We start from the raw sequence: 144,179 nt of genomic DNA on the forward strand, positions 1-144,179 counted from the left end.
TCATTCCCACCCCTTCCCCCGACTAGACAGAGAGATGGTTTGATCAGAACATGTGATTCAAGCTTCGGAGACAGTCTTTCATCTTCTCTACAGGACTTTCTCAATCCAATTGATTATTCAAATAGTTTTTTTTTGCCATGTCTAAAGTTGCTTCCTCGAGATCTCGACAACCATAATGCTTGAGAGACGTGACATTTCTTTTCCTTTCCTCCTCTTCCTCCTCCTCCCTCTTCTTCTCTTTCTCCTCCTCCTTCTTCTCCTTCTTCCTTTTCTTCTTTGTCGTCGTTGTTTACTTCTTTCTTTCTTTCACAGCTAGTGTACTTTAAAGGCTAACTCCACTCCAAAAACAATTTAATTACATTTAATAAATGCAGGAAAACATGGGAAACAGAGCCAAAAAAAAAAAAAAAAAAATGAGTAAAATCGGGTAACTAATAAAGAAGTGTTTTTTTTTTAAATCTATGAAAAACTATGGAACTTAGAAAATAACTACACAAATTGCAATTTGGTTATCAGTTTGTTGCTTTATATAGTTTTTATCCCATTAATTTCCCATTTTATCTCCAAAAATTTGAAAATTTAAAACTTACCTCTCCTGTCTGCACATTCGTTACACGATTGTTTGATAGATTGCAGCTGGATTCCATCTTGACCAATCTGTCCGTCAATATCCTATCATCTAGCTCTATTTAATATAAATGATTTATCAGTCCACCTTACAGCATCTCCACCCATCGACTATTTATCAGTCCACCTTGCAGCATCTCCACCCATCGACTATTTATCAGTCCACCTTGCAGCATCTCCACTCAGCGATTGAATAAACTGCGAAGACCATCCCCCAATTCAGTATCCATAGCAGCGTGCACGTTGATGCGAAATTAATTAACGAGATTTCGTAACCCCCATAATTATGTTAAAAGATAATCAATCCGTTGACAGTGTTACTAGATATATTTCGACAATGATTGTGGATGTGTTCACATCGAGACAAATACAGAGATGTTTCTAATGCATTTCCATTGACTTGTCAGAGTGGTAGCCTTGTAGGTAATTAATCGGCCTATACCAAAGTACAGACATTAAACAGATGCTCCTAATTTCGCTATCTCTTGTAAATACAGCTTTATTAGAAATCTTATTTTAGATAATAGATAGATAATAATAGATTAAGTCGTACAATTAATCTATAATGTTTCCCGTCCACCCCTCTCTCGCTCTCTCTCTCTCTCTATCTCTCTCGCTCTCTTGCGCGCTCTCTCTCTCTCTCTCTCTCCCTCTCTCATTCGACTATTTTGTAATGTTTCTGATACATAATTCATACAACGACACTGGTCATAACAAGGGGTCTCTTGATTTTTGTCAGCGTAGTGTATCAACACACTTCATGTGCTTGACATCTCAGATTTATATTCATTTATTATACCACAAAATCTCGAAGATTTGGCAAATAGGAACGCCGCTTATGAAATTTATGTAACTAATTCTTTTCGTGTGTCAATCATTGTTAGAAGCAACCCAGGGGCACTTATGAAAGCAGAATCTACTTTCATTACCTATTAATAAACACATCCCTAGCTCTTAGCGGAAAAAATGCACTAAAAGGACTAAAAGAGTCAATAACAAGAACACCGTTCGTGTAGCTCCGTTGAAGTTTATTCATTATCAGTGGGCATTAGGGTGGCATTCAACAGTGTTCAAGTTGATCGTAGGTCCATGGTTTGATGTGGTCGCCTTCTAACCAATAATTGCTTTGCTTGCCCCTGCCCTGCCCCCTCCCCCTCTCTATCTCTCTCTCTCTTTCTCTCTCCCTCTCTCTCACTCTACATACTTTGCTGAGAGCAACGAAAAGGAATACAAATAATTTCCTCAGTTTAATGAAATAGCTATGAAAGCTTATGCAAATATAGCCATAACATATTAACCACGTACAGCCCTGTAATATTTTCTCCGCCCGACAAGCCTGATTTGTTCGGTATATGATACACGTAATTTGGCAACTAGCTATTCAATGTTTCGCTCGGTCCCAAACTCTCTCTCTCTCTCTCTCTCTCTCTCTTTCCTTATTTATTTCTTTTTCTTTTTTCTTCTATTTTCTTGTCTTTCTTTCTTCCTCCCTACCAGCGTTTCATATCAATTTTCACACTAACATCGCTACACGTAGATCGTAATGTTAATGGACCTATTACGCAATGAAAAGTAATCATTCTTCTGTTTCATAATGGGTTATTAGTATTTAATAAATGCACTAAGTAGCTTTCAATGTCATTCCACCACGAGTCGTGTTCTGCAGTCAAACAACTGGTCCACTGCCTGCCAGTCGATTGTTTCACAGAATAATAAGGGGAGTTTACAGAGATGAATACTGGATATGCGCTCATGAAAGTTATGTAACATTATTCATTTATGCACCAACGGTACATTCTATGATACGCAGGTGGATTCTTTTCAAGAGGGCAAACAAAAGGTATTCATGAAGCACATCTAGGACTTTGGCAGTTATTCAAATATGCTCAAAGTGGAACTTCTCCATGTGTAAAAGATCTGTGGATATTTGGGGTCATTTGAATACAAATTTGTTCGGGTAGGTAAATTCGTGGAGTGTGCGAGCCGCGCGCATAAATTATACTCAAAGGTAAAATAAAAAAAAAAAAAACGACCCGAATCTGGATTATCAAACAACATGACCTTTTGTATTGTAAAATGCAGATGAAAAGTACCCATAATTAAAGCAAAAGTGGGAGGAAATCAGGGTTTGGAGTAAGGACATCAGGGTGACTTGTGCTGAGGAAAGACTAATTTATCATTCATCTAAAAATCTTCCCTTTTGTTTAAACGACCACTAGACTAATTCATTAGAAATTTACACGGGAATGCAATCATTGTGATTTAACATTTATCAAAAAGTGTATAGGACTACAATGAGAAAAAAGATCAAATTCACAAGAAAGAAATTTTGAATAATTTTGAATCATTGTTCAGTATTGGTTGTGGGCAGTGGCGTAGGCAGGATTTTTTTTCAAGGGGGGGGGGGCGGGGGGTTAACAATTTTCAATTTTTCAATCGGGCCGAAAATTTCGAACGCCTCAGCCAGCCGCTGAATAAGCGGGGGGGGGGGCAATTTTTTCTTCAACTTAAACAAAAATTGAAGGGGTTCGACCCCCTTCCCCCTGCGTACGCGCCTGGTTGTGGGCACATGCCTCTCTTTGCAAGAAGAAAGACGACGAGACTGAGAAAGATAAAAGGGAAAGAGCGGCTTTACAACGATGATTAAAATCATACAATTCAATATGAAAATAATGATTAATGTAAGCAGTTTGGTGAAGATTATAACCAAAATAGTATATCTACAGTAATTATACATACATTGTAGGGATACTCACTGAAATTTTGAATCGTAGAAGTTTGTGAGATATTTTAAAGCTTATCTGTCGTAGTTTACAGGAGGGATTAGACTGCCCTGCAAGGTCACTGGACAGGTGGTTATCTCATCAACTCAGCTCTCAGTTAACATAAGAAAAGAGGATCATGGGGGACCAATGGTCACCGATTAGGCATTGTTTGTTACATAGAGGGCGCAAGTAGCCACAAGTAGTGCAGTGGGCCTTTAAAGCAGTTAAGCGTCATGGAGCACCCACCGGAGGCTTATATACCGGTCAGATATACAAGTATCCTTTATCATAATCATCATAGACAAATTCTCATCAGATTTAAACGTCTTATGACGTAATAGGATGCCTTTATTTGTGTAACAATTACGTCACAATGCATACGCGCGCGGGGAGTTCAGGTTGCGCGCGTCACCGTAGTGACCAGCACAGTATAGCACGAGATCGAGAATCAAGGTGGTGAAAATAGAACACGAGATCTAACTCAGAATGACGTGTGTTACACATCCCTTTTGTCCTAAATTTGAGAAACTAATGATTTAATCTACGATCCTAAATATCATCAAAATGAAGAAGGCAAGATCTAAACAGAAAACCACATCAATCTCGAAAAGACAACAGCCAAAGAAAGTATCCAGGAAGCATACAAATCACAAGGCTCAAAATTTGTGCTCTTGCGTCGGTAAGTTGTCGAAGAATGATAATTATTACCAGAACTGTATGAAAATAACCTCCATTTATTTTGTATTGGAGCAAAACTGTGGATTAGCCTTATTGTACTATCCTATATTATTAGATTGACAAACTACCTCTGAATCTATATGATAGATTACATCTTTTTTTTAAAAACTATTGTAGATCTAGTCTGAGATAATTTTCTGAACTTTCATTGAAATCTCCTGTCAGCCCTCATTAGCGTGCTCTTATAAACTAATGATACACGAAACTACAGTGTACAGATGCTTTGGATAGTATGAAGATATTTTTATAACGTAATATAATAATCAGGATATTTATATAATGTTTTTTAATCTCCATCCATTTGTATGATTAAATAGGACTACTTTTATTATGCCATTCCTTTACCATGACAACAACACAATTATAGAAACATTATTATTATTATGCCTATACATTAACATGATTATAGTGTTGTTACCATAGCTATAGAATGGTTACCATTTATTTGTTTTGTTGTATTGTGATTTGCAGTAATATCAGTATGTAGCCTACTTGACTAATACAAAAAAAAATTGAATCTATTCAGGTCAGCAACTGAGTTCTGATTCAAGCTCAGAGAATCTTGCCGTTGGGGGCGAATCACAAAGCAACAAAAGCTTGGGTCGTATCAAATCGTAAGTAAGGTACATTTAAATCAATATCGGAAATATATAATTATGATTCTTTAGACGATGGAATGACGTGCAAATTTAAGTCATTGTATCATGTTTAAGAATTACGTGAAAATGTAACAATAATATAAGTAATACAGGCCTAGTTATCCATCAGGTGAGATAAAGGAATACATTAACTCATCATTCAACAGAGAAGCGCCATTCTTCTGTTCAAGCTATACTCTTCTCTTACTTCATTCATCACAGTAGCGTTCAGGTTGTGTATCCTTTTATTTAGTCTTTGCAACTACGGGTTCTATCACTCATCCATTATGAGAACAATTTTGCTTCAACTTTATACAATTACAACCAGTTGGATAGATTGGGCTTGTTTATGTAGAGGATTTTTGAGTAAAGTCTCTCTCTCTTTCTCTCACTCCCTCCTCTCTCTCTCCCCCCCCCCCCCCCTCTCTCTCTCTCTCTCTCTCTCTCCCCATCTCTCTATCTCTACCCACATCTCTATCTCGCCTTTTCCCTCTTAAATCATACTTTATTTACATAAGCCTATGTTTTTGTCATGTTTTATCAATCATTAGACCTGTACCCGCATATATGAAATTATGGACATCGGAAGAGGAATTGTCGCCAAAAGATGTTACCATGGTTACTGACAGAAATCCCCAAGCCTATCTGAAAAGGTAATTATTAAGTCACTACTAACACATTTGCAGAACTAGTCGGGAGAAAATAAAAAGACGAATGCATTATCATACATTTTTACGCTATGAAGGCGAAACCACAAAGCCTCCTTTTTGAGGAGCAGTTATTATAGAGAGCCAGTTTTTTAGGGGAATTTGGCGCTGGGTCGGGGGAAGGGGGCCTGATGGTCCTTGCATTTATTTACTGCATTTTCCTTATGAACAACCTTTGGGGGTTTAATCTTTTTCTTCTTTGGTGTTTGTGTGTTGGGGGAGGGGGGGGGGGTGGCGAGGGGGCGGTAGGGCGGAGGCTACCTATCAATACATTGGTATAACGGATGTTCCCCATACTCGTACATGCTGTAAGTGTGAAGAACAGTGGCAATATTTTCTCCATATTATAAGAAATAAACTGGTTCTGTCATTGTTCAGTCACTACCTCCTAATTATATTTTCATAATCCTATGATTTCTGCTTCATTTTAACAGTTCAATTGATCTAGGTGGTGAAGGAAGAATCGCACATTCTCAAAACACAACTTCGGTAAGACAGTAATAATATTAACATCTTTAGAGTATTTTAGAAAAATGACTGATTCGAATTGATGTTTGATTTAGAGGAATTTTCATGTTTGTAAGCACTTAGCCAGAGCCAGGGGCGGCGATTTCTTTTCATGACCGGGGAGGGGGAAATTCGAGGGAAAATCTGTATTCTGTGGTATCACGGTAATACCAATTGAATACAGATTTTCTACAATATTTACTTGTACATTTTGAAGGATATTATGCGAGGGAGGTAGCGACCGAGCTAGAAATTTTTTGCATTTTGATAAGTCCAAACACTACACTCTTGGGCCCTCCAGAGCCTAAACGTGTGTTGCAGTCATTAGTCAGTATTTGCTATACATTTTTGTGTGTGCACTCAGTTTTCAAATTTTCCGGGGTGGGGGGGGGGGGGGGGGGGGGGGCGAGCTAGTCGATTCGTCAACTCGCTATGTAATCAGCACATGTCATGCCTGAGTATAATCTTGATCGAAGGTACTTCTTGAAGTTTTATTCAATTATTACCAAATAAAAGGCTTATTGAAAAATAGATAGAAGTGCATTCAAGATAAAATGGAAAAACGTGTGTGCAGACACAAAAAAAAGGGGATTAAAATGATAAAAGGGTATTTACAATTATGTCTATTTATTTGACTGTATTCAATAGGAACCAACTCCTCCGAGTAATCGTCGTCCATCCAAGGCGAAGTCATCGGAACTCATTCGTCTGTTCTACACGATAGTAGCAGATGAGTGCTGTTTATCTGAGCCTAGTGATAGCGAAGATTCCGACATATCTGACGTCAAGCATGAATATGAGGTCGATGTCCACCATGACTCCGGAAGTAAATCACGCGATCATTCCGAAATTTATAATCAGAATCCTGACAGAGATGACTCGGAAACGGACACCTGGTTTGCCACTGAAAATGAACCTTCATCCAGCGTTGATCCACAGGGTGAAGAAGCCTCGAGGCTGACAGAAGTTACGGAAGAAACACCATACTGTGATCAAGACCCTCCTGGGAATGACGGAATTTCTGAAGCCACACTGGGTATTTGCTGCGAAGATAGAACTCAGCTGTTATCCACCGCAGAGCAGTATGCGGACTATCAAGAAGACCATGACAACTTGTTCCAAGATGAAGCATTCTTACATGTGATCGACGAAGAATCTGACGAAGATTGTGACTCTAACAGCAACATCAGCGTGGAAACTGTCAAGGACGCATCCCTTCCTTGCTATTCAGCCACCAGAAAAACACCTCTGCAGGCCCCCGAAACACAACTTACACCATCCTTGGTAGTTTATAAAGACTCGCCGGATGCCACTGTTTCTCCTAGGGAGTATGGCACTGAACTCTGCGATGATGTCACTGTCAACAATACTATGAATCAGAACCCGATCACTCATGAACTGACGACACCTCTGCAGCTCGTGCACACCGCGGCCATCGCTTCACAAGAATCAAGTGTTGTTTTCTCACAAGACCAAGCCGTAACTGAGATCATTGCTAGCGGTAGTAGGATGGTTGACGAGGTCAAGGAACTGATCTCCGAGCTACTAAATGCCTGCGTACAATCCCGAGGTAACGATGGCGTGCCTGTTGCAGGGCATGGTGACTTTGAAGATACTTCTGCAACACCTTCTTCGGCAACACATACATACACGGTTGATTCCACAGAAACAGAACATGGTAACATCACCCAACGAACAGGCATCGGCGAGAGTTGTGATCTAGCTGAAACGGACATCAGCATTTGCAGTTTATCAGATGAATCAGGTGAATGTATTGATCAGCGCAGAGAAAACGAGGAGCCACCTACTCTGGAAACATCATCTCAAATCAATGTTTTCGATAATCAATGCGGAAATAATGAACTTCTGCCCCTTCTCGAGACACCATCTGATGAGCTAGATATTCCAGCTAATCAGTGTGGAGGTAACGACCAGCCAATGCCTTTAGAAACAGTTGTCGATAGAGAAATTTGTGGTAGCAGTAACAGCCAACGCCAAGTAGGCATTTGTAGGTCACCTGACTCCAAGTCAAAACCTGAAACACAGCTGGAGAATGTTATCAGTGATAGCCAACGTAACATAACTGAGGATGATGATGACAGAAACCCCACCGATCAACTACTCATGAGCCATCAAAACATATCAGACACTGTCGAGGAGGATGGAACATCTACATTAATTTCTGACAATATCCAGCATGAGTCTAGCGCCATGCTCTGTTGCACGGAGGTGTGGCCTGTCACTAAAATAGAAGGATACGACCTTGCTGATGTCGAGCTGGTGCAGGAAAGCACCTGTAATAGATTTGATCAGGATTCAACCCAACTCTTAAAGATTATCGGCGTAGACATTAATCCAGAGTCGCAGACAGAAGAGGCACCCCTGAAGATCCTTTCGTCAGAAGAAGTAGAAATTCAGGAAGACATGCAAACATCTTTTCAAAACCATATAATCGACCAGGAGTCAACCCAACTCGTAAAGATTATCGGCGTGGACATTAATCCAGAGTCGCAGACAGAAGAGGCACCCCTTAATAACCTTGCGTCAGAAGAAGTAGATATTCAGGAAGACATGCAAACATCTTATCAAAACCACATAGTGAAGATCGTCGGCTTCGACGTAGAAAACCCAAATTTAGATGTTGATCATACGAACATGTGTGACATTAAGATCATTGGAGTAGACATGGAAAGTCCTCTTCCTGCCGTGGTTGCCCCCGACTGTATATCGAGTGATCTGCGAATTGATGAGGAAGGGGATTCTACAAGATATACAGATTTGAGCCCCCGTGACAATGACGAAAATGAAACCATGGAAATGGAGGTCACAAGCAAAGATGTGCCACTTGGTGACGGGGACACCACCTGTGATGATCTGATCTTCCAGGAAGCAGAAGGAAATGGAATCAAAGAACCTAATCGATTGGATGCAGAGACGTCTGAATTCTGCAAGGCCTCGCATTCGGGTTACAAGGATGCTGCAGAAGATGAATCAGATGAAGCGTCAGGGCACGGTGAAACCAAACCTCGCAAGACTACTCAAAGAACAGCTCGCAATCAAGAAATTGGCAGCCCATCAGACTGCGGTTCTGCGACTAGTGATGGTAGCAATGTGTCCGCTAGCTTATCATCATCTCGTAGCTCATTCGAGATCCTGTATCATCAAGACGTATTGGGGGACGGCTCCGGTAGGGTTCCTTATTCCCCAACAATCAGTGTACCTTCTCCTCAAGAGGAGTACAACGAAGAGTTTATGTCTCCTGAATTCGAAGTCGATGACATCATCGTCAACTTTGCTACCGTATCTGCAATGGGCGACGTAGCTCCTCCATCACGGAGGTCGGGAACCTCCCCAGTGGCACCACCCGATCCTGTTCAGTTTGAAGATGTGAATAGCAGGTCACCTTCACCGCTTCCTCAAAATGATCTGACCCTCCTGGACTGTCTCTTTGATATCTGCGAGGACAGACTTCAAGGGTTTCCTTTTAAAATAGTGTCTCCGGGAGTGGAGAGTTTCATCAACCGAAAGTCATGTCCATTGGAGCTTTCGCCGGACTGCCATGGTGAACATAGAGACAGTATTCAAAATATGGACAACCAACGTTCATCTGGTGTTAGCAAGGAATTATTGTTTGGTAGCATGAGTGGAGATGATGAAGGGTTCTTCTGTTGTGATTCAGGCAGCGGTGAGTCACATGGCCCATTCACGAGCGATGAAACTCTACCTGAAAGACCACTGGTGACCCGCGATTCCTCAGAAATGTATTTTTCATTCGAGGAATTCCTTGATGCCAGAGAAGAATCATTCCCTCAAGAAACCGACTCTAGCCCCGAAATGATTCCAGAACCTGCATTCCAACCAAATCCCGACGATCAAAGAATCCTCTTTGGCTTTGTTTACCCACACCAAGAATTAGAAGAAATACACCCAATGACCGATGTAACTATCACATCGCGGGGGACAAAGAAGCCAACCACTGACAACCAGATAAAGCTGGAGAATACCACCGTGACTCTGGATTCGTCCATGAGAGTTGCTTTAGGCAAGGAGGATGATGACGATGAGAATTTTGTCTTCTTTTTAGCACTCTTTACATTGTCATCGTTTGTATATTGCAAATACGGTGCACGTATACTTCAAACAATAATGCATTGGATCTGGATATGCCAACTGATAATTCAACTCCTTTCAGATTCTTAAGAATACAATTGTAGTCGCAGACGTGTAGAAAGGCTCTCAAGGTGCCGTCTAGGTCAAATCCCTTATTTTGACAAGTCAAATGCGGCTATAAAGGAAAGGGTATAATGATTTAAAGTGATTATCATCAGAATAGAAGTAATCATAGACCGATAAGATGTACACACGACCATGTAACTGAAGGATTTTATCAATTGAATTTGATGAAAATTGTGAGTTACTATGTTTGAATATACGTTATTTAAAGAAGAAAAACATGACCTAAAACCACCATTGACTAAGATCAATGAAGAGCATACTATACATTCCGATTTCAGAAGCCCCTGCATGTGGTTCAACTAAAATATTATACAGATATTGAATAAAAACTAAATGCGGTGACGTACGCAGTAAGAGCACATTATAGACAAACATTCAAAAGTATGCACCTCTTATCCCATGTACATTATGTTATCTGAAGATGTGTTTTCGAAATGAAAATGAAGCATAATAAAAACAAGCAATCAAAAGTATTAGTATTACATGATTGTTCTTCATAGGCTATGACATAATATACATGTACAGTGTATCAAGTTGACTGGGAAAAAAATGGGAGAAGAATTGAGAAGATTGTTTTAATGGTTGTATTGGGGAAAATCAAGCAACAATAGGGGTGAAGAGAGAGAGAGAGAGAGAGAGAGAGAGAAAGAGGCGGAGGGAGGAAGAGAGAGGGAGAGAGATACACATCACCGACTCTTTGATATACGAGCGACTTCAAAATGAGGCAAAAGAACACTGGGGGAGGGGCCGGGGAGGAGGGGGGGGGGGCGGATATAAAGATTTTAGGGTATAGATTTGGTGAATAATCGAGTAAAATTTACATCATCTGCACCACATGCGTTCATATTGGAAAAAGTTTGTTTTCAGCCGACTCCCCCAAATCCTTTTCGACCCCCTCCTATATAAAGTCGTTGGCTGTTCAGCGTGGTAAATCTACCAGATTTCTCGACGTCTATGGCTATTTTTTTTATGGAATAAATGAAGAAAAAGATGACATTTCACTTAAAAACAGGCAGATTTAGTTTACACTGTATACATTTTGGCCGAATGTCGGTATAAACATTCACACAACTTGAACATGTACATATTAATCAAATATTCAAACAAAAATTTGTGGGCGATTAGAATAATCATACCCGTTTCTCTATTGTTCGTGCTTTATGTTTCCATTTACTCTTACATTTTGTTTTTCTTCTTCCCCCCCCCCCCCCTCCTCCTCCTCCTCGAACACTATCATCCAAATACCTGTCACACCAACGAGACTGACACCAGATGAAACAAACATTACATTGGACCCTCAATCGGTATGTGTGTCGATATTAATATTGAGGTTTATCACTGATATTAAGTTACAAGTTAAAGACCCGAGAGAATTACCAATTGTAGAACAGACAACACACACAGACAAAGGATTAAGTATTAATTCCTATCACAAATTAATTTATTTTCATTATATGCATCAAGTTATAAACCAACACACCATCAATGCACTACTCAGATTTACTTCCAATGTAATCAGTTAGACATTTTGTTTTTAAGTATTCTAGATTCGAGACAGAAAATAACACATTGACAATATGAAGACAACTCAAGTAAAACAACAATTTCAGAAAAAACTTGAAGAAAGAAACATTACCATGAAAGTACTTTAAAAATATTCCTTTAACCAGGTAAGAAGGAAACAAGTAAAAATATAAAAACAACAAAAGGAAAATAAAGCGAAGTGTTAATAGAGTTTAAAATACTGATAAACAAATTCATTACAATTTTTTGTCAAAGATTTTTTTTCTCCATAAAATTGACATAAAATGTAGCCAACCATGAGCCTACAAACATTTCATGCATTTGTTTATGGTATGAACATATAGCGTACATAATGCATGCCGATGAAAAGTGAAATTATTGAAAATAAAGTGATAGTCCGGCAGCCATCTCGATATACCTTGTTTTAGGGTCTATAGTTTTTTTTCTTCGGATTATAGTTCCTTAGACCATCAATTTGAAGAATTCGATTGCTGACACTCTGTCAGCATTGAGCAATTTGAGATATGTGACGTCATACAAAATGGCCGCCAAAATCCCCTTTTTAACCAAAATTAATGATATAAAAAGTTTTAACAGCATTTTACTACATTAAATGGCAGTCAAATATCTTAATTTTTTTCTAGAATCATCACTAAATAAAAATTGCGATGCTGTATGATCACAAATGATATGCAAATTTGCATAATTCGGAATGGCGCCCTCTATAGACACATTAACTTGAATAGTTCAAAATGATGGCCAAATACCAATTTCTAACATGAGATTATCATATGTCATGAGTCAGATGCACTGGATACAGTGAGTAAAAATTGTGCTGCACATTTATTTTTATTTTGTAATTTTATACTCGAAGAAAACATGGTTGAATTTTATGCTCTCTGTCCCATAGATATGAGGTGGCATATGGTGATAAATGCCCATTTTCAGTGACAGCGTTAAGAAACTAGATTTGTATTCTAAGGTACTAGATTCTTTTAAATTAACCTACAAATTACGAACTACCGATACGATACAGGACTATATCCGTTTATAAGTTTGCTTCAAAATCTTGAAATTTGTTTAAAAGCCCTCTAAAGTGTTGGGAGCCCTAAAATATTCCATGCGGAAGAGGGTGTCATTTAACACTTAATTCTGCAAAGCGAGGTCGTGACTGTAATGCGTGCTTCCACACGCATGTTTGCAAATGAGCTCTATTTTAATAACATTTTCTACAAACGCTTGAGGTAGTTTGAGGTAGTGAGGCAAGGTTTGGGGGTATTTGGAGCTCCTAGTCTTCGGGCCCTTGATAGCCACACGTTGATACGAGCCTCTGACATTCAGTTGGTTGTTGACTGTCCATAACATGAAGCAAAGCATTGAGTAGGTTGAGTGATGACATATGACCATGCTGCATCAACATTGCCAACTGAGTCCTAAGGGAGTCGAATCTTCTGCTTCATCACTTTCAGCATTGTACCCTATCCAATGCCAAAGTATGCCCCAAGAGTGTCGCATCCCGTCAACGCATGTCCTGCCAACATCGATGGAATGATATCTCCTAACTTGTCTACATTAGCAGGAACATCAATAACAGTTCAATTTGTGAAGGGGCGTCTCCATGGTCATTGGCGTTTTATAAGTCCGTCATGTAGATAATGATCGATGCAAAAGTAGTACGTAGACGTCTGTGTCATCCACTAGGACCCTAACATACATCTTCTCATTAGCATCAATTCAAATCGCTTGCTGTACTTCGATGTTGCCTGCTTCATCATAACTATGTTGTGGACAGACCTTTCCTTGCCATGACATCACTGCCTGGAATCACTTCAACAGGAACCTCATCTTGACGGTAAAGGCCTGCTTGTGCTTTTGCCTATTTCTGAGCACCCAATCATCCTGCAGACTCGCGCATATAATTACGATGTCGATCAACTGTAGTTTGTTGTCATGAAAAGATAGTGAAGTTAGCAACACTAGAGACACGTTTCAACAACTTCTCTCCCTAGCTTTATTGATCTTTCCAAAGCTTTTGACTGCGTACAACATAAACGCCTATGGAAGATTATGAGCTGGATGGGCTTTCCAGCATATATAATTCAACTCATCCAGTCGCTCTACCAATACCTAGAAGCAACAGTAAGAACAGAGAATGGCTACACCGAAAGGTTCACTATTGGTCAAGTTGTCCGTCAAGGCTGCATCCTATCACCATCTATGCTGTATTCATTATGAGAAAGGCATTTTATGGTCAAGTTTCTGTTGGTGGACGAACGATCACCAACCTAAGATACGCCGACAATACAACACTCTCTGGCGTATTGATGGGGAAGGGTTGGGGGGGGGGGTGGGGGGGGGGGGGGGGGTTGGGGACAGTTAAACCCCAAAACAAAATTCAAACTGTTTTTTCTATATATTCGATACCAGTGATTTACAAATGTTGCTGAAATGACATGATTTTCCTGGGTTTTTCTCACTTTTTAGTAAATTATTATTTGTTAAGCGTATGTTGGAAAATGACAAATCCTAAATTCACAGTCAAGCAAAAAATATGCTTATTTAAAAGCCTACATGTCAGGGTCCTCAGAACAGCGGGGCTCAGGGGACTCGAGCCCCCTCACTTTTTGTATAAAGTATGTTGAAGAGAACTAGAAAGAAAGAAAGAAAGTGACCCGAGGTGAAATGAGGTATCAAAATATGTTCATCTTACAGTTAATAAATGCCTGAAACCCTTGAGCTTCCAGGGGCTGTGCCCCTTGAACACCACGCCAATTTGCGCTCCTCTCTTCCTGATCGTAAATACTTCACCCCCCCCCCCCCACCCCCGATTTTAAAAAAGTTCTGCGGGGCCTGCATGTAACATGTATGAGTGGTGGTGATGCAGATTGTTTTTCTGCCCCTCTAAGTGTTTTGCTCAGTATGCCACTGACAACACTTATAACAAGAACATCAGAAGAACTACTAGAACTCTTTAAAAAAGAGTGAAGGATGCAAGTGAATAATTTGGACCCTACCTCAATGGGAAAAAGACCTAGATCATGATTGGTGGAAATTAACTACATGCAACAGAGCATGGTGGTTGATGGAGAAGAAGTTGATCAAGTGGAGAAGTTTATATAATGTTCTTGGGTCAATGATTGTCAAGGAGGGTGGAAGCTCGGCAATATCTGCCTTTGAAATGTGGTGTTGGAGGAAGCTACTTGGGATATCATGAAGAGATTACAACACCAATGGACACAATTAATGTCCATCATCGGAGATCAACCGCCACTTGCTACCAGGATTGACGGTACAAGCTACAATAGTTTGGTCACGTTAGCAGAAGATCAGGAGACAACCTTGACAAATTATCATTCAAGGTACCTTTGAAGGAACACGTAACACAGGAAGACTCAAGCTCAGATGGACTGACGACCTTCGGGAAATCACTAGCCACCCTCTAAATACTAAAGACACTCTACCGGATTGCAGGAGACAGATGCCGATCAAAAGGTCTCATCAAACGGGTCACAATGGTGAGCCATGATCTATATGACAACGACGACGACGACGAATAGTAAGAGATAGTTTCTTGGAGGGCAGCAGTGACGCGGGACTCAGTTTGAAGACTCTCGACCCGTTATGACCTCTAGATACTCTCGGATCTGTCAAACACCAAGCAAAAATCATCAGATTTTCATCCACAGCAGAGCACAACCATCAATGACTGTACAAGGTTGTTCCAGTGTCTCATGCCTGGCTGACATCTCAACTTTTGTCAAATTCTATAAGTCCGTCTTTGACATGGGAGTGCTCGTTTCCAGAATCATCAAAAAGTGCTGTTGGGACTGGTGAAAGCTCTTATGAAAAAATGTCCTTGATATTGACCTCTCTTGAACTTGTCTGCAGTCCTATTACTCTGGAGTAGATCAACTTTTCATAGATTTTCGTATCCAAACATTGACTTCTTCATGGCAGCCATGGTTTGAACTTTCTTGGAAATTGTGTCATAGAATCCACCAGGTAATATCTTTTGAAATTCATGCATCTGTCTAGTATAGATGTCAACTGCTTTATCCACATTCACTGACGTCGGAGCAATGCTGGTCTAAATAAAGCCTATCAATTGAATAATAATGTGTGCCGTAAAACCACTTCTCACCGATTTGATGAAAAATGAATTCTTTCATAGCCATTTTTTTTTCTTGACATATGTAGGGTAGGTGTAGGGAATTGGAGACCACCAAGCTTGAACCCATCACTGTCTGTCCGTGTTGGCTCCAATATTGATATAGCGACATATGTGGCCTTAAACAACACTTCTGCATATATCCAATTCATTTCGAAGACTACAATGCGTTCTCTCTCCGAGAAAATTGGCAAAATTGACCAAGATATTAGCAATTTTGATCGTAAAAATATGCTCTGATATAAAAACACAATTTTCACTGAATGTTGTGGTGTATGCAGATATTTAGGGGTGGCTCTTAAAAATTAGTTTTAAAAGGAAGTTTATGAAATGTGCCAACCATCACATAAAGCTTATGGCCATTGTATGTTGTGAATGGGTGTTGCAATTCACATTATGAATGGTGTCTGATCAGAAATGTGTGTAGGTAATTGGGGACACCAGGTCCAAGATGGGGGCCTACTTCTCCCCAGTTGTCCATTTCATGTTGAAAGGCACTATCATGAAACATATTTGGTCGTACGTGTCACCATTCTATTTTGAATGCATTCAATTTTAAGAAGTTGTTTCTATGCTGTGAGTTTGATCAATGTAAAAGTCATATTGCCAGAACATTATTCTGAAAGTATTTTAACATAATTGAGAACACCTTTATTACTGTAAACAAAAACTACAGAAATATTTTAGGCCACATTGTTTTAAAATCGTTTCAAAATTTCAGTAAGTTCATTGGCTCCAGATATCTCTTTCAAAAAATGTTTGAACTAACTATAACAATCCCATTTTCATTCAAATTGTATTTAAAATGTCTTGATTTGTAACTGTCCCTTATTACCTACACATGTAGGTAATGAGAGACCTTTGGTGATGACGTCATTAATCATTGTTATCTTATTAATCAGTTACATCATGACCACAATTTCGTTACAAAATAAAGAGAAAAAATACTAAAGGGAATACAAAAATGTCTGTATGTGTAACATTGTTCATGTTTATGTAAATTATGCAAATGTGCTTAAATTCCATTCCCCACACCTACCCTATCTAAATTTGTACCAAACACGATGAAAGATTATGCAGCACAACTGCAATTGTTGCCCCCAAAAAGCATTTAATATGATTTCAACGTGACATAGATTTAAGAAATTGGCATTTGGCTGGCACATATATTTTATTCAAATTAATATGTTTATAGAGGGCGCTATTTCAAAATATGCAAATAAGCTGGTCATCTATGGCCATGCAACATCACAAAACATTTTGTTAGTGATGGTCCTAGAGAGATACAGACATTTGGCTGCCAAAAATTGTAGAAAAAAATCCTTATTATATATTTATTATTCATTTTTAAAGGAAAATCATGTACTTTGGCGGCCATTTTGTATGACGTCATATATCTTAAATTGCTCAAGGCTGACAGAGTGTCAGCAATCGCATTCTTGAAAAAGAAGGTCTAGGCAATCAAAATCCATTGAAAAAAAAACTATAGACCCTAAAACAAGGTTAGGCCAATAATCTGCATTTGGCTGCCGGACTATGAGTACAATGGATACAACTAATTCATCATTAAATAAGATTGTTATCTATATAAGGCTTCTGAGTGGTACAATAAATCAGTGTATTTAAGATCTTAAGCGCAAAAGATCAATATTGTTTTCATATTTTGAACATATTTGTGGCTTAAACCCAGTAAATAAGATCGATTGATCGATCTGTAATTGAAAAAAATACAGATCGATCAATCGATCTTATTTACAGGGTGTAAGCCACAAATATGTTCAAACTATTGAAATTTCTCCCAGGAAGAATTAAATTTATTAAAAAAAATGTTTTCATATTGTTCTGTAATCCAGGAACTTCAACTGTCCATACAATATTGCTTGATTATTATTACACTTGTATTGTTATTTCCCTAGTCAGCCCAATATAGATAATAATAATAATAATAATAAGATTGTATGGCTTTGTTTTTGTGTGATAAAAGAATATATTGCTTTTGCTGTGACAATATATTCTTGTATCACACTCAAAGCCATCCAATATCATACAAGTCTTTCATACAATTCCATGTGTCATATAATATATATATATATATATATATATATATATATCTCATTGGTCTCAGTTTTGTAACAAAGTCACTATGAAAAAGCCTAAATAGGCAAATCATTAAATCTTTGATATAGCATCCCCTAAATAGGGTGTTAAAAAGTATGTCTCCTGGATTCCTTCAAAGTAATATGGGTTTGATTAGCAACTTTGATTTAAAAAACAAACAACAAAACATCAATATATATTCAAATTGAAAGGATCTGTCTAAATTTAAAAGTAAAAATCAAAATAATTCAAACATTCATTTAAAGACTTTGTGAATGAAGAAGGCATTACCTTGCAACTAAATATCAGTAGATATCTGATATATTACATTCAATACAATGACATGAAGGCAAATAGAAGTGGAAAAAAATAAGTAAGGTGAAAATCAAAGTGATAAATATTAATAATTACCAATAAAACTGTTATTTCTTAAAAATTCAGAACAATTCAAAACATAGCAAGTCCTACGCATACAAGACGAACCGTGACAGTGCATTTATGGAAAGATTACAGTCAAGATCTTCAAATTGGCAACACATGGTCAACACAAACACACAAATATATATTTCTCCTAACCAGTTAGCAGTTAGTTTCACTCTTGATGGGGAAAATATGTCAAGACAAGTACACAATAAACCCACTATTGCCAATTTGAGGATGAAATGCTGGTCGTTCCGCCCTAAAGAAATATTTCTTTTCCTTTTAAAAATCTGATGGCTCTTGCAAGATGCCCTACATAATGTATTGATGAAATTCAACACTAAACCACATTTACATATTAAAGGGTGCCAGCCCTTAAAACTTGATGAACTGTATTTATACAATCAATATGCGATCTTTAAATGTATCTTTTTAATAATACATACACAAAATCATTCACAGGCATGGTGCTCTCAAGAAGAAAGCAACAAAAGAAAAAAAAACTTAAAATAAATACAAGCATAAAAGCATAACTTATTAGATAACACACCTCTTAACAAATCAAGAAATTTTTTACAAAATAATTATTTGCTCAAGGTTAATTACTATACAGCTATTCATTTGGTACTGATCAATAGTTCACTACTAGTCTCTTCTTTCACTCTTACATAGTACTTAAGAAATATGATCTTGTGACAATACTAAAAACAAACAATTTCTGAAACTCTCAGCCAAGTGACTTTATGATCAAGGACCTAATTATTTGATTAACACAATTTCAATTTCAGGGGAATTCAAACTTCAGTAAAGGAGGAAAATCTAAATCGGCTGGGAGTTGTAGTTACGTCAGACCAGTAGTACCATTCTCTATGATTAAAAGCTGATTCAGCATTTCTTATGCCCAGAAGACTTGACACTAAAGGTTTTTATTTACAATCTAAACCAGCAAAGTGTTCTTTATTTAGATTTCCATAACTCATATAATTGCCAATTTGTCAGGATTTGGATCGCAGTCGGACCTCGTAGTGTGCCCAAGGCTTAAATGTAAAGACCAGTTTTGAAAACGCCCCCCCCCCCCTTCCCTTCTCAAAAAATGAAATGAAAGCTCTTATTACCAACCATGTGAAAGAATATGTTTTGACTAATACGTGATGATACAAATTTGCAGAGACTCGACCTTGCCAAATAGTGGGATATTTTGCAAACTATCCCAAAATATCTTGGGATGACAATCCCGACCAAATATCCTGCTACTTGCAACTACGGCAGAGATCCCAACCTCTTGACACAAGAAAACAGACTGAGTATCATAAAAAAAAAATCAGATTTTGGAGAGAAAAATCAGATTTTCACAAAAACTTGACACTACCAATGGCCGGTTGGCCCCGGGCCAGTAAAATTTCAGAAAAATGTGATACTGGTACGTACGGTCAAGTAAAATGTTTGCTCTTTCATTAAAATTTTAAAAGAAAATTGTAAAGCAAAGTTTTTGTTGGGGCTGTGGAGGTTTACTTGTTCATGTTTTAATGCGAAAAAAAAAAAAAAAAAATGTTTTTGTTTGTTGAAAAATCATATTTTAAGAGGTGATATCGTATTATCGTATTCCACTCTTATTATCGTACTAAATACGATTAAATCGTACTGGTTGGCACGTCTGCTACGGGCTGATGAAGATGCAGATTAGCTGGATAGTATGCGATCGGAATAGTTCAAATAGGGGGATATTTGGCAATCTCGAGCTAGTGAAGACAGTCCTATTGACTGCAACAGGGCTTACTAATCTTGTGACAAATAGCATTAGTGCTGGGCTAGGACATGAACTCCCAACCCCCGGATAAGGGTCAAATTTTTGTTATTACAACATTTCAACAAAGTATTGTGTCTTTGGCAATGAGTTATGTTGTCATATTCAAATCTTCCTAATGCGAAAGATTTATAAATAGATTTCTACACAATTTGGTGAACAATTTTCTTTGTTTGGTTTCATTTGCTATTTCATTGATTGGAATTCTCGCTGTCCATGATACTTTGGACTGACTTTGATTTGTTTTACATCAAATGTAGAAATAATGAAAATAGTAAAAACAAAGTAGCAGTAAACTTATGACTTTAAAAAAACAGTCAAGCATCCACGATGGCAAAAAACAAATTATCTGAAAAGTACAAGCTTATTATATTTGTCTTATGATTTGCAATTAAGAGTTGATAGGTAACTGTTTGTCATAGAACCAGAAAAATCACCTGTTTTGTCAGACCAACCAAGAATAGCATAAAACATCTAATAATTCTAGCCATAAATCAAAATAAAATTACACAAATATGACCACAAGGTCGACAATACCTATTACCAAACAATTACAAATATTATTTTCCCCTATGTTTCTAAAAGTTAAAAAAATATCATGTTATGTTTTATTTATGTGAATTAAGGCTTACATAGTAATTCTAAATGATCAGTGCCTACTACACACACATCATGGTAGAGGTACACAACTGTATTTGCTAGAATCAAATCATACACGTTAAAAGTAGAATAAAGATATCAGGCTTTAATTGTGAAAGAACTGTAATAAAATTCAAATTAAAAAACAAAATTTTTCAATATCAATTTCACCAAGATTACAATTTTAATAACAGAAGAATATCATTGATAAAACTTATTAGTACTAGTTTCATTAGACTAAATTTGTATCTCTTCCTACTTGGGGATTTGATTTACTCATAGACAGTAGTGAAGTGTTTTTTCTCTCTCAACAAAAATTTTCAAACCGATGCACTCTTAACCTACTGAGCTGAGCTATTAATTAATTGCAATTGTATGCTGTGTCTGCAGCGACTTATAAACATGCAGGTTTTTAGCATAATATATGCATGTGTTAGAAGCCTGAAAATCTTAGTTAATTTGAGTACAGTACCACTGTGTGTCTCGCTACGTCCCAATATTAAAGCTACATTACAAGGCGGTTCCAGATCAGAGATCATCTACATTCACAGAAACCAATCGAGCTGTAGTCTTCTGTTTATTAGTACATCCAAATAAGCTACGTTACAAGGCTGTTTCGAAACACCTGGTTCTCGGTTTACACAGTTTAAAGGCATCGTTTAACAATGTTAAATCTGAAATGCACGGCCCTACATGTTATCAGTGTCTGTGATATGGTGTAATATTGAATCCCTAAAAAAATTGTGCTTCAAAATGATTAAGAAGTGCCTCAAAAAAGTAAAAATCTTTGAGTGACTGGTTTTACCATACCCGTTTTCCCCAATAGACTGTAGAGTTATGAAAACCATTTGGCAAACAGTTTTCAAAATTTGTAATTCCAATCATAAATATCTTGATAATCAGACAGGCGATCGGCTTGTAAAAGTCAAGGGGTTCCTGACTGTCCTAAAGGTTTATAATTATGATTGCAGCTTGAGCTATATCCAGGTTTTTTTCTTCAGAATCTGAGACAAAGTTACCAGATCCCTTTAAGGGAGATGTTGCAGAGAATAAAGTCCTGTTTTCTAACTCTCTGGTATTTCATCTATGTCATCACACATGTTGCCCCATTTACTCTTACAGCATAGGATGCATGGGGCTACAAGGAGAAGGAACGGTGACGCGATGAGAAGCAGGAATCCAAAACCAGCAAACACACATACAATCTGTAGGGAGATAAAGAAAATATTACTGTTGCAAGGCAATATATTTTACTCACTCAGTAAGGAACAAGCATAAACAAATTCCAGTTGAGGAGCCTACACAGGTTCTGCAATGACATCATTCTGTTTAAATGTATATTCATAGATCAATCTTTACTCAAATGGCACTCCAACAGCTTTGAATAAACAAACCTGCCAGCTTTTCACAATTTGCAGAATATTTTTCTACAAGGTTTCATGAAGCACATCTTCCATTTGAAGCGGGACTGCTCTACTTGTGCCCTCTTTATAGCCGACAATGCCTAATGGGTATCCGTTGATCCCCCATGGTCCCCTTTTTCTTATGTTAATTGTGAGCTGATTTGATGAGATAACCATCTGCCAGGGAGGTCTAATCCCTCCTGGCCAAACTAGTGCAGATAGGCTTTAAAGTCTTTCATATTCTACTTTGCATGAGACTTTGTAATCACCCCCGTAAAAACTAGGGGTTTGCGCCAACCCCCCCCCCCCCCCCATTTCAAAATATAAGTATATATATTTATTAATTTTTTGCTCAAGGGGTGGGGTGTTAATTAAGAAAAAGTGGTGCTCCATACCCCCCCCCCCCCCCCCCCCCCCCCCCCTGATTCGCCGCTAAATATTATAAGTGCTCATTTTCCCTTTCAATGTCTCACCCTCACCTCTGGCTAAAAGTTGGTTACCCTAAGAATCCCCCCCCCCCCCCCCCCCTTAAAAAAAACATGGTCTCATGCAGAAGGTGAATGCTAACAAAACTTTACACAAAAATTCAAATATACACAGATCCAAATCATTCTAACAATTAAACTGCCTTGAGTGAAAGAACTGTACCTGAGCTCGATGAAAGATAACCGTTGTCCTGGAATGTCCAAGCTTATTCTTGCAGGGTCCCTTGTCATAATGACGCAGCAGAAAGTCATTCTGTATCGGAGGAAACATAACGTGTGACTTGATATTACATAAAAGACATTGCAGGGCTCCAAGATATGAACACATCACCTTTTCATTGTCAGCAATCATTTACAGATTCCAGAAAGAATTCTCTCCCTTTTTTACCACTATGCCTGACTACTGTTATTGCTACAAATTCCTCAAATTGTTTCTTACTTATTTCTTTATTTCGTTTACTACTACTTTACAGATTTCTGCACTTCTTCTGGAAAAGTTATTCTTTCTTCAGCTCACTTTTTACTTTATTTCATAATCTCTTTGTTCTACTCCTTTTTCCCTTTTTTTCCCTCCTTTCTTTTTTCTTTTTCATCTTTCTCTTAATTGACTTTACTACACTCATTATCCTTCCTCTTCTCACTTTCTTCTTCTTGAACTTCTTTCATTTTTCCTACATTTTTTAAAATTCACTCTTCTTTTCCTCCTCTTTTACATTTTTTATAGTGCACATGTTTCACAAGGTGCTCAAGGTGGTCCAATATTACCCCTGGCCAGCTTTGCTAGGATTCCGTTTAGAGGCTCACAGCATCTCACTTAATTTTCCTCCCTCTTCATTCACTGTTCTACTTCTTCCCTATTAAAGACTATCTATACTCACATCTAAGTTTGCCAGACAGTACCAGCAGAAGACATGTTGACAGTTCTTACACATCATCTGAGCGCACCCAGCATCCCTTTCAATGGGTATATGACAGAACGGACAGCGCTTGATTGATACCTCATCTGAATCATCTTTCTGGATACTGAAAAGAATTGAAATAAACAAGAGAAATGACAAAACTGCTCCTTGTATACACAGACCACAGACATAGAAGTACATGCACATGTCACATACCCTGATTCTCTTCTAACAAGCGATTGTCGATTTTTTTTTTTGTTGTCTTACATTCCACACAAATGTGCAAGCTACATGCGGCAGTTCTTTCTGTACACGTATGAAAAAAGAACAAGTACTCTCCGGAGCACTGACACACCAGATGATTCTGCAAACAATATTTTTGGTTTAGTAAATGGTTCTTCATTCTTGAAGCAAAGATTGTGGAGTATGTTGTGTTAGATATGTAACTCATTTGGTTAGACATTTTTATATTGATATTAAGTTCTCCACAAAAGTATGTTCTCCTTTTCAGCAAAAAACTAACTCAAACAAATGAATAATTACACAACTGCACATATCTTCTCCTGATGAATTTTGTTCCCCTTTAAGTACAAAATAATCTTCAGAATTACAGAGAAACATGTAGATAAAGACCACTCAGGGGAAACAGAAATTATATTGCTAAGTACAAGTTTATGTAAATTAATTTCAATGAGAAGCAATGTTCTTGAGGAACATACCAATTTGGTTGTAGAAGCTTGGTCTTTCTATACAGGTTTAACTGTGACAGGAAAAGATATGACTGAATACTATCCATATCAAACATCTGGGCAGTGGATTTACAAAATCATATTACACTTGTTTGTAATCCTGAAAAGGCTTATCAGTCAGTATAAGACCATATTTACCGCTGTCTTATGCTAAGGTCACAAAGATTTGTAAAACGATAATTTCGTACGAATCTCCATTTCGTACGGCGTTCGTAATGGCATTTGTGACCACGGCTTTACATCCAGGAATTTGGCAATCGAGTTGGGCAAACATTTGTTCTAGTTCAGGCAATAAATGTTGTATCCCCCTCAAGCCCAGTCAATATAATATAAATACTAACCCTAACATATCAAGGATATGAGATGTTCCTCTAGACTTCCCTGAAGTGCTGCCTGTTCCTCCTCTAGATAGTTTACTACAAGGTCTTCCACCGTGCCATGGAGCTTTGCAGATTGAACAGAATGTAAGACCACACTGTACAAGCAATTAAAAAAAAAACATGACAAATATTAACAGATTACATAAAACTATGGATTTCTTAACCCCTACATTAAATGTAATATTAGAGTGTCCAAGAGGTTCAGTGTCATTAGAATACTAATCTCATTTTACCAAAATTTCAAGAAAGTAGGTACATTTTATTTACCGGGTATATATGTATGTTAATAAATTCCAGTATAAATATACAGTTTATACCCTGTCCAAAGCCCCGAGCTCCCAACAACTTTTGTAAATGGGCAATTCAATGTACATGTATACAGATATGAACTGCATGAAAGACCTTAGCCAGCTATTCAATTTGACTGCTTTCTGCTTTCAAAACAGCTTGCAATCAGGGTCGGATTATACACTACAAACCTAAAGTAACTTAGTAACAGGTTGTTTTTTGTTCTCAATGCATTGTCACTGACAGTTCATGAACATTTTAGCAAGAGTACACCTTTCATTGGCTCGTTGGAGAAATAATGAGAAAAGCAGGACGCTTTACCTTGGAACAGTTGAATTTTTTCCCGTTGATACGGATGAGTTTCTTTCCTTTAACCTTCCGTCGTTCCTCTTCTTGTTTCTCTTTTTCTTTTTCTGTCTGTCTGCAGACTGTATTACACCCTACCCTAGGGCACCATGCACGGCCTGGGTCTAACTCCACTTCTATAGAAACAAAGATGATCAAATACATCATTAACCCTGTCCATTAAGGCCAAGGAAGGGAATAGGTGAAAAGAGACCATTTTAGTAGTAGTAGTAGACTTTATTGGATAACTTGTTTAGCACAGGGCTAATCTTCCACAAGGTCCATCTGGGTATACTGGTATACTGGGGTGTGTGCAGGTGAACCACTACACCGGGGGTTTCCCCCTACTCTTATACAAATAGTGCAGTGGGTTCTTAACGTGCAAAGGTAATGACTCTCCTCTACACGGATCCTCCATTTAACGTCCTATCCAAGGGACCTTTCTAATCAGGCTCTACAACACGTATTTCTTCATCAAGGGAGATAACATATCATTTGTCCACTTTTGACATATTTCCTATATAGAGAGGTTGCTATTAAATAAGATATTCATGACAAAGAATTAAAATGTAAAAGGCCAATCACAATGTTCTTATCAAAATGCTATGAGAGATCTAACAGTAACCATTTTGTCACTTTCCTAAAGACTTGATGCAGAAAATCACAACCAAAACAGTTTTAGTGTAAATGAATAGCGAATAGGGGTAAAGAGAAAAATAGGTCCATGGAACCACGGCCTGCCACTATGCATACTGTATGATCATGTGTGTGATCATGTGAGCTATATCTCCATGCCCTTCTTACAGTTTACCTTCACATTGTTTAAGATGGATACAATGTCATGCTTGACACAATCGTGCATTGTACATTTTATCATGAAACAGTTGTTCTTTCATAACTTTGAATATAAGTCTTACCTTTCATGAACTTGACTTTCTTGAACCTTTCAAAGAGAGCATCATCTACCAACAATTGAATCTTCAGAAGAAGATAAAAAAGGAAAAATCAATTGTTAATCAATGCTTTACATGCACAGATAAATGATTTATGTGATACACTGATAAAGGTACACCTACTTTCTTATCAATCTCAACCCCCCCCCCCCCCTTTCAAACCTCTCTAAACAACATCCAAGTAGTGGGAAGGAAGCCCTTAACATGAATATAAACGTCTTACTTATCTTTTCTTTGATGAAGAAAGTTATTTTCATACTGAAACCGAAACATGGACATACAACCTGTAGATGAACACCGTACATACTGTACATGTACTGGTAAAAGTTTTTCCTCAAGATGATATCTTTAATCAAATTCAACAATAAAACAAAGACTACAAACCCAAACATCTCAGGCATGGAAATTCATTTAGGATAAATGGCAGAGAAGATGATACATTTCCTAAATCTCTTTAAAAGCTTGACTTATGATCATGTAGTTTAATACTGACCTTCAATTTAGAAATGTCAAATTGGGAAACACTACTAACAGCTGAAAATTTGGGAAGTAAAGAGTTTTGTATTGCAACCAAAAGGTGAAGTCTTAAACATTTACTTACATGTTCATGTACATGAACCCTCAGGATAGAAAGAAAAAAAAAAAAAAAAACTGTTGCATAACTCTACCTACTCATACAATCCTGCTTACGTTTGCTTCTTGTATGGGCTTTTTATCCACACTATCAAAATTGGATTCATGAAGTAATAATATGATTCATCCAGTTAACTTTTTATTATATGTGACCTATTAGCTTGTACAAACAGTACTTCAGAAGAGCTATCTGATATTTCAACAAGCTGTGTTCTTGCTAAGCTACATGTAAGCCTACCTCTTCATCTGCTATCCTGCCGTGCTCCTTGCACGCAGCGTCCGGACAGGTTACAATAGAAACAGCGCCCTCTTCTGTCAAGACCACCAAGTACTGTTCAAGACACTGATAATGGAAAGATGCAAAACACAATAATAAATGAGACACTGGTCAACGGCGAGGCACGGAGGAAACCAGGACAACAAGTAAACTAGTGGGGGTAAAGGGGTGATCACAAAATGTAAACAAATATGCCAATATGAATTCATAGTTGTTGGTGTCTTTGCACGATCCAGGCTATTCTGTCCTCTATGTTAACTATTACATCTTGGATTTCAGTACACATGTATCTGATGACTGCATCACCCTGATAGCTGCAAATTCCTGCAATAAAGCTTTGATCAGACAAAAACATCCAACAAAATAATCTTTTTATGTCAATTATAGTTATAATTCCTTAAATTCAATGTCGTGTAAATACTTATTAGCATACACAATGGAAATACCTTTAACTTTCCTATAAATCAACAAAACAGTATGGATTAAGATAATATATACAGCTGTACTATTATTTGTAGATCTGGGCCAAGATACATGTAATAAACATCTTGAACTTGCAAAACTTGAATTTCAACATCTGAAAGCACGACATATTTTCTTCAACATAATGAAGAAAGATAAAGGCTTTGTGATAGAGGATAATTTGATTATTATGCAGCATGAAACTTGAACTTGAACCAGAGTTTTTGCTTGAATGTAAATTTAGGTTGCTAGGCAGAGACCTAAGCAATTGCCTTGGTTGTCAAATTCAACTTTGGTTTTGTTTTCTGCGGTTATTTCCGGTGAACTGAACAAAATTCACATACAATTATGATGAAGATTACTGTTTGAAAGTTAAAGAGAAGGTTGAGTTCTGGGAAGAGGTGAAAAATAATTTGTGAGCATTATCATTGTTATTATGCAACAGATTTGTATACCAGATATTTGTGTATTCCATATTTATGTGTACAGTGCTTGTAGCTTTACCAAGACTGGGCAAAATTTCTTATCATTTTTATGATTCCAGAACCTTGCAGTACACACCAATACTTATATGCTAGATGATCAACCTTTTCTGATCGATTCTTTCACAATGCAATCGCATGACCAGAACTCAACTTTATCTTTAAATCTTTGATCCCAATACAAAATCTTTACCACATCATTTTTCTCTCCAGCTGTTCAGTTACAGCCTTTCGTCAGTGATGTGACCCAACTTTGAAAGTTGAATATCAAACATGCATACCGTATATACATGTATATTACCAATACAGACAACATTTCATGATCATAAATATTTCTTTTTAGTCACCAAAAGAGGAAGAAGGGTAGGAATTTGAAGTGCCTAACAGGCCTTAAATTTCAATATTTTTAGGGCAAGGCCACTTTTCTGTAGGACACATTCTTATGTATTACAGCACAAATAGGAAGTTTTGGAAAGGGCACAAAAAATCTCTAAGGCCAATGAGAGGGGCATTGAGGCCAATCAAAAGGGCATCCGTGGCCATGGCCTTGGTGGGCGGCCTTGGATTAATTTAAGCCCTGGCCTAAGCAGGAGTGGACCACATGCTAAATTCACAACAGTTCCAAGCACACAAGACTTTCTGGTTTGACAGTAATCATATCATAATCTGGTTTAATACCTTTTTGCAGTAAATACAGGAACACCTATGCATTTGATGCATCTCGTGAAGCTTGCATTCACACAGACATAGTTTACAGGTGATCATGGGGTCCAGCGCAAGATTGCCGCTGATGGTTTGACACGACGATACCCTACGACAGCAATGTTCATGATAGGGGGGGCGCTGGGAGGAGGACCCCCTTCCTCGCCCCCTGAGAAGCTGCTCATCCAATGACAGGGTCCGCCATGATGACGAGGGAAGAGAGACGTCTGGGAAGGAGTTCTCGTCTGATGTGGTGCTGGTGCTGCAGCAGCCTTGATCAGACAGTGATTTGGTCTCGTCGTTAAGAGATAAGGTCCGTAGGGACGTTGAGGTACGGATGGCATCTGGACTATTCTCCGGCTGTAATGGATTGGACATGCAAAATGCTTCCTTTCCAGCCATCTCTTCACTCTTTAATGTTTCCTCAAAGTGCCATGAATAATGTTATAAAAATACCATTGTTGTCATGGGATGTTCAGTATGTTTGTAGTCTCCAGTTCTGGTTATGAAACAGAAGAAAAAAATATGATTTCAATCAAAAGAGAAAGTTGCATGTATTACATTTCATATAAAAAAAAAACTACTATTTTGTATAGCATACCCAAAATCAACTACATCTTCAACAATTGTTCAAATAAAGGTCATGATTTCTAAACAGATGATGCATGCGCATGGGTTCACTATATATATACTGCACTCGGGTTGAGGCTGTGTGTACATGTATCTATCGCACAAAGCCGATCTTAGCAAATTGCAGACTCATTTTACTAAATTGGCGCCAACAAGGGCCCTTCTTATTGGCTATCGCTGACTCCCCTTCACTCAATGTTATAAGATATTTGTGCGAGGAGAAAGCTTGCGATTTTCTGTTTCACCCAATACCAAAATTATGATAATTCAGTCAAACCCTCTATTTGTTACGATTTGTTCAGCATCCTTAAAAGGTGAAGTAACATCACTAAAGTTTAAGTCTTAGGTAACTACTTTTTAAGTTCGAACAATTGTCATTTTCGTCATTCTACAAACTGGAAAGTTCATTGATTTTTCTATTTGATGTGTGTGCAATTTTGTGTGTTTGTCAGTTATGTGTGAAGTGCGTCACCTGTTTAAATCATGACATGTCAAAATCTCTATGGTGTGACATAATATTACGTATTGATTGACTTTGCCATTGAACTTAAGTTGCGCTTAAAGATAAACTCCAGTACTGGTAAAAAAAATAAAAATAATTCTCACAGAATCAAACGAAACTTATACTGAATGTTCAAGATTACAAATAAATGACATGTGCCAAACAATTTTGGAAGAAAATGTATACTGGCTGAGTAATGAGCATCTAGAAAGACACGGAAATCAAGGTAGTACTAGCCCCGACACCATGTGTGTTGTCCCATATATAGCTTTCTATGTTAGTGCTTGTTACTTTACCAAGACTCGGTCAAATTTATTATGATTTTGATGACTCCAGAACCTTGCAGTGCACACCAATACTTACATGCTACATGATCAACTGTTTCTGATCCTTTCCACACCTTTTCTTTCACAATGCAATCGCATAATACCAGTACTAAAGTTTATCTTTAACTTAGGTTAAGTAAGTCCTCTCACATTTGAATTCGAGAATCAAAGCAACTCAAACGGATCGGCCAATGAGAGGGCGTAAACTCACTGTACCCGTGTACAGCGCTCAATGCGCAAAATTCTTCGTGCTCGTGCAGATTGCTCGTGTGCATGTTCACACTCACAAGGCGGTGTCTGTCAGACAGAGACCAATCATCTGCATTGTAGTTATCCTTTGAATTGGCTGTCTGTCATCAATTATCTCTTAAAAAATCCCTTAAAAAATCCTTTAACAAAGGAAGAATATTCTCCCTTGAAAGGATTTTTTAAGGGATTTTTCTGTCTGACACTAATATTGAAATAATCCCCTTAAGGTCAGTGTATTGAGTGTAAGGTCAACGACTTAATTAATGATTGGCTGGCATATGGTTTTTAACGCGCTATCATAACCTGCGCACAATTATAACCGCTCGTATTTAACGAGACGCGTTAATTGCGCATTACTTTTGATTGAACGTGTGATGTCACAATGCAAATCTACCTAAACTATAGACCGGTAGACAGACCAGCTCTGGACAATAGTGCTGATTTCTAGCGATGTCCGGATATTCCATTCAGAAGATTAAACTGCTCGTGCGCAATGCCAATGCCAAAATCAGGATTTTAGTTATCCAGATTAAAATTGTAGCCTGTCTGTCACCAGTCTGTCACCGACTCAAATGAAAAAAATAGATTTCTAAAATCTGGTTTATTCAAGATGGGGGTCCAAGATGGGTCAGGATTTATCTGTGTGACACCGCCTACAGTCTCTCTATTGACCTTGCTCAGTCTCGACGTCTCCAGCGCCAGCGCCAGTCACGCATAGACCTCTAGTCGCAACTCAACATGCTCAAGCACAGATGAATCAACACATAATGAGGACCGACTACCGACGGTAATAATCGCCGGTATGTAACTTAAGAATACAGATTCAACGGCACATTCAATACTGCATCATCATGAACCCAACATAATATAATAAATTCTTCTACAAAAAAGAAAATTATAATTGTTATTCAATCTTACATTGGGTCCAACAAGCCAGACATTCCCGATGTTATTATTGTTATGACTTGTCTCGTCGCATACTTCATACACGTATTCTATTGTTCGTAATCCTGTAAAATTACAAGAAACAATCGACAAGCTCACCCGCTGTATGTAGCACCTTCTTTTGAAGCCAATATACAGTTGAGCGTAGCGGTGTAAATATTCAATGAATAATGGCAGGCTTCGAGTTCTATGGGTGCTAAAAAGACGAAATCAACCAGGAAATACGTTATATTATTAAACCATATAGTCCTAATGTACCTTAGGATTCAAATGTATAAATTCTTTCCACAGGACTTACCTCAACAGACTTTTACTTTGAATCGGTTTATCTAAATTCATGTATTACTCCCCCACCCCCCCCTCCCCTAAAAAAAGAGACATACAAACCTATAGGCATTTTCCATTGAAGCAGAATCTTATCATTTCGGGACTTACTTTTAACTCCATAATACTTATACTGTATGTATACTGATTTCAAAATTTTATAATCCCCCTCTTTTTCTCATTAAAAAATAAATGTATATAACTTTAGTGGCATATAGAGTTGGTTCTGCCATTGATGGGGGCACTGTTACAGGGGGAATAAAAATGTATATGAATAAAATGTCTTGCTGTGAGGTGGGGGAAGGGTGGGGGATGGGTTATCACCTTTAATTTTTATGTTGCCTTCTCTCTTTCCTTTTATGTTTCTGTTTTTCCATTTGATTTGGGAAGGGGTGAGGACGGCGGCATGTGCCTTAATTGTGGCTCTTTGTTGGATATCTCTCATTCATAACACTCTTGATTATAGACTTTGTTTCATAACTTTCACAAGTATTTAAGTACCTTCAATACACTTCCATAACTGACATGCATAAATAATACTGCTTACAAAAATATTTTTCTTTACAGTTTGGATTTATTTACAACTTAAACGAAGCATAATAATATTCATATACCGAATTAATAATCAAAACGATGTCCACAGAGGTTTCTGCAGTATGATGATTTCCAAATCACCTATCTGATTTTTAGTGCTACTAATAAACTAAAACTATTAGGAGTGTACGAATATTAAACATAACAATAAGTAAATCTGAACATATTAAAGAAATATGAAATATTAAATATAGGGAACTTCAAAGCTTGTCAGGATTTTTACACAAATGACATGGTTTAAATAAGCATATACAATCAGTGCAGATATATAACTAAGAGAAATAACAAAGCTAAAATTAAAGACAGACATATTACAAACTTCATTTGATTTAGCGAGATAGATCGAGTGGTCAAGGGCAACAAGAGTTCTTTGGTCAGAGTATCATGTGAAATCATAATCCAGTATTTCTCAATAAATGCATACATTCCCAAATTCCCTGTCGTAAAAGATTTGAAGATTAACTTGTTGCAATGATTGATATGGTAAGCTACTCAGTGAAATCATTGCATGTGATTGGCTATGAGCTCAATTCTAACAGAATTATGGAAGTTGTTATTGAAAATCAGGTTATTTGGAACGGGCCCCTATCATACCTGGGGGGCGTTTCACAAAACTTGTCATCAGTGACCAATTTTTGTTATAAGCCACTGAAATCCTTGCTTCTGATTGGTTATCAGCAGATTTGTCATTGATTTTTGTCATTTGTCATTGAAAAAAGGCTTTGTGAAACGGGTCCCTAAAGTATTGGTCACAACCTTGTGAAGAAAATAGGATATTTAAGGGCCTTGTTTTATAAAACTTGTGAACAATAACAAGTTAAATGATCCGTATAAGCTCCTTGCATCTGATAGGCTGTGAGCAAGTCTTTTTAATAGAAGAGTCACCAATGTTATTTATAACAAGTTTTTGTGAAACAGGGCCAAAGATGAGTAAAATCAGCTGAATAAAATAGCAGCTCAGAGAGACGGAAGGAAGAAAAAGTAGCAGAAAGACTTCGGTGATGAAGAAATTTGTCGCAAATAATAATTTCACAAATTATAATAACCCTGGCAAAGTAAAGAGTCTAAAAAATGAACACAAAAGACTTTTTAAAAATAGCCTGAGGTAATGTCAATAGTCTCGTGGGTCACCTTTTGAAATGTATGAAATGACAATGACACGTTACATAATCTAAACAAGAGTTCAATAGGCAATGTTGAAATTTGCCTAAAATTGGTTTCTTGAAAGTCTCTGCGATCTTGTGAGTTTCATATCAAATTCTGTGGTAACATAAATTCAAAAACTGGTCTTAATTTGTTTCACAAACATATTAAACTCACAACTAGCTCCTTTAAACAGTTATTATTACATTGATTTGTGACCATGAAACATTCAATTTGGTGCGCATTTGCTATGATGTATTACTATTTCTGCTGGTTTACAATTGCCGACTCATTTCTAAGTATACCGCTAGAAAAATATCCTTACTATATGACTTTTCTAATTCATGTACAGTCAAAAAACACCTTTGCTTGTATAAAGCAGATCAAATGTACACGCAACACAATGACAACTGCTTTTATAAATTAATCCAAGGCAATTTCACTGTAGCCTTGTATATCATCTATTGAAATGATGTGAGAACATAAAAATGAAATATAACGTAATCCAAACATGATTTCCATGGGACATTCAAAAGGTGTTCACATTGGCCTTCATGAGTTGTTTCTTCAAAAACAGTTGTACTTGTGTTATACATCAGTACAGACAGAGGGGTGATAAAATGTACACACAACAAAATGACATGTACATGTATATTGCAAAGAAACATTTTGTCAAGATCCAAGGTACCTGTGTACACATTCTGTGACATTCTAATAGCTTCTAACAAAATACAGACAAACCTGTCTTTAATAGCATCCATATAAAAGCAATCCGTCTATAATGGTCACCTATATTGTCTAACTCTAGGAATAATGTGTTGTACAACCTGTCTAGAATGACCATATGTTTTTTTAATACAGTGTTCAGTAAGTGGCCTTATAATGGACATGTTCGACTGTAAACTGGTTTATTCAGGAATAGGGCATAGGCCTATTAAGTTCCACAATGTCTTTCTGGGGAAAAACTTGATTTTCTTCTATAATAATCATATGATAATACTAATTTTGTTTACCCAGGGGAGTTTCATCAGCATCAATGCTGTTCTTCCAGAGGGTCCTGCAATTTGCATTCCCTCAGCAACTGCCAGGTACCCATTAACACCTGGGTGGAGAGTGGCAACTGTGGATTAAATGTCTTATAATCACACATCCTTTATTGAAACCGAAATTCAAACAAAAATTATGTATTAACTCTGAAGCCTATGATGACTGCCAGAAAAACAAAACGGGACAATATGATATCTTCTTCTCCTTCTGTATTTCGAGGTCTGGTTTAATTATATTACAACAACACTGCTGTTATACCAATAAGTGAACTCTTTGAATACTAAAAAGCTAAAGGGGTATTCCCCCATTATTGAAACATGTACAATCATTCTGGTGGTGTGTTTAGTATGCTAGTATTATAACGTTGATAATAAGCAGGAGAAAGAATTTAAAAAAAAAAATAATAAAACCCAAGAAATGTCATCGTTTTAACCAATGCTAGCACATATCCAATTGTACAAGGACTAGGAGAACCTCATCTCTCATTAAAAAAATATGCTTTAGGGAGAATTGGCATACAAGGCAGATACCTGCATTTACATTATATATGAATATATTAAATCTCTAACATACGTATATACACATAACCTGTTTATTACTCATGAAAACATTATAACTGGTCTCATATTTTCTTTTCTTTAATGAAGAAGAAGAAATTTAGAAAAAAAATATGTGTATAAACCTTTATATAATTGTTTTTATAGTTAGTAACGTACGTAAATGATTGACCGATCCCCTGTTCTAGGACAAATTGATTTGTTAATACCAGTAAAACCATTACGGTACTTCTCTGAACCTTGGGCACATAACAAATCAACTTTTGATACATACACAAATTAATGCAAACCAATTTTAGCTAGTTTCATGAGAACAATTTGGATTTCAGCATAATGCCTGTGCCATTCATACATTGAAACATAAAGAATTTTATTTGGCTGCGTTTGCTTAGATTTAAAACAAAAACATGTTGTGTAGACTAGAGCTCAGAATTCACACAAAACTTATCTTAATATCATGAGATGGTAGCGATGATTGGTATTAAAGATATCAAGCAATAATAATAACAATAATAATAACTTTGATAATGATAATTATAATGATAATTATAATGATAATTAGACAACAAACTATTGTGCAGTTTTACATTATACTGAAAACAACCCCTCATTAAAAATTGACCCACCACCAATATACTGGTACCTGATGTGAACAGGGTCTATAGACCAACATAGACCCAACCTGGAATGCAACAAGGACATATAGCCTGGTTCACACATGCTATGATAAATCACCTAACAAGTATGCATCAGCAAAACATTATATATTATCTTCTTACATCTTACTTCTCCCTGTGCCACATTGTTACTATCATGCGAGAGATATACCAAAGGCTTCAAGATTATTGACTGTTTTCAGAACCAGATTAATTTATACCAGTGTTAAAAGGGTTGCCATGGAGTTAATCAAGACCCAGAAATGAAGGAATATTACAAAGACATTTTTTCGCCAAAAAATAATCCTTCCGTCAATGAGTGCATTTTGATTTGTGTGAAAATTGCATGTTCGGCAAACAAGCTACTGTAGAGAGAGAGATGAAGGAAGCAAGAATAATGCACTTTACATTTCTATTATATAACAGATCAGTCAGCAAACTTAACTAACAGGAACTTCTGTTGCTCACAGCTTATATTTTCCTACTCCAAACTTGCCATTCATTTACAGGCAAAATGTTTTTATTTTGTTGTAGCAATTTTTGGAGGACGTGTACCGAGTCAAGAGCTCACAAGAATGTATTTCATGGACTTTCATGCCACATGAATTGTGGAAATGGCCTTATCTCCCTGCACATACAGTGTATGAGTACCACTCTAAAAGGGGCAGAATCTGTGAATCAGGTAAACATTAAACATGCACAGTGATTAAAGGTTGTTGATCAACGTACAATAGCATGTACTCTACGGAATATGTCTAGATTATGTCATGAACAGTTCTATGAACAAAATCATTGTCTGCCGGGAGACAAGGGGGTGATACAACTTTCTAGATCATAGTAGACACTTTATTGTATTTAGAATCATGCTACATAGATGTACATGTACATGTATGTTTAGTCCATGTTTCATACATGTACATGAAGTCCAAGCTGACTCTATACCAATTCATAAAGTACATAATGTAGTATAATGGAATGTCATTTAAATTGGTATTGAAAGCATAATTTCACTATATATTTGGGAACATCAATTCTCTAGTAGAGCTAGAAACTTAGAAAACTCATGAGGAAAACTAAAGTTTCTTTGATTTGATATGCTACTCATGTATCCTCTCTCCAGCATCTTCACGCAGCCAAGCACATGTACATTTGTATCCAAGGAATATAAATTATGATTGGTATACCTCAACCATCAGCTACTCCATCAACACTTAAACCTACGCCTCAGCAGCAACATATTGCATTTTTATTTTGTTTCTATTCTATAAATCATTATATATATATAACACCATCACTCTATTGAAGCACAGGGATGGATCATTATAACACCATCACTCTATTGGAGCACAGGGATGGATCATTAGTATTCTCTCTGAGCAATGATTCAAAGGGTATACAAGGTCATCTCTTATTAAATATACATGTACTATAAAAAGGGAAAGTACTTTAACTACTGTATTTTGTTTAAATAGTTTTTACAAAATGATTTTAAACTAAAGAATCACATGTGGGTTTATAAGGGCAGAAATAACTACACTTTATGGTAGGTCTTCATGTACATATACAAGACGGCCCTTTCAAGCCCAACTGTACTAGAAGCACTACCACAAAATCTACTCTAAGGCTGTCTCAGGTCAGCTTTAGCAGTATGGTCCCATAACTCGCTGCACTGTTGGTTTTCGCATCAAGTCCTCTGTGAAGTGGAAATGAGGTATTGGGTTATGCACTGTTGGCAAGTTGACCATGAGATGGCGCTATGCAATACAAGGTACGCTAAGGCAGAAAGTACATGTTTCCTTCCACCATATTCTGGAACATTTTTTTCCAATTACACAATAAATCGTTTCTAATGTACCTACATACGACAGTGTATCTTTTGTACATTCTACATACATGAACATACTTGGAAATGAGTTATCTATACAAGCACATTATATATAAGATATTGCCTATTCACAGAGAGAGAGAACAACATTAACCGGTCAGCTTTGTGCTCTATCATTTGTATAAACATACATTTCTATACACACACTGTCTCCCAGTCTTACACATGTACACTGCTGTCATTAGATATGCTGTACAATCTATAATAGACTCTCATCATATATGTGGGGGTAGAGGTGGAGGAAGGCTATACACTTTTGGATGACATCATAGACCTAGGTTTGCAGCAAAGAGAGAGTCAATGTTTTAGGCCAGCCTTCTAAGGACTTGGTGCTTTTAACTCTTTGTTGCCAGGAACTGAACCAGTGTGCTGCCAAATTTATCTGTGTACAAGATTATATAGACACTGTATGTATCTGTGGCAAAAGTCAACACAAGCAGTCTGTTTCATGTTCTATAAATCAGCAGAAGTAGCAAAGGAGTTGACATATCTTTCTTTCCTCCTTGCTAGAGGTATGTCTGCTCTAGCACCATCACTGTGCAATAGTATAGGATATCTTCCATAAGCTTCATGTATCAACATCACTATGCTTTTTATGGAAAGCAGTCGAATCATGAAGCATTCTTGAAAAGGCCTTGCAGGAAATTCAGCTTATAAGCCAATGATGGTGGAGGATGATCGATCTAGAGGGGTGCAAGATGCGTTCTATGTCTAAGGCTCTATGTCCTACCTGCATGTAAGACTCCAATATGCTACTACAGTGTCAGGTTTACATCCAAAAGTGCACAGCTTACACCTTATTCATACATGGCAAGGTAAACTGCTTTAAAATATAATCATGCCAAGCCGTGATGCAAGCTATTAACCTTCATATAGCTGTACCTTGTATCACACAAATACAAGTACGCATACAAGTTCAAGTTTTATTTGTCCACAGCTGCTTCACAATCATTTACATGTATAAAGATGTTTATATTTTATTTTGGCGTTTGTTTTGTTTTTTCTTTAAGCAGTTTACCAAGTAATGTGTGAACAAACTTTTTCCACCCAATCACAGTCAAACCTGTCAAAGACTACCTGCCTATAAAGACCTTTGATGCTCTTCAATGGTCTTTCTACCCAGGTTTGACTGTATTAATCATTCAAGTACAACAGAGCAGAGGGGGTGAGTCCCTGCCCTATCGTACGCCTACATACACACACACTGCACCGTCCACTCAGCGCACACCCTGCCCTATCATCATTTCCATAAGTTAGTGCTGAGCGTCTGTCCTGATGACATGCCCGTTGCTCCCCATCCTGCTCCTCCTGCACCTGCAGCTCCAGCTATGGGTTGCTGTGCCCCGAAGCCTCCATGCATCCCTGTGGCAGGCTGAGGAGGGTTACTGGGCATACCCCATCCACCAGGCTGCTGCTGTGGCTGCTGCTGGGGCATCACTCCTGGAGCCCCTCCGACTCTCATGTTCTGCATTTGTGCTTGGACCTACAGCAAAGTTAAGAAGACAGTGGGAACTTATTAGATCTCTTGATCATGAATGTTACAAATATTATCTATTCATGAAAAATCAGGTTATTGATGAATAATCATTTGATTCTTGGATACCATGAATATCCATGAATCCATGAGAATCCATGAATATCCATGATTCCATGAATAACCATAAATATCCATGAATACCCCTATTATATTTCATTATATTTCATGAATATTCCATGAATATTACATGAATAATATATCATGAAAATCCCATTTTGAATATCTATGAATATCCTAAGAACTTCCTATGAAAATTTCATGAATTTTCATTAATATTATGAGTATGATATTTCAAATACTTTACAAAAAGTGTGCATTGCTGCTACAGACACATGCAGATGCAAGGAGAATCAAACTTGTATGTTAAGACTTCTTACGAGAGAAAAGAAAAGTGGTCTTTATTTGCAATTGGTCCTTAAATACAGGCTCGTTAATAGTCAAAATGAAAAACCTATTCCGGGTAAAAGACAGTGATCACTAAAGAAAATTCAAAATCTCTTTTTTCAAGAAGAAGTCTCATGGAAATGATAATGTGGGATGAAAAAATAGTTCTTCAAAAGATCAAATTATTGCCCTTTGAAGTTTTGTATCAAATCACTTCATGTAATAAGCAAGTTTGAAGTACAAAATGAGAAGAAAAAAACAACAAATCACCCCTCTATCAACCCACAGGCCACACATTCAGCTATGGTACAGTGGTACTTTCCAGAGAAAGTGATTGAAATGAAACTGTTTGTGAAAACATTAACAAAAACATTCAAACATTACATGCAGATTAAGACATACATTTATACATTCTACATTCAGTTACAGCAACAAGAACAATATACTGTAGAAATAGGGAACATCTACATTGTACAAGAAATTGGTGGGAAGCACTGAAGAAAGTTTGACAACATAGAAACATAAAACTTTCACAAAACTACGTTGTACAAGAAATTGGTGGGAAGAACTCATGAAAGTATGACAACATAGAAACATGAAACTTTCACAAATACATGTAGGGGTAATTTTCCTGACGATCCTCACTTGATTTAGCAATCTAAGATAATATTTGATTTCTCTTTCTTTCAACAACCCAACCAAAATCCACTCTTATAATAATATACGCCTGTATAATTTTTTCTTTTTAAAGAATATAAACTGTTTTTCTATGTAAAATGTGGAATAAATAAATTAAAAACTTCAAACTTCAAACTTCAAAGTGATATCATATATCAAATATCAATACCAAAATATCAAAAAATGCATTTGGTTGCATGAACATTATATTTCAATTTCAAGGGTCCCCTGTGATTACAGTTTGATAACTGAAAAAGCAACCGCAGATAAAATTAATCTATAAATATATAATAAATTAATAAGTCAATAAACAGTACTACAGTGCAATTAGATTTGTTCTTATAATCCCAAATATAAATTCATAGTCACATTATTCTTAAATAAAACAAAATAAATTAATAAAACTGTTAGTGCTAAATTAAAGTTGTATACCAAGTTATTCAGGTATGTTCAAAATGCTTGTTCACATGCACATGCTGGATATCATAGAACCCATAAAACCCCAATACTACTTCTTCCCCCCCCCCCCATACATGTATATATATATTTATTCCTTCATACAATATATTACAAATCTGAATAAAGAAGGAGAAACTGAGAAAACTACAGATGCCCAACTTCACAAAGAATTTCATAAGAACCTTAGCTCCCTCAATCAAAGAAAAAAATATGCATACATACATTTCAAAACTTTAATATTTTCTTTCAGTGATTAAAGTATTGAAATAGCGAACATACGGCTTCTCTTTCATCGCAGAAAATAATGAGTTTTTACAATTGATGGATGTAAGAGTTTGGCAAATAACATATGTGATACTCATTCTATTAAACTTCAACTTCAATGAGCAATGCCTTAGTAGTTTGAAGATAAGAATCAAAATGATTTTTGTCATATTCAATTTTTGAAATAAGCCATGCTAATAAATGAGAAATTAAATATAATGAGAATATACATTCAATTTGTATATGCATATGAGAAATGCATGAAGAAAATATGCAAATGTGAAAGTGCATAGTATGCAGCATGAAAAGCATGAAGGAAGAGCTATGTAAATTAATGTCTTGCATTATTCATAAGCCAACCTGGTGCATTGTATCATACTGCTGTTGCATTTGCATCTGTTGCATATGCCTGAGCTGCATCTGCTCCCATTGATACTGTTGCTGCTGCTGCTGCTGCATTGTGGGTAGGCGGACAGGAAAACCCAGTGCATTTTGGGTATATAGAAGAAGTAGCCATTTAGTGTGTGTGTTGATTATTTGTGTTTTTTGTTTGTTAGGAGGATACGGATACGAATAAGACAGAACAAACATCAAGGGAAACAAAAAGAAAAGATAATAAAAACAATGACGTAACAAAAGTAAGGTTTTTGTTAGTAATCTAACAATATCAAAAAGTATACATAAACAACAATAAAGTTGACGATAAGGCTACCAGTTAAAGAATAATGTGAGTATTTGACAAAGCATTGCAGTGAATGGGCGACATTTCAGGATTAATACAGACATATTGTTCCACTATGTGTTTTTAGTGCACAACGTGCCATACCGGTAGGCAATAATCAACCAATAATATAATGTACCGGTATTCAATACATTTTTTTCTATAATTTTATTTTTCTTTTAACTTTAGTTTGAGCCACTATCTCCATAACACATATTCCATCCAGAAAATTCCATGTCTTTTCAATATAAATGACACAGGCATGAAATATCAATAAAAGCACTTTGGTCTGCCCCTGATTTGAATTATTTGGAAAACAGTTAGTAAATGAATTATTGCACCTGAACATAACATTTAAAATGATGTTAAAAATGACTGATAACTCTCAAAAATATTAATCTTATCTATTCTAACCGCGCTAACTTACAAATAAAACTATTCAACAAAGTATTTTTGCACAGGCCTCTAGATCAATGATTAGGACAGGGCTCTAAGCTTACCCTTTTTTTACATTGAGTCCAAATGAGAATTTCTAAGGTCTGCATACATTGGACTGTTTAACTTTAAAGATTTGGGGCTCTAGTGTGCAAACGTACAGAGCCCATGTTCAGTATACCCTCGTCAAAATGTTATGCCCAAATCATGGAACTTTGAATATAGGAGCACTCCTGCTTGAAAGAATATGTGAAATCATACTAGCAGATTAGCAGTTGTAGTTGAGACACAGACATGTATATATCGAAAGCTCAGCACATATTATCCTAACCTAAATTTAAATTACGGTATGTCTTATTGTTAAAACTAAAGCAGAGTGAGAAAGGCAGAGATGCCAACCTCTTGACACAAAAAAACAGACTAAATATCCTAAAAAATCAGATTTTGGAGAGAAAAAACAGATTTTCACGAAAACTCAACACTACGCCGACGGGCCAGTAAAATTTCAGAAAAATGTTTTACTGGTAAGTACGGTCAAGTAAAATGTTTACTCTTTCATTAAAATTGAATGAGAAAATTGTAAAGCAAAGTGTTTTTTTTTTTTTGGGGGGGGGGGGGGGGGTTGCAGGGGTTAATTTGTATATGTTTCTATGCGATTCAGCTGTTCTTTTGGGTTTAATTTATTTTTTATTTTAAGTATTTAATATCATATTTAACTCTTATTATCATACTAAATACGATTTAATCATATTGGTTGGCATCTCTGGAAAGGGTTAAAGACAGAAAGAGAGAGAGAGCATGAGTGAGATAGAAAGAGAGAGAGGGCAAACCTGTTGTAGGGCTTGGGCCTGTGCTTGTTGCTGTTGTTGCTGCTGTTGCTGCAATAGGTTGTGATAAGTTGCAGTTACAGGTTAGAACACAAGTTATGGTGAATGCACTATGAACATGACGGACAAAGAAAGAGGACAAAATATACAGTTCCTCAATTCTACCATCAACAATTGCTGTGGTAGACAAAGGAACATCCCTTCACTGCTATTATGTACAATTGTGTAGAACAGCTCAATATGCATGTGACACCTGTTTACATAATAACAGTGAAGGGATGTTCCTTTGTCTACCACAGCAATTGTTGAGGGTAGAATGAGGAACTGTATATTTTGTCCTCTTTCTTTGTCCGTCATGTTCATAGTGATGGGATATTGTTAATCATAAAGCAATGGCACTGGTAATACATGAACATGAGTGGAGTGAATATCATCTGACATCTACATGTTCTTAGGCATGTCTTGGGTAAAAAGTGCCTGGGGCATTACATGATGTAGTTTCTCTGCCTATTTTTCTTTTTAATAATATGAATGACTTTACTTAGTGAATGATATTTACTAAAAAAACACTCACAATGCATTCATGGAGCTGATGTCGAATGTTGTAATACTATTATATTTTCAAAAAAAGATATCATGAATATCTTTATGTGTGGAATTAGTGCAGAGCATTATTAGCAAAAAGTAAACACACTTCAATTTTTTCAAAGTTGCATTAATTACACAGCAAACATGTTAGCTTTCAAATGTTTCACACTGTCTCATACTTAAAGGAAACCAAAACCTTCATACTAAGTTACTTTTATTATAAAGTTTAAGATATTTGAAAAATATCAGTGAAAATTTGAACAAAATCGGGCAAGGAATAAGGAAGTAAGAGCTTTTTGAAATGACTAGTCACTAGAGGGCGGTATTCAATTTGATGACATCATCTGTGGACAACTCTCCATGCCTTTTGTACATCAAATTTCATGTTTTTTGTTCTTTCTTGTGATTGAGATAATGTACTACCCTGAAAGCAAGATATAGAATGCAAAATGATATTCTACTTCACATGTTATGAAGTCGGATCAAGAACACAAATAAATACGAAGAAAACAAAAAAATTGTGAAATTTTATGTACAAAAGGCATGGAGAGTTGTTCACAGATGATGTCATCAAATTGAATACCGCCCTCTAGTGACTAGTCATTTCAAAATGCTCTAACTTTCTTATTCCTCGCCCGATTTTGTTCAAATTTTCACTGATTTTATTCAAATCTTTTAAACTTTACAATAAAAGTAACTTAGTATGAAGGTTTTGGTTTCCTTTAAGCTGATGATGGGAGTCTGATGAATGATGTTATCTATCCTTTATCTTCAATGCAAACTAAGTTAATATATATCACTCAAATTAAATTCATGATCAAAATTAACCTTGAATAGTGACAAAGTAATGATATATTTAGTACATTAGAGAGTTCCTTTGGAACTTTCCATGGATTAAGAATGGCCATGAAGTTGTAAATAGATAAATAATGATTCCTTTATGAAATTGAGAATGAATCATTCAAGTGGTAATGTATGCTACAGTGTTCTGACTTACCTGGTGTAAGAACGCTGCTTGTTGCTGCTGTTGTTGCTGCTGCTGTTGCTGTTGTATATGGGCCTGGTTTGGATTGTACATTCCCATCATCCCTCCTTGATTACCCATCATGCCCTGCGCTGCTGGCATCTGCTGTCCGGCACCCATCATTCCCATGTTGTAGTTGTTTTGTTGCGGGAACCCTGCATTGGTTTGTTGCTGTTGTGGTTGCATCTGTGGCATACCACCAGCTTGATGTGGTATACCACCCTGAGTTGCTGGCATACCACCATTCATCATTTGGTTTGGCTGTTGTGCTGGAATGTACATACCCCCTGTAAGGATATTTGTAAGGATTGTTTTGTAAAACAGTTGTGAAGCTGGCATACAGAGAAAGAACAAAGAGAACCAGCTCACGTATATCATGTGAAAGCTTCTCCAACTAATACAGTCAAACCTGCTTTAGTGACCACCTGTCTACAAAGACCACATTTTTGGTTTCCCTTGAAAATGGCTTTGCAATGAAACATTTACTGAAGGAACCTGTTTTTTGTTCTTCCCTTGGGTGGTCGCTGTAGACAGGTTTGACTGAACCATAATTTTATAGAGATGTTGGTACATTGAACATCTTTACTACAAGATATATATGGACATTGCTTCAGGGTTGGCCTGTAATTACCAGGTGGTGAATACTGCCAAGAAAAAAACAAGAGTAAAAGCACACAAGTACTGCAAAACAGGAGAAAATTACTCTATTATGAGTAACTCTATGAAGCATTATATCATTCCCTCAATATACAGATTTAAAATTTTTTAAATTCAGTTTATGAAGTAAACACATCATGTATGCACTTCTTTACTGTATATCAATAGTGACATTGTTATATTTACCATCTTTACTTGAAAAGATTTACTTAAATGTACCTATACACCTATCAGAGAAAATGGAAGTACTACCACTGTATCAATGAGATTGAGGGTGAATCAACATTAGATCAACAAAAACTGATCAACTTCCACTCTGAATGCAATTAATGCATACAAACTGTCCAAAAATAGACCCTGAACGTTCTTCAACAAGGCCCTGACAAATTGCCTGCCTGTGCAGGATCTTCACGAATGTTAGATGAAATCAGACCCTGGAATCGACTTAACTACAAACAGGGTCAAACACTACTAATACACCAACAAGTACTGATAGCAAACAGACATCCGTTTGCAGCCGATGTAACAAAGGAATTTCACTTTACCTGGAACACCGTAGTTCTGCTGGCTCTGACCCGAAGACCCGTACAGCGCCAGGATTGATTCTTTGGATGTCTTGGACGATGCAGACTTTGAGCTGTCTTCCGAGCCGAAGAGAGACTCCTCGATGGCGGGATCTGCTGCCGCTGCTGGGGGCGCATTGGCATTGTGGGCAGGAGAGATCTGACTGGCAATGGGCTTCTGAGGTGTGTGTAATCCAAGGAGATCACCGTTACCCACCGGTAATGAAGGGGTTTCTGATCAGGTGGAGATGAAAAGGAGGGAAAGCCAGGATATACTTAATAGTCTATAATCAGCATTCAGTAATTGTAAGATATATGTATATGGAGGTTCTTTCACATGGCATATGAAAAGTATTTTTGTATTTTTAAAAGCCTTTTGCTCTATTACTTTTTTATATTTTTGTCGAAAGCTATGCTTTAATATCTATGATGTTATGACTTGTGTTTTGTATTAGGGACATACCTAGTCCAAAGAGATCCAATACATTTGAAGACTGGGTGGGTGGAGCAGCTGCGGTAGTGGCTGGGGGTGCAGAGGCTGTGGGGGCGCTCTGTACAGCTGTGACTGTAGCAGCCTGAGCAGCAAGGGTTTGTGCAGGTGGACCTTGTTGCTTCTTGACAACGGGAGCATTCTGGAGGAACAACAGATTAAAGTAACAGGAAAATTAAACAGGGTTTAAACTGTATAAATCATCAAAATATATACTGCTCTGTTTGTTTGTATACTAATATACATGTAATTGGTATATTCAGAATATTAGCTTCAAGAGATTGAATGCACTGTGAATATACTTTGAAATTATCATAAATAAAGTAAATAAGACTTTTTGTGGGCAAAGTTAGTATTTAAAATCAATGAATATCTACTTTAAAGTTTGGCTGGAATCCATCAATCTAATTAATTTAATTTAATTTAATTTACATATTCCAGGGGTGATAGTGAGCACTAAAAAAAAAATAGGTTTTTTGTTTTCCCCTCCACCACGCCTCCCTTGAGTAAAATAAAAAGAAGAGGTTTCGCGGGGAAAAAATGGCATATAACAACCTTCCCCCCTTTTGAGTAAGAAAATTTGGAAAATTTGGGAAAAAATAGGGCATAATAGGGAAGAATAGAGAAAATAAAGGGGAAATCAGGATAAAATAGGGAAGAAAAAAAAAATCTGGTAAAAAAAAAAAAAAAAAAAAAAAAAATCTTGATTTTTTTTTTTTTTTTTTTTTTTTTTTTTTAAATCGGGAAGAAAAAAAAAATCGGGAAAAAATCGGGGAAAATAAAAAAAATCGGGAAACCGATTTAAATCGGGTTTTTATCAGGCCTGATATTCTCCACTCAGGGGATGGACTGCCCTTATCAGCTATAAGCTTGGTTCTTGAGATAAGCTATTTTTGTATACAAAATGAGCCTGTGACCTTTGACCTTGTGACTCCAAAATCTACTTAGTTCATTGGCTTTGCAAAATACATACATGACCAAGGTTTGGCGGAAATCCATCAATAAGTTCTTGCGATAATGCGATCATGAGAACAGACAGACAGACGGACGGACAAACCCAAAACATAATGGCTACTTCATTGTGGAGGCATGAAAATGTGTACAAGTTTTTAAATTTGTTACACTTTCAGTACATTTGCTGAGGAGAAATGTGTCCCTTACAATCACTGCATATGCTTGTAATGCCTTCTTGAATGACCTATATATTCCTAGTCTTTATTTGAATTCCTTCCTCAGGAAAAGGGAAGGAAGCTGAACGTACAGGAAAATAGACTTGCAGTCTTCCATGTATTGCCTGAAATCTTTCGCTGTAAATGCCGTCTTGAAAAAGAGACTTTGTAATCAAGGATTGAGTTCCCTATACAGTGTACATATACCAGAACAAGCAAGTCAGGCATGTGGTGCCAGGTACACTGGGTGGGAGTCTGAGGGCAGTCAAAGGGGTGGGGGTAGTCGAAGGGGTAAGGGTAACTGTCCAGATACAAAACTTAGATATTCTCAAATGGTGGTGTTATTCTCCTCTGGAAGTAAATGGGCACGGTTTTTTGGGAGAGAGGGTTGGGGTAATCTAGGGGGTATGTGTATTTGTCCAGATACAAACTTACATCTGATGGTCTTGGAAGGGCGATGTTATTCTTCTCCTGTTTCTTAGCTCTCCTCTTCTCCTTGTCTGCATCTTGAGTTTCTCTGTTATCTACTTTCTTAACCTAGAACAGATTTAACAATATAACAAATAGGCCACATGGTATTATAAAGGGTTGTTAAAATGAAAGAAGTGATAATGCATAAGAATATATCTTGGAATGAATTATCTATTGATTTTAGCATTAAAAATGCAGCATTAGCCATTTGGTCACTTTAAATGGTAAGTCCAAGGTATTTGGTCACTTTAAATGGTAAGTCCAAGGTATTTGGTCATTCTGCGTTAGCTGCCAATGATCATAGAATGGAATTTGATTAACATCGAAAGTACTTCCATTTGCTTTTTGGCTAATCAAAACTAACAGGAGCAGAAACCATGTTTACAGGAGCTGAAATGGCTGCAGTAAAACTTGCTGCTTGTAGCTTTCAACCAGTTATTAAATGAAATCTTAAAATTTGTCAGCTTGACAAGTTCCAAATTATAAAATAAGTTCATGTCAATGACATACTTCCAGCCTGCTCATCGCATTAAACTGATGTACTGTACATGTTGGAATAGCTCAAGAGGCATTGGGGATATCTTAATATCTGCAAACGGGAAGTTAAGATTTGATGAAGAATGCATCAGGCTTGGAGCAAGTTTGCAACAAAACAACAAATATTAACATTGACAAATCAATTTGCTGATAGCAGGAGAGCCGTTAACTCAACGTACAGTGTAAACCTTTCAACAGACCCTCCACAGACTATACTCACCCTGGATGCTTTTGGTTGTTGCATGGTTTTGTCGATATACTTCTTGTGCTCATACTTGCTCCTGATAAATTGTTCTAATGGACTGGTGATAGATGATGATCGTGGTCAAGGGAAGCATGGTTTGTCAATACTATTACACATGAAATACATCACTGAGGATGTTAGAATTGGGCTTGCTTTTTAGTCTCTTTTTTTGTCAGGCAATGTTGCCTTTTTCTGATGAAAGAGTACACTTACATGAACATATTCTTTGTCTGCTCCATAAATTTCTAATGTCATAAATTCATTTGAGCAGCAGCAAACCTATTTGGGACTCTCTTTAAATGGACTGCTATATAATGTATGACAAGCCATCAACAATGATCCGTTTTTCATTTGTTGATACCTGAAAGTGGCTATTACTCGCTATTGGCCCACATATACAAAATAAAAGTCTACCTTTACAACAGTCCAAAACTCGCAACAATAACCGGATCACTGTTTTCAAGAAAAAAGTGCTACGGATGGATAAATACTCATTCTGAAATGTGTGCTGGGCTAGTTAAGTGCTAATGACTGGTTAGGAGTCAGGAGATATATCTCAAGATATGCCAATCAATTAAAAATCTTGTATACACCAAGAATGGGAATTACATGCCATAACCTTTAATATACAGATTTCAAAGAAATATAATGCCATTTCCGCAAAACATTTGCACACAGAACTTGTGCGCACTCTATAAAGAATCAGGGATTTGCCACTACTGCAAAATAATATTCATTGATGCCATAATTTTATGAATAAACAAAGAATTCAAAGCAATTATTGAGAAAGGATACGAGTCCGTCTGTGGCCGTCTGAAGTTTGGAGGGAGATTACATTCATAATATTTCCTTGCTTGTGTGTTTCCAATGCTCTCCATATGCTGGAAATAAAAAACAAGTAAATAAACAGATGAGATTAAAAGTGAAACAATGAGAAACATGATTTGGTTTCAAAAGCCATATAAGTCTCATTCCCATAGTGTATGCTGTGGTAAGCGCCAAGTCCAAAATATAATTACATGCGTATTCCCTTTACAGTTCTCTATCTTATACTAATGCAGACATACGCATAGGACCTTGATTCTTTTGTTGTGCCCAGCTAGCTACAGGTACATAGTTTTCCGACCCCTGCCATCACTCGTCATGTGTAGAATAATTTGTAAAGTTTGCTGCAGTGGTTTACCACATCAGGGCTCCACATTAACTAGTTTTTGGAAGGGGTCTTGATAGAATTCTGTAGAGTATGTATTAAGCATGAGCCCTAGATGTAGACATTTAGAAATTTAGGGGAGTAATCAGATTGAGTCCTCCCCCCCCCCCCACACCCCCCCCCCCCCCCCCCCCCTCTCAACTCTAATGGATATAGCCACTGAACTATTTTACCAGTATTTGCTCCTCTGTCCAAGAATCCAGATTGACTGATTTGACTTTTGTTATGTGCACACCGAGGTTCCGATGGATTCCAGCGCATCGTATGCAGAGGAAGAGACCCAGGTTCCAAGAAGCCCATCTCGGTCCTGAAAATATATCGAGAAGTGAAAATGGTTGAAATCACGTTTTTACTAAAGAAAATTACGATACAGAAATAAAAGTAAAATCAAAAAGTAAAAAATCCGACAGATAAGTACTAGTTACATCAGGGGAAAAAATACACGGGGGCTCGGGGCAAATTAGCCCCCGAATGTCATTAAAGAGCCCTCCAAAATTGCATAGAGTTCAATGCAAAACAAAATAAAGAGTGTTATGTTCATGCAAGCAAGCTTGAAAGTAGCCCCCCCCCCCCCCCCCCCCCGAGTTAATGTACATAAACAATGGAGAAATTTTCAATAAGTATACCAATTTTAAGGAAAACCAATTACATGTACTACATTGCTGACAAGGAAGAATAAAACAGCATTATTTCTCAATACACGTACTGGCAATATTGTTTTAATAAGCAAACAGGCAACAAAAAATCAAGTACCTAAAAACAATAAGCAAGGGCAAAAACTACCGGTACCAGTACATTGGAGATTTGCCAGTATTATTTGCCAGTATGTAAAAAAAAAAAAAAAGAACATTAATTTTGAGCCTTACTATGTTGCAAATTTAAGGATTTTAATCTAACAATGTACAGAGAACAACATGTCCTGTACATGTACATGACTATGAGCAGCAAATCCAGCAATGCCATCTTTCAACATTTTTTATATACCTCACTTAAGAAATCCAGCCATCTGATTGGTCGAATTGCATTCATAAACTTCAACTGTTCCTGTAAAATTCTCGGTAACCATGCATAAAACATTTCACTATTTTTAATAACCATGGTTATTAAAAATAGTTGGTCAGCGTCCATGGTTACCCCATAGGTTTACATGTTAAAAAATGGTTTGAGCGATGGAGGACCGTATGTGTGCGAAGAATCGGTCGGTAATTTCAATACAATTGAATCTCGATCGATCTTACCGACAATTTTATCTTGCATTGTTGACATGAAGACGAAAATAAACTTCCAAAAACAAAAAAACAACATCTGCCGATAGATCTTGATATAATTTCGTGCCAATATGCATTGCAAAAGTAAAAGAAGGGTCCGTTTAATGAAGCTTTTGCGAAGCATTCATCACGCAGAGCCGGTTTCAATCCATTTTAATGTATATATTGTACAAAACTGCCAAGCATTGTAACATAACGCGATGGCCGAGTGGTATGAGGCGCTGGTTATAGATGCATCACTTATTGGTACGCAAGAGTTCGAGTCCCGTCGTCGAAAAAAATAAAAAAAAATTATTTTTTATTTTTTAGTCTTTTTTTTTTGGCATATAAAAGTATTAATGACTGCTTTAATATTCGAGAAATAGTTGTTTTCATACGCTCTCGGGAAGGTTACAATTGGGCTATTCCCCTCGGCAAGCCTCGGGGAATAGCACAATTCTAACCTTCCCTTGAGCGTAATAAAACAACTATTTCTCTCAAAGCAGTCATTAATACTATAATATTTTTATGGACAATGCCATTTGATGACACACAGCAATAATCTGTTTCATGAAAATCTAATAAAAATGTCTGCCAAGCTTTATTACTTATTTTCAGTCTGACAATGATTGAAACAATGGGAGAATACACTGTAGGTAATGAACTCGGGTGTTCTAACATTGAGAAATATGCGTATGAAGAAACAGACAGATATTAAGGTATTGGAGAGGGATCGACAGAGACGGAGAGAGAGAGAGAAAGAGAGAGAGAAAGAGAGAGATAGAGAGAAGATTTAAAAATAAAGGAGGAAAACACTGTCTTCTAGTACAGCCATACATGTACTTTTGTGTACACGTACAGTACATGTACATATGTATGTACATGCAATGTACACATTACACCATGAAAAAAAGATGAAATGTAATTCTGAATGAAGACTCCTAGATGTCGACACGTCTGAGCATTCAGGAGGTGGAATCTTAATTTGAAAAAAGGCAAATTTACATTGCAGAAAAACTGAAAAAACAATTTGAAAGAAAAAAAACATTGTTTCTTTTTTTAACCATGGAGACTATTGAAAAAAAAACTTAGAAAACGTCTGTGAATTGTAATTTTAAGTTTTTGTGTGCATGCGTCACTAATTGCTGCTACACTGTATGCGAATGTGTGCGGATAGAGTTTCAGCAAGGCGTTTAAAAAAAAATAGTCCAGAGGTTGGGATTTTTAATTCATTTTTGTTCTTTACATACACTGTACATGTACTGTATGGGTAGCTATAGGTACAATGTAGTTGCCTAGCAACTTACGACAAAACTCTGGAATGGGAGAAAAATTACATTTTTTTGCTGGCAGTGTATGTAAAAACCCCTAGCCTTTACTCTTTAAAAAATCAAATGATTTGTTCCATACAGACTTACTAGCTACATCTAGCAACCTTATCGCATTATATTAGCCCATATCAATACTTTGTACAATACATGTGTACAGTATGTACTTATGTAGTGTATTAAACTCAACCTTGCACAGACCAGGGTGAATACAGCTGCATAATACAATACATAATATGCATGTACACGTAATGCTCACTAGATCGCAGTGATAGTCTGTTTTGACTAGTAACAAGCCTTGAGGGAGACACTACATTCTCAACCTCGTCGACAATGAATCAATGGCTTTGTACATGTATATATCTACAGACAAATAATCCCATCAAATTTAACACAGGGACAAAACAATTACTTACATGTAAAAGCAAAACAGACTGTCGTTTTTTAAATATTAAAATCTGTACATGTACTACACAAATCATTCTAAAATTATTTAAATCCTGATTGCACTAATGGCACTACATGTACAGTAGATGAGGTTCACTCAAACATGGGTCTTGTGAAAAAATGGACCTCTAATATTTTGGCACAGGATACAAAATGAATTTGAAAATTCAAAAAATAACTAAATAAAACAATTTAGACAAAATTTCTTTTCTTATTCACACCAGTTGTTCCCAAAAATTCAAAGCATATATTTCCTACATAATTTGTTTTGCCATGAATGTACTATTTGTATTTTGTACTATTTATGACTGCAAGAATGTCAACACGGAGTTGAGCTATGGCAAGGAAAATCCTGAAAAAAGACCCTAAAATGCATCATACAGTTAAGTTGGTATAAAGTGGAACCGATGTACATGTTAGCCTACAGCCTGTAGGCCTAATTTTTGAGTATTAAATGCATCAGATATGAATACGCTAATAAAAGTGACATTTTATGATTTCAGTCCAAAGTTTGGTGGCACTAACATGCCACCAAACCTCGCACAGGAGACCCTATGGCCAGCTTCTGTCTCTGAAGAGAGGAGCCGACCCTACCCCAATAATTAATAAGAGGATGACAAATGAAAGAGACAGAAATTTTCGGTCTTGAATACCTTGAATACCAAAGCTTCTGGAAGAAAGCCGTCTCCAGCTGCCAAGCTTCCAGGTCTTCTACACATGTACTTTGTGTGTCATCAAAAAATTTAGGCAATATTGCATCAAGTAACTGGGGACAAACTTGTGACACATGTACAGTACAGTCCATGTCCTGTACATGTACACATGTACAGTACCTTAATTTCCAGCAATCTTTCTTAAAGGATCAACGTTTGGGAGGTTTTCAAAAGAAATCTATCGTCCACAATGCGAAACAGTGCAAAGCTTCACAACTAACATTTCTACATGGGGGATATTTCTCTCCACCACACATATTCCAACTGATGCAAAAACAAAAAAAAATTTAAGGGGGAAAAGAAAAAGAGAGAGAAACCTATTTTTTGTTTCATTTTTTTTTTTTACTGTTATCCACATTAATATTTATACCGGTATTTAAATTAAAAAAAAGAAAAAAAAAGGGGAAAGATTTTGTCTTTAATAACCGTTAAAGCATGATGTAATTAATCAATATAATATTCTTTCATTCAGCTTAATCAATGCATGCCTACATGTACATAAATGTGAACCCTAGTTTGCTTTAATTAGTGAAGGACTCTACCACTAGTACCAGTAATAAATAGGTGTACTACATGTACATGTATGAGCAGTAGGGGCGCTAGTCCGAGAATAAGGATCGTCCACATTTAACAAGGATCATCTTTGTATAAACACGGACATACAAGTCTTAAAAATAAGGATCGTCTGCATTTTTACAGACGAATCTTAGTTCCGACCCGCGCGTTGGCGATGCAAAAAAGGGATTCCGCGATGATGCGCTCCTTGATGCATTTCACATTCACTTTGGACAGAGACTTTCACGTTAGAACGATAAATCCTCGGGAAGACGGACAACCCATAAAATTAGACAGTGAACTGGGGACATTACACGGAATCCGTTGTTTGCATTGCCAGCGTGCAGATCACCTTTTTAAGACGAGATTTGGAGACAGGCGATCCTCATTCTCAGACCAGCGCCCCTACTGACTAGATATGATTATAAATTGACATGTTTTTTTTCAGAGTAAAAATTGTCTGTGGATCAGAGTCTCTGAGGACTTGGAGTTGGATCAAGATAAATGCCAAAACTTAAAACACCATAATCCATCCTGATGTCTTGATGAATATGAATGACACATGCATTGGGAATGTACCGGTATCCTGTAAAGAAAGGAACCGGCATTCAAAACCCATTCAAACACCATGCCACAAAATGCAAACACACACTGCACTGATTCACATTGATAATGACATGCAACCATCCATTCCCGATTCCATACCTTTTGCTTCACAGTCAACGCAGTATTTATTGTCTTCCTCCCGTAACAATCTTGACAACACTGCCTGGTATTTCTCCTGATGTTTCTGTTTCTTATCTTTCTCACTTTGCGATCTCGACATTTTGATTCTGATGTTTTTTCTAATTCCTTCCAAATCAAAAGAAGCCGGTATTTCTTCGACTCACACGGAACTATTCAATGCAATTATCTCATTGAGATTGTGTACACCCACTTGTACACCGGAAGTGCTATGTGTCAATATGTGAAAGGTTACCGTAGTATGTGGGCGGCCACCGCGGATCGGAATATGCAAGAGTCCTATGTCTGCTCTGGCGTAGCCCCCAGTTTGGAGGGGACAGGGAGGGGGGTATTTTATGGGATGGGTGGGAGAGAAAGAGAGGGGGATTATCAGTAAGAGATTGCACATGAAGGTGGCATAATTATAGTACCAGCTTGTATACTTGCAAAGAAGACGGGGGGGGGGGCTCTTTTTAAATCGAGGGGAGGGGGCAATGCGCTCTATGTACTTTTTCAATCAATATAATCAGAAAAGCGCATACTTCACCAAATATGTGCAAATTTGCATATATGTCACGACTCGGCCTCTAATAATATCTTCCTTCATTGTCATTTTATTAATACTTACAATACGTTATCAGTATAGGCCTACCTTCCTACAGCGCTAGAAACAGCCATATTACTTTTTCTGAAAATAAGAGCCTGTTTTTATTGCAATCCTCCTCTTTCTCTCTCTCTCTCTCTCTGTCCCTATCTGTCTACCCTTTCCCTCATTCCTCTCCCTCTACCCCTTTCACTCTGAACCCCCCCCCCCCTCTTCTCTCTCTCTCTCTCTCTCTCTCTTCCTCTCTCTCTCTCTCTCTCAACCTTTTCTGCCGATTGGTAGCCATTTCAACTTGCAGGATATCTTCCTGTCAAGGCAGAGAAACATTGTACACAAAGCACTTCACTTTCAAACACATTACACCTGACAGAAAATCAGCACAATAAGTAACATTTCTAATGCATGCAGTGTGTTCACCTTTATTCATATATCACTCCAAGTACAACATTTTCTGTTGTGGCCCAGAGCTAGAACGTTTGAATATTTACAATATAGTACAATAAAAGCATTTTTATATTACAATCAACGGAAAGGATCAAATGTTACATATTTAACATTGACAGAATAGAGAAAAATTTAGATATATGATTCACTATACATGTACATTAAGTAATTAACCAATGCCAACTGTGGTCTTTCGCTAAATTCTAGTTTGACACAATATACATCATACCCATAGCCTATAATTTTCACATGTTCGGTAAACAAACCATTTGAGGACTATATGTCATAAAAGCAATGACAGTTCATTCTAAGAAAATAAATATAAGAATAATTTATCTATCATTTTAAAGATAAGGGCATACAAATTGGCAATGTTGTTACCATTATTTAACAAATAAATTGGCAGGCATGATTCCTCTGTTCTGTTCTAATTTACAATGTAATTCACTCTCTCTTCCAAAGTAATGCAGGTAAAATACCTAGTCAAGTTATTATAGTCCATGTTGCATTCACGTACATGAACAACATTATGAGGGACTTAATAAGCAGGCTATGCACAAGTGGTTATTGAAGTTTACCGTAATAATTCCTTAGATAGATTAAAGTTACTAAAATGAGTCAGAAATTATTTCAAATAATGTGTATACCAAGCCATTTTAGCATTCTTTATCAGGTGTTTGTAAATGCTTATTATACATTATTTAAATACAATTGGAAAGCTTGAAACGTATCACACCATAGATCAGTGGATCAAATCTAAATTAGACCAGATTAATTTGGTGAATTCACCATTAGACTGTTGTTCACATGGTTCACAGTCCAAGTCCCAGCCATGCAGGCGCTAAAGTTCTTTGGCAAGATATTAATCTATATTAGCCACACAGGTGTACATGCAGTGATGGGTACCTTGTAGGAAGTTGTCCCTTGAATGTTGTCAGTGCCTTAGGGCACCAGGGCTAAAGCCTCCATAATTATAGTACTTTGTAAATGCCTTGAACAACATCTGATGGATATTTGTGCTATATAAATGTGCAATTTATCTTTTACTATAATCCTTCTTCTTCTTCTTATCAAAAGGACTGCTTGAAAAGTAAAATATAAATAGAGTGTGCATTTATAAGATCAGTCTCTACAGTGTCTATTGCCATACAAAAATTACCCAAGTAGTTTATGGAAGTGACTTTTCAAACTACACAACCAATATTGCACTCATAAAATTCTATTGTAATTAGATTAATGCAGCATGGTCATACTAACTATAATGGTATTTGTTTTGGGTCTGAACATCAAGACTAGATAAGATGCACACATGGTTGTGGACTAGCAGCCACCTGAAGTAAAATCCCAATATCGAGATGTTGTCATTTGTTATTTCGGCCTCCATAAGATCAACACACTAGCCTATCAGTGAAGCGTTATTTTTTTGTTAGCACTGTTATCTCTTGAACAATTTTCATCAAGAATGTTATTAGCTGGAATGTAAAATCTAAATATTTATTTAAATTTGTTCTGATGCAGAATGTGATAAGTTTTGTTACAGGTCCTTTTAATCGTTAGATTATATATTATAGATTATCAATATCATATCATATATTTCATACCAAAAATATACAACTGGAAGAAAAATTTTATATATTTTTAAAGCTCAAGTCCACTCCAAAAATAACTTACTTTCAATAGAACCAGAACAATCAGACAAACCAATCAAAACAAGTTTGAGCAAAATCGGAAAACTAATATAAAGAAAGTTATGAATTTTTAATGACATGAAAAACTTTGAAAATCACTACACAAATTGGCAACTCACTCATGAGTCTGTGACGTATGGTCCTCACTATTCACTAATTATTTTCTTTATATTGATAATATAAATTTCCTATTTTCACCCTAAGAATCTTATTTCTTCACACCAGCATCTAAGTTAGATTGTTAGTAATACTAATATGTTTTTGTGTGGATGCACAAATAAAGAGTAATTTTTGTCCAGTTAAATCATGAGAAATTGAATTTTGATATACTTTTTATATAAAAATCAATAATTATGAATATACAATATTCAGAAAATAGTAACAATTTTTCAAAATTCATAGGTTTTGGGGAAATGTCATGCACGTTATGATACAAATCATATAACCTGGGCAAAGGCATGGGGAAATCTAGTTTTGGGGGATAAAAAGGGAAATTAATGGGATTAAACTATATAAAGCAATTGATAAGTTGTGAGGACATGACGTCACAAACTGAAAACCATCTTTGCAATTTGTGTTGTGATTCTCATTGTTCCATAGTTTTACATACTTTTTCAAAAATTCACATCTTTCTTATTAGTTATTGGATTTTGCTAAAACTTTTTTTGATTGGTTTGTCTGATTTTTCTGCTTTTATTGAAAGTAAGTTATTTTTCGAGTGGACTTGTCCTTTAAGGAAAGCACAATTAAGTTAGACCATTCTTTGTTGTTGTTGTTTTCACTCCACTGTACATCTTTGCAACAGAGTTCACTATGTCAATTTTTTTCTCCAAATAGACAATTCGTTCCTGTTTTCACGAAGTGACGGTAGTGAGGAAAATCCGCACGCAAAAATTGAATGCGATTTTCATTCACTACCGTCACTTCGTGAAAATAGGGACGAATTGTACAATTATTTCTCAAGCAATCTAAAATAGAACAGTTTAGAACCAAAGAATTCTGGAGTACTCTTGTGTTCATGATTTCCTTCATGCACACAACAATATAATTGATGCCAACTTGAACCAATAGTGATTCATTCAGACCTTTGGCAGTACCGTTCATCTTTGGGTTAAGGGCGTCTGCTCTCCTATTCTTGTAACTCAGATATTTCTGTTTGGCTCTCTTGTGGAGTCTCTTGAGGAGTCTCTTTCTTCTTCTGTAACCAGTTGAGTGCCCATTCATACTAAGAAAAAAGAAAAGAACACAAAGGATGAATTCAGTTTTAAAAATACATGTAATATACTGTATGTATACTGTACCTCCCCCTCCCCCTCCCCTCCCCTCCTCCTCCCCCTCCCCCTCCTCCTCCTCCCCCCCCCCTCCTCCTCCTCCTCCTCCTCCTCCTCCTCCTCCTCCCCCTCCCCCTCCCCCTACTCCTCCTCTTTCATCTTAACTTCTTTGACAACTCGATGTGGAATCAAATCAAATCAGAAACCTTCAAATAACTCACCGTTACAAACCAGAAGGAGTTTGGCCTATTCATGATTTTTCCAAGCAGGTTCATTTCACTTGTTGGGTAGACCACATGAAGATGCAGATGATCTATTGTATTGAATGGTGGCCAATGGAATCCCACCCTATTCAACAACCACAACAACACAAAATGAATAAGAATCATAAACAACACTTCACATGCCTGCAGACACAGATTAACAATGAAAAAAATGACATAAAGCCTTGAGATAAGCCTAACCTTGGCAGTCTCTGGCTGTGTACACCTCTTCAAGTAGAAAGCAACCCAGAGTCTTTCAGTTCATGTTGAGTACATTGTGACTTTCCATAGTGTCATAATGCATTCTTATGATACTCTATGTAAATCAGTTGAAATATTTCTGTTCAAATTTGTGGGGGACATTTCCATAAAAAGATTGTGCTATTTCATTTTCCTATTAAAGATAAAGGTTGTTACACTCTTTGTAAAATAAGATATTGCGGAAACCAATAAACTAACTATCTAGCCCAGTCTTGGAAAAGTAATAAGCACTGTACACAGACAGATGTACATGTATATGGGGACTACACAAATGGTGTCAGGGCTACTAACCTTGATTTCCTAATCTTTCTATGCTCATTACTCAGCCAGTATACATTTTCTACCAAAATTGTTCAGCAAATGACATTTATTTGTAATCGTGAACATTCCATGTAAGTTTTGTTTGATTCTGTGAGCATTCATTTTTTTTTTTTTTTTTTTACAGAACTCACCTTTACCTTAACTTGATGTTCAAAAGACTTTATTTGTTTTTTAGTACTATACCACTTGACACATTATTAATTTTTCTGTTAAGTACATGTACATCATTTTGAACCTCATATAATTAATGGTATCTTATTCAAAGCTTTAACTTTTCAGAATTTGTCAGGCATATGGTGGCAAGTTTGGCTATGTTCACTAGTTAAGTTGATCAATTGATTTGGAGCAAGCTCGTGTCAGCTCAATAATTACCTTGCATCTGCTATGTTTCCCCCTCGTGCCTCCAGGACTGCCTCTCCAACTTGATATAAGTATTGCACTGTGGGATGGGAAACAACAACAAGAAGTTTCATTTTGTTTTGTTTTTTGAAGACCCCTCAGGCTTCTCATCAAACATGTGTTTACCCCTTGGTCCAAACTAAGTGAAAATACTATTATGTACACCTGTAGTATAATGTTCACTGCATTATGTAATCAAATGTTCATTTTCACTGGTGTGTGAATCAATTGTCAAATGTATCAATGTACCCTTGAAGTGACTAACAACAATAACAAAAAGACCATTTCAAAACAAAAAAAAGTGAAAATACTCTTGCGGCATCAAATGGGAGAATGGAAGGGGACGGGGGAGACATTTTAAGAGAATTATACATGTAGTAATAATGTAGGTTGAAAGTATGTATTAAACCATTTATTACTCTTGTTCGGAGGGGGAGGGGGGGGGGGGGTGGCTAATTTCCCCTTGGTACATATTTGTGAAGTACCTCCTCTACTTGTCACTTGCACCATGGTGTCATGCAATAGGTAGAACCTTGATCTAGCCAGTCTAGAATGATCATCACAAAAACACCCTTAAAAATGCAATCACTCATGAAAATATTTGTTCAATCATGTTTAAAAAACGGTTAAATGCATTGTGCATCTTGACAAGATACAATGATTCTTTGAACATTTGAAGAAAAAAAGCACAAATATATCGGTAAGCATACTAATAGAAATTCAGTAAACTGCAACCTTTATACTTCCATCTTTTTGCCAGAATCCAATGAACAATAGTACAATTCCAACTTCAAAATGAAAGAATCCCCCAATTGATGATATATATTTGAAAAGTGAATGACTTCATCTACATATGGATGATCATGATTAGTTGACTTTTTGGATACATCACTATGAAAGTAGAGAGAATCGTAACATTGTTGGAAAATAAGTCGAGCCTTTAATAATTCTTGATACAGGTAAAACAATTGTCATGATTTTAACAGCTCTAGCAGAGAACACAAAATAAGATAACTACATAAATGACTTAGAAAATGGAGTAACTGTCTTCAAATAAATGTAAGGCTTATCAATTTTTGTAATTAATTATATAAAATAATGAACAATAACGAATCATTCTCATATCTTAAAAGTATTTGATTTAATGTGTAATAAAAACAAAGACAAAGATTTCATAATATCAACTCCTCTTTTCATAGTTCATCTGTAAGGGAACACTGTTCAATGAAATCTACCCTCACTGCCTTCACAATCCATGTTTGAAATTCAATAATATCTGCAACATTGTACAAAAATAAAAGATTCACAGAGCTCTTACCAAGAGGAATTTGGCATTTATCAAGAGATTTGACATTGCCGTGATGCGACTTTGGGATGATGAGAAGATGCTCTTTGGTAGATGGTCTGATGTCATGAAACACACAAGCAGCTTCATTCTAGGGGGGGAATAAAACATGAAGTTAAAGAATGGCAAAAACAGTGTTATTTTGAGAGAATAATTAAGGGAAAATATAGTAGTAGAGAAAGTGCATACTATCATGTACTTACAATGTATCTTCTTCTATTAAGTATTATTTTTAATAACACAGTTTTATTGGACAATGAAAAACATAGAGATGGACAGAGTCGACAGACTAAAACTTATGACATCATAGTTTTCATGTTATTGTTACATGTACATTGTACATCTCCGAGTCAGACAATGTTGCTTTCAAAAATCTGTTTTTTTAGTATATAATATAAAAATTAAAATGTTTACAAAATTTTCCCCAATTTATTTCAGTCATGATCATGGTCATACTCATACTCATAGTCTAGACCTACATTATGTCGGTGTTGGCGTTGGATAGCCTTAAGGGCTCTCTCGAAATGTTTTTTTAATGATATTGTAGTAGTTTTTGATATAGACTACAAGCACGAAGCAGACTGCATTAGCAGACTACGAGTGTAGCAGAGCATAGCAGTCTACAATAGCCACCCTCACCACTAGAGGGCGCTATTCCTATTGGAAGCTTCCCTGGAATAGAGTCAACCTGAACTCTCTCTCTCATGCAACCGACACCTCAACCGAACAGACGTACCTTTACTGGAAGTTAAGGATGTCAAGCCTGATTGCCTGATACATTTCCAGTGAGTATTTCATGTCTGGTTATGGTGTCTATAAAGTAGCTCCCAAGTCTACTTCATTGGCGTCACGGACTTTTAGGACCTCGAAATGCACCGTTTTGGGGTAACTTGTTGTGTTGTTTTGTCAATTTATTTTGTCAAAACGGGGCGTGGACCTAAATTTGCCGAGTTGCGCTTTGGAGCTGTGCGGGGTTATGCTCGCTAGTTTCCTAGTGGAAACAAATTTTCCGGTTGGGGGTGGTGGGCGTTGCCTGCCCGTAGTTCCGGCCGACCATTTGTTTTAAAGTGGTGAATTTTAAACTTTCTGTGCCTTTACGGGAGCGAGCGCCGTGAAGGGCTGACAGGTTCGGTGGGGGCTGGGTAGGCCCATGGCCGGATGGCTGCAGTGAAATACGGTGTTTTATATCCCGGGAGTGGATGTGTTATGTTATTTGTGGCTAGTGTGGTGAATGTCCTGTTTTATGTATTTTTAATGTTGGGTGTGATGGAATGATGGTATATCATTATCAGCCTGTTGGCTTAAACAGGATGAGATGGTCAGCCATGTTGAATGTTTATGGAAGCATTGTTATTGAATGGCGTGAATTAATGTGATCTGTAGAACAATGGATGATGGAATGTGGGAAACATTCCAGGAATAACCGAGGGGGGATGGTTGTATATATATCCCCAGGCTGGGTTATGTTTTTCCATTCATATCCCCCCGAGCGTGAATCTTGAGGAGAATGGAATTCAAGGTTCGCACACGTTCGCTGGAGGGGATAGACCAATCAGGGCGGCGGAATTTCGCCCACCCAGATCCTCCGGAGTACGTCCCCATTCGCTCACGTGTTGAGAAGTTTCAATTTCTGAACACGTGCGAGAGTTTGAGATTTCTCGGAAACAGCGGAGGATAGCTGGGTGCGTGAGCGTTGCGATCTATTTTTTGACTCGACTGTTAACAACAAACAAAAGTCTTGCTCCTGCAAAATCGTAAACTCCTTCAACTTACAAGTACTTTTGGAGTTGTGAGAGGTGGGATTCTCGTGGATTGTAAGGTAGGAAATCCGTTGCTTTTGCCTTTTAATCATTGCTTTTTCTCCTCTATCCCGATTTTGTCGGGCTTTTCCTTCGTTTGTTTTTTGATACGTGGACTGGCTGTATACGTGTGTGAGTGCTCGTGTTACCAGCAGTTCCGTCTAGGCCCACCTACCCGCTTGGTGGTAGGGGCCAGGAGCTGTGTTTTAGCCAATTATTAAATAATTAAAAATAAAGGGGGAATAGGAGACAAATAAAGCTAGTGATTATTTGTGGAACATAAGCTTTTTGGATTTGTTTAATTTGTTTTCAGAGGCGTAAAGCTTATTGAGAATAAATATAGATTGAGTGGATATCGTGGGGGTTCTGCTAGCTAGCTTCTGCTAGCTAGCTGCTCCCAGTCCTGCTCTTGTGAAGGGGATTCTAGTCTCCTTCGCAGGATTGGTTAAGTTGATTCTATTAATTATTATATAAAATAACTTAATCAAATTGTAGGGTGTAAACAATTTCCAATTATTAAATAGTTCTTAGCAATCCTTACTCCTTAGGTTAGTTTAGGGCAAATATTTCAGATTTGTTGGTTTGTTTAGTTGGTGGAGGGAGTTGTATTTATAATTCCCTTCGCGAATTGAATAGAACCTAGAGGCTAGACTCTAGACCTCTACTAACTAGGTTAGGTTACTTGTATTTTATTAGATAACTTGCTTTGGTTGGAATCTGTATTGTGATGTTGTTCTGGTGAATCTATAGCTGGAATTGCTTTCGATTGTTTGTTTATCTTGGTTGACTGTTCGGTTTTAACTCTGTTGTAGGGGTGTTTTCCGGGAAACAGAAGATACCAGATAAACAGATAGCACTTTTGTGACCGTGGGTGAGGACTTGGCTCTGGGAGTTTTATCCCAGGGTAGTCGTGAGTCTTGGCGGTGCGGAGGTGGGGCAGTTGTAGTGTTGGAGGATTAGGGCATCTATTGCATTATACAGATACAATTATAGTATTTGTTATTTCTCATATTTAGGAACGGTTTTAGAATATAAGAATAATTATAGACTTAGAGTTTAATACTAGTATTAGGGATTAAATTTAGTAGGACATTGGGTTTATTACAGTCAGTGCCGGGGTGGGTATATCTTACCCCGTCTCTGGTGTATTGCATTGGTTAGGGCGCTTGTGAATATCCTAATGTGTTCTATCCAATTATTTACCTGTGGTTGTATGGGTATTAATAATTGTTGGGTAGTCTAATTAATCTTCTGGGATATATTTTATTGGTGCTAAAATATCCTAGTGTATTCTATCCAATTATTTACCTGTGCTTGTATGGGTATTAATAATTGTTGGGTAGTTTAATTACTATTTTGGGATTTATTCTATTGGTGGTTATATATCCTGGTATATTGTTCTGTTCAATAACTTCAATTATTCACCTGCGGTTGTAGGGTGTTTATAATTGCTGAATAGATCAATTAATGTTCTGGGATTTATTTTATTGTTGTAGGTTTTGTCCTATTGTTGAAGGATTTAACCTAGCACTGTGGGGATATGGAGAAGGTCCCTATTAATAGTTGTACGTTTGAGGAGTTGCTGGCCATGCCCGGGGTAAGTCCTGTTCGAGCGGGGCGTATTTTAGAACTCCGGGAAAAGCATGGGGGGATTACTCCTGAGCTGTTGGAGTCCTCTGCTATGTTTGCGGATGTAGGCAATCTGCAAGGCTGGTTTGACTTCCGATCGCGTTTGGATTATGGGGGAGAGTCCCCCAGGATGCCATCTAGGGCAATATTCCAAACGGGCGATTTTTGGAGTAGCACGCTCCGGGGGAGAGGATCCGGAGAATCCGGAGGAAGAAGTCTTGGGGCACAGGTTTATCCCCATGACAGTTATCCTCCCCCGGTGAGAGAGTCGGGCGGGTTTTCCCGCGCGAATTCGTGGAGATATGAAGGTGGGGAAGATACTTCCCTACCAGGGCCGGCCCGGACTTTTCCAACCCTGCCCCCGGAAATGGGCGATGCATTCCCCCGACCGTCTTTGTCTAGAGGGGAGGGAGATTGGGGACGCAACCAAGGGAGGGCTTCTTATCAGCCACTCCCCAAATCGATCGGATTCGACGGGCGTGGGAATTGGCGCGCGTTCTTCCGAAAATTCTCCGCATTTGCGGATGCCTGCGAGTGGGATTATCCACAACGCCTAAACCAGTTGTGCTGGTGTCTGGACGGTCAGGCAAGCGAGTTTTTCGATAGGATTCAGGAGCGGGACCCCGATATGGGTTATTTCGGGGTAGTACGCCAGCTGGAGGGCCGGTTTGGATACCGGGAGCCTCCGGAGGCAACCCTGCTTGAATTTAACACTGCTAAGCAGGGTCTTACGGAATCCTTGCCTGAATGGGCAGACAAATTGCATCGGCTTGCATCCCGGGCATTTCCCGGGGTCCCAGATACTTACGTGCAGCCCCTTATAAAAAAGTACCATGGTAACCATGGTAAAACCATGGTAAAACCATGGTACCACCGTGGTACCTGTGGTACTCGTCTCTAACCATGGTACTACCATCAAAGAACCATGGTATTACCATGGTTATATGACAAGTACCATCGTATACCATGGTACTTCCGAATTTGTACCATGGTACTCTATGGTACCTGTGGTACTAGTCTCTAACCATGGTACTACCATGCAAGAACCATGGTATTACCACGGTTATATGACAAGTACCATGGTATACCATGGTACTTCCGAATTTGTACATGGTACATTGTGGTACTTAATTGGCAGTTGTATGGTTCTAACCATGGTTCAGTACCATATGTTGTGTTTGTTTTGTTTGTCTGATTGATTTAATTATACAATTAATGTGCAAGTATGAGTCGTTCGGTAGGAATCGTTTGCAATTTTTTTAAACAAAAACAACAACAAATTACCGAACGCATGAAATCATTTTACCGGACGCATGAAATCAAATAACAAAACATATAAGAACCATTAAAACAAAAATTTAGAATCATTAAGAACAAGATAGAAAAAATTATGATTACAAAAAATATATTTTTTCATTTGGCCATTTATCAATAGTGTGTAAATGTAGAAATTGTGCAACAGCTTGAAATATCATAAAGAAGGACTGCACAAGTCAAGACTATTACCTACAAGCCCCAACCCCACACAACCAGCGCATGCAGCTACAGCTACACAACCAAGGAGCAGCCATTGTGTGTGCCAAGGATCGCTGTACAAGCAGTGCTAGTGCAGTGTACGTGTATGCTGTGTACATGCAGCAATATAGTACGTGCACTGTTGTTCACAGTCCAGCTTCATTCCTCGTGTTCATCTTGGTGTTTTAGATCTGCAAAATCATGCTGAATTCTGTTTTTCCCGGCTAATCTACAACAGCATGGGTAAGTTTAAGAATCATCTACTTTATTTACAATATGTACATAGATCTAGTCGATGTCTAGATAGTTATTTATGATGTCAACTGGGACTTAAAATACATTCGACAGGATAACAGTTAAGACTGAACATGTATGATCCCATGTACGTTATTTGTTGTAGTATTTTGATGGGTTTATGGGGCTTATCATTCAAACTTTCAAAGCAAAGTTTGTCCATTTACATACACATTGTCATTAACTCTACTGTTAGTATATAGTGTCACTGTTCGAAGGATTGAATGTTTTATTCTTTTTAGAAAATAAATAGAATACTGCATAAAAATCCAGCAAATTAACGAATTAAGCTAATCGATGTCATGTCTGCCTCTGCTCTGTGACTGCATGTGTGATTTCATGTTGACAGTTGTTGATATTCATATTTGTTTTTTTTATTTAATTCAAAATTGTCTTTTTTAAATTACAGATATATACGCAACATGACAAATGAGTAGTTTCCATATCGACGTCGCTCTTTATTATCATCTTGACCAAAACATCAACGCCACCATCACCATTTCTTCGTCGTTGACCTCCGTTTTGGCGTTTAAACTTGAAGTTTGTTGCGAACTCTAATAATGAATTGGACATTGGCATTATCGACTTTTGTTCTGTCTTTGAACACCATCGACGTCGAACTTTGATTGAAGGTAAGAACCTCCTCTTTACCTTCTTCGTCTTCGATTTGCTTTTCGTCGTTTCCAAGTCTGATCCTGACTCCGGCTAATGATGAATTTATCGACTTTCGATCTGTCTTCGATCACCGTCGACGTCGAACTCTATACCAAGTTTCACCATCGCCAAACATGGACTTCGCATCCGATCGACATTGCAGACTCTTGGCTGATGATTACCCGACGTCATCTATGATCTACCATAGGAAGTAGGCCTAGCTACCAATTGTTTCTTCAAACCAAATTCGAGTACGACATCGTCAACGAATCTCGCATCTCCGCTGGAAGGACAGTTTGTAAATTGTACTATTGAATATGAGCGGCAGTCTTTCGCTATAGAAATAGACTAACCACTTTACTTATAATATTGCTGTGTGCTGAAAGTGTTAGTGTCATATGCAATGTAACAAGCGGCAGTCTTTCGCTATAGAAATAGACTTCAGTTTTCGACTGTAAATCGTTTTATATATTTTACGCGAGATAGATTTTAGCTCGTTTGAATAAACGCCTTTAAAAAAGTAAACATATTGTTTCCATTGTTTGATGTTTGATACGTCATATGATCATTTGACAATAATGATCAACATTATTGTGATGTCTTTTGTTAACAGATGAAAGAGTAGTGGCTGAACCTTGAGAATATGGATAATTGTGCTGAAAGTGGACTTCATGCCAGCTCCTGACATTTTGTGTCTACTTTGCAGACCAGCATGTTCTTTCAAAGTTAAATGATCAAGGGCTGGCAGATATTATGAGGAATACTGTGTTGAAAGTGCTTAATTTAGGTAGTAGATTTGTAAATGATAACAAAAAATCAATCATGCAATGTAATCAATGCTTTCTTTTTTATTAAGCTACATGCAGAATGGAAAGGCGACTGGGTACGTGCAGTAACATTATAGTACAAGTACCATGGCAACCTAGGTACAGGAGAACAATGGTAACGAAAGGTGTGGGAGAACCATGGTACCGAAAACCATGGTCATAGTACCAAGAACCATGGTACCGAAAACCATGGTCATAGTACCAAGAACCATGGTAACCATAGTACCGAGAACCATGGTACCGAAAACCATGGTACCGAGAACCATGGTAACCATGGTACCGAGAACCATGGTAACCATGGTACCGAACACCATGTTAACACTGAACCATGGTTATCATACTTCGGTGTTACCATGGTTTTCAGTACCATGGTTACCATGGTTCTTTGTCCAAATTACCATCCACCATGAGAACCATGGTAACCATGGTACTGAAACCATGGTTTTTACATGGTACATTTTTGTAAGGGGCGGCAACTGGTATTGCGTTTATGTCAGGGCTGCATCGACAGCGATGCTGGGTGTCATGCCCTTAATCAGCGCCTCTCTAACGTTGGGGAAGCAGTGGAGGCAATCCGCTGGTTCCAGCACGCGCATACGGTCATGTACGGCCGTACCTGGCAGGCCAAAGTGATGGCGACCAAATCGGGCGAGGTCAGAGGGCCCGAGGTGCGAAGGGTGGACATTGCCCCGCGACCGGCGCAGGGCACTCCTTCCACCCCTTCCCCGTCCAGACTTGAGACCCGGATGTCAGAGTTGGAGGGACGATCGGATAAGCGAATATCCGATTTAGCGAAGAGCTTTGATAACCGGATGTCTGGTTTGGTGAAAAGTTTGGATAGCCAGATATCTGGTTTGTCTACCAGTTTGGATATCCGGATATCCGGCTTGGAGAAAAACCTGGAGAAGATTGCCAAGGCTCTAGGTGGGGCGCGAGGGATTTCACAGACCCTGCCGCCCAAGACCCCGTGGGTCGGACGAGGGTCGGACGAGAGGTACCTGGTCGAGGAGCAGATGTAGTAAAGTCTGACGAGTTAGGGATGGATGAGGTCCTCCCTGCTATTTCAGGGAAAGGCTAATGACGACAAGTTTCTCAATATTAATTCTGTAGTTGCTTTTTCCTGTTCTGTAATTCCCTCTCACCGTGTAAACTTCTTCTTGGATACTGGATTACCTTATGGGTGATTTCATCTTCGAGCTGATAAAGTAATTTATCGTTCCTGGTACCATCTGTTATACATGGTGGGGGTATGGTATGGATTTTTCCATGATTTCCAGGATAGTTGGGAATCCTGTGATATTTATGTGATCTAGTAAGAGGATTAAGACAAAAATATCTTCTTATGGCTACCATGTCCACTTCTAAGTTATCTACATGAAAGCACATAAACATTCCCTTAGTCCATGCATACTGGAGATATGATCTTCATGTACTTCAGAATGTATGGATGTATATTAGTTTAATCCTAGTTTTGTGGAATTAGTACAATTTGTCAAAATGCTTACATGTATGTGGATCTCTCCGTTGGAGTGAAACCTGTCCTACATGCTAATCATGTCGGGTCATATTCATTACGGTAATCATCTTGACAAAGGGGTGAATGAGGTTATTTGGAGTATGCGTTTTACTCTATGTTTTATTATACATCCTTTTGGCAGGCATTTTTGTAATTAGGGTAGTTTTCTGTGGAGAGTTTCTCATGCAGCTTTCTTGTAGTAGTCTTTTCCTTGGGATAGCAAAGTAAGGACTTTGCCATAGACATGTCAAAGTTGGCTGTAAGTTAGCCTCCTGCTCCATGTCCTTATCCCTGTATACATGTAGCACTGCTGCTTGTTGTAGAAATCTAGCACGGTCCATATTTATGCCTGTGTTCAGGGTTTCCTCGTTCTTCAAGTGACTTAAGGGGGATGACGATAAGTATCCCTGCAATGTTTTGAGTTGGGTGTCAATGTGATAGACCCCTGCAAGTATTTGAGAGGGGTGTCGATGTGACTGACCCCTGTAATGTTTTAAGTGGGGTGTTGATGTATACTCCACATTTTCTAGCTATCAAGGTATTCCTTGACCAGTTCCCATTGGGAAGTAGGGGTAAGCGACCTCTCTTTCGGCTTTCAGGGTATTCCTTGAACAATTCCCTCTGGGATGTCGGGGTTAGTGACCCCGGTTTGTGATTATTGGGATATTTTGATGATTTGTTTAAATTTAGCAAACTGGGTATGGTTTCATCGAGGCCATTTGATTTGAACTACATCGGTTTAAATCAATTGCACATTGCTGGCACTCGTGTCACCCTTTGATTTCGTTTGCTTCTGATTTTCCTTTTTTAGAAACAAAAACTATACTGTTTGGATCACCCTTGTTTGTTTTTTTCAGTACAAAGAAAGGGGATCGGCATGATGTTTTCTATTATATTGTGTTTATAATGAAATTGCCCTTTGAGGGCGTGATGTTTTTATAATGGGATGTATAATGGGGTTGCCCTTTGAAGTTGGCAAAGGGAGGAGGGTTTTGTTCAAGGAAAGGAAAGGAAAACAGGTTTTTTTTCCGGAGGACAACATTGTTTTGTTTAAATTTTGTATGTTGTGATTGATGGACCTGGCTGTTGCAAAAGCCGGTCTTAGCGGGTTTCAGCCACTGATTGTGGTACCCAAGTTTTTTGTTGTTGAGGGGTTTAGGTTCTCCCTGGGATGAGTTCTTTAAAACGGGGGGGAATGTAGTAGTTTTTGATATAGACTACAAGCACGAAGCAGACTGCATTAGCAGACTACGAGTGTAGCAGAGCATAGCAGTCTACAATAGCCACCCTCACCACTAGAGGGCGCTATTCCTATTGGAAGCTTCCCTGGAATAGAGTCAACCTGAACTCTCTCTCTCATGCAACCGACACCTCAACCGAACAGACGTACCTTTACTGGAAGTTAAGGATGTCAAGCCTGATTGCCTGATACATTTCCAGTGAGTATTTCATGTCTGGTTATGGTGTCTATAAAGTAGCTCCCAAGTCTACTTCAATATTATATCTCTCGAATAATATCATTAAAAAAACATTTCGAGAGAGCCCTTAAGTTAAGGCTAGGCGTTGGAGCTCCCTGGAGTTAGATCTACCGGTAAACATTTTCCTGATGCCTTGTGACGTGAGGTTCTTGTGGTACACATATAGTCTAGGCCACTAATGCATCGAGTGCAATCGACTAGACTAGAGTCTAGTCAAGACTCAAGTCTCAAGTCAAGTCAAGAAGAAAATAAAATCTAACCTGAAAAAGAATTTTCGCTTTCGGCTCCTTCCCCTGAGCTATCTTGCAGAAAATACACCCATCTTTAAAATGAGGATCTCCAATGCTTGATAAGAAGTCATTTCTCAATCTGCTGTGCACCTCACCCTCATCCATGGTATACAAATGTTTCCTCAGCTATATCAAAATGCAATAAAGTCACGAACACGATCACGCCCGGTGCAGTGGCCGGTGGTGCTGTTTCGCAGCTCACACAGCTCAGCCAGTTGTTGAATCCGCCGGAATTTCTGGGGGATGAATCGTCAGAACACTGCACAGACACTTTTTTTTTTAACTGTCACTGCCACGTGGAAAGTTTCGACCCGGCCACAACTGCGTCTCACGGTCTCAACCGAGTCTATCTCTCAATTTGAACTTGACCCTCCTCTCTCCACCCTGTTATAACCTCAGGACTGTTATCGTAGACTGTATATTAATGATTCAAAGAAGGAAATTGGGAAATTCAGACTGAAAACTCCGGGATCGGGAAGCGACGCGATCGGGAACAGCTGATTCATGTTGTTGTTGTTGTTCGTTTGGTATTATAATGGCTATTAGTCAAATTTGACTATTGTTGCCAATTTCATCGCATCTCTTTCTTTTAATGTCTTGGTAAAATTATTATTTCTTTCTTTCTTTTTCCAATCTCATTTTAATATAATATTAGTCATAGTCTACAAAAAAATAAAAACAAAAAATTATTTCAAATTAAACCACGATCCGCACACAGTTCCAACTCACGCTGGCCTAGCCTTTTGACAAGGCCTCGTGACTCTAAGCGGCTGAGATGAGTCTAGATACCCGGAGTGAACGCGCGACCGAGTGACGGAACCAAAGACGTTTAAATATAATTACTAGACGGAAAGCAGCACGCGCGGAAACCATGCAGACGAATGGGATTAGGCTCCGCCTCTTTTGGATCATTTGAAGACAAAATGGCACCCGAGGCGGCTTTTTGATTGGATATGAGCCTCATGAATATGTATTTTATCGATAGTATCGTTTAAGAAACCGGATGATATATTTGACCTCATGCGCGTCACTTTAATTATGCAGATTTATGCACGACGCAGGCTACTCGCACAAACTGAGAAGATTTTAGTTCATTGAGAATGGGTGAGTAATTGATTGAAATATGAGTAGATTAAGTGAATTTAGTCATCAATTTTGAAAAAGCTGCAATAGTCTTCGTGATGTACGGTAATTTCGTTACATTGTGAGACCGTTCTCAACAGATTTTTTGGGAAAAGACTAGGAAATTATTGCTCTTGAAATTGAACTTTGATTTTCATCGTCATGAAGTAGTTTGACTGCGGTTTGCCATCATTTCACCCTAGTACTCCAGTTAGGGGCCCGGCCGTTCCGGCAGGCCCACCCCGGGGAATTTCGGTGCTCATCTGCATCAAGATCAAACTTTCTAATCAAGTTTTATTTCAGATTTGATCGTCATCATGAATCTAATTCACCAATCATCGATTTAATTTAAATCTAGATTTAACGTTACACCTTACAATAATCTCTGAAGCATGATTTTTTTGATAATCCAAGTGGATTAATTCTTGTTAAAATCTTAAGTAGATTCTAGACCTAACGTTAGATCATAGATGTTGACTCTGATGGCTTTACTTATCAGTGCCATCCGTTCGCTCAGTTGCATCCGTGTCAACTTTATTTAGACCAAAATTATCTGTGACCATTGATAATCAAACAACTCCAAATCCTATTTCATTTAGATGTAAACCTGGAACTTATTAATAAAAAGTATTCAAAAAACATCAACACTGTCACTAGGATCTGTTTATTAGATTTTGTGTGGGTCCAGCATGCTTGTCAAGTTATCATTTAGAGTCTAACTTGTTAGACCTTGACCTTACTACTAGATCTAGATCTAGACCCCTATTAGTGGCGTACGCAGGATTTTTTCAAGGGGGAGGGGGGGGGGGGGGTTAACATTTTGAAATCGGACCAAAAATTTCGCAACGACTCAGCCAGCCACTGAATAAGCATGGGGGGGGGGGGGGGTTGGTCATCCATTTGGATTTTTTTTTTGTATTAAAAAAAAAAAACCACTAAAAAAAAGGGGGGGGGGGGGGGTTTTCCAGAAAAACATACACATAAAAAAAAAACTGAAGGTAGGGGGGTTTACCCCCCCCCCCCTGCGTACGCTTCTGACTCCTGTTATTACTTTTACTATATTAGAGATTTTTTTCTTCTCTGAATTGTGCAGTTCATGTTGATAAATCTATTTGTTTGTGTAAGAGAAGACCCCTTGTCCACAATTATGTTTACTTATGAAGTCCCCTTCTTCTCGTCTTAATAAACCAATTCTACCTATTTATAGGCCATATAAAGCACTTTTTGAGGCACAAGTTAAATCTTCCATTTGATTTTACTTTGTACTGTGGTCCATTAAATTGGAATGTTGATTTCCACACTATATTAAAATTAAGGCCAACCATGACATGAAAAATAGCTTTTATGCTAGATCTATTTTTATTTTGTTAAGGAGAAAGGGACGCCTTGATTGTCGTATTGATTTTCTTTTCTTTTTGTTCCAACAGATGGAAACTGATGAAGAGCTGGAAGGAGTTAAATGATGAGTAGACATTACAACATTTCTTATATTTGCAAGAAGAAGCTGAAAGTCCCATGCAGGTAAAATTTTCAGGATATTTAGCACACAAATATTAAACCACCACCTATTAATTCACTAAAAAGGAAATGGAACTAAGTGTATGTTTCAAGTGTGTATAGTGGAGGGAATATTTTATTCTAGTTCTTCCCTTTCTTTGTTTACAAAGGGATTTGTCCTTATTTACAGGAGGTCCTGTGTGTAGAAGAACGATGTCTAATGCACATTCAATAAAGCACTACATAATAATGATAATGATCATACATGTAGGGTATACACAGGACCCCTCATTACTTTTTTTTGTAAGTGGTCCATTCACTTCTTGAGCAATGAAGATGAAGAAGAACACAACATAAGATTAACGAAAGTCTGTTTATACGATGAATTATGGTTGATATGTATCTATTATTATCACTTTTTAATTGAAGTACCTACATTGCTTTTCTCTTATGTAGGATGATGCTTCTCTACAGTGGATGATGAAAGCATGCTGATTACAAACCCAGGAGAGGAATAAAGAACACATATTGACAGAATCATATCTAGAGATGTGGGCCTACTGCACTTCATACAAGCAAGTGTGCTAATATACCATGTAGGTACCCCCAATAAACTATTGTAGAATACATTTATCATGCAGAAAGTTATAGATCTGACAATTATATTTTTCATTGTCCATTGACTTGTAAAAGAATACTTGACTGAATATCACAATTGTGATTTAGATTAAAACTAAAATGTCAATATACATGAAATATAAGTCTACATAACGTATGTTTCAATAGCATTATTTCCTGTACATTCTCTGTTCCAAGTTGTTTGGTCATTTTATGTAAACCGAGTACTATTCATTTATGACCACGAGTTTACATTACAAGTACATTGTACATGTACCAGTATTACTTATTTCATACTTGTCTGATCCAAGCTCCATCAGGCCTATTGTCTTCATGAGATCATCAGAAATAATCTAACATGTGGTCAGTAACTAGTCTTGTAGGAAAAAAAGTTTCGGTTTTCCCACTAGAACCCCAAGTGAATATTAGTCCTTCCTCTTTTTGTCAGAGCAGGTATCAGGGTGTATGTTATTAGTTGTTGTTTATTTTCTTATACACTGTATCTTATTTCATTTTTCCATTCAACAGACTTGGGTTATCATCACAGCCCTTTCTTCTGAAAACTAGCCTACAACTTCATCGATGAATGCAGAAGACATCTACATGGGACTACGTCTTAAAGATGCCCCCTCATATAATGAAAAAGGACAGTAGAGATGGGTTTAAACTTGAATATTTACATACTATTTATTTATTATTTGTATTATATGTTTGTAGAATACCACATTTCAAAAAAAAGCTAATGAATTTATCATCTTGTCAACTTTCAAATAATTAAAGATAACTTATCATCAATGAATAAACATTAATGACATTTTAACAATGTCAACTACCATCTTATAGGATGAAACTGAGTGCTGGGCAGAAAGAAATTTCCTTGAAATTTCAGTGATAAAGATCTATCAGTCTATATCAAAGATTGAATCAATCAATGATATTTTAATTATAAGTACACATGTTGAAATTCATTTACCTTAGTCTATGGACTTCTGTATTTGAAGTTTTGTAGATTATTACATTATTGCTGCTTCAAGTATTGTATGTAAGAAGGTTTGAAAGACAACCCTCTAAATGCACTAAATATGGAAACTGCTAATCATCATTGCCTGTTGTATCCAAACTGCTAATTTTAATAGAATCATGTTTTGATACTTCCTAGCTTAAGAAAACAGGGGGGGGGGGGGCTTGTTATCCTCTTCCTGGTGCTGTTTCTAAATGAACCATGTAACAGGTTGCAAAAGTGTAAACAATATTATATTTGTTATATGTTTATATTAGAAGGATTTAGAAAATGAAAACGTTTTGAATTATACAATTACTGTTGCTAGAAGTAATGGCAGTATTGATGTGTATGGGAAGGGGGTGGTTTTCCCAGTGAAATTAACGGTATACCAATGTCAAATTGATAAAAAAGAGAAAACTATTCCTAAAAATAAAATTATAAAGGACATGGGCCTCCAACTAACTAACCCTGGTACCACTTCTGGGTTTTTTTGTTTGTTTTTTTTTTTGGAGGGGGGGGGGGCCCCAATTAAAAATTTCCAGTGTTAAATTCCATTGTCTTTAAACAAAAAATATGTCAAGATGTTGAAAAACAACGTTTCACTTTCCGTTTTCAATTCGAATAAAATGATTAACATATTTTCCGATCTCTCTGGTCTCTACATTAAAAATGTTCAAAGCTCCTGCAAAGGCTGCAAAAAGGAAAAGTGAAGATAATCCAAGTGAAATGTAGACAGTAATAGAGTGAATATGGAATGGTTGATCGTAGTTGATAACGAGTAAATGTAAATGAGTGGTAATAACAACTACGACTGAAAGTGAGACAGAAAGGAACTGCAACGGGTTGTTCAGTCAAGACAACAAACCGTTAGTTGCAGAAGATAATTTACGAAAGACAGAGAGAGAGAGAGAGAGAGAAAGGGAATCATTAAGGTACGATGAGAGTGGGTGGAGAAAAACCATCCACTTTGCCACATAATTTGTTTGTCTAAAATAAGGAAACTTTATACATTAGCATATTTAAAATGTATAAATCATAGCCAGAGAATGTGTTGTTATATGGCTTATAGCATGTTTGATTTAATAAAACAAAAACAGACCCAGTTATTGATAGACCAAAAAAGGAATAGATCGACACAGTATTTTTTATTCAATGAAGTTAAGGCCACTCCCCCATATCGCGATGCATCCTGGGTATGAGGGGTGGAGCTTAGCAAGCCTGAGATCTGTGAAAATGGATGGTTATTATCATTTTTTGGACAATAAAAAGATTTTCAGAAAAATTTATGCTGGAATATTAATAAGTAGAGGTGTAATGATGTTTTCAAAGGCTACTTAGTTGGCGTAAATATTCATAAATGAATGATACATGCCATTAAAACTCAAACAACACAACAACGAGTGGAACTTTAGGGTCCACTTCCCGATGCATCCTGGGTACACCAGCTGTTTTACTGGTGATCGATAATACAAGTTCGAGCGCGTATTTCACCTAACGGTGATCGCATCAGAATAATCCACGCTGATTCGCTGAATCACTTGCGTTGCTAGCGCGCAGCGTGATGAATAAATTACCCATAATTCCGTATAGTAGATTATTTGACCTCTCTGATTATGCTGATACGCGTATTGTCTTTTACCATGTAGTGAACACCATTACAGTACACTTTTCGCGGGGAGCATCCTACAGAATGCATAATTCATAAGGCTCATGAATTATGCAAGGGGGCTTATTTTGGCTTCTAATGGATCCGGACAAAATGGCGGAGCTTGGGGGGCCTGGACGGAACGCTCTCGCGTTCACTTGGGTTTTCGCGATTAGTCTCGTTTTAGTCGCTCGGCGTCTATCAGACAAGTGGCCTTGTTTAAAGGCTAACGCTGGCCCTGTCCTTTCTATGATGCCTTCTTACCGGCTTTCATCGAAAGGGTGCGGTGCGGTGCGGCGCGGTGTGGTGTGCTCAACGCACCCATTCGATAAAAGAGGGGGGCCTTTTCTCGAAAGGGTGCGTTGAGAGCGGAGTACCGTTTTAACACACCCTTTCGATGAAAGCGGGGGGGCTTTTCTCGAAAGGGTGCGTCGACTAGTCTTTCGCATCAGTCGTTTAAAATGAGGATCTCGGACAGAAGGTAATAGTTGCCAATTTAAGTATATCGAAAATGTATTAAATAAAATGGAATGGTCTTGATTTAGAGTGGTCTCTTTGATGGGGGAGACAGAGAGAAGGAAAAAAGGGAAAGGGAAGATAAAAGGAAAGAAAGAAGAATAAGAAGAGAAGAGGGAAAGGTGGGGGGCGAAGGACTCTTGCCCCCCGGCCCCCCCCCCCCCCCCCCGCCAAAAAATAAATCAGAGAGAGAGAGAAGGGAAAGGGAACGAGAAGATAAAAGGAAAGAAAGAAGAGGAAGAAGAAGAAAAGAGGTAAAAAGGGGGCAAAAGGCTTTTGCCTCTCCCCCCCCCCCCCGCCAAAAAATAAATAGGAGAGAGAGAGAGAGAAGGGAAAGGGAAAGGGAAAGAGAAGATAAAAGGAAAGAAAAAGAAGAAGAAAAGAGGGAAACGTGGGCAAAGGGCTTCAGTTGCCTCCTCCCCCCCCCCCCCGCCAACAAATAAATAGGAGAGAGAGAGAGAGAGATAGAGAGAAGGGAAAGGGAAAGGGAAAGAAAATATAAAAGGAAAGAAAGAAGAAGAAGAAGGAAAGAGGGAAATGGGGGAAGGGCAAAAGGCTCTTGCCTCCTCCCTCCCCCCCCCCCCCGCCAAAACAATAAATAAGAGAGAGAGAGAGAGAGAAGGGAAAGGGAAAGAGAAGATAAAAGGAAAGAAAGAAGAGGAAAAAGAAAAAAAGAGGGACACGGGGGCGAAGGGCTCTTGCCCTCCCCCACCCCCCCCCCACCAAAAAAAATAAATAAGAGAGAGAGAGAGAGAGAGAGAGAGAGAAGGGAAAGGGAAAGGGAAAGAGAATATAAAAGGAAAGAAAGAAGAATAAGAAGAAAAGAGGGAAACGGGGGCGAAGGGCTTTTGCCTCCTCCCCCCCCCCCCCCCCGCCAACAAATAAATAGGAGAGAGAGAGAGAAGGAAAGGAAAAGAAAATATAAAAGGAAAGAAAGAAGAGGAAAAAGAATAAGAAAAGAGGGAAACAGGGGCGAAGTGCTCTTGCCTCCTCCCTCCCCCCCCCCCCCCCGCCCCCGCCAAAAAATAAATAAGAGAGAGAGAGAGAATCTGTTCTGATCCTGGTCCTGATCCTCAAGAGGGATATAAAGATGACCAATAAGAACGTTATCGTTCGAGAGAGAGTGTTTGTTGCTTCTAGAACATTTTAGAATTAAGTCCCATCACATTGCAGTTGAGGGGAGGGACTATGATTATATTACCCCCTTGCATGGATGGCTTCCCATAAGAGTCCGGCTTTGAAGGTTTCGACTGCGTCGCAGGCAAAGATGCTGGGGGGGGGGGGGGGGAAGTAAATTCCAGGCCCGTATGGTTCTTGGAAAGAAGGTGAGTCGATATATATCCGTCTTGCATCTTATGTTGGAGAAGGAGAGGGAAAGAGAAGATAAAAGGAAAGAAAGAAGAGGAAGAGGAAGAAGAATTTGTGTTCTGCCAGTGTCACAAATAGATATATAAATATGCTCATCTGACGATAATTTGATGTATAAAACCCCTCACCTTTGGGCTCCGCCCCTTGGATCCAACACCAATTTGTGTCCTTCCAGTGTCACAAATAGATATAAAAATATGCTCATCTGACCGTTATTTATTGCCCAAAATCCCTGAGCTTCCGGGTGCTCCACCCCCTGGACCCCACGCCAATTCGTGACCCCTGTGTCACAAATAAGGTATAAAATAATAATTATTTAATGGACAAAACTCCTGAGCTTCCGGGGGCTCCGCCCCCTGGACCCAACACCAAATTGTGTCCTGCCACTGTCACAAATAAGGTATAAAATTATGCTCACTCGACGTTAATTTGATGTTTAATACCCCTAAGCTTCTGAGGGCTCCGCCCTGTGAAAAAAACGTGTAAAAAAAAACACGTTAATTTTTACCGTTTTTGGAGATACCCCCCCCCCCCTGGCGTTCAAGGGGGGGGGGGGTACGATTTTTCAAATTTTTGAGGGCCCCAAAAAAGATTAGTGCTCTCTAGTAATTTCGCGACTACTCCGGAACCGCGGCAGATATAAAGTTTTCTTTCATGACTTTTTTCTTTCGAGTCTTGACCTTTTGTTTTTGCATGTCAGCCCTAAAATCGCTCATTTTTGTGATTTATGTACCAAACTAGGCTTGGGAGCGAGAGCCGAGTACCCGACTCTAACCGATTCTGAAATCCAGAACCGAGGAGTCGACTCCAATCTCTAGAGAGTCGATTACTCGAGCACGTCGGTTCCGAGAAAAGGAGACTCGGTTCCAAGATAAGAACCGAGTCTTTGGCGCTGGAGTCGACTCCACAGCACCAAAATTCAAAGAGATACTTTGCAAAAGTGAACGAAGGAACATTGCCCGAACGAACTGGTGTCGATTCCACAGCACAGAGAATGAACAAAATCAGCTCTGTCAAAGCGATGGGCGCACTAGCAGCATGCTGTTTTGATACACACATTTGTGTGTGTACCTCCTTCGTAGTACTGTGCATCAGAGTGAGATGTGTGTGCTATGCGATGTGTATAGCACTGCTGCATGTTGTCTGTAACTGCCCCCCCCCCCCCCAGCTGAACGTTTGACCTTTGGTAAATTGCGCAAGAGTCTTGGAACAATGGTCCCATTTTCTCTCCTCTTGGAGCGTGTGATCAAGTTGATTCATGTTTTCTCTCGTGCGCAAACTGATTTATGTGACTTTGTGTTTTCTCTCTCTCTCTCTCTATCCCTAGTCTTCCCTTCCCCTAGACATCAGACGTTTAGTTTTCTTCCTCAAATAAACTAAATCACACAACTCACAATTTCCTCCTCCTTTCTCTCCCTTGAATTCTCCTCATCAAGTTTTATTCTTCTTAAAAATAAGTTTGACAGGTCTACAATTTACATGTACATTCCCCCCCCCCTATATCTTGTTTCCTTCAGTTATTTTGTTTTCCTTACAAGAATAAATGTGGCAGGTCAACATCTCCCCTTCTCCCTTTCTCTCCCCCTCTAGCATCCCCTTCTGTTATTATTTTTGTCTCAAGAATAAGTTTTGCAGATCTACATCTCTCTGTCTTGTGTTTCTTTTGGGGGTATTTAAACAAATAAGAATAATTCAGGCAATTCAAGTGTCCCCTCTCGCTGTGGCATTAGCGCAATCTCTAATAGTGGCTGAAAATGCAGACTAGTTATTCTGAAACCAAGATCTAGCGCTGTTATCTTTTGTTTAGAAAGCACGTGGTTAGTAGTAACCATGGGAATGGAGTGCCACCGAGCTGGGGCTGGGGTCATTAAAGTTTTTGGGTGGCATTGGGCGGGCGGGAGGCCATGTGAGCATGAGTTATTTACACTTAGCTCTCAGATAAAGGTTGGTCCCTGGGAGGAGAGCCAGCGGACCAGGCATGTTTCGGATACATTCCATTTATTTTAGGCAGGGAATCAGAATCTTTAGTTTACATAATGGATTGTTTACCGTAATATTGGAAATAATTGTTCTGCATTTCTCACATTTTAGCAGTGTAAGTACGAGTTGATTATTCCATAATTCTATGTTGAAGTTTAGAATTTAAATTAGACCTAACATGTTTTTGTTTGTTTACATTGTTGCCAAGTTGCCATGAGTTATTAAATAATTAATTACTTTATTAGCAGTGGTCATGTTTTTTTCTCGATTTGATCGAAAGTAGTAAAATAAATCATTTCATAACTGTTTATGAAGGTCTGCACTTTGATCTTCTTTATATATTGTTTGCATGTAATTGTAGAGATATCATGAGACGAAACAGATATAAACAAAACATCAATTTACACACACAAGTCACACATACATTCATACTTTTGATACTCAGTTTTTAAAAGTAAAGTTTTCCAAAAAAATATCTCAGAAAATCATCTGTTGCTATCGGTGCCACTGCTGAGTGGAGCCGACATGCACAGTACATAACATACAGTGTTTAAACACCTCCCTGGTGTGTGTGTGTGTGTGTGGCCTTTACAGCATTGTGGCTTCAATTACATGTACTGTATATGGCAGCCAGCGGGAGTCGATTCCACTTGGAACCGAGGCCGAGAGTTGGAACCGGAGTCGGTTCTCATCAACAAGGGAACCGCCCAAGCCTATACCAAACATATGGAAATACCATTTATACTTAAAAAAAAAGAGAAAACATTGGTTATTTGGTCTTGTTTCAAGTAAATGTGTTTGATTTTGGGTAAAAATAGTTGAATTGTGGTTAGAAATGAAATGAAATAACAAAATAATATAATACATAAATACAAATTATCAAAACAAGAGATAACATAGGGATAAACTGGCTCTTCCAACTTTGTTGTCGTGTTATTATTCTAACGAATATATGAAGTGAAAAAGAACGCTCTAATATGAATTATATATGATTTATGGGTAAAAATGTGAATTCTCTGACCTTGTTTGCATAAATTACCATAAATATGCATTTTCGCGGCGATCGGCTGTGAAACGGCCGAGATCTTAGGGGGACCCCCCCCCCCCACCCTCAAGTCCACTCCAATCACAATGAAAAAAGTATGACTTAAATCATCTCTCTCATCATTATACCGCTATAGTATTCATGTTTTTAATATTATTTATTGTCCATTAAACAAGTTCATAGAGAAAATACTTATCTCTCTGCAACATTAAAAAAGAATCTTCATTAATATGTCTTAATTTGTATTGATAGCCTTGTGGTCGCCAACAGTGGCGAAGGCAGGGGCGTCTCCAAAGGGGGTGTGGAGGTGCGACACCCCCCCCCCCCCACCTGTCAGGATATTGTCGGTAAAATTGCGCTGCCGTCGGGAAAAAAGAGAAAAGGGGGAGGGGAAAAAAGAGAGTAAAAGGGAAAGAAAAGAAAAAAAGAAAAAGAAAAGAAAAAAAAAGAAAAGAAAGGAACGAAAAGAAAAGAAAGAAAAGAAAGAAAGAGACAAACGAAAAAGAGGGAGAATAGGAAAGAAAGGAGGCAAGAGCCCTTTGCCCCCGTCACCCTCTTTTCTTCTTCTTCCTCTTCTTTCTTTCCTTTTATCTTCTCTTTCCCTTTCCTTCTCTCTCTCTCTCTCTTATTTTTTTTTCTTTTTCCTCTTCTTTCTTTCCTTTTATATTTTCTTTCCCTCTCCCTTCTCTCTCCCTCTCTTATTTTTTTTTTTTTGGCGGGAGGGGGGGGGGGGGGGGTAAGAGCCTTTCGCCCTTCCCCCGTTTCCCTCTTTCCTTCTTCTTCTTCTTTTTTCCCTTTTATATTCCTTTCCTCTTTCCCTTTCCCTTTCCCTTCTCTCTCTCTCTCTCTCTCTCTTTTTAATTTTTTGGCGGGGGGGGGGGCAAGAGCCCTTCGCCCCCGTTTCCCACTTTTTCCTTTCCTTTTATCTTCTCTTTCCCTTTCCCTTTCCCTTCTCTCTCTCTCTCTCTCTCTCTCTCTTATTTATTTTTTGCCGGGGGGGGGGGGGAGGAGGCAACAGCCCTTCGCCCCCGTTTCCCTCTTTTCTTCTTCTTTTCTTTCTTTCCTTTTATCTTCTCTTTCCCTTTCCCTTCTCTCTCTCTCTTATTTATTTTTTTGGCGGGGGGGGGGGGGGAGGGGGGAAGGAGGGCTAGGAGGCAAGAGCCCTTCGCCCCCGTTTCCTTCTTTTTCCTCTTCTTTCTTTCCTTTTATCTTCTCTTTCCCTTTCCCTTTCCCTTCTCTCTCTTACTTATCTTTTGGTGGGGGGGGGGGAGGAGGAGGCAAGAGCCCCTCTTTTCTTCTTATTCTTCTTCCTTTCCTTTTTTATTCTCTTTCCCTTTCCCTTTCCCTTCTCTCTTTCTCTCTGATTTATTTTTTGGCGGGGGGGGGGGGGCAAGAGTCCTTCGCCCCCCCCCCCCGTTTCCCTCTTCTCTTCTTATTCTTCTTTCTTTCCTTTTATCTTCCCTTTCCCTTTCCCTTTTTTCCTTCTCTGTCTCCCCCATCAAAGAGACCACTCTGTAATCAAGACCATTCCATTTTATTTAATACATTTTCGATATACTTAAATTGGCAACTATTACCTTCTGTCCGAGATCCTCATTTTAAACGACTGATGCGAAAGACTAGTCGACGCACCCTTTCGAGAAAAGCCCCCCCGCTTTCATCGAAAGGGTGTGTTAAAACGGTACTCCGCTCTCAACGCACCCTTTCGAGAAAAGGCCCCCCTCTTTTATCGAATGGGTGCGTTGAGCACACCACACCGCGCCGCACCGCACCGCACCCTTTCGATGAAAGCCCTTCTTACCAGCCCAGCGAGTTATGTTACGCCGTACGCTTCTCGTTGATAAACTCAACCTAGGTCACTCTGGCATAGACAAGGGGGCGTCGTGTACCTGTATGTTTAGAGGGTTTATTTATTTATTAGGAGAAAGACAACTGCATAAGCAAAACACTTGTGGGCTTTATTAGTTTATATGAGTTAGTTCATGAGATTATTTATATAGCGCATGACTTTTAACTACTATAATCATTGGGGGGTGACATGCTTTCGAGTAATGATATAGCAAGTTTTAATTGCTTTTTTTTTTCCCCAGCAGATTTCATGTATCCTTCTCTCTCTCTCTCCTCTCCACTTCCCTAAAGTTGTGTGTATGTATTAAGATATGTTTTTCGATTGGTCAAATAAATAATGTTAAATTGTTTCAATCATTATTTTTTTTTTTTTAATTAAAAGAGGCCTAAATAAGATATATAGGTCTATACGATCAAAACTTCAAATAAGACACTAATACAGGTGTAGGCATAAGGTTATACACAAAAACCTATTTTCTCTTCTATTCAGCTCAAATTGATTGCGGTTTCTGTTTTTCATCTCTTTTTGATTTTACTTTTTACATAATCGCTTCGTTCTAAAAACGAAGCGAGAAATTGCCATTTGTACATGAGAGTCACTGTTTCGTAAACATATCATATATTCAGATTATGTATGGTACATGTGAGCAGGCAAACCATTCAGGGAAAAAAAATGAGGGGGTGATTTCTTATTTTAACCAGCCAGCAACAGCCCCACTTTAGTCCACATGCCATGTACATGACCTGGAAAAGTTGATAAGTACAAGGTTTTTTTTGTTGATTTGTGTTCTAGATTGGTATTGAAGTAAATTCAGCTTGGTTGCCAGCTTGGCAACCTTGGGCAACTTTTTTAATAGCCATATTAGCATAATCATCTAATTAGCATTATGTGCAATATGTAATAATGTTGCTTATCTTATGTATGCTTGCCATATTGTATAATATTGTATTTATGTTTAGCATAGGCTAGGTTTAGATCATTCCTATTTATCGTTATACTTTTATATTGTTGTTTTGTTGTATTCTGTATTCTTTGTATTATTAAGCTATGTTTGTATTCTTTATTATGTTTCATTATCATGACATGTACATGTGTTTGTACTCTCATACCCCAGAAGGGGTCTCAATCCAGAAAGCCTGAAAACATGGATAATACGACTTTTCAAGAGTTTTATACGACAAGGAATTCATTTATGACACCAATTTTTATTTTTAATTAATACAATTGTCTTAAATAGCATAATTAGCATAATATGTACAATATATGGACTTCATTGTCATTGTTTCTATAAAGCCTAAAAATGGTGCAATACAAGATTATAAATCACTTTTGAAAGATTAATCATTAATTCATGGGAAGATATTCCATGTATATGTAGTATAATCAGCCTAATTAGCATAATCATCTAATTAGCATATATGTGAAATATGTAATAATGTTGTTAATCTTAATCCATGAAGCCTGAAAACATGAATAATGTGACTTTTCAAGGGTTTTTCCATGACGAGGAATTCATTTATGACACCAATATTTATTTTTGAGTAATGCAATTGTCTTAAATAGCATGATCAGCTAATTAGCATATGTACGATATATGGACTTTATTGTCATTGTTTATCTATAAAGCCTAAAAATGGCGCAATGCACCATTGTAAATCACTTTTGAAAGACTGCACATTAATTCATTAGAAGATGTTCCATGTAAATGTCGTATAATTAGCCTAATTAGCATATACACTGTATGTGCCATATGTAATAATGTTGCTAATATTAATCTAGGAAGACTGAAAACATGGATAATATGACTTTCCGGGGTTTTCCATGATGAGGGATTCAGTTGTGACACCATTTATTATTTTTAAGTAATGCAATTGGCTTAAAATGTAATTATTGTACTAATATGCCTAATTAGCATATATGTACAATATCAATTATTTGGAACTCTATTTAGCTTCACAAATCGTATGTCCAATGTGGTGGTTATCTTGGTCTTAAGGCAATGTTGTCGAACCTCATGAAATGTCTAGGAAATTACGAGGTCATCATCCGCATTGATGGTTGGGCTTCAGTCATTGGATTTAGATAGACTGTCGGAAACACACTGAAGATGGTTAAGGCAGATGATAATGATGTAATTGATGATGTGGTGAGACAGGTACGTATATAGGCCAGGGATGTTGAATACAACAGTGCGAACTATGATCTGTCTATGTTAACCAAAGCCAGAACCATTGAGAGTACAAGCCCGACGTTGCTCAAGCTGGTGGCAGAATTCCTGGATAAGTCATATTATCCATGTTTTCAGGCTTCCTGGATTAAGATTAGCAACATTATTACATATTGCACATACATTCTAATTAGGCTAATTATACTACATCTACATGGAATATCTTCTCATTAATTAATAATTAGTCTTTCAAAAGTGATTAACAATGTTGCATTGCATCATTTTTAGGTTTTATAGATAAAAATGACAATGAAGTCCATAATATATCGTACACATGCTTATTAGCTCATTAATGCTCATTGTGCTATTTAAGACAATTGCATTACTTGGAACCAAAAACTGGTGGTGTCATAAATGAAATTCCTCGTCATAGAAAACCCTTGAAAAGTCGTATTATTCATGTTTTCAGGCCTCCTGGATTGAGATTAGCAACAATATTACATATTGCATATATATGCTAATTAGATTATTATGCTTATTAGGCTAATTATACTACATCTACATGGAAAATCTTCCCATGAATTAATGATTAATCTTTCAAAAGTGATTTACAATGTTGCATTGCACCATTTTTAGGCTTTATAGATAAACAATGACAATGAAGTCCATATATTGTACATATTATGCTAGTTATGCTATTTAAGACAATTGTATTACTTAAAAATAAAAGTTGGTGTCATAAATGAATTCCTTGTCATATAAAACCCTTGAAAAGTCGTATTATCCATGTTTTCAGGCTTCCTGGATTGAGATAAGCAACATTATTACATATTGCACATATGTTAATTAGATGATTATGCTAATATGGCTATTAAAAAAGTTGCCCAAGGTTGCCAAGCTAGCAACCTGGCTGAACTTTTACTTCAATACCCATCTAGAACACAAATCAACCAAAAAAACCTTGTACTTACAACTTTTCCGGGTCTGAAAAACTTCTACAGGACTACTTCTAAAATTAGATTCACTCATTAATTTTATCTCACGTGTGTCGAGTGTGGCAAATGTACGACTTGATTTAGACTGTTGCCATTCTGTTTATCTTTTTTGCCCTTGAATAGTTAATACACAGTTTTTTTCATTTCATTTCATTTATTTATTTAAACCCCAAGATTTAAACGGTAAGCACTATATAATATATGCACCAATCCAGCAGCCGTGAGCTCATGAATATTCGCCGCGCGTGCAACGCTTGTCGCTAGCGCTGCTATAGTTAGCATTTGCTGAACGCTGTAAAGAAAGAAAAAAAAAAAAAACGTAGCAGGTTTGGTGCTCAAATCACGCGAGATAGATGCCACCAGGGGCGTCTCCAAAGGGGCAGTTTCCCCCAAATGAAATTCAAACATGGTTTATTTCTAATTCGACATCAGTGATTTAAAAATGTTGCTGAAATGGCATGATTTTTCCCTGAGCTTTCGGGGGCTCTGCCCCATGGACCCCACAAAGGGCCCTAAGGGGAGCCCCTGGTTAATTGCTCATCTGACCGTACGTAATTAAATGCCAAAAACGCCTGAGTTTCCGGGGGCTCTGGCGATGGATGCTCATTTGTTCGTAATTTAATGCCCAAAACCCCTGAACTTCTGGTGCTCCGCCCCTTGATCCCACTCCAATTATAGTGGCCTGCATGCCAGTGTCACAAATAAGATATCAAAATATGCTCATCTGACCGTAAATAAATGCCTAAAACCCCTGAGCTTCATGGGGCTCCGCCGGGGCTTTGCACCTGGACCCCACGCCAATTTACGCTCCACTTTGCTTTGCTTTGCTCTAGTACCTGATCGTAAATACTTAGCCTTAATTACGAGTCGGTAACAGTACACCAAATCGTCTGCTTTTCTCATAATTTTATGAAACGTCGAAGCTTCTGCGCTTCGCGCGGAGAACTGAATTCAGATAAGAATTAAGAGTCCAAAACAGTACACGGAATCGTTTGCTTTTTTTCATAATTTAATGAAACGTCAAAGCTTCCGCGCTTTGCGCGGGAGGGGAGAAACTGAATTCAGACAAGGATTAACAGTCGAGAACGGTTCAGCAAATCGTCTTCTTTTCCTAATAATTTAAGGAACGTCTAAGCTTCCGCGCTTTCGCGCGCTCTTTTAGTGATTCGCTTGCTCACTATCGCCCCTCCCTAAAATAAGATCCTAGCTCCGCGCCTGCAATAAGTATATAGCTATGATGCTGACTAAGTTGACGAAATAATTCGTATCTATTTATGTCGTCGAGGATAATGACCATTTGCGCACACGCAAGTACTATAGATAGCCCATAGGAAAAACCAATTTAGCCTTTTGGCCCCGGGTTTATAGGGTTAAATTTGTAGATATTGGGACATCTAATTTGTCGGTAATTTGTGGCTAGTTTTTGTCGGAATATCGTTGGCCTCTACACCCCCCCCCCCACTGAAAATGGTCTAGTGACGCCCATGTGGCGGACCAGGGGGGGGGGGGGGGGGGGGCGGGGGGCCCGGGGGGCCAGGCTCTCCCTCCCCCCCCTTGAGATAAAAAAAAAATCATGTAAAATCACGTGATTTTTACCTTTTTGGGGGGTTGGCCCCCCCCCCCCCCCCTTGCGCTGAAGGGAGGGGGAGGGGTGCAAATTTTAACATTTACGAGGACCAAACAAAAATGTGCTCACTGGAATTGTACCCCCCCCCCAAAAAAAAAAAAAAAAAAAAAAAAAAAATCGTTAAAATTTCGTATTTTTGTTGAAACGAAAAGCGCATCCACACCCGACTTACGTTATCACTAGCTCTTTCATTGGGACCCTCATGTCCCTTAGACTTTTGAAAATTCACCCACCAGTTAGTTTGATTAAAATAGGTTGCAAGCTGGGATACAGTCAAGGGACAAATACGCCTCTTGTACAAATTTTCTCTGTTTATGTTTAAAATATTACATTACTCATGTAGGTTTCAGGGAAAAGAACTTTTTCGAAGCATTTGTTTCAATGGTAAAGTTCAAACAAAAAATAGAATATAAAATTGCCCAAAAGAAAATAAGTTACAAGTCCATTTTAAAGGGAAAGTCCCCCCAAAATAAGTTTGTTTCGATAGAGGCAGAATAATAAGAAAATCAGGTGAGTGAAAGTTTGAGCAAATTCTGAATGAAAATAAGAAAGTTATGAATTATTGAAGTTGTGATCAATCAAATACAAATTGGTCAACTCTGTGACTTATCATACGAGCTCTCCTTCATTTGCTTTGTGCATATATTCCATAAAATCATGTTTTCTTCGTTATTGATGACGGAATATATATTTGTTCCTCGCAGGGGGATTATAGAAACAAATTTGCAATTATTATATTTAGGGTGCATGTATGGTTGAAATTTTTATTGAGGGAAAATGAAAATTTAAGATTTTTTTAGTACTGAGCAAATGGAAGTTGAGCTCGCATGATACGTCATAGTTTGCCAATTTGTGTGTGATTGATCACAACTTCAACAATCCTAACTTCCTTATTTTTAATCGAATTTGCTCAAACTTTCACTGACTTGTTTCTCTCATTTTTCTACTCCTATTAAAACTAAACTTAATTTCTGAGTGGACTTCCCCTTTAAGAAATGGTCTATCAAGTTAAACTGAAATTTAGGAGTAGTCTTGCAAAGCTCTGTTGTCATTACATCTTCATTGGCTTTTTGAAATGTAAACTTGCCCTCTGGGAAAGTATGTGAGTGTGAGTGTGTGTGTGTGTGTGTGTGTGTGGTTTATGGGTGCATGAGTGCGTGCCTGTTGTATAGTTTTAAGATGATATTATATTTTATATTGCTGCTTTACTCTGTTAATTTTTCAGAAAAAACAATAAAAACAGAAGAAAAAAAACAGAAAAAAAAATAGGTTGCAAGCTCGTCATTGCCTATAATACACATGTGAGCCTTTTAGTACGTAACGTATAGTGAATGGGAATGGGCGATGATCCGTCCAGGAGGTAGAGGTTAGTGGTTTGTGCTGGCACACCCAGTCTTATTTATCTAAGAGACTCATTTGTATCGAGTCATAGTGACTCACATGATCCTTCAAGTGTTTCGCTGTACGGACAAACCGAGTGACTCATCAATTTGAGTAAGGGTGACTCACTTTTTGTTGTGGGTGCAGTGTTCCAGCGAGCGAAAATGAGACAATCGGAGTGTGATATGCAGGCGCGGATCCAGGATTTCAAATAGGTGGGGGGGGGGGGGCGGAAATTAAAAAATTGCGCATACCGTTTTTTCAACTCAACATACCAATAATAACAAGGTCATATTAGAAACACCATACCGGTACCATTTTTGACATTTTCATGGGGAGGTAGGCTGAAGCCTCTTGCCCGAAAAAGTAATTTTCGGGTTTCACAAGCGCGGAAGCTTTGACGTTTCCTCTAATCATAAGAGAAAGAAGACGATTTTTTGTACCATATTCTCGACTCTAAATCCTTGTCTGAATTGAGGTTTCTACCCCCCCCCTTCCCGCGCGTAGCGCGAAAACTTTGACGTTTCATTATATATTAGAAAAAGAAGACGATTCGTTGTACCATTCTCGACTCTTAATCCTTGTTTGAATTCAGTTTTCCCTCTCCCGCGCGAAGCGCGGAAGCTTTGACGCTTCAAATAATATTAGAGAAAGAAGACGATTCGTCAAATTGCTCCGGTTGTCTCATTTTCGCCAGCACAAACGTATAGCTAGTTCGCGTATATAGCAGACGGCAATCGGCGGATCAGACGACACTTGATAGTGATTTTGTATTTAAGATTGCTTTGCTAAATATAAAATACAAGAATCTTTTCCATATCTTTAAACTATCATTGATATCTGATCATTAAACAGTTAGTAAAATAAACCTACCAAACTACATATTACAATAATACAATGAAATACTTGACTGAAAGTAGGGAAATTTGACGTGTTTATACCATGCGCTGTACCAGCTAGAAACCAGGTAGATTTGGGCGACGGTCGCAGTTTAGAGTTTTCTACGGAAAGGCTCACAACACTTTTATATTCATGACACATTTTGAACGCACTCAAAAACATTGAATGGGGTCCAGAGCTCAAGTGGAAAAAAATTACGCCTCCCCTCCCCAGCCATAGAAAAGCGCTAACTCCAACCCCTCCGCAGCCAAGATATCCTTGATAAATAATATTTCTTTTCGCTTTCTTTCCAACATTCTACCAATCTTTGTATGTTTGTGTCTTATGAGTAAGTTTTCTTCCATTTTGTTTCTCTTCGCTTAACCCATGGCCTGCTGAACAGGGTGGTTTTTGTATTGAGTCCAAGATAATAACAAAAACTAGTTAAGTGGTGATGAATCTGTCGAATAAATGATCTTAGAGTCTAGTACTGAAACATGGAAAGTGTAACTCATTTCCCCTTTTTCGTCATACGAATATAGAACCTATAGGGATAAATTCTATGCTGTTGAGATCAATCAAAAGGTCTGTCATTCAAAAAGCGAGAATGCAGGGAACATTCACATATTTGTGTAGCACCATTAACTAGCATTCATCACAATTAAGTGTTCAAGCAACTTGAAAAAGAAATCAATAACTGAAAAAGGCTGCAAAAGGGCTCTTTTGAAGATGCATTTTAATGAAATTTTGAGGACCTAAATACAAAAGTCATCAAAAGTATTTTCTCCAAAAGGTTCAGGCCTCTTTGAAGCAATCCTCCGCGATCCTATTAAATGTCGATTGCTTTATCTTTTGGTAGAGAATAGTTCCTTAGTGTCGCAGTTACCTTTCAATTTCGCTTCATAATGAATATGTATAACAAAGCCCACGCCGTGCACTTAGTCTTTGTTCAAGTTGCTTCCGATGTCGGAGTCCATCGATATAATAGTCATGATAATGTCAATTTACGTGACAAACATTCGTAGCCAGCGGGAGCCCCGATGGTGGGTGGGGGGGGGGGGGGGCTCCTTTTTTGTTATTTTAAAATTGACTGTGCCATGTGTAGGCCTAAGGATCATGATTCAAAAGCGATTTTCGTTCACAGGAGTTGATGAGATATGTTCGTCTATTTCTTTCATTGTTTATCGTCTTTGCTATTCAGATTGTGCTCTATAGGATTCGTTTGTTTTCCATATGCGTGTGTCATGTCAGCTGTTTTTATACAGAATCGGAAAGGATTCATCTTTTGTCTCGAAACATTTTGGGGAAGAGAATTTGTTTGTTCTTGCCTGGGGGGGGGGGGGGGTACAAAATTAATAAGAATTAAATAAATCGATATTTCATTATGTCATCCTACCTAGCAAAATCAATCGAAATATGTAAGCAATCAAGATTCACTTGATTACCCATGGTTCACCATGTAGTAGTAGTAATAGTAGTAGTAGTAGTAGTAGTAGTAGTAGTAGTAGTATAAATATAGTAGCATCAGTTGTAGCAGCAGTTAATAGTACATGCAATGAACATTTAGCGATTCTTCTTTTTTTCATTGCAGAAAGTCATGCCATAAAATGCCAAAACACATATTTAAAAACTATGTGTTTTTCATAATCATATAAATACCCATTGACACTGTGGCCTATCTCTGTGTATTCTACCGCTTCAACAGTGACAGGTCCAGAGAGGGTTGTATATCAGGAAATAAGAATGGAATACGTTTAATCCGTATAGTTATACAGGAATTTTAAAGTATATACGTTTTCAATCCAACCTGCTTCGTTGCAATAAATGAATAAATGAATAGTGAATAAATGAATAAATGAATAAATGAATAATGAATAAATGAATAAATAAATAAATAAATAGATAGATGAATACATTGGCCCTATAGGTACTATGCCTAAAGCAGAGATCCCACTTAGCCGAGTTGAATCCACGGGGCCATTACGTAGTCACTGAATCATGACTGTACGCAGCGGGAGCTAGGGTACGTCGCCGCCCCCACAAATACAAAAAAACAAAGAAAATGCGATAGATTTTCAATAATTCATTGCATTTTATCCCGGTCCCCAACATAAACAAATTCTCTGTAGGGCAATGCATTATGGGTCAAGGCATGCCCACATAGAGGACTTGTTTATCTTAGGGGTCGGGGCAAAATGTAATGAATTATTGAAAAATTATTGCATTTTTTTTTTTTTTTTTTTTATATTTGTGCGGGAGGCGACGTACCCTAGCCTAAGCAATTGCCTCGTTACTGTGAGCCCCCAGGATCAAAACCGTGTCGATATGCTTTATTAGTGCCCTTTTATGAGGCATTAATTGTTCCTTATTACTGTTAGTTATGACTTAAGGACGTATGTCCCCTAGTAGATTAGCATAATAGCATACACATGCTTTAGCAGTCACGCAAAACAGACACTCACAAATTATTATTCAATAACATCTGAGAATGTATACTATTATCTAGATCTAGTAGGAAGAAATCATTGTTAAAATCTTTCCATAAGTCGGGGTAAAAAAAAAAAATTCCACCATTTTGAACAACAGTGTATTAGTAGTAGCAGTATCTTCAAGGCGCCTACAAAGTACTTTTTACCCATGCTGTATCAAAGTTTCCCCAAGGACGCTGAAACATTAAATGAATCACATCCTACCTACCTGGTACCTGTCTACTACACCTCATATCTAACACACGTACTTTTATTAATAACGATTCTCTTCCTTTCTTGGAAACATAAAACCCAGTACTGATAGATGACACGTGACAAAGTGTCGCTCCTCTCACTAAACAACAAAACCCTAAGATTTGGAGCTGCTATAGAAAGTATAAATGTCATAATATCGAGAAGTAGCGAAGTGAATTCAATCAATATGTACTTTCGTGAAATTACAGTGAATCAAACGCTATTTTCTCGATGCACGCCTACGTCCGTGCCTCATTCAATAGATACACCTAGGGATGTGGGAAACTGGAGAAAATCATCTGCATATGTTAGGATTGGGGGAAAATGAATATCATAGTCCTGTTCAGAACAATATATAGCGCTTCTTTGTAGAAAACTTCCAGTCTAGTCAGCGCTATCCAGTACCAAAGTTCCTTCAGAATTTCGCCTGTACCCAAATATCAGACTTTAAGAGCGATATCCTATTGAGCGTTTGTAGTGATCTGTGAACATTTGTTAATCAGCCACCAGCATGGTCATGTTTACCACGATCCATGAAAGTGATCTAATACTGATGCTCAAAGATAGTTATTGCAAGGATTGTGACCTTAGCATAACTCTTCTCGTCGCCGCAGACACAAACGAAAGAGAACATTTTCCTAGCTTGTACACGTTATTGTACTAGTGATTTGTGCATGTCGCGTTACGCATTTGACGTAATATTCTGGTAATTAGCTTCCTGAGGATGAATCCAGCTTTTCCTTGCCATAATGGAGATACAAGACAACTTCTCTCTTACCAATGGAACATTCGTAACCTCTGACAATTTGTCAGACTATAATACTCAAGACAGACACGAACCAAAAATCAGTGCAAAATTCCTCTTTTTATTGCTGGTTTCTGCTTTGACTGTCTTTACCAATGCGCTTATCCTAGCAGCCTTCTACGTTGAGAAGAAACTACGGACTTATCCTAATTATTATATCTTGAACATAACCATTGCAGACTTCTTCGTTGGTCTAGTCTGTATGCCTCTCCGCGCGACTGTCAATCTCTATGATGGTTGGGACTTTGGTCAGGTGCTTGGTATCTTGTTTTTAGGATTTCAGAACTCTATTCTCAGTGTATCTGTGTGCGTTGTAGTCGTTATTTGCATCGATCGTTATACATAGCCACGTTCTATCCCATCAAACATTTCCAAAGGAAAAATATCCACACGGCTACCATTGTGAACATCTTTACGTGGATCCTATCTTTTGGAACATGGATCTCGTTAAGTTGTGTCTGGGATTTCATAGACCCAAGTGGCAGGCGCGGATCCAGGATTTCTTAGGGGGGGGGGGGCCAAATTTGAAATTTTGCGAGCCAAATATTGGTACGTAATGGTGACCAACAGTGACATAATGCGGGGGGGGGGGGTCGGTGCAGGGAGGGGCGAGTTTCCCCCTCCCTCCTCCGCGAAACGCGGAAGCTTTGACGTTTTATTAAATTATTAGAGAAAGAAGACGATTCGTTGTACCGTTCTCGAAAAAAATTCTCGTCTGAATTAAGTTTTTCACCTCCCGCGCGAAGCGCGGAAAATTTTACGATTTATTTAACTATTAGAGAAAGAAGACGGTTTGTTGTAGAGTTTTCGACTCTTAATCCTTGTCTGAATTCAGGTTCCCCCCCCCCTCTGCGCGAAGCGCGAAAGCTTTTAAGTTTATTTCAATCATTAGAGAAAGAAGACGATTCGTTATACCGTTTTCGAAAATAATCCTCGTCTGAATTTAGATTGTCCCCCTCCCGCGCGAAGCGCGGAAGCTTTTACGTTTCATTAAATCATTCGAGAAACAAGACGATGCGTTGTACAGTTCTCGACTCTTAATCCTCGTCTGAATTCAGTTTTCCTCCTTCCGCGCGAAGCGTGGAAGCTTTTACGATTCATTAAATCATTAGAGAAAGAAGACGATTCGTTGTACCGTTCTCGACTCTTAATCCTTGTCTAAATTCAGTCCCCCCCTCCCCCTCCTGCACGAAGCGCGGAAGCTTTGACGTTTCAATAAAATTTAAAGAAAGAAGACGATTCGTTGTACCGTTTTTGAAAATAATCCTCGTCTGAATTTAGATTTTTCCCCTCCCGCGCGAAGCGCGGAAGCTTTGACGTTTCATTAAAATATTAAAGAAAGAAGACGATTCGTTGTACCGTTTTTGAAAATAATCCTCGTCTAAATTTAGATTTTCCCCCTTCCGCGCGAAGCGCGGAAGCTTTTACGTTTCATTAAATCATTCGAGAAACAAGACGATTCGTTGTACAGTTCTCGATTCTTAATCCTTGTCTAAATTCATCCCCCTCCCCCTCCTGCGCGAAGCGCGGAAGCTTTGACGTTTCATTAAAATATTAAAGAAAGAAGACGATTCGTTGTACCGTTCTCAACTCTTAATCCTCGTCTGAATTCAGGTCCCCCCCTCTCGCGGAAGCTTTTAATTTTCATTAAATCATGAGAGAAAGAAGACGATTCGTTGTACCGTTCTCGACTCTTATTCCTTGTCTGATTTCAGGTCCCCCTTCCGCGGAAGCTTTTAATTTTCATTAAATCATTAGAGAAAGAAGACGATTCGTTGTACCGTTCTCGAAAATAATCCACGTCGGAATTTAGTTCCCCCTCTATCCCGCGCGAAGCGCGGAAGCTTTTATGTTTCGTTAAATCATTAAAGATTCGTATTATAGTTCTCGCCTCTGGATCCTCGTTTGAATTCAGGTTCCCCCCCCCCTCTCGCGCGCAAAGCGCGGAAGCTTTGACGTTTCATAAGATTAAGAGAGAAAGAAGACGATTTGCTGTACCGTTCTTGATTCTGAATTTCAAAGATATCCTTTGTCTGCTCCTTTTTCTTCCTACGCCCCCGCCTGGCTACGTGCCTGCGGTCCGATAAACATATTTTGATACCTTGTCCGACCCCGCAAGCTCAGGGGTTTAAGGCAATAACTTACGGTCAGATAAGCATTCAGGGGCCCGCCTTAGGGCCCCTGGTGGGGTCGAGACGGCGGAGGAGCCGGCCCGGAAGCTCAGGGGTTTTAGGCGTTTAACTAAGGTCCGATGAGCTTTTTTTTGTATACCTTTATTTTTTTTGTGACACTGGCAGGACACTATTGGCGTGGGGTACAGGGGGCAGAGCCCCCCCCCAAATCAGGGGTTTTAGGCATTAAATTACCGTCAGATAAGCATCTATGGGCCCCCGTAGGGCCTAGATGGAATCCAGGGGGCAAAGCCCCCGGAAGCTTAAGGGTTTTAGGCATTTAATCACAGTCAGATGAGCATTTTGATGCCTCATTATTTTGTTTATACTGGCAGTTAACTATTCTCACTTTCTTGCTCTCATTCTATTTTATTTCTCTTTAAGTGGGGGGGGGGGGGGGGGGGGGGAGCTCGAGGCTCTCGATCCTCGCAGTACCTCGGGCCCTGACATGTACGAATCTCAAGAATCATATTTTTTCCTGGTTGTAAATTGAGGAATTTGTCATTTTCCAACAAACACATACAAACGTATAATTTACTAAAAAGTGAGAAAAAATCTCGGAAATTAAGTAATTTCAGCATTATTTGTAATCCACGGTTGTGGAATTAGAAATAAACCACGTTTGAATTTGATTTTCCCCAAGCCCCCCCCCCCCATCAGTACGCAAGTATCTCCTCTTTTCCTTTTTCTTTCCCTTTCCTTCCTTCTCTCTTATTTTTTTGATTGGGGGGGGGGGGGGGGGGGGGTCAACAGCCTGGGAGGCAAGGCTCTTTCGGCCCCCCCCCGATCTCCTTCTTTCCCCTTTTCTTTTTTCTTCCACTTTTTTCTTTCCCTTTCTCTCTTCTTTCCCTTTCCCTTCTTTTCCTTTCTTCTCTCTCTTTTTTTTTTTTTTTTTTTTGGGGGGGGGGGGGGGGGGGGGGGCCAAGGCCCGCTCGGCCCCCCCCCCTGGATCCGCGCCTGCCAAGTGGCGAACTATCACAATCGGGTTTTTAAGACCGAATTATGTTGTAAACAAAACGGCAGGCGCATTCGTATTCATCCTGAGATTTGCTTTACCATTTCTCCCCATTACTGGGCTATACCTACGCATTTATTTTCGCGTGAAGGCTGTCTACAGAAGACGTCTGGCCTCCAATTTGAAGAAAGAGCATTTGACGAGCAAGGGGAAAACAGAAGCCAACGACCAAAATATTAACAATTCTGCAAGTAAAACAAATGATGAGGATGCACCATCCAATGCAAATCCAGTCCAAACTGTGTTACGTTTGATGCCATGAGAGATACAGCAATTGTTGTGTCAAATATTTCATTGAAGGTATCGAAAGATTCTGCTCCACCAACCAGTAAGTCCAAGAGAGATGATACATTTCTTGCTGAAAATAAGGCAGGATCAGTACAAAATCATCCCAGAAGCGATAACGAAGACCTTGTTTTAGAAATAAATGAAAGTCAGTCAGCATCCAGATACAACATCTCCAAGAAACTCCAGAAGGAATCAACACAGGAAGGTCGAAAAGCAATGAAGACTTTAATTTTCATAATCCTCGCTTTCGCTGTTACCTGGTCTCCAAATGCTATTGCCGTCTCGATATATTCTACGTATTCTTGGCTCTATGACGTTATCAACAGTGTTGTGGATGTACAAGAAATAGGTCGCTGGATATCATACAGCAACAGCTTGATCAACCCATTGGCTTATGCCATGGCTCAACCTCTCATTCGAGACACCGTTGTAAAGATTATGTGTTGCAGAAAATGTAAATCATTCAAAATATAGCCGTGAGTAAATAAAGAATGAATGAACAGATACGGATTCTTTATTTACTGTAATATCTTTAATTTATTTTGTGGCAATGTAATCGTAATTGTATCCAAATGGGCGAAAATCGCCACCTCCCCCTCCCCCCCCCCCCCCCCCCCCCCCCACCTGAAAACTCCCCTCTTTTTAAATCTATTCTTCTGCTGCAGTTGTTGCTGTCGTCGTTGTTTAGAAAATAATACGAAAGCGTTAAAAAAAAAAAACGCATGCCCCTGTCCCCTTTAAGCCGCCCCTGGAACAGTTGTATGCCTTTCAGCACCTTACGCATTCTGCAGTGGCAAGTTTCACACTTATTGACTGACATACATCGGTCTCTTTTGACGATTGCGGGGCCTTTCTTGGTTGTCAAGAATTATAATACCGCTGTTTGTGACCCACGCTATGTCTGATACGCATGAATACTCATGGCGTCTTCGTACGTCTGGCGTGTCTGTACAAACAAAAATGGATTTAAGAAAAAGGGAAAACATCAATTCATTTCATTCATAATATGACTTAAAGCCCCACTGTCCTACTTGTAGCTACTTGCTCTCTCTATACAGTGCGTTCCCGAAAAAAACGAAACCGAGAAGTATCGATGTTCTATCATAACTTTATCACAACTATGATTAATAAATGATACATATTTGGAAAGCTTAGAGTCTCCTCTTTAATGTGATGCTACTCAGATAATGCATATTTCCCGCATGAGTGATTAAAAGCAATTTGAAGGAAGGAAACCAAAAGACATTTGGCGGGCGGTATCTGAATTTCGAAGAAAAATATAAATTTCTAGAAAGTTGAGTTTCTGCCCTTTCATATTACACCTCAATCAGGAAAAAGGAGCAAGGAATGACAAAGTTCTGTTTGTTTAAAGTAGTGCTTGCATTTCCATAATTTTATTAAACGAATTCGTTTTCACTGGCTGCCTGCCGTATCAATAAACGAAATTAACAAAAGACTTAACTCCGTTTCGTTGACAATCAGCCGTAGACGAGAGTCTTCATGCATGGCTGATTGTCAACGAAACGGAGTTAAGTCTTTTGTCAAATCTGCTGTTTGCTACGGCAGGCTAGGCACCCAGTGAAAACGAATTCGTTTGTTAAAATTATGAAAATGTAAGGGCTAATTTAAACAAACAGAACTTTGTTATTCCTGGCTCATTTTTCTTGATTGAGGTATCATATGAAAGAGCAGAAAATGAACTTTCTAGAAATATTTTTCTTTGAAATTCAGATACCGCTCGCGAAATTACTGTTTGGTTTCCTTCCTTCGAATTGCTTTTAATCACTCATGCGTGAAATATGCATCACGTAAGTAGCATCATTTGAAAGAAGAGACTCTAAGCTTTCCAAATATGTATCATTCATTAATTATGGTTGTGATTAAATTATGATAAAACATCGATACTTCTCGGTTTCGTTTTTTCTGGGACGCACTGTATAGAAAACTTCCCCAATCGGTGCCTGTTTGTCCCCATGATCCTCTTTTTCTTATGTTAGTTGAGAGCTCAGTTGATGAGATAGCCACCTGTCAGTGACCTGGCTGGGTGGTCTAATCCCTTCTGTCCCAGTAGTATTGACGGTCTTTAAGAGGCTCTCTTATCCTCTCGATAATGTTTTAGACGACCGTGAGATGTTTGAAGAAACGATAGGGGTGGTGTATTTTGACAACTGATCACGGTATACCTATAGAAAGCGGTTTCGTTTTATTTCAGGAAACAAGGTATTTGATACTGCACCGTTTCTTACATTTGTTTAGTGGTGCATGTTTTCTTGGATTACGAGTTCTTTCTAAGTTTGACTGATAATATTATTATTATTCTGTATTATTCTGTTCTGATTATGGAGACACATGGCAACGTCACTTTAAAGTAGATATTCATTGATTTTAAATACTAACTTTATTATTATTATTGAAAAATTGAAACTTTGATTCGACAAGGTTATCAAAATTCAATGCTTGAAAACATTCGAAGTAATGATTATTATAAAATTAAAAATGCTTAAATACAGCCCCCGCATTGCACCCGAAGAGCTCTCCGAACGCTGCTGAGACGTGTGAGATCACAGTGTGGACATGATTTGCACAAGCAGACGATGTCCCATGACATCTACACATTTTCAGTGCCTGTGTTTTCATCTTCTCTTGAATTCTTTCTCTTACTTCACTACCGTCAGGCTATATATAATCTATTGCCTCACTCTAAACCCCGCGCATGGTTTCATTTTGATGACAAATGCAGCGATACAAAAATAAAGGAATCTGTCGCTTGTAAACAAAATAAGACGCCATTTTATTTTCAGCTGCACACACGGCGTTTCAAGAGGGAACAAATGCCGTCCTTTATATCATTCCGGGGGTTTTTCAATTCGAAAGTTTGGTTTCTTTGATTGTTAATTAACCCCTATCCTGTGTATTTACAAACGAAAGATTTTAGTTATCATAATCGGGTCATACCCTCTTTTGAATGGTTTGACATGCCATTACATTGGTATACACTAAATTCATTATAATTTGACAAATAATAGCTTTGCAATTATGTTCATTCTTTATGGGGTGTCGTCTGCTTGGGCAGTATTGGTCCATATAGTGACGTCATTAGAACATCGTTATTTTTCCGGCGAATCTCTCGTATATCCCAGCTGCTAAGGAGGTGTTGTATTTGTATTTTTTATATGCGGCATTATGCCAAAAGGACCGTAACCTACGCGGCGTTATGCCAATAGGGCCTTAACCTGTTATCGTACGCGCGCGTATAGCTAGCGCCCTTCTGCATGGCATAAAGAAATGTTCTTGTTTCGCAACACTTTGGTTTGCCAGAAAGCCCCTGCTACTGGATCACGAAAACTGATAAAACTGATTAATTAAAATGTTAGAAAAAGTATTTTTTCGTACGTTTAGGACACCTTTTTCGTTGTTTATTTTTATTAAATTCCGATACGTTGACATCTGCGTATTTCATGAGTCAGTCGCATGTTATGCATCCACATCTAACTTAAAGGTACTATGTCCCATTTGCAGGCCCAAAAAATGAAAAAGTTGAATTCCAACTGCATTTGAAAGGTCATACTAATTTAGAACTTCCCTAAAAAAGGTAGAGCTTGAAAATGTCTTCAAGTGGGAAAATAATGACTATTAGTTGTCAAATCGACTTTAGGGCTATAGAGCCCAAAAGTAATAGTCTTGATTTTCAGACAATTGTACCGAATGGTCATACGTTTTATGCTGCGCAAAGATTCAATCAGTTTATCTTGGCCATCGCAAGAAGTGGGTTATTGATGTAGACAAATGCTTATGTACCCTTTTCAACTCTTTTCATGTATGTTATTACCAAAGAAGAAAAAAATCCAGTCAGTCACTCAATAGTGTCTGACAGTGAAGTCTAGAAAGTAAACGGGTTTCCTTGCATAATTCGAATATGAGGACACTGCTAACGTTTAAATTTCACAGATAGGACATTTATGACATATTCATAATTCCTGCAAAGTTCTACAGAATTTGAGGTTGGCTGCAAAAGGGACATAGTACGTTTAAATCTCACTCAGAATTCATGATCTATTAAACTTCATGACATATTCAATGATTATTCTAAGTACTTTGTGTCTATTGTAGACTAATCTTGTTTTTAATGGTGTTTCTACTGATATTTATAGAATTAAATTGAAATAACGAAATAATCTGTCATTGATAAAAAAAAAAAATATAAAAAAAAAAGTTGCCGTGTAGTTAAGGCCCTTTTGGCGTAAGGAAAAAGATGAGATACGCGTTAAGGGCCTTTTGAAATTCATAATTATCTTAAAAAAAAAAACTATCTTCATAAATAAATCGAATTTCAACAAGTGAAGCACATCATTTTAAAGAGAATGTTGAAATTTACAAGGTGATTTAATAACTCAATAACCCGCCCCCCCCCTAAATCAGGCTAAGGCTCTTTTGATAAAAACGCGGTTATCGTTATTATTATTATTGTTATTATTATGATAATAATAACAATAATAGTTGGCAGGCGCGTACGCAGGGGGGTGTTTGGGGGGTTAACCCCCCCCCCTTTGGTATTTTTATGTGTATAAACCCCCCTAAACCCCCCTTTGTTTTTGTTTTTGTTTTTTTAATAAATAAATTAAAAAAATTATTCCCATGGCTGACCTAAAAAAGGTGACCTTACCCCCCCCCCCCCCCCCCCCCCCTCCCCCCCCCCCCCCCCCCCAACGGAGCAAAATGTCAAATTTTCAAATTTCCAGACCAAAAAAAAAAAAAAGTGTCCTCTTACCATTTCTCCATTATTTCTTGCAAACTGACCCATTCCCAAATAGCCAGGAAGAGCATATGTGTTTTATAGTCACTAATAAAAGGGCCTTATAGTGGCCACGAACAGTAACACTAATTCCTTTCCAGAAGCTACTGTGCAAAGCACTGTCGGGAGATAACATGCTACCCTCCAGTCGGGCTGAGCATGCACAGATTTGCGAACGAGCGTTCCATACTTACATCATTTAACACTGCACATATACCGTTAAGGGGCCCAGTGGGGGAATTAAATTCAGACAAAATTAAGAGTAGAGAACGGTTCAACGAATCGTCTTCTTTCTCTAATAATTTAATGAAACGGCAAAGCTTCCGCGCTTCGCGCGGGAGGGGGGGGGGGGGGGAACTAATTTTAGACTAGGATTAATAGTCGAGAACGGTACTACGAATCGTCTTAATCTTTCTCTAATAATTAATGAAACGCGAAAATGATTTCAGACAAGGATTAAGAGTAATAATTAAATGAAACGACAAAGCTTCCGCGCTTCGCGTGGGAGGAGGGAACTGAATTCAGACAAAGACACAATAAAACGATTCTTCTTCTCTCTCTAATAATTTAATGAAACTTGAAAGCTTCCGCGTTTCGCGCGGGATGGGCGAAAATGAATTCAGACAAGGATTAATAGTATTAATTTATTTAAACATCAAAGCAAGTCGAGAACGGTTCAACGGTACAATGAAAATGAATGATTCGTCTGCTTTCTCTAATAATTTAATGAAACTTGAAAACTTCCGCGTTTCGCGCGGGATGGGCGAAAGTAAATTCAGACAAGGGTTAAGAGTCGGGACCGGTACAATGAATCGTCTTCTTTCTCTAATAATTAAATGAACGTCATAGCTTCCGCGCTTTGCACGGGAGGGGCGAAACAAGAATTAAGAATCGAGAACATTACAACGGATCGTCTTCTTTCTCTAATAGTTTAATGAAGTGTCAAGGCTTCCGCGCTTCGCGCGGGAGGGGGGAAACTGAATTCAGCAAGAACACGATACAACGAATCGTCTTCTTTCTCTAATAATTTAATAAAACGTGAAAGCTTCGCGTGGGATGAACGAAAATGAATTCAGACAAGGATTAAGAGTAATAATGAATTGAACGTCAAAGCTTCCGCGCTTAGCGCGTGAGGGGGGGGGGGAACTGAATTCAGACAAGGATGAAGAGTCGGGACCGGTACAATGAATCGTCTTCTTTCTCTAATAATTAAATTAAACGTCATAGCTTCCGCACTTTGCGCGGGAGGGGCGAAACAAGCTTTAAGAGTCGAGAACAGTACAACGGATCGTCTTCTTTCTCTAATAATTTAATGAAGTGTCAAAGCTTCCTGAAAAAAAACTGAAACATAACTTAGTTCCTGGCCCCGGCTGGCCCCGGTTTAAAGGATCAAATTTGTAGTCATTTGGACATTGGCATTTTTATATTTGTCGGTAATAATATTGGTGGCTCGTTTTGTCAGTAATCGGCGGCCTCTACACCCCCCCCCCCTCTCCCCCACTGAAAAAGATCTAGCGACGCCCCTGAAACGACACAGTTTATACACTCGAGATTTTTTGAAAGACCGTGGCTTCAAATTACTTATTTTGTTGTATCATAATCAAGTACTACTGGTGAAGTACCGGACCACCGTCTTTGTGCATTGTGCGGCATCAAAGCATAATTTATACAACGTCTTACGACGTGACAGATCACGTTTCTCTAAAAAAAATTTCCATGAAGTGCCGGTGGACATTAATGCGCCAAATGTGGTTCTCAAATTGCAAAAGATCCCTACTCTTGGAAGGGGTAGGAGAAAGCAATTTTAAGTCATATTACTCCAGGAAGTGCCTGAAAATGCGTCTAATTTGGTTCTAAAATTACAAATGCTTCTTACTCTGGGAGGGGGCCAGAACCCCTCCCAGACCCACCCCCTGCTTGGTCGCTCCGCTCCCTCGCCGTTAAAGCCTCGTTCTGTTGCTTCCTCGTATTACATATATTTCACCCCATGCCATTTTGTGCCCCCCCCCCCGGTAAGAAATTCCTGGATCCGCCACAAATGCCCATACCCCTTGAGCTTCGGGGGCTTCGCCCCTTGAACCCCACCGGGGCTTTGCCCCTAGACCCCACTTTGAGAAACGTAATTCAGCGGGGCCTGCTTGTTAGAGTGGGGTGATTCGGATTTTTTTGTTGTCAGCCCCCGAAACGTTTTTGCTCACTACGCCACTGGCAAAAGGTTACATTAAGTCACGAACGACTTACCACATACATTTTCACGAGACAAGAACTTAACAAGAAGACATGCAGCTGATTATCAGGGATAAAAATATATTTTATATAGGTATACACAAGAAATGATAACAAAGGGAAGCTTCATAATAAATTCTAACAGTTTTATCAGGTTTCGAATTTTCGTTTTTCCTTGATTACATATACCCCAAAACACACATACGCACACCACTGGCGTACCTATGGGGGGGGGGGGGGGGCAGGGGGGCAGAGTGCCCCCTGACGGGCTCCAGGGGAAAAAAAGAAAAAGGGGAAAGAAAAGAAAAGAAAGGAAAGGAAAGAAAAGAAAAAAAGAAAAGGGAAGAAAAAAAGGAAAGAAAGAGAAAAAAGGAAAGAAAGAAAAAAGGAAAAAGAAGAGAAAAGGAAGAAAAAGGGAAAAGAAAAGGACAGGAAAAAAAATGGGGAAATTAAAAAAAAAAAAGACCATGGCCGTACGCATCAGGGGGGGGGGGGGCAGTTGACCCCAGATATTTTGAAAACGTACAGTCTTTTTCCTGAAAATGTAGTGTAGGCCTATACCAAATCCTTCAATTCTACTTTTGAAAATGCAAAAGTACCCTCATGACCAGTTCGGTCGCTCGAACTCCCTTCACTCCTTTTGCTTTTGAGATTCTTCGAAAACTTTAACGCATCTTTCCCCCTCCCCCACCAGAAAAATATTCCGCATACGGCCCTGAAAAATTAAGACAAATGAAAATAGGAAAATATAAGTGATATAACCAATTCCAAAAATCTTCGCTGGCGCGAACTGCTTGCTAGCCTATTTTGTATTAAATGTTTTCGCTTGCTCGTCCCCCTGAAAAAAGAAAAGGATTAGCATTGCCTAGAATACAATTGTACCTGCCCCGACGGGCCCCGACCTGCAACCTGGCAACAATAACACACAGTGTACGTACCAAATGTTACTAAAAGAGAGTAATTCATTTTTCTCGCTCGCTACACTTGCTCGCGAATAAAATGAATAGATATTGCTTTGGAAACAATTGTGCCCACCCTTGACCTGCAACAATATCATTAAAAATGGAAGAGTTTTTTTCGCCCTCTCGCCAAAAAGGAATTGAATCGCGTTAAACGCGATTGCGTCCATCCTGACCTACACCAATAAAAACTAGTTTATTTATTAATTTCTATTAAAGAGAATTTTTGTTTTGCTTGCTCGCTATGCTCGCTCGCCAAAATGGAATTGACACCGCTAACGTGCCCGCCCCAACCTGCAACAACCAGTTAATAATTATGTACCAAACGTTATTCAAAAAAGTTTTGGTGTGCTCGTGCTCGCCAAAACGGAATTAACATCACCTTAGACATGATTGTGTAAGCCCTGCCCTGCAACAAAAAAATCTGAAATTATGAACCAATTATCATTACAAAAATTTTGCTAGCTCGCTACGCTTGCTCGCCAAAATAGAAATAACACCGCTTTTAATAATCACGTCCCTGACATGGAACAATGAACCCAAGTTTATATACCATATTTTCCCTATAAAAGAGAAGTGATTTTTTTTGCTCGCTCGCTACGCTCGCTCGCCAAAATAGAAATAACACCGCTTTTAATAATCACGTCCCTGACATGGAACAATGAACCCAATTTTTATGTACCATATTTTCCCTTTAAAAGAGAAGTGATTTTTTTCGCTCGCTAGCTCGTGGAATTATGTGCCCACCACTAACCTGCTACAATATCATTAAAAAGAGAAATGTAGGGGTTGCCTGCCCGCCAAAATGGGATTGACATTGCCTTAAACACGATTGTGCCCGCCCCCTACCTGCAACAATGAAACAAATTTTATATAGCAATTCATTGAGAGAAAGATGTATTTTGGCTCGCTAGCTAAAATGGGTATGAAATCACCCTAAACACAATATTGTTCCCGCGCCCTGCATGGGACAATTGAACCAAGTTTAAGTGGCAATTATTAAAAAAGAAGTGATATTTTTCTTGCTCGCTACGCTCGTTTGCAAAAAAATGAAATTAACGTCGCTAACAAGTGAATGTTCCCACCCCCAACTTGCAACAATACCAGTTTATATACCAAACGTTACTTAAAGATTTTTTTTTTGCTCGCTCGCTCGCTCGCCAGAACCGAAAATTAGCATCGCCTTTTTTGTTTGTTTCGGTCGCTTGCCCCCCCTGACGGAGTACCCCAGGTACGCCACTGACGCACACATCACACACATCACACACAAACACGCGCGCAACACACGCACATCCACCACACAAAATATATAATTATATATTACAATCAGTCAATGGTATCAATATAATTTAAAGCTATCAAGAATAAACACAGTAATTAAACTTTCTCAAAAGATGTTTAAAAATTAAGACTACGTTAATTGTCTCACAATCAAATGGGTTTTACAACCTGGGTCCAGTTCATACTAGCGGATTAGGAGTAAATAATATTGTTTACTTGCATGGGGTATATAAAGTGCAATCCTGAAACCTTTCTTTAGTACCTCTTTTCACTACCACTTATCAAACTGAAAAGAACACTTTCAAGGATCTCGGATAAATTGTAGGCCTATAGGTGTGGTAAAGAAATCAAGGCGAGTTGCAAACAAATGAAAATAATAACAACGAGTGGTTCCATAGCTGCTTTTACTTGATGTGGTTACTTGTAAGAATGAAGTTTTTGGAAGTTCAGCCAATGATTAACAGTGAAATCAAGAGCACATTTTTTTTTGCCCAGTTTTTGAGAGAAAATTTCGCAACGACTCGACCAGCCGCGGAATAAGCGGGGGGGGGGGGGGGTAGTGTGGGCACTAACTACAACAAATTATAATCCTTCTGTAATATTGCTGGAATAACTACACACATTTATATATTTCCTTCATTTGATCGGTAAGAATAATCTGACTCATGACAAATAATTACTATTATTATTTTAGTTTTTAATGATCGTGATTCAAATTCTAATTTTGTGTCTATATTTTTTCTGTTTTATATTTATGTTTTGCACCAGCAAGTGAGGAGAGCATCTCGACATTATTTCCAATCCTTTTAGGCAATCCCCAGGCACTGGCTGGTACCCATTATCTTTTACTCTGTATTGTTTTTACTGATGTCTGTGTTACATTGCATTCTCCTGGATATCAAATAGATAAATGTATAAATAAATACAAATAAAACAGTAATAATAGTAGAAGAAGGAGTAGTTACACAATAAAAACTTGTATTATTATACTAATCATAATGATTATAACTGCCATTATTATCGCAATCATTGTTATCATTTTGATCACAATATTCAGTGTCATGTACACGTATTGGTCTGTTTTGAACAAGAACATTCAATATGTTTTGTGGAGCTAATCGCTGATTGTGGTGAACAGTTTTTTTAATATTTTTTCTCATGTATGTCTTAACATATATTCTTTGATATATTCATTAAATTTTGCTCGTGTATCCAAAGTAAAACGTATTACATGGTAATGGGAAAATAATGTAGCATTCAAAAACCAATATACAAAATGTCGCATCGAAGGTCTTAAATTGATATAAACAGCGTGTGCCTTTTGATTGGTTGGCCAGATTTACCTGACTGCTATTAGAAAGTAAGTCCTCTCCGAGTTTACATCCCATTATTTATGTATGGATGTAATATGTTGATAAAAATTGAGGCGAATTTTGTCCCCATAATGGAATAAATGCAGACGTATTTTAAAATGCCGTCTTTAAAATATTCGCTTCGTTATCAATCGCTTCAGTGTGCATTACAAGAAGCATATTTTTTACATGATGATTACTTTAGTGAAGCATTAGAGCATACATGGATGCGAAGAATGGTTTTCATTATGAATCATAACATGAGTCATTGAATGTAGTCGTTGATAGAAACCTTTGTAATGATCTAGGGTGATGAATATTATGATTATAATAAAGTTGCTCATCTAATTTAGAAAGAAGTATTTTGTTATATTCATCTTTGCTGAGTTACTGCTGCCAAACACAAAACGGGGCGGACATTTTCTTAATGGCTCAAATTAGAAAGATTTAATCATTTAATTGAGGAAACTTTGAAAAACAAAGGTTTTTTAGTAATGAGAGTAATAAAGGAGAGAAAAACAATTTTTTTGCGATAGTACGATTAAATGACAGTCAATTGTTTTATATATATCAAGTTTAATTAGCTAGTTACACATTGTAGGCAGATTATGATACTCTTTGGCGCATTGTACAGCCTGGATAGCATCACAACTTGGGCTGTATCCTTATACATAAATATATATATAAGTATAAGTTTACCTTGTAATAATAATATAATAATAATAATATCGAATATTTAGGAGCGCTAAAAACAATAAGTACCATAGCGCTTACAAATACAAATATATGTAAAGAGGACAAGAAAGTACAGTACAGGAAGTATATCACATAGATCATTGGGGGAAAAGGTGAGTTTTGAGGGATCTTTTGAAGGTGGCAAGACAGGTAATTTTCCTTATGGAAAGAGGGATGCTGTTCCATGTCTTTGATGCAGCTACTGCAAAGCGTTTTTCAGCTACTGAGAGTCTAGATTTGGGAATGTTAAGTTTACATGTGTCGGTTGCTGAACGAAGATTACGAGTTGGTGTATATATTTGGAGGGTGTCATTAAGATATTCAGGTGCCAGATGATTGAGTATTTTAAAAGCATACAAACAGAATTTAAACAGAACACGTTGGTGGAGAGGTAACCAGTGGAGCTCCTTAAGTAAAGGTGAAGTATGAGTTCTTGACCCAAGGCCAAAAATTAATCTAGCGGCACGATTCTGGACAGTTTCAAGTTTCCTTCTATCTTTAGCAGATAAAACAGTATAAAGACTATTGCAGTAATCCAATCTAGAAATAATAAGAGCTCGGACAGCATGGTGACATGTCTTTAAATCAATAAATCTGCGAATCCTCCATAAATTGCGGAGATGAAAATTACTATTACGGACTACTTGGTTTACATGAGAGGTCAATTTGAACATATTATCGATGCATATACCAAGATCTGTAATTTTAGAAGAGAGAGGAATGAATTGATTATTTACTTTAAGCTGTACATCTGATATATATTGCAGATGGTGAGCAGAAGAACAGAAGGCCATGAATTCAGTTTTGTTATTATTAAGTTGGAGATAGTTCGACGACATCCAAGTGCTGATCTCTGCAATGCACAGTGAGATTTGATGAAGTGTTTCGTTAATGTTTTCCAAAGAGCGTGGGTCAAAAGAAGTAAATAACTGAATATCATCAGCGTAGCAAATATACTGTAAACCATATTTATTAATAATATCAGATATTGGGGTGATATATAAACTAAAAAGGATCGGTCCGAGAACTGACCCTTGAGGAACTCCAAAATCAGATACCCATGGGTCAGATAATTCCCCAGCTATATTTACCCTGGATGACCATCCAGTTAGGTATGACTTCATCCAACTAAGAACTACACCGGATATATGAAAACGAGACTCTAAACGATTAAGTAATATCACATGATCGACCGTATCAAAAGCTGCACTAAGGTCTAATAAGACTAAGAAAACTGACCTTCGTTGATCAAAAAATGTTAAAACGTCATTCTGTAGCTTCAAAAGAGCTGTTTCAGTGCTGAAATTGGACCTGTAAGCTGATTGCATTGGATCATATAAGCTGTTATCGTTTAAGTGGTCTGTGAGTTGAATAGCTACTACCTTTTCTATCAGTTTGGCAACATGTGAAAGATTACTAACAGGCCTGTAGTTACGTAAAGTATCCTTATCTAAGTTGAGTTTCTTGATGATAGGTACAACTACAGCCTCGTGAGCAGCTTCTGGGAAAATACCAGATGCTAAAGAACTGTTTACAATACAAGTTAAGGCAGGAACATTACAATTGATAAGTTTCTTCAAAAGCCAAGTAGGTTGAGCATCTAACATAGAAGTAGCATTAGTCATGTGGATTATAATGCGTTTGATATTATCTTCGCTCACAGTTTCAAACTCATTCCAATCATTCTCATAAAGAGTATTGCACATCCTACAGCCTTCACTACTTTGTGGAGGTATGCCTGTGACATTGTTGTGAATATCACTTATTTTATTGACAAAGAACAAAGCAAAACGGTTTGCTAAGTCAGTAGGATTTTCATACATAGGGAGAACTTTTACATTCTTGTGGAGCAGATTATTAATCGTTTGAAAAACAGTTTTGGCACTAGCTTTATAGAGTAATTCCATTATGTATTTTTGCTTGGTCTTAACAATGATCTCATTAACATGCCTGTTAGATAGCTTAAAAGCTGTGTGATCTGTCTCAGAAGAGCTTTTGATCCATTTCCGTTCAGCCCGTCTTCTTACACGGCGTGCAACAAGGATCTCCTCATTGAACCAAGGATTACGAACCCTAGTGGAGCGAAGAATTGATTTCTGTGGGGCAAACTCGTCTTAGATTGTACTTAGATAGCCGTCCCCACGTTCTATATGACACATGGAAATTATTATTATTTTTATTTGACTTTGTTCTTTGCAGTTATATTCACACCCCACGTAGCGATCGATACTTGAATATACACATCGCAGGAAATAACAATGTAGGCACCTAGCATCATATTGACATACCGATAACAAAATACCTGTTGCACAATTCGAGTCGTTAGAAAACTACCGAAGCCTATGATCATGATATCAAACCATATCTAGAAGCACTTTATGTGATTGTAATGTCAGTTACCATGGGTATTATGAAGAAAACAAACCTAACAGATCAAGTCAAATGTTGATGGTGTTGTGATGTAGTGGATAAATCACCGGACTGTAGATCACAAGGCACGGGGCTAAGATGCCAGTCCGGCACTAACATTCATTGGTAAGACATCAATCTACAACTCATTTACCTAACCTGGGTAGAGAGTGGTAAATGTACGTTATTTTCTTGTCAATGAAGTTAGTACCGTGGCTGGGATTCGAACCCCGTCCCTTGTTGTTCAAAGTCATTGCCGTCAGAATAAATCTTTATTATGTATCTTCAATTAAAAGAGTTATGCTTTCTAGATCTTCCGATGAGCTGATGACCTGATCCAGTAGGAGGGGGATGGGGGCGGGGGAGGGGGGGGGGGGTGAGGCCCACCACAACAACTACAAATTTTCAAGCCACCCAAATATTCTTGCTTACACATTATTTAAAGCGATGCATGTAACAAATATGTGCTAGAACTCACACCCCCTCCCCCTCCCCCTCCCTCCGACCACATCCACCTAAATATGTTTCTAGAGGGCAAGGTGAAGGGTCCACAGAAGGAGGAAATAATGCTTGCCGGGAAAGGGCCCGGGGAGCGGTGGGGGTTCGCTGAATGTGTCGTGGGTGGCATATTGGGCAAAGAAAAACCATGCCCCTGGCAGGTCTTTTTAGTTGTCATAGTTTCTCAGTTAATATACAGATATGTTGGCCCAAATTAAAAGTGACAACATTAAACAAAATTAAGAAGCTATGAACGGCAAATCCAAAACTGCTGTTCAATGGTATGTGAACATATGCTTTATTTGCCTCTATGCACTGTCGCTCGTTTGCCGCTCGTGTTATTTTGCACTAAACATTAGGTAACATTTGACTGAATGATAATACTTAATTGTGCAACACAATGGCTTTGCCGCATCACCTATTTCAGGTCTTGATAAGCTCCATATCAACCATTCTAACACCAGTATAGAATAATATCGAACTGGAAAAACAATTCCCATGATCAATAAAAATCGGGCACAGGGAGATCGTAGTGTAGCATAAAAAAGATTTGTTTTTACAAGGGAAAAAGTCTCTGACAACAAGAAGAAAAAAAACCCATCGTAGCCCGTGACTCTCCCCTTTTTTCTTCCTTTTGACACTCCTCTTTTAGACCGGTGAAGTCCCTGGATCCGTCATTGAAATTAGTATCATGGAGTCATGGTAGACAAGATTTGAATCGCAGTACAGTTCCCCTAGTTTATTCAGGCTCACGCTTCAATGATCACCCCATTTGTGTTATCCCACGGATGCATAACAATTAAAATTCATTTTCAATAGGACGGATGACATGAAAAGATGAAATGAGGAAGTTATGTAGAAAAGGACTTCGAACTTCTGATCATTGTGACTCACATTGCTGCTTTGAGTCGTGAATACATGTAGGATCACTTTCGGATTAGTAAGTCTCCTATCATGGCTGCCCCGAAATACCACGACGGACCTCTATATTGTATCTTTCTGATGCTCACATTATCTATACTTTATACAGTAGAAGGAGTACTAGTTGGTGAGTATAGTTGTATTCTTGTCAAACTTGGTCGGAGGCGAATTCTCCTCTCATTTTAAGTAAGCGCACTAAATCAACACCCCGACCTAAGCGACAATACAAAATATATTAAAACCTTCGCATTTCCAGTCTTAAGATCAACACCTTTTACTAGAAGGCGCATAGAGTGATTATAGAGTGATTGAGTCTATACATTATGTGTTAGAGGGGGGGGGGGGGAGGGTACTAGAACGATTTTTTAATTTTGAGGCACCGGTTTTACTCTAAAATATAAAATGCCCCCTTTCCCCATCCTCCGTTTCTTCTCTCGCGTTTTCTTTTTGTCTTTTTTCAATCTTTAGCGTTTCCCATATAGATACGTCGCTATACACACAAATATTAACTTGATCGCTCTTATGAAGAATACATCTACGAAAAAATGTATGTATTATCAAAACAATTATCCTCATTGTTGATGACTTGGCCTATGAATAGGCCTTTATACAGAGTGAGTCAGAAAAATTTGTCCCACTTTTTAAAAGTTGTATTGTTTGAAGTATGAATATTTAATCGTGGGTTTCATGATATGTCTTGATATAGTTAATCTCCCAGTACATTTAGGTAGCATTTTCATTTGAATCTCTGCATGCATCACTGAACATCAAACAATCTTTACAAGACTGCCAGATATCACTTGCGCCAAGTTGCTAGGTGAGGATTAAATAGTGTTTTGAAAAAAGACAGCCAAACAGACAAAACACACACAAATTCTTCATTATTATTATTATTTGTTAAATAATTATATAAAGTGAGGAATGTTCAAATTTCACCTACAAATTTAGGCCGATTATGACAAGTAAATACTGAAGAATTGTTTGATGGAAACTGTTTACAACCTTTGACGAAAATTATTCACCTTATTACAATACTACGACTTGGTGTTACGGCTGGTTTCATCCAACCGTCTTCCCAGGTCCTTTGTTAACTTATAACAGATGACACAGTCACAAATTGCATGTTAAACTTCTTCGAGAACCAACGGTAAAACAAGAGACTAACCCAACTCGTCGACAGGATGAGTATGTATATATAAACATCGGTTTATACATCAATCACACTTTGACAATTACATTAAGCATGCATGTTTGATTCCGAACCATAATATATTGCATATTTATATGCTTTTTCACAATTCTACTCGATAATGCAGTTCCATCATTGTATCTCATAGATGTTCGACTGGATAATGGCACCACGCCTAATGAAGGTACAGTCTGGTACACAGAGGACTGCCAAAACTGGACTACAACGTGCGGATCTGGTCTAGGGATAAAGGACGTCATCGTTATCTGCAGACATCTCGGGTTTGCAGGAGCTAATCGGGCACTAATAAACTCACCATTTAGAGGACCCTTTGATAACCAACCACAAACGATCATCGATTGCGGTGACTTGATATTCTTGTCTCGATTTGTGATGAACTTAAAAAAAACAAAAAAAATAATATGATTAGATTTTAATTTGTGATGTTTTCTTATCACGACAATTGAAACAGCCCTATTCATTCCTTTAAAAATGCGTATCACATCTGGCAAAGATCTTGATCTACTGATTGATTGAACTTTATTCGTCAAGTATACATCATGGAATAGATAGAATAAAAATATATCACCATCACCATGGTCACAGGATAAACTTATAAGCTAACAATTAAAATTAGCTTATTTCTAATGGAGTCATAACATATAATGGGTGTATACCATATTTTTTTTATAAAACGATATATGAAGAATAAAGTCAGTTAATTAATTGCCGTAGCAATAAACGACAAACTCCGGTTCGTTGACAATCAACCACGCATGAAGTCTTTCATCTTATATGTTGTTATATAGGGCAGACAGCGAATGGAACGGATTCGTTTGATACAATTATGGAAATGCAAGCATTACTTTAAAGTAGATATTCATTGATTTTAAAAACTAACTTTATTTTCATTATTGCAAAGTTGAAACTTTGATTCGACAAGGTTATCAAAATTCAATGCTTGGAAACATTCGAAGTAATTATTATTATAAATTACAAAACGCTTAATTACAGCCCCGGCATAGCACCTGAAGAGCTTTCCGAACGCTGCTGAGATGTGTGAGATCACAGTATGGACATGACTTGCACAAGCAGACGAAGTCCCATGACATCTCACACATTTTCCGTGCCTGTGTTTTCATCTTCTCTTGAGTTCTTTCTCTTTCTTCACTACCGTCAGGCTAAATTTATAATCTATTGCCTCACTCTAAACCCCGCGCATGGTTTTATTTTGATGACAAATGCAGCGATACAAAAATAAAGGAATCTGTCGCTTGTAAACAAAATAAGACGCCATTGTATATTCAGCTGCACCCACCGGGGTATGTTCGGCGTTTCAAGGGGGAACAAATGCTGTCCCTAATATCATTCCGGGGGTTTTTCAATTTGAAAGTCTGGTTTCTTTGATTGTTAATTCACCCCTATCCTGTGTATTTACAAGCAAAAGATTTTAGTTATCAGAATCGGGTCATATCCCCCTTTTGAATGGTTTGACATGCCATTACATTTATATACACTAAACTCATTATAATTTGAGAAATAACAGCTTTCCAATTATGTTCACTCTTAATGGGATGTCGTCTGCTTGGGCAGTGTTGGTCCATATAGTGACGTCATTAAAACATCGTTATTTTTCCGGCGAATCTCTCGTATATCCCAGCTGCTATATGGAGATGGTTGTATTTGTATTTTTATAAATCACCCGATATGTAGTTGACCTAAAGCTTGTCCGATGGCCATCTGTTAGCTCACCAGTTTCTAGTGATACATTAGTTGACACATTTGTGATCTTCTTTGAATTTCACCTTTAAACAAACAGAGCTTTGTTGTTGATGGCTCATTTTTCCTGATTAAGGCGTCATATGAAAGGGTAGAAAATGTTATGATAAAACATCAATAATTCTCGGTTTCTTTTTTTTCTGGGACGCACTGTATATTCGAGGATCCCATGCGATAACAAAAAGCTCAAATAGGGAAGTAGCGAGTTATGTAAACCATACTGCTACAGATGAACTGAGGTATTGCTAGAGAGGGTTTTGCAGTAGTATGGCTATAAAAGACTACGTAAGTAGCACCGATCAACCGAGCTTCCATAAATCCCATTATATAATGATTTCTACAAATAATATTGTCCTGTCTTAATAATCGAGTTATCTATTGTCCTGATTTCATTTAAACAATTTATTTTAGATTTGGATTTCTTCTTCGAGCATTTATTGGAACATCACTAGCCCAACCAACCAACCAAAACTTTGTTCCAATTAAGAATACAAGCCCATCCAGCCAACCATAACACGAATTATTACAAGCCCAGCCAACCATCCATTCATTAAAAGCATACTAGCCCAACCAACCAACCATTTATTTAAAATGCATCAAGCCAAACCAACCAACCATAATCATCATCATCACTTTTTGTTTTTGGCCACATGTCTCAAATCTATCCTCCCCGAGCTCTGCTGTGTACATTTCCCTCCCCCTTTCTTTTAGCTCTTTCACTTTCTACTTCTTATTTCTTCCTTTCTTATTGTCTAAGGAGTAGAAGGGTGGGGAGGCGGGAAAAGAAAAACATCCAACCCCAGTGGAACTTGTTGAGTATGTGAGACGAATTCAGTTGTTGTGCCGCGCATGCTAACTTGGAATGCGCGCACCGTACCGGTATCGCGCGCGATGCGCTTAACTAATAGTTTCTCTTTTGACCTTTCTGCACTTTGCTAGCGTAAACAACTTTGACCCTGAACTATATTGTTTACGTTGCATTCTCTCACAAATGCGCTGATTCGATAACTCGAATAATCGAATTGTGAGAAGAAATACAACATGGATACATTGTTTGCCATTTTCTCAACATTTATTCCACTGGGGATAGAATTTCCCCCTTTCAAACCGTCCAACAATTAATGTCACAATCAAATAACAGAAATGCAATGAAATTAAAAAGGGGCGATATCTGTACCCGCACTATTGTACAGGGAAGAGGGGAGAGGCTAAATAAAACGAGATACTAAGTAGGGGAACCCGGGTCACGTGACCAACCGGGAGGAAGACATCCAACCGAAGTCCCAGTTTCCTGAGATTACGGATTCCCCTAAACAACCTCTCCTACTGAGAGCCCCTCCTTGCCATTGGGCAAACCGCTCTCCCCTGTTATGAACAACAATTAACATAAATATCAATAGCAATAAGCAACCTTGACAATTTTCAACCCCAAACAGCCAATACAAACCATTTTTTTTTTTTTTTTTTTTTTTTTTTTTTGCCTCTTAAATAGTTTTGTCTGTTTTGTTTTCTAAATTGTTACTTTCTGCCATAAATGGACGAACAATTAAATGAAATGATGTTATCTGTTGTCACTTGGACCCATTCAAACAAAGCAAACTATAGTCATCTCTTTAAGGGCATTTATCAAAAATACTAACAATTTTATTTTTTATTATTTTTCTCCATCGGTTCCCAAACCTTAATACCAAGCCAGGTGCTTAAATTCTCTGCACCATTATCACATTTTATGTGACTTTGCCGAGCAAAATTGAAATGAACAATTACGATCTATGAATCCACGTTAAATCAATTAAACACGATCACTATGTTGAAGACAATAATAACATGTTTGCCCGTGTACAGTCGGGCTGCACAGCCTCAAATAAGATTCAGTCATTAGTCGACTGTCCTATTTTGATCGAACGTCTATTTACATGTACACCTTGTATTCATCTGTACAATCCACTGTTATCTTATTATCTTTGGCATTATTCCCTAAACTAGAAATATACATGTAGGTATACTTGACGAGCTGCCAAAACTAACAACAAAACAACCATGATAGCAGCGTCAACGAGCCATATCATGGTCCAAATCAGATTCTGCCTTGTTCTATTTACATGTGCATGTATATACACTATGCAATGATCTGTCTGTCCTATAATCTCACATATTATTTCGTCTGTCATCCCTCTTGCTTTCCAATACACACAAATAACACAATAATACACTTCAATTATTGTGGAATAGCCTGACAACGACTACTGAGAGCCGGCCGTTTATTCAGTATGAATGTTTAACAAACATTTCTTCTCGTTTCCTTCACTGGAAAACGTTTCCTTCACTGGAAACCGGACCTATCATGGTCCAGGATAAAAAACCAGAGATAAAACTCAACGAGCATAAAAACTCTGGAAAACCTTATTCAAACACAGTCATGTAACAGTACATGACACAACGCACTTTTATTGTAAATAAAAGTTGTCTCGTTGAAAGCTCAAGCTAAAATGATTCAATTACACACTAATTCATGCCACGCCCTGGTCTCCGTGGCAGAATTAGCTCGCACACCTGTACGAGCTGCCTATGCAAATTACATTCCATCGGGGCACAGCCCCGGACCCAACATAAATATGCATTCATTAACGATACAAATAACATTTGTCTGCTATACAATCGTACCGCAGACAAATAATATTATATTCAGCTTAAATGTTAAAGTGTTGAGTCGCAAGACTCACGTGCATTATTTTGAGGGAGTCATTATATTTAAACGGCGTTTTCTCAGAGATTTCAAGTTTTAAGTTAACCCAGCCATTCGAGCCGCCGTTGCGAAACTCTGTATCAAAATGTCACATCCACTGTCCGACAGGTGTATCCCGTCCCTGTTAAAATATTGGTGCTCTTGCGCGATGAAGTTGTGCATGATGAACGATGCATTGTGCATGCGCCTGATCTTTCTTCTACCATATTTGTTCAGGGATTTCCTCACCTTATTAATCGCTAATTGCGAATGCACTGTACGGCCATATCCATAGTAGAACAAACGAGGTATTATGCTTGAAAAATAAATATGGCACCCCGGTAATACTTCCCGGGCTGTGGTGAGGGCATCATCTAATGTCTGTCGACATTGCTTGGCTCCATAGCGGCCGAGGTCGTTCGAACCCACGTGAATGATCATGATGGTAGGAGCTGGGTTGTACCTTAGTAAGTCCTGGAGAGCTCTCGGAAATTTGTGTAGGGTTAGGCCGCCTCTGCCAAACCATTTAACCTCGCTTGCATTTACTCCCAGGTTGTGGTTGCCTGTCCAGGATGCCCTCTCGCCGGCTCTCCTGACGAAGCTATCCCCCAATAGCCACAACCGTTGGGCTCGAGTACCTGTGGTGAAAACAAAAGAGTTCTCCGGGGAAGTATACATGCACATAATTCTTTTCACGATCATATGTTTATTCATAGTCCACCCTATTCGACTTGTTTGTAGTTAAGGTTAAAACGAGCATCATATTGTGCCCGTGCTATAATTTGGTAAGCACGATAATCGGTTTCTTATTATTTGTTTATTATTTATTTATTTTTTATTTTATTTTTTATTTTTCATTTTTTACACTGTATACAAGACTTTTTGAAAACTTATGATCAACTACAATAATTTGCTTCATGTGAGAGATGAGGAAGAGCACTCTCAATTTTATTAATGTAAACTACAACCTTCCACGCTATAACCTTTGGAAGGAGGATATCTCTATTCTAATATGACTAGGGTCTTACATAAGACCTGTAGGCCCCGCTGCGCCATCGCCCCATCTCTTTTATTTTTTCTGTGGGTAATCCATTCAAGGCAGCAATTGTGGCAGCACCAATACGAAATGAATGAGTGCCATAATGGGCTGATTGCACCCCTGAAAAGATCAACACCTTAATCAATACTGCTCTAAATTAATACCTGGTTAATGGGGCCCCATTAGCATGGCAAAACAAAGGGCCATGGGTTTTGGGTCTCAAGTTGAGAAAACTATACATTGCGGCAATTGGGCAACTGTTGTGTATGCCATTCTCTCTTATGCAAAAAATTGTTGATTTTCCATATTAATCTGTTTTTGAGAATCTTATCTTTACTAGCATGAAACGCGGCGTGCTTTTTTTCATGTGGATGTCGTCAGTTGACCATTGCCTAGGCTGAATGATTGTAACCCCGTTAAATTGTTCCAGAAAAGACAACCAAACTTCGAGGTCAGCACGGGCTCCATCCGTTAAACGCCGTGAACCCTTTGACCCGTCTTCTGTTTTCAGGAGATCTATTGACCTCCTTAGGAACGCTCTACCTGGCCGTACGGCTCGACAAACAAAATTCAAGGATCCTATTAACGACTGAATATTCCTCAGATCCAAAGACTTTTGTTCTAAGGCCCTGCGGATTTTCTGTTTCAAGGCTGCTACCTTACCGTCAGGTATCCGAACTTGCATGACGCTGGTGTCGATCTCCAGGCCTAGATATGTCAATTTTGTACAGGGCCCTTCCGATTTTTCCATAGCCAGAGGGACACCTAGTTCACTGCCTACTGAGCGAAATTCGGTTATTATTCCTAAACATTTAATACCTCCTGCATTTGCCGACCCTACTGCTAAAAATCGTCCATGTAGTGAACTATCCTATCTGTTCCTAGCCTGTCCCTCACACAGAATTCTAGAAATGAGGAGAATTTTTCGAAATATGCCGGTGCGCATCGGATCCCCATTGGTAAACACTTATCTACGTAATACTTCCCTTCGAATTTTATTCCTAATAATTCAAAGTCCTGGGTTGATATGGGTAGCAGTCTGAATGCAGATTTTATGTCTTCTTTTGCTAACTCGGCCCCTATTCCCGTCTTAGAAACTAAATCTACGGCAGTATCATAGCTACTGTATTCTACTTTGCATGCGTCATCGGCAATGAAGTCATTAATCGGGTACCCTTTCGGATAGGATAAGTGGTTTATTAGTCGGAAATCCCCTGGGTTCTTCTTCGGGACTAAGCCAATTGGGCTTGCTCTCAAATTTTGAAGGGGTCTTTTCTCGTATGGCCCTGCGTAGCGTCCCAAAGTAACTTCCTTATCGATTTTCTTTTTTGTCGCTACCTTATTCTGATCTGCCGATTTCAAATTTGGTAGATCGGCAGGCAACCGAGGGCCGTTGTAATTCAATATGAAGCCCTGGGTGAAACCGGTTACTAAGAATTGCGCTGCCTTTTTATTGGGATATCTTTCTAACTCTGCTACTAGTCTTTCTACTTTAATGGGAGATGGAGCTAGTGAGTGTAGTTGATGATCTTGTACCGACTTTACGTTAACATTATTATTATTGGCCATTGATGTCCCTTCGTTATATTGATCCCCAGTATTTAAGAATTACTAGACTATCTAGGCCTACTGGATCTGCTTTATGCGGTTTGGCTGGTGATCGCCTACCGGGCCCGCGGGCAGGTAACTTTCCCGTGGCCGGTATTGCCGCATGCCAAGCATTTGTGGGGGAATTTGCACTGCTGACGCTCACATTTTCCATGTCTGAAGTTAAGTGCATAGCATACACCGGGACCGGACTGGCGAGCTCCGAGCTGGCGGCCGCCCAGCCGGCGGGCTGGTTGACTCCAGTAAGCCTGACTTTTGGTGCCCGATGTTCTGGGAAATTGGGACTGAAATGGTCTGGGCCCGCCTGGCCTCCCCACTCTTGGAGGCTTAGCCGTGGGGGTTCCTATTGTTGTTAGTCTAGGCGCCCCACCCCCTACAACGTGCATGAGCCACAACTCTCCATCGATACTAGCCCACGATCCATTAGATATTAATTTACGGGAGCGAAACTCCACATCATAGTCCCGCCATCCGTACCCCGTGTATTTGCTCGATGCCGACCGTATGAGGTGGCAATATTTTAGGATCTCTTGTGCGAAGTTTGGATGTGCCTGCAAATAGACACTCGCAAATGTCAAAAAGGCGTTTGTCCACGCCTCAATATTGTAGATCTTGTTTCTTGCTGTTACTATTGGTTTTAAGCATGAGTTGTTGTCCCGTTTGAACTACAGTAAAACCCGATTGACACTGTTCCATTGGAACGTATCCCTGCCCTCGAGCCGTCATCCCCTGGTTGCCTAGTAACCCGTTAAATTCGACGTATTCTCCCTTCCATATTTTTTCTTTCAAATTGTGGGGAACCGTGATACCCCGGGGTTTCTGTTTGGGGCGACATTGGTCCGATTGGAGATGGCATCGGGACTTGTTGAGACTTGTTGAGACTGAGGTTGATATGGGGATGGGGATGGGGATTGAGATTGAGACGGGATCGGATCGATTGGTTTCGGGTTTAGATCATCTAGATCTAGATCTAGACTCTAAGTCTACATGATCCCCCAGGTCTGAATTTAGACCTCCATCCCGCCCTGGTACTATGGAAGGGAACGATACGGTAGGGACGAGGGCTGAATTGGTCTCTATGCTTTCATTAGATCTAGGCCTAATGCCTGTAATGTCAAGCTGACGGTTGTTTATCGTAAACTCACCCGGTTGTGTCACGACCGAGGGTCGTCCCGACGACTGACTGGGTGTTGCTGCCTGGGCTGCAGGCGCCTGCTCCACCGTCCCTGGGCCGGTCATTGGCTGATCTTGCGACACCGACTCCCTTGGCATTGACCTTGACGTGTATCTCCCTCTCCTACTACTAGTAGGCCTAGAGCTAGTAGTACTAGATCTAGGCCTTGTCACTCTCGTGCTGGGTCCTGTGGTAACACTAACATTCCGTGTTGATGCTCTGGTCTCGCGATCTTTGCGTTTAGTCGTCTGCCCGCCTTTTTTCTTCCCCATTGTCACTGTCAAGTTCGGGCTTGATCGAGCGCGATAGTCCGGTTTAGTTTATAGAGTAGATCTAGACTTGATCTAGAGTCTAGATCTATAGATCCCCTTTAGTTTATGTATCCAGAATAATCACTTCCAGAGTTATACCAGGCGATAGTGTGGGCTAAACCATCCTCGACGAGCCAGCACGGTAAAAGTTGTCTTGGTAATAAAATTGTTCAAGTGTAGACACCTAAAAAGTATAGGTCTACGTGTATATTCCTGTTCCTACGTGAATATTCCTGTTCCTAAAATCTGGGAGAACTAAAAGAAAAACATCCAACCCCAGTGGAACTTGTTGAGTATGTGAGACGAATTCAGTTGTTGTGCCGCGCATGCTAACTTGGAATGCGCGCACCGTACCGGTATCGCGCGCGATGCGCTTAACTAATAGTTTCTCTTTTGACCTTTCTGCACTTTGCTAGCGTAAACAACTTTGACCCTGAACTATATTGTTTACGTTGCATTCTCTCACAAATGCGCTGATTCGATAACTCGAATAATCGAATTATATAATGATTTCTACAAATAATATTGTCCTGTCTTAATAATCGAGTTATCTATTGTCCTGATTTCATTTAAACAATTTATTTTAGATTTGGATTTCTTCTTCGAGGAGATTGCAATAGATCTCAACAAAATTAAACAACCACTATACTGATTCATTATAATTTATTTTTCAGGCGAAAACGAAGGAAACATAACAACTTGCACTTTGACAACGGGATGCTGGGCAGGTGGTTCAACGGGAGGAGCTGTATGCTACGGTACGTTAATGAATGCAACAACATATTTTATTCTCTGAGGCGGGCATTCGTATTTATTTAATGTTAAATACAGCACAAACAAACATACGTATAGAGTATAGATTGCATGGGGTTATGCACATCATTAATCTCATCTCGTAATGTTTCTTTTTTTAAATATTTATGTTCATATTCCACCTCAGAATAGTGTCTACTTTTTGTTCACCACCCTATATAAGTAGTACAGGAGACAAACAGCGCCAAGATTATTATCACTATAACCAGGGATATGTCCTTATTGTTACAATTTTTATTATTAGTAGTATTATTATGAAATGTATTATTATTAAATGACTAATCTTCTATGGAGTTATGAATCAAAATGAAATTAGAGAGAATTTGAGATAGATGGGGCAGAATGGAATATATTTAAAACTCATTATCACTAACGCCCATTAGTTATTCTTGCTATCGAACACTACTCTGCGCGTTTCGTTTTTTTCCTATGCTGTAGGTAGTAACTACCTGGGCTGCTATACAGACATGACAGGTGGTGGCCGTGTGCTAAATGGCCCCCGAAACACCAGCTTTGAAGGACTTACTATTAATAAATGTTTAGAGTTCTGTCGATCTTTTCCCGGCATGGTGTTTGCTGGTTTGGCGCTTGGATACGAGTGTTATTGCGGTGAATCATCATCAATCTACAGCAAACATGGACCAGTCTCATTAGATAGTCAATGCCACTTTCAGTGTGATGGATCTCAGTACCAGAGTTGTGGGGGAAGTGGCCATATCGCGATATTTAATCGTAAGTACACATAATTTCAAAATATATTTTAGAATAAGAAGCTAAACATGTGTAAAAAGTTAAACACTTCATTCATTTTAAGCCGCTACAATTGAGTTATCACTTTGCAGGTTAATATATCGAACAAAGCCACAGATTTCAATAATTGAACAATTGAAATTCTCTTTCTTTCACCATTACGTTATCCGTAATAGCTTCGAACTAAAGTTATAAACATGTGACTGAAAAATGTTTAAATTGTTCATTAACACAGCTACTCACCAATGATATTTCCGTAAATGAATCAAGCAATCAATCGTTTACAATAATTAGTACATTAGAAAACAGTGCATCCCCCACTTTTTCAAATACAGCCAAAGTACCAATTTTCTATTCTCATAAGTGCCCTTTTAAATCTATAGTAGTTGCCCCTTTACGAGAAGTGCCCCTTTTCGCTTTTGATAAGTTCCCCTTCATCTCTGACAATTGCCCTATTAAAATTTGAGAGGTGCCCCTTTTACTTTGCAAATGTCCCTTTCTCTTTATAAGAACTGCCTCTTCCTCCTTTAAAAAACTACCCCTTTTGAACTCGGATAAGCGTACATTTAAATTGCACATGTTCCCCTTTTCCTTTCTCACAAATGCCCCTTTTCATCTTCGAAAAGTGTCCCTTTCACTTCAGATAAGTGCTCCCTTCACCTCCGATAATTGCCCCTATTCAGGTCTGAGAGATGCTCGTTCTACTTTGACAAGTGCACCTCCCCTTTTTATAATTACCCCATCTTATCTCTGATAAGTAATCCGTTTATTTGAACATGTGCCTCTTTTTTTTAAAGAGCCAGTTCCCCTTCTAATAAAAACCCACTTTCTCCTCCCATAAATGCCCCTATTAAAATCTGATCAGTGCTTATTTTCTTTCAACAAATGCAATTTTCATTCATTAAAAGTCCCACTTTTTCAATCTCACAAGTGCCCTTTTTAATATCTCGTCAGTACCCTTTTTCAGGTGCGATAAGTGCCCATTTTCACTTTTGATAATTTCCCTTTTAACGATGAAACGTTCCCCTTTTTTCTTTCAAATAAGGGACTTATCCCCTTTTCACCTTATAAAAGCCCCTTTCAAGATCTGATTGGTGCCCCTTTTCCGTCAAAAAATGCCCATTTCCCATACTTATAAGTGCTTTTGTCATCCCTGGTGAGTGCCTCTTTTAAGGTATTAAAAGTGCCCCATTTTCCCCTCTGATAATTACCCTTTGTACTTTGGCTCCTGCTCCTTGTCTTCTTTTATTAAGTGTCATATTACTTTCGATAAGTGGCCCCTTTTTCTCTCATCAACAAACGTGCCCCTAAATTCAAGCGACTAATAGCAATTTCCCCCAAAGCTCGCTCGCTTGGATTCATAGATGATATGAGTACTTATTAAAGGTCTCGTTAGTCTTCCGTTATGAGAATGTGCTTATATCCCTATCAGGATTGGGTTTTCTCTCTAAATAAGTTGTAATTGTGTGCAATGCGACCTTACGAATCTTAAAATCATCCCTGATAATGTAATCACAATATAGGGATACTATACCATTGTCTTTAAAAATGGTATATTTTTGCCTTGAGATTTTCCTTTCTAGGTGCTCTCATTTGTTGATGCCCCCCCCCCATTTCGGAAGTCACTCCGCCGCCCCTGCCTGATTCCCATCATTTGCTGTCTTTCTGTAGTTACGGCAGATCCACACCTTACCCCAAACCCGATGGATTCACCTTGTAGTATGACGACCCCACCAATTTCTACCACGTCTTCGACGGTAACTGAAAGCCCAGTTCAATCGAAAACTTCAAGGGAAAATTCAAGTATGTCCAGTGAGTGTCAATATTTTTGAAATTCTTATAGTTCTCATGAAAAAATGATGCAGAAATATTGTAGCAATTTTAAAAGCTTTTATGTTTCATGGGCCCTATATTTGGTCAAGATTGGTGCTTCTCAGTGTAAAGTTATGCTTTTGTGTAGGCCTTGTGAAGGTTGCTGATTTATAAATGGAAATGAAATGACAACATCTGCTTTTGTTCTTACTGTTCTTGCTATTCATTTTCCCAAAATCTTGAAGGTACACAGCAAGAATAATATATTTTGTTGAATGCGATATTTGATAACTTCCATGCAAAGCAGGCACGTAGCCAGAGTTTGATGTTTTTGGGGCACATATACTGTCGCTCATAAAGGTGGAATATTCTTGTTTTACCCCAATTTACGGAATTATTTTAAAAAATCATTTAAAATTAATAGATCTAGATAATAGTATACATTCTCAGAGTTTATTGAATAATAATTTGCCAATGCATTTTGCGTGACTGCTGAAGTATGTGTATGCTACTATGCTTATCAACTAGGGGACCTACGCCCTTAAGTCATAAATGACAGTAATGAAGATTAATGCCCCCACAAAAGGGCACTAATATAGCACATCGACACGGTTTTGATCCTGGAGCCTCAGAGTTACGAGGACATTGCTTTGTCACTGAACCATGACTGTACGCAGCGGGGGCTAGGGTTGGGGGCAGTTTCCATAAAACAAATAAAAAACCCCAGAAAATTCAATAAATGTTCAATAATTTATTGCATTTTACCCTGGTCCCCAAAATAAAAAATCCTCTGGACGGCCATGCATTATGGATCAAGGCATGGGCACACAGAAGATTTGTTTATGATGGCAACCGGGGTAAAATGCAATAAATTATTGAAAATTTATTGCATTTATGGAAACTGCCCCCTACCCTAGCCCCCGCTGCGTACAGTCATGGTTCAGTGACGAAGCAATGTCCTGGTAACTGTGAGGCCCAGGATCAAAACAGTGTCGATGTGCTATATTAGTGCCCTTTTGTGGGGCATTAATCCTCATTACTGTCATTTATGACTTAAGAGCGTAGGTCTCCTAGTTGATAAGCATCGTAGCATACACATGCTTCAGCAGTCACGCAAAACAATCATTGGCAAATTAGTATTCAATAAACTCTGAGGATGTATACTTTTATCTAGATCTATTATTTTTAAATTATTTTTAAAACAATTCCATAAATTGGGGTAAACAAAAAATATTCCACCTGTATGTGCGACAGTGTACATGTAATCGATCGAGGTAAAAAAAAAAGGGGTCTAAAAAAAGTTGAACCGATCCCCCCCCCCCCCCCCCCCCCCCCCCCGTGGCTACGTGCCTGCTACAAAGCCCCTTCGAGACCCAAGGAAGAACAGACATCACAAACAGGTATATATACGCGTGTTAATTAAACATAAAATCAGTGCACACATCTAAACGTACTGCCAACGTCCTGTTTACCATTTACTGCTATAACTATCGCAAAGATGTTCGAAAAGTCAAATTTAGACAATTTCAATAGACTTGTCCATCACATGTTTTGAATGTGTGAACATTAAACCGACGCATCACGTGATCCGAACATGATTCATAGGGGACAAAAAGGACCGAATTATGACGTCATACTGGCCAAGTTGTCAAGGTTGCTGGTACCACGATGGTGCGGTGATCACACCAGCCCCCTAAGCTACATTTGTCCTGCTCCAGCCCGTTGGTTTAATGATTTCCCGGTGAACCTAATGGGCAGGCTTTTTTTGTTTAGAACCATTAACATGCACGACGAACGAATATGACGTCAGCACGTCGGTATTCAGTACAGTTACTGCAGAGTATTGGAAATCACATTTTGGTTGATTTTTTCTTAAGTATTTTCGTTCGTATTTGTTAATGAAAAATTCAAGTAAAGGCCTTTCCTGATATGAAATGGTGAACTGCGGTGTTTTATTTACTCCTTAAAATGTTTAAGTGAAGTGCATACAACAAAGTTAGTGTCTATTTACTGAGTTCTGTGTTTTAAGAAATGTGAAGTGTGCTACATTTACGTCGTAATAAATAAAAAATACAACAAGAAAACCTAGTGGTTTACCACGACATTTCTGAACGATGATTATTGACTTATAAATTGCGTGTTGCTGAAATCACCTCTGACAAAGAAGTATCTGTATTTACAGAAACCTTTACCTCCGACGTAGGATCGACAATTTCTATCGATACGAGTTTCTCTGGAACGGTTTCTGGACCTGGTCTAACTAGCGTCTCATCGTCTCCTCCTGAAGGGAGTACCATGAGTAAGTAAGTTGCCAATGTTTTAATTAACATTATATATACCAGTGTCTTATCCATATTTCCAGAGAATTTTCGGAGAATGTTTAATTTTGCAATGCAGTGAATAATATTAAAAATAACACAATCATTTTTCATTTAACACGATGTAGCGAACATAAAAAAGAGAAATCATGTTTATTTGCATGTTCGCATCTAAACGTACTGAATTAGTTTTTAATTGATACCTCGTGTACAAGTAAAACATAAGGAAAGGTCAATATAAAGATTATCCATTCATGAAGATTATGGTAATGATAATGAAAATAATGATAGTTATAACATTAATGATGACGATAGGCATTTGTATGGTGCCGTCTATTTAGAAATAGAAGTGGAAGAAGAAGAGTTGAAATGTGTACCATATTCTCTACCTCCCTCTCTGAAGGCGATGGAAGTATGTATTTTACTGCTATTTCATCTTGGTAAATGGTAACGATTTTTGATGACTCGTTTTACACACAGCTTCATATGCAGCTATAGGCGGTGGAGTTGCAGCAGCAGTGGTAGTATGCATCATTATTGTCATCATTCTCGTTTATAGATGCAAGTGAGTATGTTTACCTTCTAAGGTCGTGAATTAATAATGATGAATAATGTCAAGTATAGACTGCATAGCCAGATGAGAATCCAATTTCAATAAATCATCAGTGAATTGTAGTATTTAAGATATCTCAAACAAATTAAGGCTTGAAATATGCAGTTATTTGAGTTTGTGCAACAGGATCATCCACTCTTTCAAAATAGGTCACTTTAAAGTTCAACATGTTAAAGCAAGGTACAATTTATTTATTTATTTTTTTTGGGGGGGGGGGGTGGGAGGTGGGGGTCGAAAAGAGATTACAGCGAGATAAACCCTATGAGAAAGACCCAACTTTTGATCGTTAATCGTAAAGAGGACTGGATAAATAATTCGTGAAAAGCCTACCCGGCCATGGTATCTGAAAGAGATTGTTTATTTTCTTTACTTATTCCCTCCCTCCGTAGGTGTAAGCCAAAGTGTAAGCCAAAACAGAATAACAAACGTGGAGTTGGTCTCGAGGAGATGGCCTCTGGAAAAGCCCCGCCTACTGAGTATGAAACTACGATTATGGCTTTTCCAGACGCGTCTGGCAGTGATACTTTGCGCATGGAAATGAAGGTAAAATATCCAGGATAGAGCCGCTTAAATCAAGATTAGACTCGGATCTATAGGACTCATACTTCATTCTTAATTAGGAACTCTTCGGGTTACATCTTTATCAACGCATCCTTTTTAAAGTCCGTCTGGATGTCTTTTCTAAATCATTTGGCATTGAATATTTGAATAACACCTCCAAGGTTTTTTGTTATATACCGGCTTGTACAGTTTTAATCTTTGTTCAGATGTTACTGACAAAACTCAATTTTATTATTCCACAACTCCGAATTTTATCTACTGAAAGACTTTGTATAGTGGCTGGCTGGCTGCATCGGAAAAATGGACCAACATTGTTTTTTTGTATGTTTTGTGCAATTGCGATTAACAGCCAGTTCAGGTATCAACAGAAACTTGTTTACAGCGTGTCACACCAGCAGTCTTTAAAAGAGAGTCCAAAGTAGGTCAATCAAATTGGTTTGCTGCTGCTCAGATGATGTTATGTATCACTAATATATTATAAAGGAGTAACTATATATGAAATTAGTGAAACACATCAGGTGATAGTATGAAAGTTTACAGTTATTTGGAGAAAGGCGACATGAAACAACATAAACTAGATCTAATATCAAGCCTGAGTCTACCAGAAAGAATAAATGATTAACAAAAATGTGTTACTGTTCTCTAGCAGTTTAAGGATGATCTCCAGCCAGCTCATCAATTACTAGTGCTCTATTACACGAGTTGATTCACCTATTCACTAGCCATACATGCGCCTTTAAAAACACTAAAACTATTTTAATAAACACCAAGTAGTTGTGTACTTGGCACTTGAATCTCTGCATCTTGATCTTTCCAACAACTGCATTGGGAGGGTTGTTTCACAGTCGTATTGCAGAGTGAAGGTAACTTTGGTCAATAGTAGATATTCTAGCTTTAGGCATTGTCAGGGCGTGACGAGGCATAAATGTACTCGTTCGGGTATTGCTATGTATAGTGAACATCATCACATTAGGTCCCCGAAAACGCCCCCTGCAAATATATAGGCTAATATGATCCATTTGTTTTACGATTATATATAATTTTAGTTTCTTTGATAAAACTATTTAATTTACTTTTTGTTTTAGTTGCTTCATTGTAGCTTCATTAAATATTGGATATTACTATTATTATATCATTAAGGACGACAAGCAAGGCGAAATCGAGAAAGAAGCCTTCTTCACACCTCAAATAGTAGAGTATGGAAACGCGAAAGGCAGAGACAACCCTGGAATCATGGAACCGGTGCATATCTACGAAAGCATGGAAGCCGACGCCAGAGTTAAAACCTCTGTAACTTTGAAGGAGGCATACTATTTGAACGGCCAGGAAGATGTTGGGGATACAACCGAAATGGTGGAAAATGACCGGTCAACTCTTTAAATGTACTTCCGCAGTTTTTCTCTCCAATGGAATGATATAAACCATGGCATGTTATATATCATTCTATTTATATAGTGAATGCTTAATTCTGAAACTTGCATTAAGATCATTTGATATAGACGCCGTATGCCTTATTGGGTGGTTGGTTGGTATAAACTAAATGCTATGGAAGCACGTAAGCTACCAGGGGACCGATGATTTTCAGTTCTCTCTGAATTAGTAATGATGATTAATGCCTTACCATAGGGTACAAGTGGTTCGACGTGATTTAGAACCCTGGACCACTGCTTTACCACTGAGACATCGTGAGTCTTTTGGAAGTTTACACTCCACGAATTATGAATGGATGTAGCAAGCCATGTTGATTAAAAACAAAAACGGAGGCACATTCATTATCTCTCCCCTCTTCGAGAATAAATGACATACACATTTGGGAAAATGTGATTTCCTGTTTCCATAATGAAATAAAGACGTATTTTTAATTTTCCGTCCTTGAAATGTATATTTCTTTGATAATGACTACAGTGTACAACTGTACATTAAACGAAGCATATATTGTTTTGATATTTTTTTTATTTTTTTTGTTGTTGATTTGATTTGATTTGATTTTTTTGTTTTGTTTTTTGTTTGTTTTTGTTACTGTAGTAGAGCATTAGAGCTTACATGAATGTTAAGAATGGTTTTCTATATGAATAAATTAATGTAGGCGTTCCTAACAAAACATTTTGTAATAGGCCTTTGTAAATACCATTTTCTCGCTCTTTCTAATGAAGTTCCTAAAGAAATACACACATACAAACTGCATATTGAACACTTGAAAGTATGGAGGTAAGTCCAAGAATCAAGATTAAATCAGAGGCCAACTATCATAAGCAAGAATGTTTGAGTCGATATAGCAGCCGTTGTCAAATGCCTGCATTATCTTTATGACATTCCTGAAAACCTGTTACCAAAACCGAGCCACCGAAGAGTGCACACATTTGTTTTCAACCATGAACTTGCATGATCCAACACTTTGATATTTTTATGTTTTTCCCAGATTCTGGGACAACCTTCTAGAGGAAGATGTAACTTCCATTTTTTCAATTAAGAGGTAATGTCATTCATTATTCATATTGTTGATTTTCCGTGCAAAAGTCAAAATTTACAGGCATGTAATATGGATAAGTTGTTAAAGTGATTGGTATCATCGTAAGAACTTGAAAAGGAATTTAAAACAAAAGAAAAAATAAACTTGCTGATTCTGGATGTGAATTGCTTAAATCTATGTTGCAGCATTTTACTTTTTGACCATGTTTCGTTTTCTCACATATTGTGAAATAAAAAATAGGTAATATGAAATTTATACTAAGGGATTTCAACACTTTTTTGATTTGCTCGGATATAATTTCAAGATTTCTAAGTGATACTGTGTAATAATCCTACTTTAATATTTCTGGAATAACTACACACATTTATATATTTCCTTCATTCGATCGGTAAGAATAATCTGACTCATGACAAATAATTACTATCATTATTTCATTTTTTAATAATCGTGATTCAAATTCTAATTTTGTGTCTATATTCTTCCTGTTTTATATTTATGTTTGGCACCAGCCAGTGAGGAGAGCCTCTCGACATGATTCCCAATTATTCTTTGCAATCCACAGGCACTGGCTGGTAACCATTATCTTTTTCTCTATATTGTATATACTGTACTGATGTCTGTGTTACATTGCATTCTCCTGGATATCAAATAAATATATATATAAATAAATAAAAATAAAACAGTAATAGTAGTAGAAGAATAATTAGTGGTAGTTACACAATTAAAACTTGTATTATTATACTAATCATAATGACTATTACTGCCTTCATCATCGCCATCATTGTTATCATTTTGATCACAATATTGAGTGCCATTTACACGTATTGGTCTGTTTTGAACAAGAACATTCAATATGTTTTGTGGAGCTCGTTTATGTCACACATATTAATTGCTGACTGCGATGAATAGTTTTTTTATACTTTTTCTCATGAATGTCTTAACATAATTATATTCTTTGATATATTCATTAAATTTTGCTCGTTTATCCAAAGTAAAAAGTATTACATGGTGATGAGAAAATAATGTAGCATTCACAAACCCAAAATGTCGCATCGAAGGTCTTAAATTAATATAAACAGCGTGTGCCTTATTGATTGGTTGGCTAGATTTACCTGACGGCTAAGAAAGTAAGTCCTCTTCGAGTTTACATCCATTATTTATGCATGGATGTAGCATATTGATAAAAATTGAGGCAAATTTTGTTCACATAATGGAATAAATGCAGACGTATTTTGAATTTGCCGTCTTTGAAAGGTTCGTTTCTTTATCAATCGCTTCAGTGTGCATTACAAGAAGCATATTTTTACATGATGTTTACTTTAGTAAAGCATTAGAGCATACATGGATGCGAAGAATGGTTTTCATTATGAATCATAACATGAGTCATTGAATGTAGTCGTTCATTGAAACCTTTGTAATGATCCAGGGTGATGAATATAATGATTACAATAAAGTTGCTCATCTACTTTGGAAAGAAGTATTTAGTTATATTCATCTTTGCTGAGTCACTGCTGCCAAACGCAAAACGGAGCGGAAATTTTCTTAATGGCTCAAATTAGAAAGATTTAATCATTAAATTGAGGAAAGTTTGAAAAACAAAGGCTTTTCCAGTAATGATTCGGGATGAAAACAAAAATGTTTGAAAGAGAGTACGATTAAATGAATTTCAAGTTACTGTAAGTCCTTCCTTTTTAAATATCAAGTTTAATAAGCTACTAACACATTGTAGGCAGATTATGATACTCTTTGGCGCATTGGATAGCCTGAATAGCATTACAAAATGGACTGTATCCTTATATAAGTCTAAGTATCACCTGTACTACGATAATCGTCCCAACATTCTGTATTACACATGGATTTTTTTTTTTTTTAATTTGACTTTGTTCTTTGCAGTTATATAACCACACCTCACGTAGCAATCGATACTTGAATATACACATTGCAGGAAATAACAATATAGGCCCCAAGCATCATATTGACATACCGATAACATAAATACCTGTTGCACAATTCGAGTCGTTAGAAAACTTCCGAAGCCTATGATCATGATATCAAACCATATCTAGAAGCACTTTATGAGATTGTAATGTCAGTTACAATGGGTATTTTGATGAAAACAAGCCTAACAAATCAAGCCAAATTTTGATAGTGTTGTGATGTAGTGGATAAATCAACGGACTGTAGATCACAAGGCACGGGGTTAAGATGCCAGTCCGGCACTAACATTCATTGGTAAGACATCAATCTACATCTTATTTACCTAACCTGGGTAGAGTGGGGTAAATGTTCGTCATTGTCTTGTCTAGGAAGTTAGTGTCGTGGCTTCAAGTTGGATTCGAACCCCGTACCCTTTTGTTCAAAGCCATTGGAGTCAGGTGATCGATTCTCTATAGATCAAAGTATGTCTTTATTATGTTTCTTCAAAAGAGTTCTGCTTCCTAGACGTTTTTTGCTCATCAACATAAATTCATGCAGCTATCGGTATTTATTTGGTATTGATATTTACGTCGGTGGTGTGACAAAACCTCGTATCTCAAAAATCATGAGTTTTCAGGAGAGCGGAAAAACATTTCCTGTCTCAACAGACTTATTGCTGTGACACCGTCCTTTGTGTGGAATTTGTGAAAAAACCGAGACAGGAGGCGTTCCATGGATTTATCAGGTGGTGTCGTAGGCCATTAGGTACACAATTATGCCAAAAAATCAAAATATCAAAAATTGAGATACGAGGTTTTGTCACCCCCACCGATTTATTTTTCATATCACATATTAAAACCAATACAAAGAAAATGCATGTACATAGTAAAATCAATGGCTGGATAACCCATTCAGCTTTGTTAGTATAACAAAACAGTTCTTCCCTTCGGTCCAGGAATTAAGATATATCAACAGTTATTATACAACATACAGTACAACATAAAATAATATAGTTTGAATACATATAAAACCTAAAACATATTAGAGAAGCATAAACAGAAAAACCATGCCCCTGGCAGGTCTTTTTAGTTGTAATAGCTTCTCACCTAATATACAGATATGTTGGCTAATATTAAAAGGGACAATATTAAACAAAATTAAGAAGCTATGCACGGCAAATCTAGCACTGCTGTTCAATGGTATGTGAACATATGCTTTATTCGCCTCTGTGCTCTGTCGCTCGTTTGCCGCTCGTGTTATTTTGCACAAATCATTAGGTAACATTTTGACTTAATTGTGCAACACAATGGCTTTGCCGCATTACATATTTCAGGTCTTGATTAATTACCCCATATCAACCATTCTAACACCAGTACAGAATAATATCGAATTGGAAAAACGATTCCCATGATAAATAAAATCGGGCACAGGGAGATTGTTAGTGTAGCATAAAAACAGATTTATTTTTAGAAGGGAAAAAAGTCTCTGACAAGAACAAAAAACCCATCGTAGCCCGTGACTCTCCCTTTTTTTCTTCCTTTTGACACTCTTCTTTTAGGCCAGTGAAGCCCCTGGATCCGTCATTGAAATTAGTCTCATGGAGTCATGGTAGACAAGATCTGAATCCTAGTACATTTCCCCTAGTTAAGTCAGGCTCACGCTTCAATCACCACCCCATTGTGTTATCACACGAATGCATGATAAACAATATTCATTTTCAAAAGCAAGGATGACAAGGAAAGATGGTATGAGGAAGTTATGTAGAAAAGGATTTCGAACTTATGATCATTGTGACTCGCGTTGCTGTTTTGAGTCTCGAATACATGTATGAACACATTCGGATTAGTAAGACACCTATCATGGCTGCCCCGAAATACCATGACGGACCTCTATATTTTATCTTTTTGATGCTCACAGTTTATATACTATATACAGTAGAAGGAGTATTAGTTGGTGAGTATAGTTGTATTCTTGTTAAATTTAGTCGGAGGCGAATTCTCCTCCCATTTTAAGTAGGCGTAGTAAAATAACACCCCGATCTAGAAAGCGACAATACAAAATATATTAAAACCTTTGCATTTCCAGTCTAATGATCAACACCTTTTACTAGAACGCGCATAGAGTGAATGAGTCTATTCATTACGTGTTAGAGGGGGGGGGGGGGGGGGGGGGGGGGGGGGGGGGGGGGGGGGATACTAAACGATTTTTAATTTTGAGGCACCGGTTTTACTCTAAAATATGAAATGCCCCTTCCCCCATCCTCCGTTTCTTCTCTCGCTTTTTCTTTTTGTCCTTTTTTTCAATCTTTAGCGTTTCCCATGTAGATACGTCACTATACACACAAATATTAACTTGATCGCTCTTATGAAGAATACATCTACGATTTTTTTTTGTATTATCCTCATTGTTGATGACTTGGCGATGGATAGGCCTATATACAGAGTGATTCAGAAAAAATGTCCCACTTGTTAAAATTTGTATTGTTTGAAGTATCAATATTTAATCATTGGGTTTCATGATATGTCTTGATATAGTTAACCTCCCAGTACATTTAGGTACCGTTTTCATACCAATCTCTTTAGGCATGACTGAACATCAAACAATCTTTACAAAACTGCCAGATCTCACTTACGCCACGTTGCTAGGTGAGGATTTAATAGTGTTTTGAAAAAAGACATCCAGACAGACAAAACACATACTCACACACGCACACGCACACGCACACAAATTTCCATTCCCGACAAGGCCCATTTTGTCTGGAATTCTATTTCTCGTACGAAAAGTTGAGTGGCCGCTGTCCTCTTGGTGCTTATTGGCGGATGTTGTGCTTCATGATGATGATGATGATGATGATGATGATGATGATGATGATAATGATAATGATGATGAAGATTGAGATGATGACAATGATGATGATGATGAAATGATGGTGGTAGTGAATGTTTACTAAAGGGAAAGATTGTCAGGGTTATGCCACCTAAACATTTGGCGATCTTGATAAAAATCAATGCTTAATCAGAAAAGGGGAAATTATGAAACAATTGTCACCGTGTTAGTTGTGTATGTGTGTGTGTGCCTTTGCGTGTGTTCGTGGGTGCGTGTCGGTGTGTGTGTGTGTGTCTGTGTGTGCGTGTGTGTGTATGTATGCCTGACTGTCTTAATTTGTTCAATGCACTGTTTTATTCCTCACCCAGGAACTTGGCGCAAGTGAGATCTGGTAGTCTTGTAAATATTGTCTGATGTTCAGTCATGCATGCAGAGATTCAAATGAAAATGGTACCTAAATGTACTGGGAGGATAGCTCTATCAAGACATATCATGAAACCATGATTAAATATTCATACTTCAAACAATACAACTTTTAAAAAGTGGGACATTTTTTCTGACTCATTCTGTATACACCATACCATAGAAATAAGTAAATGAGTTTTAAAGGGCAGCCTGTGCGATAATCAGTTAAATGAGCCCGTGTCAAGGTATACCTTTACTAATCTACATGATCGATTGCCCAACAAAGAAACTGCACAACTGAAACTACTTGTTAATCTTTCTGGTTAACAAGACGCGTGGTAATGAAAAGCATACCTAGTTGAGGACTCAAAGTCAGTTTGCTCCGACATACGAGTAAAACAGATTTGGTTCTCCCCAATTACTACATTCTGGAGTAGGGCGAACATTGTCTTGTAAATCATCACACCTCGTTTGTCCGACGGTCTATTTCGGGCTCAAGCCACCGGTATATACCGAAAATTACCTACACATAGCATAAGTAATATAGTAGTACAATTATTAATTACTATAACAACTGCAAAAATGGTGGTCCGAGAGCTTAATTACATAGCAAGTTTTACAAGCTTACATTACAAAAACATCAACAGAACTTAAATATAGGCATTATTATTATTGTTGAATAATTATTATATATCAAGTGAGGAGTTTTTTTTCAAATAAAAAAATAGGCTGATTATGACAAGTAAATACTAATATTTGTTTGATGGAAACTGTTTACAACCTTTGACGAAATCAATTCACCTTATTACAATACTACGACTTGGTGTTACGGCTGGTTTTATTCAACCGTCTTCCCAGGTCCTTGGTTAACTAATAATATATGATAGTCACTTAAAGTGGTTAAGATGAAAATTGCATGTTGAACTTTTTCGAGAACCAACGGTTAAACAAGAGACTAACCCAACTCGTCGACAGGATGAGTATCTATCTATAAACATCGGTCTATACATCAGTCACGCTTTGAAGATTATTAAGCATGCATGTTTGATTTCGAACTATAATATACTGCATACTTATATGCCTTTTCACAATGCTACTCGATAATGCAGTTCCATCATTGTATATCATAGATGTTCGACTGGATAATGGCACCATGCCTAATGAAGGTACGGTCTGGTACACAGAGGACTGCCAGAACTGGTATAGAACGTGTGGATCTGGTCTAGGAATAAATGACGTCATCGTTATTTGCAGACATCTTGGGTTTGCCGGAGCTAATCTGGCACTAAGGACATCACCATTTGGAGGACCTTTTGATAACCAACCACAAACGACCATCGAGTGTGGTGACTTAATTTTTTTTGTCTCAAGTTTTGAATGAACCTTTTGATAAAAAACAAAATAATTAGTATGATTAGCTTAACATTTGCAATGTGTAGTTATTCTTATCACGACAATTGATATACTAAGATATTAATTACATATACCTATTTAAAAAAAAAGACATAGCCCCATTAATTCCTTTACAAAATGCGTATGACATGTGGCAAAATTGCTGAAGCTCGCTCAGTGACCATTTGTCTATTATATTGATTGATTGAATTTGTTCGTCAAGTATAACTAAATTTTTATCATGAAATAGAGAGAGGAAATATATACCTTCACATCATCATGATCACAGGATAAAACTTACAAACTAATAATTAGCTCATTCCCAATGAATTCATATCATAGGATATATAATGGGTGTATCAAATATTTGTTACTGAACGCTTTATGGAGAAACAAGTTAGTTAATTGACTAAGTGAACATTACCTGACTTACATCGCGAAATAACGATTCGAAAAGAATTTAGTCATGAGCAGTAAAGTCCGTTTATTTATGTTAACAAAGATATAGTAGTTTTATATAACATACTCACATCGAAATTGAAAGAAAAGAGAAAAGCAAAATATCCCTCGTGCCATATAATATGGGCCACGGTAAAGGGCCTCGATGAAATGTAACGCCTTTAGGGAATTCCTCAATTAGGCGGTTGACTTTAAAAAACTGGAGCTCACATGATCTGGATGATTCAACAATTGCAAACATGATACAAAGATACTGAACAAATGAACTTTCTGCCCTAGCAAACTATTTATTGCACAGCGCCATCTCGAGGTCAAGTTGCCAACAGTGCGTTACCAAATTTCCACTTCGCAAATATAAATCGGAGGATTGCATGCGAGAACGAAAATAGGCAAGCAGCTAGTTATAATGTAACCATATACTGCTCTAGATTACCTGAGGTGGCGGTAGAGGGGGTTTTGCGGTAGAGCCACTAGTACAGTTTAAGAGATTACGGAACCAGCACTGATCAGCAGAGCTTCATAAATTTCCATTATAAAATGATCTCTACAGATATATTGTCCTGTCCGTATAACCTATTAAGTTATCTATTGTCCTGATTTCATTTAAACAATTTATTTTATAGTTGGAGATCTTCTTCGAGGAAGCTACAAGAAACCTATATCAAACTAATTAAATAGCCTAATACAATTATACTGTTTCATTATAATTTATTTTCAGGCGAAACCGAAGGAGACATAACAAGTTGCACTTTGACGCCGGGATGCCCATTAGGTGGTTCAACGGGAGGAGCTGTGTGCTACGGTATTTTATTGAATACAATAACATACTTTATCTCTGAGGCTGAAATTTGTATAATCTTGAATACATCACAAACAAACATACGTTTAGATTGCGGGGGCATATGCATACTTTTTTTATCATTTTGATTTCATTTCTGTTATTTCACTTCTACTTTTTGTGCGCCACCCTATAGAAGTTGTACAGAAAACAAAGGGTGCCCTGATTATTATCACTTCAAGTATTATTAGTATTACCATTATTATAATTATAACTATTATCATTAAGTGACTAATCTTCGATGGAGTCATGTATCAAAATGAAATTGGAGATATTTCTTGCTAGAACACTTCTCTGGGCCTTTCACGTTTCTATGCTGTAGGTAGTAACTACCTGGGCTGCTATACAGACATGACAGGTGGTGGCCGTGTGCTAAACGGCCCCCAAAACGCCAGCTTTGAAGGACTTACTATTGATAAATGTTTAGATTTCTGTCGATCGTTTCCTGACACGTTGTTTGCTGGTTTGGAGAGTGGAAAGGAGTGTTATTGCGGTGATTCATCATCAAACTACAGAAAACATGGACCAGTCTCATCAGATAGTCAATGCCACTTTCCATGTGATGGTGATCAGTACCAGAGTTGTGGTGGAACTGGCCATATCGCGATATTTAATCGTAAGTTCACATTATTTTAGAATCTATTACAGAATAATGAACATTTCCACACACAAAGTACTAGACTTAATCGAAAATCCCATCATAAAAACTTAGTATTCTTTTCGCCTATCGAACAAAGCCACAGAGTTCCAAAATTGAATCATGCATGGTCTTTTAGGAAAACTGTTCTCTATATCGCGATATTTAATCGTAAGTACACATGGTTTCACAATCTATTACAGAATAATGACAATTTGCAACAGAAAAACCACTAGACCTATTCGAAATTCTCATCACCAAAACTGAGTAACCTGTTTTCATATCGATAAAAGCCACAGAGTTTAAAAATTGAATTATACAAAGTCTTTTAGGGAGACTGTTCTATTTCTCTTATTATTTCGTTCATCTGTTATAGCTCCAACTTAAACTATAAACATGTGGCTGGAAGATAAACTACAGCTACTTACCAATGATATTTTCGTCGTATTGAGCTGGAAACATATAAATTAAAACGGTAATCATTGTTTTATCAATGGACAATTGATGCAACAACCACTCGTTTACGTTGATTATTCAGCCCTGATTTCCATCTTTTAATTTATTGTAGTTACGGCAAATCCCCACCTCTCCCCTAGCCCGATGGATTCACCGTGTAGTATGACGACTCCACCAATTTCTACCATGTCTTCGAAGGTAACTGAAAGCACAGTTCAAACAACAAGTTCACAGGAAACTTCTGGGTTGTCTAGTGAGTATCGAGATTCTTGGAGTGTTGATATCATTCTCATGTAAATATGATATCATGTTTATGGAACTTAAATTTGGTCAAGATCCATGATTTTCAATGTAAACTCATGCTTTTTTGTAGGCCTTGAAGGTTGTTGATGTATAAATGGAAATAATATGACAATATCTGTTTTTGTTCTTATTGCAGTTGCTATTCATATTTCCAAATGTTTTAAGTCATTCAGCTTTGAAATTACCCTAGTGTTGGGGACAAAACTTCTTTTTGTTGATTGTGATATTTGGAAGCTTCCACACAAAGTACCTTTGAGGCCCAACGAAGAACACATATCACCGCAAACAGGCATATTGCACTTGTAAATTAAACATAACGTCAATGCACACACCTAAAGCTACTACCGTCGTCCTATTTTTATCACGTTTACTACTATAACTAGCGCAAAGACTTTCGAGAAAATCAATCAATCAATCGATTCCAACACCATTGTCTCTTACATCTGTTTAAATGTGTAAACATTTAAATGACGCATCACGTAATCCAAACATGTTTATATGGGATATAGAAGTGTGACATCATACTGGCCAAGCTGTCAAGGTTGTTGGTACCAAACAAGTTTGTGCTTTATTAACAATGGTGTGTTGATCACACTGGGCCCCCAAACACTAAGTTTGCCCTGCTCCAACCCGTTGCTTGGATGATTTCCCGATGTACCTCATGCGCATGCTCTGTAGTTTAGAACCAGTTACCTGGACGACGAGCGAATATGACGTTAGCACTTTGGTCCTCAAAACAAGAGAGTAATTATCGTATTTGCTATGAGTTCATGCATATGGAAACGTTTGCTTGTATTTGTCTCATAAAAGAATATGAGCACGAACTGACTCCCACACGGTGTTGAGTGCTCAGGGGTCACAGGCCAATTGCTTCATCGGGCAGGTAGTTCCATTATGTGAATGGGTAAATTAACTATTACAAAATGAGGGGACACATTACATTGTACAATAGGGACACACATTGTTTTTATTGTGCAGAACATACTCTTTTATTGACTTACTTATTGCATGAAACTATATAAAAACCAAAATGCATTTTGTATTCTAACAATTGGAGTACAAAGAATAATAACAGGTGAATGAAATGCATAAACACCACAAACACCTGGGGAGGAAGCATTCATAAAGTTGAATACATATATATGATAAACGACTCCGATGAAACTATAAAACCAAAATGAAATTTGCGTTCTGGCAGTTGGAGTACAAAGAATGATAGCAGGTGAATGAAATGCTTCAACAGCACCACAAACACCTGGGAAGCTAGGAAGCATCCATAAATTTGAATAATTTAGTTGATAAACGACTCCGCATGTGGACGTTTGTTGGAGCAGAAAGCGGTGGATTCTTAACAACACGAACCCATTTAACATAATGTCGGAACGTAAATTAAATTTGGCGCGGTTGGAAAATGCATCTTTCTACCCTACAACTTTAATGGTACGACCCAGTAAATTAAAACAATAAAATGGCTCTTATTTTAAAATTACTCATTAAATGAAACCCAAAACTTCAGTGATATCAGAAAAAAATATGTTATATCTTACTAATAATTAAAAAAAGATGTATAAACATTGTGAAAGTGTCGCATTTTACGATAAAAGACACCGATTTAGCAAAGATCACGTCATTAGTGCGCTTGCATCAGGGAATTCAAGGTCAAAAGGTCAATTCAGACGCTGATGAGTTGTTGGTCGAGCATTTTTGTTTCCTTTATTCCGACAGAATTATACAATCAATCAAAATAAGTTTGATACCAAAAGAAAGCTAACGATTAGTATTTTCATTAACCGCTTGCCCCCAAAGTCTCTTGACAACAGTGAAACGAGTGAGAGCTTGCGAGATCGGCCAAAGTGTGATTGAAACTCGCTATTTGCTCTTCTCCAACGCAAAAAGAGACGACATTGTGCTGGATAAATGTATTTTTTCCGACAAAAGTACAGAAAATTTGCATATGGTATTTTTATATTATACTTTATGAAATGTTACCCGAGTGACTTCCGGGCGCCCCAATGCTGGAAAGAAACGCACATTTTAGAAAACTTCACTTTTTCATGGAAAAATGCTTATTTTGTTCTATGCACGCAAGTCAGATTGAGCGGATGATACAACGTTTCCATATGGAATGTAAAGTAAAAGCTATTTCAGATATGTAATTTAAACTGTGGTGATTTTTCTTCAAACGTGTAAGTAAATGACTACTGCATGCAACGAAGTTCCAACGTGTAATTACTTAGTTATGTGTTTTAAGATACAGAAATGT

At 38.0% G+C, this 144,179-nt stretch overlaps 4 protein-coding genes and 2 long non-coding RNA genes across 10 annotated transcripts in view; 2 read left to right on the forward strand and 4 right to left on the reverse strand.

The window, feature by feature from the left end:
* LOC591310 (prostamide/prostaglandin F synthase-like) overlaps positions 1-785 on the reverse strand; it is a 4,138-nt gene extending 3,353 nt beyond the window's left edge. The window contains exon 1 of the mRNA XM_790877.3: positions 591-785. Coding sequence (XP_795970.2) covers positions 591-647 — 57 coding nt within the window. The 5' untranslated portion in view covers positions 648-785. The remainder of the gene's footprint in view (positions 1-590) is intronic.
* A 21,020-nt stretch (positions 786-21,805) lies between these two features.
* On the reverse strand, positions 21,806-31,674 carry LOC755742 (probable E3 ubiquitin-protein ligase RNF144A-A). The gene is made up of 9 exons (XM_011670889.2): positions 31,554-31,674; positions 28,905-29,427; positions 27,244-27,348; positions 26,337-26,397; positions 25,396-25,556; positions 24,748-24,881; positions 23,637-23,781; positions 22,922-23,011; positions 21,806-22,075 (listed from the first exon to the last, which is right to left on the reverse strand). The coding sequence occupies exons 2-9, from the start codon at positions 29,328-29,330 to the stop codon at positions 21,935-21,937; spliced, it is 1,263 nt and encodes a 420-aa protein (XP_011669191.2). The 5' UTR covers positions 29,331-29,427; positions 31,554-31,674; the 3' UTR covers positions 21,806-21,934.
* A 784-nt stretch (positions 31,675-32,458) lies between these two features.
* On the reverse strand, positions 32,459-55,279 carry LOC591243 (stromal membrane-associated protein 1). 5 transcript variants are annotated; one of them, XM_030982662.1, is made up of 11 exons: positions 55,040-55,279; positions 50,218-50,351; positions 49,630-49,715; positions 48,811-48,892; positions 48,018-48,119; positions 46,387-46,555; positions 45,906-46,157; positions 44,677-44,990; positions 43,095-43,133; positions 41,469-41,561; positions 32,459-39,269 (listed from the first exon to the last, which is right to left on the reverse strand). In XM_030982662.1, the coding sequence occupies exons 1-11, from the start codon at positions 55,158-55,160 to the stop codon at positions 39,027-39,029; spliced, it is 1,635 nt and encodes a 544-aa protein (XP_030838522.1). In that variant the 5' UTR covers positions 55,161-55,279; the 3' UTR covers positions 32,459-39,026. The 5 variants fall into 5 exon arrangements, with proteins under 5 accessions (XP_030838522.1, XP_030838521.1, XP_030838525.1 ...); XM_030982661.1 differs by having other exon boundaries at positions 43,095-43,142; XM_030982665.1 differs by lacking the exon at positions 41,469-41,561 and having other exon boundaries at positions 55,040-55,277.
* A 3,451-nt stretch (positions 55,280-58,730) lies between these two features.
* LOC105440584 (histidine triad nucleotide-binding protein 3) lies at positions 58,731-72,127 on the reverse strand. Its single transcript, XM_030982667.1, has 5 exons — positions 71,626-72,127; positions 61,627-61,744; positions 60,282-60,348; positions 59,286-59,412; positions 58,731-59,018 (listed from the first exon to the last, which is right to left on the reverse strand). Exons 1-5 carry the CDS (start codon positions 71,758-71,760, stop codon positions 58,923-58,925), a joined length of 543 nt encoding a protein of 180 aa, XP_030838527.1. The 5' UTR covers positions 71,761-72,127; the 3' UTR covers positions 58,731-58,922.
* On the forward strand, positions 66,491-68,069 carry LOC115922922. The gene is made up of 2 exons (XR_004063678.1): positions 66,491-66,839; positions 67,300-68,069. It is a non-coding gene; the product is annotated as an uncharacterized LOC115922922 (long non-coding RNA).
* A 352-nt stretch (positions 72,128-72,479) lies between the features above and the next one.
* On the forward strand, positions 72,480-75,520 carry LOC115922923. The gene is made up of 4 exons (XR_004063679.1): positions 72,480-72,759; positions 74,205-74,298; positions 74,731-74,870; positions 75,421-75,520. It is a non-coding gene; the product is annotated as an uncharacterized LOC115922923 (long non-coding RNA).
* The last annotated feature ends 68,659 nt before the right edge of the window (positions 75,521-144,179 follow it).

Source organism: Strongylocentrotus purpuratus, unplaced genomic scaffold (genome assembly GCF_000002235.5).
Source record: "Strongylocentrotus purpuratus isolate Spur 01 unplaced genomic scaffold, Spur_5.0 spur5_scaffold_13, whole genome shotgun sequence".
NCBI lineage: Eukaryota > Metazoa > Echinodermata > Echinoidea > Camarodonta > Strongylocentrotidae > Strongylocentrotus > Strongylocentrotus purpuratus.

Bases quoted from the DNA above. Each gene is read 5' to 3' on its own strand.
- LOC755742 (XM_011670889.2), bottom strand. From the start codon at position 29,330: ATGGCTGGAAAGGAAGCATTTTGCATGTCCAATCCATTACAGCCGGAG. The intron at 26,398-27,243 runs GTAGGCTTACAT...CTTCTTCTGAAG, and splicing joins GCAGGATAGCAGATGAAGAG to ATTCAATTGTTGGTAGATGA. The intron at 24,882-25,395 runs GTAAAGCGTCCT...TTGCTTGTACAG, and splicing joins AAAAATTCAACTGTTCCAAG to TGTGGTCTTACATTCTGTTC.
- LOC591243 (XM_030982661.1), bottom strand. From the start codon at position 55,160: ATGTCGAGATCGCAAAGTGAGAAAGATAAGAAACAGAAACATCAGGAG. The intron at 48,120-48,810 runs GTGAGTATAGTC...AATCTGTTCTAG, and splicing joins AACAACCAAAAGCATCCAGG to GTTAAGAAAGTAGATAACAG. The intron at 43,143-44,676 runs GTAAGTCAGAAC...AACCTATTGCAG, and splicing joins AAGCAGCGTTCTTACACCAG to CAACAGCAGCAACAACAGCA.
- LOC105440584 (XM_030982667.1), bottom strand. From the start codon at position 71,760: ATGGATGAGGGTGAGGTGCACAGCAGATTGAGAAATGACTTCTTATCA. The intron at 61,745-71,625 runs GTTAGATTTTAT...TTCCCCCCCTAG, and splicing joins AAGCGAAAATTCTTTTTCAG to AATGAAGCTGCTTGTGTGTT. The intron at 59,019-59,285 runs GTGAGTTATTTG...CTTTTTTCTTAG, and splicing joins ACTCCTTCTGGTTTGTAACG to TATGAATGGGCACTCAACTG.